We start from the raw sequence: 144179 nt of genomic DNA, 5'->3' as shown, positions 1-144179 counted from the left end.
ATGACATAATATTTAGGAAAGTTTTATATGGTAGAGATCTTTGAAGAATTGAAGTTGCCCATGAAAAATATAGTCATAAGTGAAAGAGTTCAAATCTATAGACAGAGTGTTGAGATGATCCAGATTTTACTCTCCAAACATTTTTGTTTTAAAAAGCAAATTATTTGAAGTCTTGAACTTTGAGCTGGTTTCAGTCTTCAAAATAGCTGGTTTTCTTGCCTCTCATCCCACTCTTAACTCCCTTAATTCCATCAACTGGCTGCCCAGTGGGTTTTGAGGGGCAGAAAATTTATGCAGCCTTCAACAGATATTTTTGAATTTCAAATAATGATATCATCCAACATGCAGCAGGCTGAAGTGAATCTTGTAACTTTGCTACAATACACTATGTTATACTGTGGATTTATTTTGAAAATATTCTTATACCCAAGTTATTTCTACAAAGAGACAATGATCTTTTTATGTCTAACAATTAATTGAAATTGATATTGAAAGCAGGTTATGCTTTAGGTATGATCTAACATGGCCAAATGATCAAAAACACACACAACAAAGTTTCTAGTTTATTGCCTGAAAAAAAAGAAGCTCATTGCATTAAATGCCATCTAACATTTGTTGTGTATTCTGCAATCAGGCACATTATTTGCATCCTACTGTCAAAAACCTAAATTAAGTTATGGTTTTGCTGCAAAACCTTCTAGAGCAAAAAGATAGAAACAGATCAAGTAGTGTCTAGACTTATGAGTTTCAGCATTTGTACAAAAGGATTAAATCTTCTTCTAACATGTCAGGTTTTAACATTTGCTACTGGGTTTTATATATTTCTAACCAATATCTCAACAGGATTTAAGTTTTGGATATATATTCAGAAAATGCTATTTACTGGATTATTGTACAAACAACAGATAAAATCTGACAGAAAGTTGGCAAATTATCTAGTGCTTTCCCTTTTTTGGGAAAAGGAAATGATTTTAGTATCCAAATAAGCAACTTAGGAATTTCAGTTGGGGAAAAAAATCCATTCCAACATTAGGTAACTTTGACAAATACTGAATTTAATTAGGTAACAGCAAAAATTAAAACAGTAATAAATTCATCTTCAGAATGAGAAAGAACATCTCTAACTTAAGTTGTCATGATTGACAGATGGATCTCAACATTTTGGAATAACTCACATAATCATGTTCTCCCTTTTACCTGACAGTGAGCTATTACCATTATGTGGTAGGTTTGTGTGAAGCTTCAGTTCAGAGATCTGATTCAATAGAACCCTTAAATCAAATTCATTTATTGACTCAAATAGTTGACTTAAATAGGAGGCCTCTGAACTTATTACATTATTTGAAAGTCTTGCAAAAAAAGCCTTTTTTTTTCTGAAGAGATCTGGAAAATTGAGTCAACTCAATTTCCCAGTTAAATTGAACCATGAAATTAGTTCAGATTGATGACTTGAACTGATTCAATTATTCAGACTAAATCTTAGCCAATAGAGGACAAGGAGATATAAAAGGTTTATGAATATAACATACCATTACTGGGTTATCTCAGACATAATGCTGGTTTATTTGTTTTATTTTGACATAACTATGGTTGTTATATTCATAACCCTTTTGTATTTCCTTTATTTAATATACCATTACTGGGTTATCTCAGACATAATGCTGGTTTATTTGTTTTATTTTGACATAACTATGGTTATTAAATTAAAACTGTTACATCCCAAAACAAAAATCAGTAACTGTTAAATCCAGTGTCCTTCCTTGCTTGTCATAATGATATCATCCAACATGCAGCAGACTGAGCTTCAGTTTTTATTATCCTGCTTCTAGTTCAAAGAACTAGAACAATTAAATGTCCCTTTCCCACTTTTAGTGGGAAGAATTTGAGGACTCTGCCTCTTTTAATCCACTGATGCTCTTTCCCAGTGAATTTATTCAGCCAACGAATCTCCTTTCCACCTGCCTTACAACAAATTGGCCTACTAAGTATGATCTCTTTCTCACTCCCCACCCCCACTTTCTCATCCTTTATATTTCCTTCTATATGAAGGCTGCACAGCCTGTTTGGGCTGAGGGCCACACCAGCTGTAAATTGGTGGGTTAAGCACTGCACTTCGATAAGCAAGCAAGACAAGAACAAATAATTTGGTATGCCAGGCTATAGCAGGAAGCAGGACTGGAACCACTTAGGTAACCTCACAAGAAAATTCAAGAACTGAGATTGAGTAGTATTTATTGAAGAAAGTAAGAAGCCATTCCCAAAAGAGTTTCAGCAAATTCTGTGACTTGGGAAATATATATAGTCAGAATTATTATCATCTTGTTTTTCATTGACCATGTGAGAGATAGTTCTATCCCTCACATATTTGTCAGTAATTGTATTAACTGAATTTAAATTAAATTAATTTACATTAAATTAATATCATTAATATCTATGTGTGTGTGTGCCTTCAAGACAATCTTGACTGCTAGCGACTGCATGGACTTGTTTTCTTGGCAATATTTTCAGAAGTGTCTTCTTCCCAGGGCTGAGAGAGAAAGACTGGCTTCGTGCCTAAGGCAGAACTAGAATTCACTGTCTCATGGTTTCTAGCCCAGAGCCTTTAATCACAGTACCAACTTGGTTCTCAATACAATTAATTAACAATAGTTAACTATGATTCTCTCCATATTTTATAATTTCTTCCTTTTGTTACATTAAAATTTACAATTTGGAATAGCTCTGGAAGTCTCATCCACCTTTTTAGGATCTGCAGTCTGTACGTCTCTCTGTTGCCTGATGTTTAAAATTGGAAATGCCAGGAGTGAGTCTAAGATCTGCTGCGTGCAAAACATCTGGGTTACTGCTGATTTACCATGTTCCTAAAATGAAGCCAGTGGTTTATGAGAGTGTAAAGCCAGCTGTTCTGCTAGTATAAGTACTTCATTATTTGTGTATCTGTAGCATTTATACTGATGGTAGTATGTGTACAATAGTAATTAAACAGTGAGATCACTGTCAAAAGCTTTCAGTAATAAAGGAAAGGAAAAAAGAGAAAAGGAAAAGGATACTGAATATCATTTTACTGTAGTATGATTCTTATATGACCAAGCAAAAGAAGATTTTTGACCTTTACAGAATGGCTTGGACTGGTCTTTTTAACTTCATGCTTCAGTAAAGGAGCTGAGGGAGTAATAATTAAGCAATCAGCTATTCGCATAACAAGCTAGCTTCCCATTGACAGACTCCGTGCCCATGTGATAAAGTAACCTTGTCTCTGATGTCTTGATCTGAGATATCTATTTCACACATGTCCAATTTATATATGAGAATGCTGGCGGTTTGTTCATTTTATATATTGCTGCATTGCTTTATTCCTAAGGAATAGAGCTGTTCATTGCAGTTTTTCTAAGTGTTAATAGCTCTGCTTCCAAGGTGCTCAGAATCTAATGTGGTTACGCTGTAGTACATTCCCCACAAATGGAAAACTAGCGTATCGAGAGAAAGAGGAGTCTAGGCCATGCGTGGGTTTGATATGGAGGGGAAATATTCAGATGTACAGATGACTCAATTTCATTGCTATGTTATACTTTGCTATTTCAATCCTTATTGTTCCAGAGTAAGTGGATACTGAAATAAGAACTATTGTTCTTATTTCTGTGTTTTCTTGAGTGATGCCTTACAGCCTGAACAAGACTCGGTCCCGGTCTCTTTGGGATGCAGTTCAAGTCAAGCTAGAAAGCCTTTTATGGGATGGCCATTAGAGAAGGAGAAATGTTGGAAGGAAAATATTTAATACTGCCAAAGCCCACTATAAGAGAGTCCTCAGTGGTAGGTAGTAGTTTACCAGATATTCTGCTTTCCAGTACTAGAAAAAAGGGCATGCATAGGTGGGTTGCCCCATTTCAAACCTCATTCATTTTACTGACATACTGAAGACCTGTTTGCAGTAGAGTGCCAGGCCGGGCATAATTATTTCCCTCTCACTGTACTCCATGGGAGGGAGGAAAGCTGGTTTTCTCCATTTCTCAGAGTGAGATGCTATGAGCAGGTGGTCTGCCTCTATTTCCTTTTTTTTTTTTAACGAAAAATATAAAAACTGTGGGAATAAGACACCATAAAAATATTAGTAGCACCATTATAAAATTAGACATGGAAACAAAATATGACAACAATTGAAAAATGATTTAACGGGCCCAAGGTCACCTCCTTATTTCAGTTTAGGAGTGAGCTGAAACCTCATTCTTCACTCAGGCTTTTTAGAGATTTTCATGCTGTTCTTTTAATGATTTTTAAATGTCTGTGTTTAATTTGTATGTGTGGTAAATTGCTAGAACCATCTGAGAGTGGCATATACATCTGTAAATAAAACTAATAAACACAACGGTAATGTGCAGAAGTCAGTTGGAATCAACCTTCCCTTCCCCGCCATACCTTGTACAACCATCTAAAGATGTGAGAGAAACTGGTGCCCGCTCTTCCTCTCTAGAAACTTATAGAGTGTTTAGCATCACCCAGCTTCCTTGAGGTGATATAAAGCCTGCTCTCATTACTATTATATAAGCACATCAGTGAAGGGATGATTCTAGAAAACAGTATAAATCACTAATGAAGAAACGACCTTGGTTAGCAAGGAGATTCACAGCCTTGGAATCACCACAAGGAAGGCAGTTCTTCCATGCCAGATGAACTGATTGCATTTGTGGATTAGTGAGAGACTATGATCTCTCAGGTTGCTGTTACCCCCATGGGTTCCCATGGAAGATTTCCTTGGTAAGCCTCTTACCACGAAACAGAACTATCCTAAAAAGCTCAAAATAAAAAAGATATTATACAGACTCAAAACTCAAATTATTTGGTTATAGTAAAAACCTATATATATCTATATATCTATATATCTATATATCTATATATCTATATATCTATATATCTATATATCTATATATCTATATATCTAGATATCTATATATCTATTCAGAAGTAACCCCAATGGAGTTCAATAACTTTTAGAGCTGAAGGAAGGGAAAGCTCTTAATGTGTTTGTGTGATTATGATTTTCAACTGTCTCTGATTTCAGAAATGGGAATGCACTGGAGGTACAGGAGATCTGGCTAAATCCTGGAGTCTCAGGTGGAATGGGATAATTGAGAAAGCCATTCATTTCATTGGGTTGGGCAGGCTGATTGGAACTTCCTCTGTTCCAGTTGTGGGCCTCCACATAGTTCTTAATTTATTTAACCAGAGCTCCAGGTCTCTGTCAAGGGCAATGATGAGATGGACAATATTATTTGTGTAAAATGACATGATACAAAGAACAGGAATGGGGACTGATCACATTCAGTGTCTCTTGAATTACAGTGATCTTGGTGGTCAAGCGACCATTGGTTGACTAATTCAGTGTCTTGGAAGGAGAGTGAAGAGATTACTATTTGCTCCTCACTGTGATTCTGTCTCACTGTATTCAAATCTTTTATTCTGAGCATTCGTGACAGATATATTTTCTGAAAAAGATGGATGACATAATTGCTTATAGTTTTGCCCCCACCCAGACTCTGCTCCGGTGCCTTCAGAAAGAGCAACAGCATTTCTTAAGAGCACTCTTCCCATTCCACAGAACCTCTATTTCAGTATATCAATCTGAAATTTGTGATATTTGTACCCCGTTATAGGGACTATTCTTGTTGCAAATTATATCACACTCTGTTTCAAAATAACAAAATTATTACTTTAAAAGAAAAATCAGATTATAAAACAGCAGAGCTCAAAAGACCCTGGATTGATTTCTAAGAAATTTGGCATATTTTATACCCATAAAGCTCGAGAATGCATACCATTTTGATCCCTTTCTGATATATAAACTAAAAAGTTCCTGCCACTCATATTTTCTCTGATGCTAAGCAAAAGGCTAAATGGAGCTCACTTTCTCCAAATCTTACTCTGACTCTTACTGAGTCTGAGAGCACTTTCCCTGGAGTGACCGAGATCTGATTGTGTTGTTTCTGGCATTCTGTATTAAGCCCCTGGTCTCTACAAGTGTTTAGAAATAATGTGTAGCTTCTTTGCACAGTTGCCAAATGATTTGTGCTCCTCCCACAAGCAGCTTTTTCATCTTAAACTAAGCAGATAATTGCTTGTCAAAGTGATTGATGTGCTGTAGAGCTGTCATTTCCAGGAATCTCTCTCCCTCAACCCCCCCCCCACCCCCCATACAGGACTTTTCTTCTGCTGCTTCTTAAAGAGCTGTAAAAAATTCTCTGTTTAAAAGTAGTAATTATTTAATGAATAGCCTTCCACATTTCCTTGTCAGTCCTTTGCTGTTAACAATCAGATGGTTTTGTCTCACTGAGTAGCAACCAAAAATATTAAAATAATAATAAAAAGAATGATCTTTACTCTGGTAGATACTACACAATGCATCTTGTGGAATTCTTTATCTGAATAACAAGGAGAAGAGAAGGAAACAATTAAAAATGCCAGCAGCCTTTTTGGCCCAACAGAAAAAAGAAATGAGTGGATTTTCAACTATTTTATGTTCAGTACGATTTCTGCACATTGCATTGGGATTTCTATTCTTTTACAAACATGCTTTATTTTATAATATATTGTTCCCAACCATCAAGAAGAGAATATTTTATAACTTGTGTTTCTGTATGGGTGTGTGTGGCTCTGTGTGTGTGTGTGTGTGTGTAGGTGAAGAAGGGGAAGAGAAATCCTTGCTTATTTTATCTTCTGCAAATATTACCCTTCCCATGCATGTCTGTAAACTTCTGTTGAGCTTTCAGAATTGAGGTCAGGGTTTTTACAAGCTTGAGTTTGTATCATGAACCAGAGCCTAGAGTTAATTGTACACAAAGAGACATTGTTGTTTCCATTAGAGGTTACAACACAATTGCATTTTAATTGTTTGGTAACATTTTGCTCATTATGTTGTCCATTCTTTTTCTCCCTTCCTCACTGAGCAAGAAAATGTCAAATGTCTCTCCCTCTCTCAGCTCTGAACAAGTATGAAATCTAACCCTAATCAGTATTTATTTATAGTGGAGAGACACCAACCAGAAAGTTACAAACATTTTATGAATGAATGTATAGCCCTATTTAGAGTCTGGGTCACACTTGGAAGACTGAAGCTTTGAAGGCCAGACCTCATGCAAAATGGCTGGCAAATTTTGTCTATAGTATTGCTTCAGGGGCAACACAACGATACATTTTTGTTAATGGAGGCGCATTACAGCTGATTCTTTGGGTCTCCAAGTCCAGTTTTACCATACAACAAAATGACACATCAATGTTCGTAGGGGGCAAATGATAAAACTGTGCATCACAATGCAAACCTTGTGACTTATGTACTTGTGTCTGATGTTGGGAAGCAAATAAAAAAAAAGTTGGGGTTTGCTTTGCAACTTCACCGTAAGCACATCATTTTCATCATTGTTCTTAGCTGCTGCTGCCTCTGCATCAGAGACATCATTATGCTTCCTACAGTCTTACTCTATTTTAAAAATATTGTCCTACCACTTTTTCAGCTCTAACAGTTATGCTTACAATACATTTATTAAAGAGGATTCATGACATGATCACTAGTAATAAGCCCAACCTTTGTAATATCAATCAGATGATGTCAACCACTAGAGGATGTCTGCACAAGTGTAATACAAGAGATTTTTGAGGGAAAAGTTTAGGATTCTCACCAATGCAGGTATTGTTGCATGTATGAAGGGCTCCCCCTCCAAACATCTACACACGTGCATGGCCATCCTGTAGAGACTAAAGTCATTTGAACATATTAGTGGAGGGGAGGAACTTTATGGGGAATGTTTGTATGGGGACTACAAACTTTTTATTACTGAATGTCATTGAATGTTGGAATGTTAAGGAATGAACAAAGTAGATTTCAGAAGTTCTGAAAGCCCAACATTCTGGGCTCTGGGACCTCATTAGCCTTCATAGATCTGAGTCTTGGCAGTGCCTAAAGGCACTATAACTTAGTAAAAGGATATTAAAGCAGCACAAACTGAAGAGCCAGTTTGGTGCAGTGATTAAGGCACCAGACTAGAAAACCAGGAGACTGTGAGTTCTAGTCTCACCTTAGGCACAAAGCCATCTGGGTGACCTTGGGCCAGTCACTGTCTTTCAGCCCTAAGAAGCAGACAATGGTAAACCACTTCTGAAATCTTGTCAAGAAAACTGCAGGGACTTGTCCAGGCAGTTGCCAGGAGTCAACAGTGACTCAAAGGTACCAAAAAAAAAAAAAAAGCACTCAGTCCCAGAAAGTGCAGGTGAGTGAAAGTCGAGGCCAAGTAGAAAAGCACTAGAGAAGTACTTGCTTGATAAACAGGTCTTGTCATAAGTTATTTTGGAGCAGAGTGGTACTTGCATAAAGTATTTTGTCTCAGCTGCTCAGGTTTCCTTGCATTTGGGTTCTAGGTATGGTCCTGGAACCTCTGTTTCAGTAAGGCATACTTCTAGCAAAACCAACTTGCCTGCACGCTGTCCTTTAAAGATGCTGAGAGTGCCTTAAACCCATGGCTATTGCACTTTGCTCTGTCCTGGCCTTTGGGAAAGTAGATGGAAGGCGGCTCTCAGTCAAAGGTGGTGATTTGGGGGCATTCCAAGTACCCTAAAGCTATGGTTCCAAAATCATTGCTGCACTCTCATTTTTCCTATAGGGAAAAAATCAGGGCCAAAGTCAGGAGTTTGAACTTAGTGGATCCTATTTCATCCAGCTATGGGGGCTCAGTAATGTTTGGATACAAGATGGAATGATACCAGGGAGGGCCATTACATGGAATGAAAATGGCTAGAAATCTTGAGTGGTGGAAAAAGAAGGCATTGCCTTGTGTTTTCAGGTAAACCAAGGACACTGAAAAACACATGAATAATTTTAGTCCACCTCCAGGTTTTGAAATCTTTTTTCCTTGGTATTAATTCCTCAGTGCTTTGGAGTTCTGAATCATGAGGAAGTAAATGTCAGACTTCCCTTTTGTGGTAACTATTTTGCATCTGTGTGCTTAAACTCCACCCAAGCTGTTGTTTCTTTGCTTCTTTTCTTTTTTGAATGGCCACCCCAGGACCAGAGAATACATTTCTGTCAAAATACATTTCTGTACATGGTTACTTACTTGCCAAATAAATAATTCTGGAAACCATTGCTTTCCAGTCAAATGCTTTCCAGATGCATTTTACTCCATTACAGGCAGTCCTCGCTTAGTGACCACAACTGGGACTGGCAACTCTATCACTAAGCACTGCGATCACTAAGTGAAAAATCTTGTGATCACAATGGGCTTATGATATCACTTCCCATTCGGTCATTAAGCATATCACCACTGTTGTTAAGCGAAACATCACATGACCATGACTTGCAATGTTATTTCTGCATTCTCCATTAACTCTGCTTGTCAGAAGCCAGTTATGAAGCAAACAAATGGTGATCATGTGACTGCGGGATGCTGTGACGGTTGTAATATGTGCAGATGGCACCACTTAGGGAAGGCAGCTTTAAATTATTTTAACTGGATCCAGATCAGGGATCTGTGGGGGATGGGGTTGTGTGTCAAAAACATCAAGATGGCAACTGTGATTGTGTGATTGAAGCTGCCATCTTGACTTTTTGACACCCCCCCCCATTTTGGGGCTGCCAGTGCTCTTATCCTGTTGTAACTAGTCACAACTTTTGCTCCACTTTAAATGCTTGATGATCACAGCTTCTGAGACTTTCTTGAAACAATATATAATACAGCACTTTTCACAGAAGTATAATTCTGTTACAAATGAACTGAAGCTGCTGTTAAGGCTATGCAAAAGTTTGGTTTGATTAAGTAACCCTTCAGAAGCAACTTTATGAAGCTTAGTGGCATTCTGCTTCACCCAGTAAGAGTGGCTTATGTGCATACAGAGACATGTACAGGGACCACTTCTTTCCATCTGAAGCAGCTAATTGAGTCAGGTCAGCCATATCTCAAAACCTTTTGGGGGTGGAAGCAACCTTTCTCTGCAAGGGATCATATGTCTGCAAGGCAGACCAGATGCAAGCACAGAACATTAGTAGCTACAAGCTTGGATATTTTACATACTGCATTTACCTAAAAGGAAGACTAGTTTTCTTTTCAAATCATTTATTTCAAGATAGAGTCATCTTTGTTTCATTGGGATGACTTTTTAAAAATTGAATTGTTCTTTGGTGGGGGAAATGCCATGAATTCAGGATCATGTTCCTCTCCATCTTCTCCTGCCCTTGCCTATTCTGTCCCTCCCCCCCAATATCTATAAAGCATCACTTCTCCAGGTGATGGAGGACCATTCACAGGACAATCTGTGCAGACCAACTGTTTGCTCAGTTCCAGACTCCTCATCAGTCAAAACTATTTTCCCCATTGTTTCCCCACCTTGATTAGAATTGTTTTAACAGCAGTGGCTTACACTGACTTGCAACATTATGTTAAAGCAGTGTTTCCAACCTCGGCAACTTTAAGAATTCTGGGAGTTGAAGTCCACATATCTTAAAGTTGCCGAGGTTGGGAAACACTGCGTTAGAGAAAGAAACTGCTAAAGTTTTGTATATTCCATGTCAAGCCTCTAGGCGGCTTCTGAGGCCTCTCTATAGACTGCAGCTGAACAGAGCAAGCCAGCCAGCAAATGGGCAACTAATTACCGGGATGCACAAACATAATATACTGGACTAATGAGGTTACAAGCTTTCTGATAAAGCTGCAAACTTAAAAAGATTTGAACCTAAGTCTGCAATCTTAGGTAGGTTTATTTTGGAGTATGCCCTATGAAAATCTTCTGCTCCCTTCTCCTCCTCTTTCCTCCTCTTTCTCCAATAGTTAAGTGTCATCTTAAAAGTCATGGTCGTTTTGGCTCCACTTAAGTCATTTTTGTAGTTCTAGATAAAAACTGGGTGTGTGTGCGTGTGGAGGGAAAATAAAACTGTAACAAATTCATAGGAAGTTATCTATGGCCAGCATAGGGTTTTTGGCTCCTCTAAATAAACCCAGCAATTCAGCAAGAGATTCTGTATGGAAAACGCACAAGCCTAATTTGAATCCAAGCAGTTATTGCAGATTCTAGCATTTTCAGCACTAAATGGATAAAACAAAATTCTAATATTTTCAGTTACCATTAAGAAAATAGCCTTGGTTTGCTCTGGTACTTATATTAAATTAAAACATGTGCTACAGTGAAATTTCCCTGTATGTCAAAGGACCTAATATTTGACAGCTAATTATTAGATTTGGAGCTCAGTGGGCATTAGTAGAGTCTCCCACATCACCATCTGGTGCCATTCAGATGTGTTCCTCATCCCCAGCCAGCAAGGCCATTAGCTGGGGACAGGTGGATATTGTAGTCCAAGACACCAATGATGATTGTTAGTTTGGGAAAGGCTGCATTACAGCCTGCCTTAATTTTTTTGATCCTCTGAACAGAGCACAGGAATCCATGGGAAGAAGAAAAATCTTGTTGACCCTCACAAATAGAAAAATAATTCTACAATGTTTGTACTAAAGGTTGAATGATAGCCAAACAGAAAAGACAGTGCTGAGCCTGACACAGCATGTCTTAATGCCTTCTTGTTAATAACTCTTGTTTCATGGTTCTCAGTCCTGAAATTGTGAGCCTTGTCATGGGATATTCAGAGATCTCCCTATAGCAGTGTTGTCCAAACTTGGCCACTTTAAGATGAGTGGACTTCAACTCTCAGAATTCCCCAGCCTGGCTGGGGACAACACTGCCCTACAGCATCTTGCATTTGGACTCTCTTCCCTTTTCCTTAGGCTGTTAGCTTGTCCTCTAGTTCTTGCCTCCTTACTTTCTTAGGACCTTGTCTCTTGTCCCAGCATTTATTCCGAGATACCACTATTTCTTTCTTTGTTCAATAGCTGGTTGCTCAATATGTTGTACCACTCCTGCTAATCAACATCTAAGTTCCTCTATAGAATACACAGTAAACAGGGCAACCTAGAGCCTCATTGATTGTAGCCCTGCAATTCTCAACTGTCCTGTTAGAGCATGCATGGGAAGCCTACATTGGATATGTGTAACACAGTGAGGAGTGTACAAGTAGGGCTAGTGGAGGGTTTTGGCACATTTCTCGGCTTAACTATCTGCTCCAGGCCACTGCTTCTCTGATGATTTTAATAGTGGAAAAGCAGCTATTTCACTTATTAACATAAATATACAAGAGAAATCGTACTTGATCAGACCAAATAATCCATCAAGTCCACATTCTACACCTATAATGGTCAATTTCATGCTGATGGTAAATCCTGAAGGAGGACTGCAAGCAGCAGCACTGTTCCATTTGTAGTTCCCAGCAACTGATACTTCCTGATGCCTTATATTTGCCAATCAAGTTGATGAGAAGTATTTGTGGCACTGACCATTGGGGATGCTTAAATTCAGGGTGAAAGAACTTTGCAGTGAAACTACCCTAAACCAAAGCTTTTGGCAATCTGAAGACCAGAAAGAGCTGAATGATGCAATGTATCTTCCAGTTTTCCTTTGTATATTTTATCAAGTGTACAGAACTGACTCCGTTGGAAAGCTTGGTGCCCCTAATTAGTGTAATAATAAAACAAAGAATAAATCAGCATGTCCGGCAAAATCCCCGGAGTCCTCCAGGCCTATGTACAATATAGATGTAAGACAAGGGGAAGGAAAGCAGGGAAGTCCTACAGATTAATCAGATAATAAAGGAAATTCCTTAGTTCTTAAGACTGCCTGCCCTCTCTCTCCCCTCTCCCCCAGTTTCCCTCTTCAGAATCCACAGAAGCTAAGGAGAGCCCCAGACTCAAGGTGAAGATAATACTGAAGCTTCACCATGGCAAGACAGACAACAAACACAACTTTATCTCTGATCACCACATGTATTCCAAGACTTGAAAAGCACTCGTCACCCCAACATTTTGCAGGAAAGATTGTAAATGGCTCTTCTCCTTCCCCTTTTGTATAAGTTCATGTAAACATGGCCTAGGCTGAAGCAGGAAATATATGAATATTTGTAGAAGTGTGGATTTTGGCAGTTGTAGTGTCATAAATGGCAGAAAGAAAATACTGCTTCATAGGGCGTTTGTTTTTTCTTATTTGGTGTTAGTGGCTCTCTGTGAACATACAACTCTGAGAACTATTTTGTTGTATACATATCTATCGAAGGGGAGGGATGGGTGTTTTCCTGTAGGCCTGGCAGGAAAAAGCAAGACGAAAGAAAAGAAAAGAAATCCTGGTACTGGAAACATCTGGATTTTTGAAAATATGTGCTTATATCCCTAGAGAGCTGGCTTTGTCATTCTTGCCAACCAATTCAGTTCTCATCAAATTATGTGAGAGTGAGAAAATTGTGTGTATGTGCGTGTTTATACGCACGTGGTTAAATATTTTTATTCAGCTTAGTCTTACTTATGGACAACCTAGCTGAGAAGAAGAAGCATTCTAAGTATTCTTATGAGCAAATAGTACGCTAACTTTGAGTCATAGCCAAATGATTCATAGCTACAGTATATACCCAGAATTATTAACTAATACTAATACTATCAGAGTGTATGATCAAATAAACAGAATCACTGGTGATTGCAGCCTTTCTTCTTCTGCTGTTATTTTACATATGGGTGTGTGCCCCAATAGATCACCCAGAAATACAGTCATAAGCCAACACATCCTCTTATCTTCAAAAGTATTGACAAACTCTCTGCCTATATTGTGCAAAACTCTGATGCTGTGAAAAATATGCATTGTTCAGTTTGTGGCCACATATATCATGTGTCTTTCTAAGTAGTTCAAGATTGTGAAGCAAAGTTTAAAGGGGCATCTACAGGCACAACTGCATGATTTAAAAATACTTTTGGAATGCATTATTTTATACAAACGTGAAGGATTTGCTAACATTTATGTGACATTGGTTTTGTGAGCTATACAAAAAGTACAAAAATCTACCTGTCTTTAACCACTTTTATTCAGTCAGCCATCAGAAATTAAGTTTAGTACTTGAGACTTCAGGCCATACATAGGTCTCACAAAAAATCAGCCTTTCTGTCTTCCAAAAATTTCAATCCAATTTAAAGTGTTTCTGAGATTAATGTGAGCTGTTTTAACCATGTTCAGGTTTATTTGGCCATTAAGACAATATGGCAATAATTGGATCTTTATGTTTGCAAATCTAGAGCTTATAGAGAACTACCAGCCAATTGCTGTTGTATTAACTGGCCAAGGGCTGAGCATAGTAAACTTTCAGTTAATTAGTGCTTGCTTTCTATCATTTCAGGTTGACCAATAACTGAGAGTCTCATCCTGCTCCTTTAGGTTTCAACAGATTTGTGCCTAAAGAAACACCCCTTTACTCTTTACAAAAAGAAAAGAAATTGCTAATGTTTCCCATCTCCTAGATGTCATATATTTTTGTATTTGTGAACAAATGCCCACTCTTTCACAAAACAAAAACCAAAAAACCAGAGGTAGCATGAGAGGAAACTACATTTAAAGAACACAAAGAAATGATTGCAAGATCTCAAAAGCTTCCCAAACAGCGTGGCAGCATTCCATGGCTTATCAAATCTCTGGGACTTGGAATGGTGGTGAGCCAACCATTGTGCATTCAGGTACTTTTTCTAGCCATACCAGCGTGTTAGTATAACAGGGCCCTAGAAGCTGAGAGGAAGACTGAGACCTTAAAGCACAAGGAAATGATTTATTAATGTTTCTAAAGCAGCCAAATGCTTAAATGGCATTTCCTTGTCCAAGGATAAAACTGCACTGGTACAAGGATAGATTGCTATTGCAACTCCCCAATGAAATCATGTGACTGATGGGGAATTGGTTGCTTCAGTGCAGCAGCAGCTGGAAAATTCCATAAGCCTTAGACCTTGAAGGGAGTATTGTACCTGATGCTTAGGTGAGCACCGATTGGAACCTCTGATAAATCTGATGCAGCAATGGAATTGAAGGGATGCAATTTCCTCTGGGGTAGGGATTTTTTTTTTTTAAATATCTTATATGTTGCTTAAAAATTGATCTACTCATTGGTATAGATCAGTAGCTAGCCTGGACAGTATAACTAGACCAAAAGGCTATACGGTAAGTTTATAATATTTTCATCATGATGGCCTGAGTCAATACATGATGAGAGTGACATCGAAGTCAATATACAGTCAGTTCTGGATATAGCCAGCATGTCCACAACAAACTAGAAACTGTTGATTGTAATTAGTTGATTGTAATAATGTGTGCTACTTTCTTGAGATTCTAATGCATGTTATGCTTTTTAAATTCTACCATGGATAAATATTTTTCATTGACTCAGTCTATAGTAAAATTCCCAGTTCTAAATCCAGTCGGACAAGATTATAGGTTTTCATGCTGTAATGATTTTGAGTTATCCAAAGAGGAAGTTACAAAAGATCTCTTTGATTACTCTAATAGGTCAATTATATATCTTTGGCTCAACACAACCAATTAATATTCAGTAGGGATATACATTATGCTGGAGATTTGGAGGGACAAAAAGACCCTGACAAATTTCAAGTGTGGCTGCCAAATTTCTATTTCTCCCCAAACACTCTAGCTAAGAAAAAGACCAAAACAGGAGAAGATGGGGAGATGATTGCTTGGACAATACTGGGTGTTCAAATTCTTTCTGCTTCTGCAGATATATATTCTGTATTCATAATTCTTCCATTCTAGGGCTCTTTTTTCAGTCATCATAACTAGTGCACTTTTCAGATAACCCTTTTAAATTGTACAAGTGTTCAGAGATTTCTCTATGATTCCCTTATCATACAAACTGTCCTCCAAAAGCACTAAACAGAGGGGAAGAAATTATTTTCCTCGCACTCAGTCAAACATTCTCTTCTATAAAAGCCACTGAGCCTAAACTTCTGGAACACTATCTATCTATCTATCTATCTATCTATCTATCTATCTATCTATCTATCTATCTATCTATCTATCTATCTATCTGGTCACTTATGTACTTCACTTGTACTGCCAAGATGTACATATAGTTTCTGACTATTAAATCTTGATTGACAAATTATTATTATTATTATGGTTGGTCACACCATCAGCCAGATGTTTAGAATGGATTTGGCATTTTTATCCACCTATTGAGTCCTACCCAAGGCCCTGGGACAGGCAGATGTTGTTGTTTGATGTTCTTAAAAGTATCGTCCCAGGATATAAGCTGTTCCAAGTAAAGCTGCCTTTTGCAATTGACTGATGGTGATTTTGTCAATGCTGATGGTGTTCAAGTGGTGCTCCAGAGGTTTTGGAATTGCACCTGAGGTGCCTATAACTATTGGTACTATCTTTGCTTTCTTTTGTCATAGTCATTCTACTTCTATTTGCAGGTCTTTATATTTTGTGATTTTCTCCAGTTCTTTCTCTTCTATTCTGTTATCTCCAGGTATTGCAATGTCCACCATCCAGATTTTTTTGTCGTTCTTATAACAGTTGTTAAGTCTGGGAATGTTATGTAGCAGGTGCTTGTCTGCTTGAATTCTAAAGTCCCAGAGCACTTTAGTTTCTTCATTTTCTATTACTTTGTCTGTTTTGTGGTCCCACCAATTCTTGCTTGCAGGCAAATGGTATTTCTTGCAGATATTCCAATGCACCATGTTGCTATTTTTGTCATGCCATTGTTTGTAGTCAGTCTGTGTGATGTTCTTGCAGCAGCTAACTAGGTGATCCACTGTTTTTCAGCTTCTTTGCAGAGGCGGCATTTACTGTCTGTTGCTGTCTTGTGCAGCCAGAATTAGCCCCTCTGTCTCTTTCTTCAACTTTCCTGCTCTTAGCCATTGCTAGGTCTTGTTATCTCCTTTGTCTGCTAGTTTGTTTGTGTGTGTGTGTGTGTGTGTGTGTACTGGCCATGTAATACTTTGCCTTGTCATGTCTCTTCCTATTCATTTGGTCTTTCTTATAGGCCAGTTTGGTTTCTTTGGTATTCACTAAGTCTTCATGGTGTACTGGCTTCAGTGCATCTTCATCACTGTCCTTCAGATATTCTTCCAATGCCCTTTTTTCTTCTTCAACTGTCTGGTGTACTTGCAACATTCCATGCCCACCTATGCTTCCTGGTAAGTAGAGTCTGTCAACATCACTGCGTGAATGAAGGGCATGATTCATTGTCATTATTTTTATGGTCTTTCTATCCAGGGCTTTTAGTTGAACTTGAGTCCAGTCCACTATTCCAGCTGTACATCTAATGACTGGAATTGCCTAGGTGTTAATTGCCTTGATGCTATTTTCACCACTGAGTTTGGACTTTAAGATCTTTTTCACTCTTCTGATGTATTCACTAGTAACTGTCTTCTTGATTTTTTGACTTCAGTGTGCTTGATGTTGTCAGCCTGAAGGATGCCTAGGTATTTGTAGTGATCTTCTTCATCCACTCTTGATTTCCGTTGGGCATCTTGATTCCTTCAGTTTTCATTATTTTTCCTCTCTTGATGGTAAGGGTGGCACATTTGTCCAGTCCAAACTCCATTGCAATATCTTGGCTGTATATTTGAACAGTGTTGAGCAGCGATTCCATTTCAGATGGTGTTTTTCCATACAAAATAATAATTTTTCCATAAGAAATAATAATTTCAGATGGTATTTCCCCCCCCCCCCCAGTGGACTCAGTGGAATCATTTATACAAGCACATCTGCACAAAACAAACATCTCAAAGTAAAATGAAAAATTAAATTGTAAAAATCATATTCCGTGCAGTAATGTCAAAAAGTTCAAAGGGTGTAGACATAGCTTGACTGAACATGTAGTTTCTAGAAGTTCTGAACTTTATCCAGACCATATATCTTGTCTACCTTAGTCACTAGTGTTTTAAACTGATTCATGGACAATTAAAATCTAGGGGAACTACTGCTGGTTTTGAGATAATCTTCAACACATATATTCACACAACTCTGAAGTTTTGACAGGCAAGATTTGTAAGACAAGTATTGAGTTTGTTTAAAATATTAGTAAGTTTATAAAATTTACACTTACTGGCAACATAGTCATTTCCTCTATTTCCAGTCTTCAGACATGTCACTGCTTAGATGGAAAATAGCCACACCCATGGCCAAGAGGTAGGTATCATCAAAATGAGGGAAACCCTGAAGTTTATCAAAATAGACAACATTTTGCAGAAAAGGAAACAAACTTGTAAGGAGAAAACCGCACAAAATTACTCTGTTAAATTCTGATACATTTCTGAAACAACAGAAAATGGGTTAGGAAGGAGAAACAGGATGAAGTGATACAGAGAAAGAATGGAATAATGAACTGGACTATGCCATATCACAAAATTTTGTTGTAGAATCTATTTCTGTTGTTCATGCATTTATATGCTACTATAGCTCCATGACATATTGCTGCTGCACACCATTCTGGAAGATGCTAGAAGAAAGAAGAACAGGAATCATTATTAATGAACAAGCAAGACTACCAAATACTTGGCTTGTGAAATGCTTGGCATATTCCCTCACTTACCATCCCAAAGAACTTTGTGAGTCACTTTGTGTGAGATAGGCAGCTATATAAATTTGATGAATGAATGAATGAATGAATGAATGAATGAATGAATGAATAAATAAATAAATAAATAAATACATGCTTGTGTTATCTTAGACAACAAAACAAAGAATTTATCATACCCCTTTTGATAGTCCAAAACACATAGCTGGTGGGCCACTTTTAGCTTAACTGGCCACACATTATTCACCCCCAGTTCTCCCTTCTTTTTCCTTTCTCTCTCATGTCCTCCCTTCCTTCCTTAAGAGATCATGGAATCAAGACATCCATAGACTAAGTCTACTCACAGAGGTGTTCTTTTTCCTTCCAAATTCTGTCCTTTGCTGTCCTGAGAGCCAAAGAAAAGCCCTATCTACTTAGAAAAGTGTAAGCTGCAGTTCAAGGGATTTTGTCTGGTTACAGAATTATGATGACAGAATTATGGAATTTTATGAGACATATTTTATAAATATTTGACTCAGATTGCATTGATGAAGGTGCAGCTGCCTTCTAAGTCCTGGGAGTCACCTACTACTATATCTTCCTAGACTCATGTCTCACTCTTCCTCCAGTAACTTTTCTTTTGACTGCTCAGCAGGATTTCTTTATGATAATGTATCAGGAGACATCTAGGCCTCTTCTTTGAGCACATCAACATAAACATCATCTTTGCAAAGGAGTTATACCTTCTTACTAGCTCACCACTGTTAGGGGTCCAGGACAAGGGCACTAGTTTCTTCTTTTTGGTTCCATTTCCTACTGTTGTGGGCTCATGCATTGTGGAATTTCTAGGCAGTATACCACACAAATAAAATGGAGACGAGGGCCTAATGCCATTCCAAGCTATTCATAAGAAAAAGTGGATTAAGCATTCTCATGCTTTTGAAGATTCATCTTTCTATTGGAGTCCTTCTCCTTGAGCTGTTGGCTGTGATTACAGTTTTTCAAGGACCTGAACCTAATAAGACATGGTAACATCTGATACTTTAATAGGCAAGGAGAAAGAGAATAATCAAGGGCACTGAAGTCAGCTATATTTGAAACCTTTTAGACATGGTGGGAAGAAGGCAACTGGAAATCTTGATCTTATGCCATTGCTGAAAGCAAGATTGGAGAGGTGAATCAAATATAAATCATTCATGAGTTAATTTAGAAGGAGACTGCTCCTTTGACCTTTCATGTATCACTTGGGATTGGCTGGGTGACTCTTCTGCTGTAGAGCTGTTTAGGTGGCTTCAGATAGGTATTCTATGAGGCAATGGATCTTTATCAAGTGAAATGACTGGCAATTGTACAAATTCTCTATCAAAGACACCCATTACCCTGTTAATATAATGCATGTTCTATTGTCTTGATATTATAAACCTACAATAAATTAATAATATACAAAAACTATTAGGCTTATACTTTTAATGATGACATGGGATGAGGAAGTTGGAGGAAAAATGGACATCATTTCAGTGAGCTTCGCTGTTTTAGTTACATTTTTCATGAATTTCCATCTTGAGATTCCATGTTTATGCTTGTAGGATAAATAATATGGATCTAAAACACCACTGGAGATAAAAGCAAGAAGAGGCAGAGTTTTGATGGAAAAGCAGCTAAAAGAAGAAAGTTGCACATTAGGATTATGCGAGTCTTCAAATAAGTTCTTCACTTTGACTGATTTTGAGCAAAGCAAAGAACCCATTCAAAGAGTCTTCACAATGGGAAAGGGTACTTCACTTCTAATCAATAGGGTGGCTTGACTATATCATTTCACTTGGTAACAATGGCTTCTGCACAGAGGCCGATGTTCATGAGATGGAATAGCCAACCAAGATATATCTGTCTTACTTCAACCATTTACTGATGCCTTTAAGGCACTTTACCATGTCAGGGAGGTGGGAGGTACCTCCATGATTCAAATTACCTTATCAAAGTCCATGATCTTCAAAAAATTATTAAATCATTCCAAGTTGATTGAATGCCTAAATATTTAGCATAATTTTTAAAATGGCATTTTAAAAAGTTTCCAAATAAGAACAGGGGAAAAGTCATACTGAAACAGCATTCTTTTTCCAAAGTAGTTGATAGCTAATCAGCTTTCTGGTTATGTGTGTAGGAAGCCTCATGAGCAAAATATGAGGACATCATAGTGCTTTCTGTTCCTGCTCCTGGCTGTCATGCATATCTTTCATTGATGTTTCTTCTGACACTGGAGACAATAAATTGGCCATCACGCTAGACTTATCCTCTATTAATTTGTTTAACTTTTTAAGCTAATTTGATGCCCATCACAAATCTCATGATGAAGAATTCCACAGGGTAGGTTGAACTACTTGAAACACTGGAAAAGAATGGCAAAAGAAGGAAATATAATGTGGGCTTTTGGAAGGGGAATAGCTGGAGCCATCAATACAGCTCCGGAGCCTCAGCTGCCAAATGTAGGGTTTGGGGAGGCTCAAAGAAATCCTCCCACTTATGAACAAACTGAGAACATTTGAACAAAAGGTGAATTGATTTATGCAAACATGTTCTACTTTTTCTCCCAATCACCGGATCTTTGAACTGGCTATACTACAAACTGTAAAGAAGAGACTTTAAAATTAACAGGAAGCAGTATGTGTTTAGTGGTGTTTTCAGCAGCACCCAGATGACTGCCAACTACCTCTCACTCATGCTGTTGAAACTTGCCCTGTGGACTTGCCTGGACTACTGCCTTTCTTGGCCAGCCTTCTCTTTTATTATTTGTTTAAAAACCAAGCAGTGTCTCCATTCTACATCTTTGTATGAATTTCCAGTAAAGATGAGGAAAGAAGGGCTTAACAGTTGAAACTCATTTGACTCATTCACTATTAGATGAAAGTGTTGCCCAGCTAAGGTTTTCAGAGCCCAGAAATACCACTGTCTTGGACCGTCTTAAAAAGAAAGTTTTGTTGAAAATGTGATTGGTATTCCTGCTCCTGCTCCTGCTCCTGCTCCTGCTCCTGCTCCTGCTCCTGCTCCTGCTCCTGCTCCTGCTCCTGCTCCTGCTCCTGCTTCTTGGAAAAGGTTTTGTTTTTTGTTTGTTTTTAATGGAGAAGAAAATGTATAGGAAATCCTCATGGATGAATAAAATGTTCTGGCACTTTCCTTTAAAGATGGACAAGGAGTGGGTCAGAATGTCCTATCTTTCATTGCAGAGTCACCTCTCTAGTAATGTGCAGCCTCCTTGGCTTCCCTGATTTCATTTAAATCCCAAAAAGAAACATCATGAGGAATGCTCCTATGCAGCTTTTTCATGTCAAGAAATTTGGGCAAACTAGGGGTGATGAAGAGTAGTACAATTGCAGCAGTCTTTACCACTTCACAACAGTGACATGAGCTCCAAAACCCCACCAATGAAATTCAAGTAAATACAAAAAGACCCTGAGAAAGAGGAGGAAAAGAGCATAACTTTGGAAATTCACAGGTATTTATTAGAACCACATAGGAGGCTTTTTTTTTCTTATCCTTTGTTCTTTTCTCTTACTGTTCTGGCTTTTTATACTATAATGTGCCCAAAGTCATTGGGAGTCAGACGTATAACTGTGTGAATGAATGAATGAATGAATGAATGAATGAATGAATGAATGAATGAATGAATGTCATAAAAATTGATGTGCTGCCTGGTTTTCCAAATTTTAGACAGCCTACTTAGATAAAATGATAAAACCACAACAACCATATATTACAAATAGAAAAAGAAACAATAAAAAACATGTTCAGCATGTTGTTATTCACCTGGCATTTTACATGCTGAGTATATTTCCAGTAATATCCGTACAACCACCAGTCATGCTATTGATAAAGAAGGCTGTTTTCTATGAAAGTTCATCCCACTAAAATAAAGCCAAGCCTGATAGGTGCAAGGAACCACAATGCTTTCCCCCCCATTGCTGCTGCTAAGGGTAATAGTATTTTGACTTTTGTAAACAACATTGTCTTTTTTGTAATGTGCATTAAATAGGCCACTAGGTTAAAAAGAAAGTCAAGTTTTTATAACGTTACCAAACACCTGGAGGAGACTGGACCTTCCAAATGTATTAGGAGATCTTGCAGGATAGCTAATAGAGCATCCTGCTTCGTATTTACCAGGGAGTAAGTCTCATTGTGATCCATGGTGCGTACTTCTGAATGAACTTATTGTTGAAAATGTGGATCTGGTGCACTGCCTTTTCAGCACCTCCTGACCACAAGAGACAGTAAGGGGTAAAGAGTGTGACAAATTTACTCAGTATTCCCTTTGTCTATTACTTTACTTGCTCTTTGTCTCTTAATCTGAGGTCATTTCCTTCTGCTTTTCTTCCCAAGCACATGCAGACAGAACACATGGTTTTGGACTCTTCTTCAGACAGAACGTAGCCAACTAGGTGCTGGCTTTGCCTATCCTTAGAATGCATTTTCTGTAAATAAGTCTCCTTTCTGTTATAGATATAAAACCTGATTCACTAATCATTGCTCAGATGGGACTTCTCCTCTCAGGAATGCTCTCTCTTGCCCACAGAATGCTTCATCCTTCCAGATTTATTTAGAATTGCATGGCAAATAATATAGGGTTGCATGAACCATTTAGAGAGCCATTCTCCATGTCACCTGTAGTAGCAACTGTAATGAACCTGTGAGCAGATTCATACTTTCTGCTTGGCCCACTGCCACTGCTTCCACCACTCACACTGAAATGGATGACGTTACCCTCCTCCCAGTCCACTGAGGATGCAATCCCACCTGTGTTTTTCAGCTTCAGTTCAAAACTGCCATTCTCTGACCTGAGCTGTCTAAACCCGTCAGAGCAGCGGTTCATTCCATTCTAATAGCAGCCCAAACTCCAGTTGGCTGCAATGCCTGGCATGCCCTCTCCTCTCCAGTGTCTGTCACTACCCTAAGCAGCTGTTTCACCCTTTAAATAATCTTGAGGTTGATCCAGAGATGTCTGCTAAGTCAATGACATATCCTCAACCATATATTCTCATGCTCCATTCAACTCTTACATCTCCCAGTGGGCACCCTTTTGATTTCTGTCCAGGCTGGGTAAAGCATGGTCTTCTTGCTTTCACAGCCCCAGCCCACAGTACTACAGCTTCCCCTTCCCTTATTTTTAAAATCATATTTAAATTGCAACATAAGGATACTGCCAGTTTGTTTCTATGCAGCTGAACTCTCAGTTCTTGCTACAAATTTGCCATAGACCTACAGAGGAACGAGGACTGAGAACAACCCATTTCCTATTGCATTCATTACTGTAACATTGGAGCTATGATAGTACTGCATGGGTAAAAAGAGAATGTGAATGTCCAGGAAGAGAATGTGAGAAAGAGGGTGAAAGCATCTATGGGTGCAAACATTTGGAGAAGCAAAGCAGAGGCACAGAGACTAATGAGGAGGGAACAACCCCAAAAGGAAAAGACAGGCACTGGTAGGCCAATCCATACAGGAGCCAGTCAGTGAAGCTTGCCTTCCTCACAAGGATGGAGCATAGGCTGCAGTGTGGAACTGTCTATTGAAAGAACTCAGGTCATCAGCGTTTTGGGCTAAAGGTTTGGAGAGGTGTTGCAGTTGTTTTCCAGTGTGTTCCTCTGAATAGTTTGCATAACCCTAGAAGATGAATCATCTCTCAATGTGTGCCTTATTGCATGTACACACACACACACACACACACACTTTGTTTAGTTTGTCAAATAACAGTTAATGGATCAATTTTATATATTCATCAGTGATTAAGTTATAAAAAATTCCAAGGCTTACCTGGAGCATTACTCTACATTATCAATTGGGTTTATTTTTTTCCATCTTATTATAGGTTTATAAAATACAAAAAATAGTGTTTGAGGCTTTCACTGTTTATTGATGTTGTCCTATTAAACCACCCACCTGTGGGTAGACACACAGATGCATATGGATGTACAATCACACAGACACACACACACATACATGTCTTCAGGATAAAGCTGTTATCAGCATGCAAAGAACTTGCTTGTCTGTTGAAGATTATCTGCATCTTTTCAATCACTTCCTTCCATTGATCTTCTTATGCCTCTCTTTTAACCTGTGCTGTTGCTGATATCCAGTGACAGGAAGAACCTGGCTGCACATTAATCCCTTGATGGCTATGTGAGACCAGTCCCAAGAGCATTAATAGCAGCTATCTAGTGGAAGGGGAACTTGTTATGGCACCATTGAAGAATACACCCCTAATTGGAGCTAATCATGTGTGCGAGTTAGTTTTGAAATGAAAGTATTGATTTGTTTTAATCTTCACAATGGTGTTTTAACACTAACATTTACACATTTTTATCCAGATCTCATGCACATTCTCCCTCTGAGATTCGTTTTAGAGAAGCAGCATTCCATTAGTGTAAGCTGAATGAAGGGTGACTTTTCTGTACGTTACCCCAGGCGGTACAGTTTCAGCACTTAGCAGTTTTTCAGCTGTGCTTCCTGAAGTAATGTGGCTGTTGTACATGCATGCACATCTGAGTATGTGTAGGGAAGTCTAGCTCAGTCAAGATTTTCTGGCACACACAGATATTTCAAGTATATGTGTAAGAAATGTTTTTGGAGGATTGCTCTCAGACAGTACAGGTAAAATGGATCTAATGACCTGATGCAGTATAAAGCAGTTTCCTATGTTCTTAGTAGAAGTGGCATGAAGAGAAGAGTGGGATTTAGACAGGCAAGTGCTGACTTTAATTCTTTCACTTGGGTCTTTGAGCAATTGACTGATTGATAATGTGCCATCAAGTTGTTTTCGACTTCTTGAGACCACATAGATTTTCTCCATGATGATCTATCCCTAACCTGGTCTTTCAGGCATTCCAATGGTGCACTTATTGCTACTGTAACTGAGTCTATCCATCTTGGTGCTGGTCATCCTCTTCTCATTCCTTCCACCTTTCAAAGCATTAGAGTCTTCTCCAGAGAGCTAAATCTTTGCATAATGTTTCTGAAGTAGGATCATTTGAGCCTGGTCATTTGTGTCTTGAGTGACCAGGCTTAAATGATCCTACTGCAGAAACATTATGCAAAGATTTAGCTCTCTGGAGAAGGCTCACTGGGTTGATTTGTTTGATGATCCATTTGTTTTCTTGGCTGTCCATGGAATTCTCAAGAGTCTTCTTCATACCAAAGATTGAAAGTATCAACATTCTTCCTATCCTGCTTCATCAAAGTCCAACTTTCATTTTCAAAGAATACCATGGCTTGCACGATTCTGATCTTTGTAGGTATAGAGACATCATGGTATTTGAATATCTTTCCCAAGGCCTTCATGGCTGGTCTACCAAGTACTAGTCTCTGGCATATTTCTTGACTGCTTGTTCCTTTACTTTTGATGGTTGACTCAAAATGATAGAAGCTATCCACTGCTTCAATATCTTCATTGTCAATTCTAAGGCTGGTTGTTTTACCTGTTGTTATTAGTTTGGTGTTATTTATATTTAATTTTAGTCCCATTTTTTTCACTTTGCTCCTTAACTTTTATTACTAGAGATTGCAGATCCTTTGCATTTTTTGTTATCAGGGTAGTGTCATCAGCATAATGCAAATTATTGATGTTTCTTTCTCCAATTTTAAAACTATGCTCGTCTTCCAATTCAATTCAGCATACAGGTTGAATGAATAAGGAGAGAGCATATAGCCTTGTCACACTCCTTTGCCAACCTGGAAGGCTTTCCTGGTTTTTCATGTCTGTTTCCATCTTTGATGTCATTACAGATATTGTTGTAATATTGCTTCTTGTCTCTTCTAACAACTATCTGAAATTCTTTGTTAAGTTCTTTTCTGAGATTTTTGTCTTTCTTGGTTTTGGTTTCTTTTCTGTTCTTGGCAATTTGCATGGTTTCTTCTGACATCCAGTTTACTTTCTTCTGTTTCTTGATCTTTGGCAGTCTCTTTTCACATTCGTCCTTAACAGCTTCTTTGGAACCATTCTATAATTCCTCTGGTTCTCCATTACTATGGTTCAGGACTTCAAATTGATTCCTGATATTCTCCTTGAAAATGGTGGGTTCAGATCATGTCATGGAAACTGACTGGCTTTCTTCTTCTTTAGCTTAATTTGGAACTTGCACATGAGCAATTCGTGATCTGTTCCGCAGTCAGCACCTGGCGATATCTTTGATGCTATAATTTTGCTCCTCTACTTCCTTTTAACAATAATATGATCAATTTGATTTCTATATAGCCCATCTGGTGATGTCCATGCGTAGAGGCATTGTACTGATTGTTTGAAGATAGTATTAGTTATGAAGAATTCATTGGAGTGGCAGAAATTGATAAGTCAGCCTTCTGCTTCATTTTGGTTTCCTAAGCCATACAGTCCAACTACATTTTCCTCTTTCAAGTCTCCAACTTTGGCATTCCAGTCTCCAATCCCAAAGAACAAATCTTTCGTACATGTTCTGTCAATTTCAAATCAAACTTGATCAAAAAACTCATCAACCTCCTCTTCTGCTTTGGTGGTTGAAGTATAAACTTGAATGATCATCATATTAAAGGGTTGTCTACAAAATGTAATTGATATTATTTGGTCATTGATTGCATTCTAGTCAAGTACTGTTCTTGCTATACTCTTCCTAACTATAAAAGCAATGCCATTTCTTCTTTGTTTTTCATATCCATAATAATATACAGTGCAATCTTCTGTCTGATAGTGTTTGATTCCACTCCATCTCAATCCGCTGATGCTTACGATGTCAATTTGTAGTCATTTCATTTAATCTTTCACTGTGTTGAGTTTTCCCATGTTCATGCTTCTTATGTTCCATGTTACTACCGTAATTCATCAGATTTTCTTTTCCTGTATAGCAGCATCAACAACCAGACATACCAAAGGCTTTAATCTAGCTACATCATAAACACCATTTGTACTCCAAAAGATCCTCAGCTCTTCCGCAGTAGCATGTTGAGTGCCATCCAGCCCGAGAGGCCCATCATCTGGCACTATATCATCAATCATATTTTCTATCCATGTGGCTTTCTTGGTAAAAATACAGGAGTAGTTTACCATTGCCTTCTTCTGTGCAGTATGAATTGATGCCTTTGCCATTGTCACTAAAGTGATCATCTGCCTCAATAACTGATTGAGCAAGAAGGCAAGTTGTGTGGGTTAGCACTCATCGCAGCTGCCACAACATAGCAAGATTCTGTAGAAGAACACGCCCTAAGCGATGGCTAGACATTTGGCTAGACAGGAACACAATGGTGTCAAGGAGGATATGGAAAGTGCTAAAGTTAAAGTGGAAGCATCTTTTATTAACAAAGGAGAAAGTGACTTTTTGTTTTTATAAGACATCCAGACTAAGTAGTCCTGTATTTCATTAGGCATTAATGTGAAGAGATTTCAATGATATGATATTAATGTTTCCTAACAGTTGAATAGTGGAACCAGTTTTCCAAAAATGTGGTAGGCTTCTCTTCATTGGATGCTTTCAAACAGAGGCTAGACAACCCTCTGTCTAGATGTTTTAGTATGTATTCCTCCAAAGAGCAGGGGGTTAAATGGCCCCTTCCAATTATATGATAAAAACTAGGGTGCTTCTTCTGCATACATATTGGATAATGGCTCAGGCAGGAGCCCTTAGGGAATTGGCCTTGCTCAAGGCAGGTGCTGCAAAGATGAAATCCTGAAAACACACAATGGACAGATACTTGGGCACCCCCAATGCTCTAAAGTTGTTTTCCACAGTTATTTCTGCATGCAGATCTTACAGTGTTTGCTCTTACAATAAACTCCCATCGAACACACATAACACCACCAAACAGGAGCCCAACCCAGAGAGGATGTCACATCTTTCTCAGCTACTCCCATTTAGCTGCACTCTAAAATGGTAAGACTAGGCATGCGTTAGTGTGGAATTAGTTTGAAACTTAAGATTTAGAATGTATACTAAATCTTGGTATGGGGTATCAAAGCTCACTAATTGCTATATTGTGCATTTCCTTATTTTACTTTCTTGGAGTATATATGATTCTTTTTGTTAAGTTCTCACTAAAAAAGAAATGAAATTCTTTTTATTCTCTAATAACTTTGTCTCATGACTTTTTATTTGTATGGGCATTAACTATCCCATACATTGAAGCAAGTAGAAACAAAAGCCCATCGTGTTTCACAGTAAACTTATTGGTTGCTGTGTGACTTATCCATGGAATATCCTGATCCTCAGTAATTACCAAGTGGGGACTGAGAAGAAGTATATTCTCAGTCCCCAGCTCGACACATCAAGATTTCAAAGAATTCAAGTTAAACATGCTAGCATTAATGTGGAAATTCATTCCTTGTATCTATCTGTGTGTATGAAAGCTTAATACATGGATCTCTTCACAGATAGCCTGTCATGCTTCACCACTATATTTCCATCACTACCGACAACATAATGGCGCCCCACCATTCATGTTCCAATGAACACCTCAAGTCAGGCAGACACATAACAGATTAATTAGGGGGCTTGGTAAATTGAATCCATGGACTGTAATTACCAACACTCAAGACCTGCAATTTCTGTTTTAATTAAAATAAACAGTGTGAAGAAGCTGACATCACAGCAGAGTAACCAGCATAGAAGTCACCATTAATTATGTTGAACTGTGCCCTCCATTGTTAGGAAGGAGGTACTAGTGGGGGCTTGATTGAATATATATGCACTGGACCTGATTCATAGGGTATAATTAATGTATGTAAACCGCAAATCTCCATTTGGAAATGGAGAACATAGTTTGCTACAGTTATTGCTTAAATGAAATACATTGGAGTTTTTTTGGCTTCTCTTTTAAATTAAAATAGTAAAGTTCAAACTCCACTATTTTGGATTTCTTCTAATAATCCCCCCCCCCCCAATCATTGGGGGCAGTTGGCTCCACCTACTGATAAAGATTCAACACTTGCCACTCATTCCAGTGAAACTAAATCACTGGATTAAACTGTATTACTTTGGTACAACTGGTTTGAAAATCAAGCATGTTTGTCTGTCCCCCATCTATCTATCTATCTATCTATCTATCTATCTATCTATCTATCTATCTGTCTGTCTGTCTGTCTGTCTGTCTGTCTGTCTGTCTGTCTGTCTGTCTGTCTGTCTGTCCTGTCTGTCTGTCTGTCTGTCTGTCTGTCTGTCTGTCTATCTATCTATCTATCTATCTATCTATCTATCTATCTATCTATCTATCTATCTATCTATCAGAGCATTAGCAAACTTGGAGACTGAAAATATGTATGATCAGTAAGAACCTACACTCAGGCTTCAGAGTGAATGCTGTTTATATGGGAGAGAGTAGCATGAAGAGAAAATGGCAAACATCATTGTCACTGGCTGACAGATTGAGAAGATACCTCTAATACATGCTGGTCACAAGATTCTCAGCTATGTTCACTGCTATGGATAGATAAGAGATATTGCCATAGAATTTGGAGATAGGCAAAACATTCTATGCACAGAACAGATGTTCTCAGATGGTCTGTGTCTGGATCAGAGATGTTGTGGGGTGGGGAAGGGTAAGAAAAATCAAGGACATTGGTGGCAGTGTGCAGCATTGATGGCTAAGAGGAGATAGGGAAAGTAAAGTGCTGGGAAGATCAGGCAGAGGGTGTTGGATTTGTTTTCCTTAAAGCCAAGTACAGTATGTTGATAGTAGAGCTGGTGGTGGCCAAGGTGAAGTAGAGAAAGGAAAGTGATGGAAATATTGGAGGCTGAGCCAGTGCACAGTCCATATGGAGGAAGAAGGGAGAGGCAGGCAAGGTGTACCAGCCTTGCCCTTGTTGCCTGATAAGACCCTTCCAGATTTTGTTTTGGCTGAAATCCAGTACAAACAAGATCGTCTGGTGCTCAGTTTTGCAGTTTCAGGAGAACCTCAAAAACACAGTATGTTTGATTCAGCAGTGAAACAAAATACATATGTCATTTTGTGCACACCTTTAACAAAATAAAAAAGAAATATTTAGGGAACCAAGTCCAACTCTCTGTTCTCCAAGGAATCCCAATTAAAACATCTTAGACAGATGGCTGCCTAGCAACTGTTCAAACACACCCAAAGAACAGGTGCCCACCATCTCTCTGGGTGATGGTTCCTCTGCTGAATGTTATTTTTTTTCCCTAACATGCAGTCGGAATTTGTAATTTGACAAAACAGGGAACAGGTTTTGACCTTCTTCTGGGTGACATACTTTCTGGTAATTGAAAAGTATTATATCTCCCATGTTCATTCTTCTCTAATCAAAGTTAACCATATTCAGCTCACCCTTCAATCTTTTATCATAGTAGGTTGTTTCTTGTCCCATGATCATACTTATTGCTCTTCTCTGAACCTGTTCCAATTTCTCTGAATCACCACTCAGGATTCTCAGTGGTGTTAGACCAAAGCAAAATAAACTGGAACTATGACTTCCTGGGATTTGGATATGCTCTGTTGACATAACCTGAAATGGCATTTGCCACTTTTGTAGCCGCATCACACTTCTTGCTTCTATTTATTTTGCATTCAGCTTTTTTTCACACAAGTAGTATTGCCAAGCCAGTCCTATCCTATCTCTGTGTATTTGGTTTTTATTCCCTAAGGGAAGAACTTTGCATTTATATCTGTTACATTCAGCCCATTTCTCTAATTTATCAAGATCATTTTGAATTTCGCCTTGCAGGATATTAGCTAACCTACCTAATTTTTGATCTGATTTGCATTTACTCTATCTTTTCATACAAGCTATTAATAAAAAATACTGAAAAATAGAGGAGCTTGAACTGAATCTTAAGGTACCCTGCTTAATACCTGTTTTCAGTTTGAGGAACCACTGATAAGCAGTCTTTAGGTACAATTTCTGAACCAGCTATGCTTTGACTCACACATACAAGGAGAATGATATGGGAATGAATTCCTTCTATTTTATTATAAACCTTTTTGCTATTCATAGCATCCTTTGCTAACATCAGCTCAACTTTCCCTGCACCATCACTACAATATTGGGTTACCTGTATGTAATCTGCTCTTCAGTGATGTGGCTCTTCTATGTATTTTTCTTTGCTTTCATAGCTTCTCTAAACTTATGGGTAGCAACACTGGATTCTTTTGCTGACCCTTATTGTTTTTCCTCATTGGAACTGTTTGCAATTTGTGCTTCCAGTGAGCAGAATCTGCTGCAAATCATCCTGATCCCCATTACATCAACCTGTCCCACCTGGTCAGGCAGAAGGCATGTTGCGGACCCCGTCAGACAGAGAAGGCCGGCTGGCGGGGCCCAGGAGGGGAGCCTTCTCTGCCATTGCCCCCACCCTTTGGAATGTTCTCCCCCAGAGGTGCGGTGGGCCCCTACCCTCCAGGCTTTCCAAAAAGGTTTAAAGACCTGGCTCTGCCTGTGTATGGGGTGATATGGGCTCTAACTGTCCTTGGGGGTGGTTAGCGCCCTGACAACACTCCCTTGAATTATTTGCCAACTTTCCATTTGGCTTGGAAGCTATTTATTATTAGGTCTGTTTTATATTGTATTTTAATGAATCTTATCTTTGCTGTAAACTACCCAGAGTCATTTCAACGAGATGTGCAGTGACAAATCTGACAAACAAATAAACAAATAAATAAATAAATAAATAAATAAATAGTTTAAAAATGATACCAAAATGATGTTTGTAGCAGCAGCAGCAGCAGCAGCCCAATGCAACCATGACATATTTGTGTTTTGACTTCTGATGAAATTATGTAAGTCATGACATTTGCATGATGATCCTGTCATACCTATTTCATCATTCCCACCCACTGCCCCACCCTGCAGACACTCAAGCTTTTGGTATCTCCTTTTTGGAGAACTCCCACTTAGTCTGAGCTGATTCTCCTTTCCTGCAATGAGATCCTATTACTGGGCTGAGTGTATTAAAATCCACATTTTTTATGCAGTCCAAAATGCATTTGACTATACTCTACTGGAATTTCCCTTAAAATCAGAAACTCCAGCATTATACAGTCACTTTCCCCCAATGGGCTACTTCCATTTCCTCAAGTAAGTCTTCGCTGTTGGCTAGTATCAAATAAAGGATAGCTAATTGTCTTGTGCCTTCCTTCTGCCTCTGAAGTCCTCCATCACAATTATTACTTGCTCTTGCAAAAGATCAACTTGTCTATTAATTGCCACATATGGGAAATATTCAACTTTTGAGGGAGAAGGTTAGTAGGTCATGCTATTGCAAGTTCCATGCTTGTGTGGAGAAGACAGTTGAAGATCATTTATGAATTTATGGTTTATATATTTTAACCTGTTTTATATATATTATATTATATTATATTATATTATATTATATTATATTATATTATATTATATTATATTATATTATATAATATATATATATATATATATATATTGTCTACTAGGCATTTTTATACCCCTCGAGATGGAAAGGCAGGATAAATAATAATAATAACAACAACAACAACAACTTATGTCCTGCAACAATGCCTTTAACACCATCAAACGACATCTGCCTATCGTGAGTCCTTGGAAAGGACTCGATAGGTGGATAAAAATGCCAAATCCAGTCTAAAGATCTGTCTGACTGTGTGACAAATAACAACAAGAACAGACTGACTACAAACAATGGCATGACAAAGTAGCCACAATGGTGCATTGGAATATCTGCAAGAAATACCATTTGCCTGCAAGCAAGAACTGGTGGGACCACAAAACAGACCAAGTCATAGAAAATGAAGGAGCTAAAGTGCTCTGGAACTTTAGAATTCAAACAGACAAGCACCTGCCACACAACACCCCAGACTTAACAATTGTTGATAAGAAAGACAAAAATGTCTGGATAGTGGACATTGCAATATCTGGAGACAGAATAGAAGAGAAAGAACTGGATAAAATCACAAAATACAAAGATCTGCAAATAAAAGTAGAATGATTGTGGCAAAAGAAAACAAAGATAATACCAATAGTAATAGGTGCCTTAGGTGCAACCCCAAAACATCTGGAGTACCACTTGAAGACCATTGGCATGGACAAAATCACCATCAGTCAATTGCAAAAGGCAGCTTTACTTGGAACAGCTGACATCTTGTGATGATACCTTTAATACCATTAAACATCTGCCTATCCCAGGTCCTTGGGAAGGACTTCATAGGTGGATAAAAATGCCAAATCCAGTCTAAACATCTGGCTGACTGTGTGACCAACAATAATATAGTTATATTTCCATATGACTAGGTGCATTTCTCTCAATTCTTCCTTAAACCCATATATCAAAAATGTTTCCAGCCAAGATGGCCTGTCTCCCTGCCTCTGCCTGGCATTGGCTGGCCAAATTCCCAGCCAGGTGTCCTTGGGAACATAAATCAGAATCTGCTGGTCATAAGTTTTGGCCAACTGATATTGGAAGGAGGGGAAGGGAGTGATGCTGACCAGGAACTTGCTGTCCCAGTGTTGGCTTGTCTACTCACTCCCCCTCCCCAAGATAAAACTGCATTTTCCCCAGTGAAGTAAAATGCATATGCAATAGGCACAGCCAGGAGCAATTTATAAAGCAACCATGCAACCTTGGAAAAAGATTCTGCTGCTTTAATGATATGAACAAAGGTACTTTGTACAGACTCCTCCGTCTTGCAAAACACCTCTTTCAAAGATTTGCATAGTTGTAGTATTATAGCAAACTTTTCATAGACCTCACTGGGCTAGAAGAAACCACTGAGCATTTTTCTGCCAGACTGATATTTGAAGGTGGAACAAGAATGTTTGGTGGCAATCATCAATCACTTTTCACCTGCTTTACTTTATATCCACATTCATCACAATGGCCATTGAAACATTACTAGGGTGTGGTAGCATGAAGAATGAATCACATGGGGACTCCCACATACCACTTTCTTGTAATAATTAAGAGAAAATTAGGAGTTGTTCTTCCTCTGAACTAAGGACAAGCATAACAATTACCTTAAGAGTCAGAAAGCCTTTTGTGTCATCCCCAGGCAGTCCTTTACAGTATTGCTAGAGGACTATCCTGCAGTGGAGAAAACATGCAGGACATTGTCCCATTATTTTTTTGTTCCATAAATTCATTGAGGATATGCCTTAACACCCACTAATAATGAAGGATATATGCAGAGTCCAAATCCAGATTTTGTTTTGACTTTCCCCATTTATTCAGAATGAAAAGCCAGAATGAGAGATTGTTCCTACCTTCCCAGAGCACCTGATCTGTCATTGTGGGAAAAAGGATGCTGGATTGCTAGTTGCTCCAGCTGAGCTCCTCTTTGATCTTAAATCACAGAACTAGATCTAGATCTATGTGACTTTCCATTGCAATGCAGCCATCCAATTAGAGATATGTGAATCAGCATAAATCCAACCTGTTCTCTTGTCCATGTTAATACAACACTACTTCACATGGGTTTTTTTTAATGCATTAAAAATGGCATCTGTTCTTGATCACAATTTTTCCTAGAACAGCAATTTTTTTGTAAATAATTCCCCTAACATAACTAATCACTTTGCAAGAAAATGTCTGAAGTAATAATTTTCCTGAAGTGATGTAATTAAATAACTGGCGTAGACTCAAGAAAAGCCTACAAGCTTCAGTCTACTAGTCCCCAGTCCTGCTCTTTTAGGGAGCTGATTGCCCCATCCTCTCTGACAACACTTCCTTATTTTTTAACCAGAGAACAGGAGGTGAGCCTTTGACTACACCTGTTACTTACCCATAGTGGCACCTCTTGATGTACTGACTGAGGTCTATTTGTATATGTGTGTGCTTCTGATTGTAGAAAAACAGACCAACCAGACTCTGTACAGTATTTCCCTTCTTGCCAGAGGAGACCCTATTCTGACAAATCGTGGAAAACCAAGCTGATTTCTTTTACCACTGTGCCCCAATTATTGGAAGCCCATATTAAATCTCTTACATCTTCTGTTTTCTGATATTGGAAAACCCAAAGGATTATCAAGCACATATAATCCCATACTAGATGGCTGGTGGACATAATGTGCTGTTTAATGGGTCATATTTCTGTCTCATCAGAGTTTTTTATGCAATCCTAACATACACATCAACATAGGCTTAAAGCATTGTTACTTCCAACTTTGCCAATATTAGTGGCCTCACCTGATCCTGTATCTCTCCTGTACTTTGCACTCCACCCAGGCTTCTCTTCCACTATTCACTTCATCCACTTCCAAATGTGTGTATCTTTTGATGTAATCGGTGATACTAGAAACATCCTCCCAGAGAATTCATGCCAGAAATCCTTCTTTATAAATTCTCAGTAATTCATTATGATACACTCTGAAAATGTAATGCATCATAAACATTGGAGACTTGATTCAGATATGAAGTAATTGGGCAACGAAAGAATATCCAAGCATCATTCTCCCTCACTTAGGAAGAAGAAACAGTCACCATTTCTGCTGGAGCAGCTTCCAAGTTCAAAAAAATTGAAACAGCTGGGCAACAGCTGCAGTAATTTCAGAGACTGACGTGTTCAGATTTGATGCAGTGACTTCACACTTGCAAAGGGGTCATAGGAACAAGTCACTGTAAAAAATCACAAATGGGGAGTGTTGTGTAGATCTGGAATTATGAGAGAGGTAGCAGATGCTCTGTCAATAATGGCTGAGATAGAGAGACTTGTGTATTCTCAACATGGCTGTCATGATGGATGCCAGTCATAAAACCACATTTACCAGAAGGCAAACTGGTGAGCTTGCTCCCAGCTACCCCCTTTAGCTATCCAGGATGCTCTCTGTTATCTCAGCTTACTGTTTTCTCTTTTTTTTCTGGGTTAAATAGGCATGCTTTCAAAGAAAGTCTGAGATCCACCCACCCATCATTTTTTATTTTGTAAATCAAGATGGTTAGCTTCCCCCAATAATATATTTTTGAATAAAAGGAGTCTTAAAAATATAAATGTCAGAAAGGGAAGATAACTTGGTTGAGCCAACAGATATGCCCATGGATACAGTGGTGCCTGCCCACAAAAACTGTATTTCTTGCTAACCTCTGCTTTGCCCTTCTAGGACAAACTATCCATGGGAAATTTCTTGCTAAGCAAGCACCTAAGTGTACTAGCTTTATGTATTGTAAACCACCCCACTTAAATCACTTTAACTGGCATGCAAATGTATATAACTTAATTAAAAGTTTTAAATAACAAATTAAAACCAGATTATTTATCTATTTATTATTTATTAATCAAATTTAGATAGCCGCCCATCTCACAAGAAGTAACTCTGGGTGCTATACAATAATCAAGTAAAAAACAATACATATATAAAACAGGCATTAAAAATATAGAAAGACAACATTAAAATTATTAAAATTATGATTATGAGACTATGGAGGCTACAGAATGATTTTTGCAACCTGTCTTCAACTGCACATAGGGTAGGTCTGATCCTAATGCCTCCTTAGATCAACCAATAGTGGCAGAACATCCACAATATGATCTCAAAATTCCAAATGTGCTCACCAACCCAAAAGCATGAACTATAGTATAGGCAAGTTGTATGTACAGACTGAAACATTTTTAGTCTATTAGAATTAAAATACCAGAAGAAGAAAGAGGAGGAGGAAAAGGAAAACAAAACAAAATTATAGGTTTCTAACTCTCCCCCCCCAATACATCTGCTAATTTACAATATTTGTAGGCATTCAGGCCTCCTTTAGAAGCCAGACTGTAAGTGATTATATTTGCTATACTATGTGATGTATGTATGGGAACCTTTCTTGCTTATATCTGGTTAAACTTTTACTGTGTATATATTCCATTAGTTTTGTCATTGCTGCATATTCTCCAAGTTTAAGTTCCCAGTCAGATTTTGTCAGGATTGTATCTTTCTTCCAATGTTGGATAAAATTTTATCTTCACTGCTCTAAGCATATATCTCATTAAATTATGATGTTTCTTGTTGATTTTTTGTGAGATTATTCCTAGTTAGAAGAGTTGTGGTCTCATTTCAAATTTAAATTCCAAAATTGTCTTCATTGCACTATGCATATCTTTCCAGTACTTTGGTTTTGTTTTTTTCACATGTCCACCACATGTGATGAAATGTTCCTTCTTTTTCATGGTATTTTCAACATTTATTACTGTATGATTTGGGGAGTCCTTGGTGTTCTCTGAGCTTGGTTGTTTGCTAGCAGACATTTCATTACCTGACCAGATAAGACCATCAGTGCAAGTGAGTGTGGGGTTTGCTCACTGTTTATACACAGTAGCTTGCCCTTCCAGTGTTGGTGGGGATGTGGTTTTCTCTGCTCCTTGATTAGGGTATTATTTTCTGCTTGATTGTTTGTCTGGTGTTAATCCCTGCTTATCTAGGTGTTGGTTGTTGGAGAGGATGCTCTGATCTTTTTATCTCATTCTTAGCAAAACCCAACACCCTAATCAAGGAGCTACTAAGGAGGAAACCACACATTCCAAAACTCCACAGTTCAACCCTGAGCTACATATATTCTCTTCTATTGGGACTGTATGATTTGTCTGTTTTTATTATTGATGAAGTTGTATGCCATCTGTAGAGCATTTTGTGCCAATTTTCCTTTAAGTTATAACTTGGTGTAAATTTTATAGATTCAGTCCCTAATTCTTCCCACTGTTGTGTTGTAACTCTTTTTTTTTTTTTAAATTGCATTCATTTTATCATACAGTTTTTTGTTTGTTCTGTCTCTGTATCTTATTTAAGTAAATGTTTTTATATGTGCCAAACTTTGTTTTTGAGTGGCATGCCAGGAGCTGTATTCAGTGAGTTGGAGGGAATTGAATAGGAAAGTGGTAAACCATTGGGTGATGATGATGATGATAACAATGATGATGATGATGATGATGATGATGATGATGAAAAAAGCTGAAAAAAAGAAGCTGAAATTAAAGAACTTGTGATAACAGCAGAAATAGTGGAGAAAAGGGCAAGGAAGATCAAGAATTGATCAGCTCCAGGTGAACAGCATAGCTTTTGGTTGAAACTTCTAACTGGTCTGCACCCACTCACTGCCAAGCAGTTTAACAACATACTTCAAGGAGTGAAATTGAGAATTGTTTAACATCTGGCAAAACCTACCTGATGATGAAAGATCCAACAAAAGTGGCAGCAAGAGGCAACCACAGGCCAATTACATCCTTACCAACAACTTTCAAATTGTTAACTGGTATGGTAGTTGATGCAGTCCAATAGCATCTAGTTGAAAACAAGCCCTTTCCATCTGAGCAGAAAGGAAACCACCCAAACAGCAGAGGAACAAAAGATTAGCTCCTAACTGACAAGATGATTTTGGAAAAACGCAAGAGAAGGAAGACCAACTTGAATGTAGCTTGGATTGATTACAAGAAGGCATTTGACTCCCTGCCACATGATTGGATAATCAAGTGCCTAGAAATAACAGGAGTCAGTAGAAACATCAGAAGTTTTCTGCAAAGATCAATGGCACAATGGAAGACACAGTTGCTGGTCAATGGTGATAGACTGGGAGAGGTTAACATCAAGAGAGGAATCTTTCAAGGGCACTCACTATCACCACTACTGTTTGTAATTGCATTGATTCCTTTGTCAACAATATCAAATAAGTCAGGCCATGGCTATCAAATATCAAAAACATCTGCCAGGCTATCCCACCTCCTTTACATGGACGATCTGAAGCTGTATGGAAATACACCATCTAAAACAGAATCGTTGCTCAACACTGTCTGAATATACAGCCAAGATATTGCAATGGAGTTTGGAATGGACAAATCTGCCACTCTTACTATCAACAGGAGAAAAATAGTGAAAACTGAAGGAATCAAGATACCCTGTGGAAATCATCAAGAGTCTGGATGAAAAAGATCACTAGAAATACCTGGGCATTCTTCAAGCTGACAACATCAAGCACATTGAAGTCAAGAAGAAGGTTAGTAGTGAATACATCATGACAGTGAAGAAGTTCTTAAAGTCCACACTTAATGGTAGAAATACCATCAAGCCAATTAACACCTGGGCAATTCAAGTAATTAGATACACAGCTGGAACAGTGGCCTGGACTCAAGCAGACCTAGAAGCCCTGGATAGGAAGACCAGAAAAATAATGACAATGAGTCATGCCCTTCATCCACGCAGTGATGTTGACAGACTCTACTTACCAGGAAGCATAGGTGGGTGTGGAATGTTGCAAATATACCAGACAGTTGAAGAAGAAAAAAGGGCATTGGAAGAATATCTGAAGGAGAGTAAAGAAGATGCACTGAAGCTAGTACACCATGAAGGCTTAGTGAATACCAAAGAAACCAAACTGGCCTATAAGAAAGACCAAAAGAAGAAGAAGACCAATAGGAAAGAAACATGGCAAGGCAAGGTATAACATGGCCAGTACACACACAAACACACACACACACACAACCTAGCAGGGAAAGCAGGTAACAATGAGGTCTGGCAATGGCTAAGGAAAGTTGAAGAAAGAGACAGAGGGACTAATTCTGGCTGCACAAGACCAAGTCTTAAGAACAAATGCATACAAAGCCAGAATGGAGAAGACAGCAACAGACAGCAATTGCTGCCCCTGCCAAGAAGCTGAGGAAACAGTGGACCACCTAGTAGCAACAATGGTGCATTGGAATATTTGCAAGAAATACCATTTGCCTGCAAGCAAGAACTGGTGGGACCACAAAATAGTAATAGAAAATGAAGAAGCTAATGTGCTCTAGGACTTCAGAATTCCAACAGACAAGCACCTGCCACACAACACCCCAGACTTAACGATTGTTGATAAGAAAGACAAAAAAGTCTGGATAGTGGACATTGCAATACCTGGAGATAACAGAATAGAAGAGAAAGAACTGGAGAAAATTGCAAAATACAAAGACCTGCAAATAGAAATAGAATGACTGTGGCAAAAGAAAACAAAGATAGTACCAATAGTTATAGGTGCAATCCCAAAACATTTGGAGCACCACTTGAAGACCATCGGCATTGACAAAATCACCATGGGTCAATTGCAAAAGGCAGCTTTACTTGGAACAGCCTATATCCTGTGACGATACTTTTAAGAACATCGAACAACAACATCTGCCTATCCCAGGCCCTTGGGAAGGACTTCATAGGTGGATAAAAATGTCAAATCCAGTCTAAACATCTGGCTGACTGTGCAACCAACAATACTGATGATAATAAGTAACTCAGCCATCCTAAAAAAGAAAAAGAAAAGAAAATATACATAGAGATATGCAAACTTGGATGGGGTGCTTATCTTTGACAATGCTTCAGTCAAACTACTCTGTTGAAGCTGTTTACTTGAAGTAATATGGCATCTGCTTCTAGAGGTTAAAGCTTAGTTTTGCATCACTCCAATAGCCTTCCCCAGCACCTCTGTGAGCCAGGAGAGTTTCTGCATGTGTGCTGAGTGTACACAGAAATATTTTTCAGTACATTCATTCACCTCCTAGAAGTGGCAACAGATATGCAGAAGTATTTCCAAGCTAATGGAAGTGCTGGAGTAAAACTCAGACTGACATAGAATGCCTCACTGAAGTGAATGCAAGTGCCTTGCCTTCTATGTTAAGATAAATTTTTGACCAAATTTTAGCAGAAAATTAAAAAAGATAGCTCTGAGGGCCATAGAAAAGCATTTTCTAAGTATAGAAAAGGCTCACAGATTACTCAGTTCTCTTATATCTAACAAACTGGTTTCCCAGGGCTTCTTGATGTTACTTCACTATGTGACCTATAACAAATGGAGAGACACTAAGGAACACGGAAGGGCTGATAAATAATAGGTAGCAGTTAGAAAGGAGAGCATGTATAAAAAAGGAGAGCATGTATGAACAAAGGAGGAAGAATGTCATCAGCATTAGACTTTTCCACAGTACATGTTGCAGTCCACCTCCACACTTATCTGATAATCTATTTGATGTCTCAGAAATTGCATCTATTACGAGAGAAAAAATTATTAGGATAATATCCACTCATCCCAAATGGCATTCTTTTTCTAATTTATCAGCATGACATTGGGTTCTGACCCTACACTGAGAGATGACTCATAATTATTTGACCAATATTGTATCAATTTCATTAGGAATGCTTTCCAAATCAGCCTCATCCAAATTCATCACTGATTTTGTGGTTTCAAAGCTTGGTGAGGCAGATTCTAGTTGACTGATTTCAGAATTGCTCCATTTAAGACAGAACGAGTAAGTTTATTTTTAAAAATTGCTTGTTTCAGTCTCTTAATCCATTTGCCAAATGATGCAATAATATATTTTTATTAATATACATTTTGCCATTTTAAACTAAATTTTATGCATAGCATGTCCTGCTTTTATTTATTTATTTATTTATTTATTTATTTATTTATTTATTTAATCAAATTTTTATAGCCACCCATTGCACAAGTGACTCTGGGTGGTGTACAACATATCTAAAAACAGGTAGTTAATAAATACTAAACAATGAATATTATAATAATTATTAACAACATTAAAAAACTGTAAAAAAAACTTTAAAAAGAAGGAATATTAGGTGAAGAGATATTAATAATAATTTAGCTACCTTAATAGTTCACCAGTCCCCTGAGGTCCCCAGGCCTGATGGCACAACCAGGTTTTGAGGGACCTTCGGAAAGTCAAAAGTGATGAAGCCAGCTTTACTTTGGGGGAAGGATACTCCATAGAGAGGGCACCACAGTAGAGAGGGCCCACCAAAAGTGGCCCTAGCCAACAGGAACCGTAACATGCCTTCTCTGCTGAATCTGGTGGGATGGGCAGATGTAACTGGGGAGAGACAGTCCCTCAGATAACCTGGTTCCATGCCATGTAGGGGTTTAATGGCCAAAACCAGCACATTGAATTGGACCCAGCTACAAACTGGTAACCAATGCAGCACATGGAGCAGAGGTGTAATGTGTGTTCTACTAGGAACACACATAACTGCCCATGCTGCTGCATTTTGCACCACTTGACACTTCTGGATACTCTTCAAGGGCAGCCCCATGTAGAGTGTATTACAGTAGTCCAACCAGGAAGTGACTAGGACATGAGTGAGGAGAGCCCCTCCATTTAGGAATGGGTGCAACTGGCGCACAATACAAAGTTGTGCAGAGGCCCTCCTAGCCACAACTGCCACTTGGTCTTTGAGTCTAGGAGATTGCATACAGGGCCTGTGTGGGGCAGTGCAACCCCATCCAGCACCAAAGATGGCATAGTCCTAGAACTGGCATGCTCCAAAACCCAGAGCCACTCAGTCTTGCCAGGGTTCAGTCGAGGCCTGTTGTTCCCCTTCCAAACCCTCACAGCCTCCAGACACTGGGATAAGAAATCCACAGCATCACTTAATTTGCTGGGGCAAACATATATAATTGGGTATCATCAGCATACTGATGATACCTCACTCCATGGGGATGGATGAGCTCACCCAGTGCATCATGTAGATGTTGAATGGGAGTGTAGAGAACACTGACCCCCATAGCACCCCGCACAGTAGGGGCTGAGCGGGATCCTTCCCCTCTGATCACCACTGACTGTGACCCTGGAGAAAGGAGGTGAATCAGCACAATGTCATGCCGTGTACCCCCAATCCTCTGAGCGGATCCAGAAGGATACCATGGTTGATGGTATCAAAAACCGCCAAGAGGTCAAGTAGGGCAAGGATGGATGCACAACCATTATCCCACCTATGCCAGAGATCATCCAAAAGCGTGACCAATGCTGTTTCCATCTCATACCCTGGTCTGAGTCCTGACCGAAAAGGATCCAGACAATACGCTTCATCCAAGGTCCTCTGAAGCTGCTGCACAACCACCTCCTCAATCACCTTTTCCAAAAAGGGGAGGTTAGATACTGAATGAAAATTGTCCAATATAGTGGGGTCCAATGATGGCTGCTTGAGGGGGGGTGAACCAAGGCCTCCTTAAGAGGCAAAGGAACAACCCCCTCACTCAAAGACTTCACCACCACTAGAACCCACTTGCACAACACCTCCTGGAATGCTTTAACAAGCCAGGAAGGGCATGGGTGTAAAGAGCAGGTGGTTGAGCTCACAGTTCTGAGGACCCTGTCCACTTTATCAGGTCCAACAGGTTCAAACCATTCCCAGATAACCAGGAAAGACTCCATCCCAGGCATCTCCTCTGGACCTGCTGCAAGGCCAGCTTCCAACTGTAAGCGAATTTGAGCAAATTTTTCTGACAGATGCTGAATAAATTCTTCCACACATCCCTACAGGGGGTTCTCCAAGATCCCTCTACCCAAGAGGGCATGTGTCACCCAAAAGAGGGCCACAGGATGACTATCTGCAGACACAATAGGGGGCAGAGAAGTACTGGCTCTTTGCTGCCCTTACTGCCACAAGGTAAGCCTTAATAGTGGCTCTAACCCATGACTGGTCAAGTTAATCCCCTGTAGAATGCCAGCAAATGTCTTTTCTCTCATTTCATCTTCCTCAGTTCCTCCATGAACCCATCCATGGAGTGACAGGATCCACGAGAGAGGAGAGGTCACATAGGCACAATCTGATCTAAGGCCTCAGCCACCCTCTTATTCCATCATAAGTGGGATCCTGTCCTCACAGTCATATCTATCTTTAGCCACATCTACTATGGTGAAAAAAATAGCGGAGAAGATAGGTAAGTAAATACTCATATGAGGCCTAAACACTGGGAAGAGAAATATGACTCTCTTTTAAACTGGGGTTGCACATCATAATTTATCTTGGATGGAAAAGGTCTCTCTATGCAGAGGTACAAGGAAGCAAAGAAACAGCTCTGTTGGTAATGGCAAACTCACTTTCTCAAAGAGTGACACAGGGAAATGGATGGAGGACTGAGCCTCCTATTCTAGTATGTCTTAATCCTTTACTCTGGTCTTATTTTCATCTTGCTCTGACTAGATATATCTACAAGCTGCTTCACAAAGAATGCCAGTTGTGCCTTCTCTTTTCAGTTAACTATTACAGTACCCCAAACCGTACAATGATTTGGTTGCAGAATGCTCCCAGCACCATTGTATTTTGATATTAAAAAATTTATATTTCTGTTTTGAATTAACTGAAGCAGAACCAACCAGATTGGTGGTATAGAACCAACCAATAAAGATAATTAGAATCAAATTTCCAGGAGTGAAAACTGGGACACATTAGTTTGTTTAAATTTATGTATTTATTAATTTAATCCATAACTCAGTTTCTCAGGAGTCTTGAGAAAAATTGAAGAAGAAGAAGAAATCAAAGAAAAAGTTGGAAGGGCTTTTCTGTAATGAAGCAGCTTTCAGTGATTTCAAACATTTCCTGTTTCATATTGTGCTCTTATGTTTCGTTCAACATTTCTTTCAAGGAAAAGCAAGTTGATGGATGACTAACAAGCAAGAGATATCTCCATCAATCAGTAAGAAAATGGAGAATACAGTAGATATCTTCCATCCCCACTTTCCATTCTATCAGAAAGTACCCCACATTTAATGAAAGACAGAAAATCATATACTGTCAAGACAACCTGATTACCTGATAACATTTCTATGACTACAGCTTCCTGCACAATCAATGTCCTCTCTGCCTTAAATACCAAGTTAGGGCTACTATATCTGGTCTGTAAACATCTGGATAACAAAATACTCAGGTGGTCATCAGGAATTTTACAGACCAGATATGATCACCATACTCAAGAACATGCACAGAAATTGGTTCCCATGCTGTGGCTTCTGCTGCTGGTTGGCCAGAATAGGCTCCTGGAAACTGAGACATTCTCCTGGTTTGGGTGGATCTGCTTGGTGCCTGGGACACCTCCCCAATTCCAGGATTGTCCTGACAAAACTGGGACATTTCGTCAACTTACATTTGTTTCATCTACTCAACCCTTGTGCATCATAGGGTTTTATCTGCATTACAGAGTCTACAACATACTAGACTCCACTTTATTCAAATCCATATTCAGTCTATCTAGTTTTGATGGGTCATTTATCATACTTGCAAATCATCTTTACCCATTATCCTGCACTTTAAGAACTGCAACAGAGAACTGCAGGAGGGAGGAGGCTGTCACAAAAGTTTTCCACTACCACAGATGTTTAGGAAAGCTCTAAAGATAGACTTTGGGAATAAGATGGAAGAAAACTGGTGTAGTAAGCCTTTAACAGGTTTTACAAACCAATAAAGTATTTCCCCTCAAAACACAAAACAAAAACAAAGGGAAGAAATGGGCTAAATTTCTACCCTCCCCTTCCATTGCACTACTCTACCTCCTTCAGGCCTCAACAGTTGCAGATTATATTTCTACCTCTTCTTTTACCTCTACCTCTACCTCTATCATTCCTTGTTGCAAAAGTTCACCCACCTTGGATTACAAGAAAATAGTGATTTGCTTTAGTGAGGGTTTAGACAGTCTTAAAGCTATTTTATTGGGCTCAGTTAGCCCATGCTGACAATGTCATAAACAAGTTTAGTCCTCTTATTCTCATGGAAAACTTCTAACATCAAACATATTCATCACAAGGAAAAGACATGTTTTGGCTGACTTTGTCAGCATTGCTGACATAGACTAGGACTTGGAAAACACACCTTTTACTTTTAAATGATAGTGTCTGTAAATGTGGGTGTATTGTCTGAATAAATGGATGGACCTGAAGAGACACTGCATTTAGTAGTTCATTCCCAGTCTGCTAATCCCTTTCATTGTAGCAGAGAGAAACTGGTGACTTGCATTTTTTAATTTTTGGAATGGGCATGTTGCATTGCTGCCTCTCTGTACCTTGGCACCTGTACCAAGTTAAAAAGAAAGGTAGTATGAAATGGCAAGGTGGTGGTGGAAGGCACCTACGTCCTTCCCCAGGAAAGTGGTCTTTCTTGCCACAAAATGGAAAAAGCATGGCATTTGGAAACATGCTTCCAACCCAACTTATTTCATGCACACAGCTTCCAAAAAACAATTAAATACCTTTTGAAAACAAGGTCAATTTCGGCAACATAAGATTATCTTCTTTCAGTTCCTACATTGATTGTACTCTTAAATTGTTTTTGATACATTTTCTTGTTTATAGCTATCTCTTTTTTTTAATCACTGAGATTCTTATTGATGGGGTCCATTATTCAACACTTTGAAGACAAGTGTTTTAAATTATGCAATCTTGCAGCTCTTTAACATGCCATGTTTTTGTTTTAACCCAGAAATATTTCTGTGGAAGAGAACAACCACCAAAAGCACTTGTACAAGCTCCCGATCTTACCACTTGTGTACTGTAGTTTCGTTTCTGCTGGGTGGAGCTTGAGTGGATGAAGAAAGGGGAGGGTTAAAAGACTGATCAGGAGGAAAATGGAAACTTGTGCTCAGGCCAGCATCATGCCTTTTTTGTTTTCTCCCGACATTTCTTTGTGCAGCAAGGAAACAAGCAGGTAAAACAGTGACTGTGCATGCAGTCATAGTAGCAAAGATGTTCCTTTGATCATGGAAGGGGCAGAGTAGAGGGGAGATAGTGGCAATGTGGAATAGTGTCTGGTTATCTAGTGGGAGAAAGGAATCTCAGAAGCCAAAACATGAGTTTCCAACCTTCATACAAGTCTCATGATATTGTGGGAGCTCAAGCAATGTCAATAGCAAGTGGATGAAAGTCCTGTGTAAAGAAGAGGACTCAGTCTGGACCATGTAGGGGTCAATGCAGTTTGCTTAGTTCTCAACCCAGTATGGATGCCAAGAGATGGAATGATATCCACTTTTTCTTAGCATGCTGCTTCTTTTTCCCATATCTTCCTTTCAATGCATTGGCTTGGGCAAAAGCTTTTTGATGTGAAAGCAGAATATAAACGGAACCTAAAAGACTCCCAGAACCCAGAAAAAGCCTGTCAGCCTTGACAAAATCCCTAGTAAGGTTTTGGAATAACTGCTCAGAACCTGAGAGCATATTTAAACCCAACCATTTAATTTATTACTAAAAGTGTGCAAAGCTTTTAGTCTCATATGCTGAAGAGTCTGGTGGAGGATAAAGCTATAACCTTTGAAAGGAAGATGTTAAAATCACATAGGAATTAGCAATCTCTCATCAGTTTTGGAGAAGAGCTTTCACCTTTCATAACAACTGCTCTAACTACTGTTGAAGAACTATTTTTTTAAATGATGTGATATTTCTGCATAGAACAGAATAAGACCACTTGTAGTGAGCTAATGGAGTGGAATCCTAAGAGAACTCTTCTCCAACCTGGTGCCCTCTAGATGAGTAGGCGTGTCAGGTCCCATAATTCCCCAATCAACATAGAGATTCTGAGAGATACAATGAAACACATATAGAGGGGATTAGGTTGAAGAAAGCTTCTTTAACTTAACTTGAACAGAAGAGTTCATGTGCATGTTTATAACCACAACATTTATTTTTATAACTTTTGTTTTCCTTCTTCCGTTTCCTCAACCTGAAAGTCATTTCAGGCTTAGTGTTTGCACAACATCTGGCAGTTTATAGGAACTGGATGGCTACAGTCTCAGTTGCCTCCAGAATTCCTATAAATATTCTCAGAAAGTAATACTGTATGATGAGTTTGGTGTTTTCCTTCCTAGGCCCCAAAATGAAGCCCCACGTTGTGCTGGAGTTTTGTTTTAGTTAAAGAAAAGGAATGAGACAGCAATTAAACTTACGGGTGGTTGGAGGAATGGCTCTGTGCCTAAGTAACCTTTTAGCAATGTCAGTGGCAGAATCTGATTGACATTAGTGGGTGCTGAACTGAGCCTGCAAGAGAAGTATGCATTAGACTGGAAATACCTAGACTTCCTGGAACCAAAAGTTTGTTTCTTGACAAGGTGACTGAGCTCCTAATTCCACTATGGCAGATAAATTGATTTCTCTGAATTCAGTGTTGTGCACAAGTGCTTTGGTACTATCTCAAATTCCTATTTTCTTCTCAAACAGGATTATTCACATGAAACAAAATTATCTTTCTTTTCTTTGTTTTTTCATCAACAGCATTATTATTTAATTAGTTTTATTCATTTCCTTTCCAGAAGATCATTAAATTATCTGTAAAGTAGCCATGTCATGTGTTTATATACAAATATAAATGTATTATATTTGTATCTTCTTCTTCCTCCACAGGGTACCCTAAGGAGAACTACCCTGTTTTATCCTTATGAAGACAATATCCCTTCCAGTGTGTACAGGGGTGCACATTATGTTTTGGTCATCAGCTCAAATACGTAGAGACCCATATGTGGTGAACGTATATGATCCTTTCCCCTTTTTTTTTTTTTTTTTTGCATATTCATCTGAATGTCAGTGAACTGGATTATACTATGGTGTTAAAAAGTAAAAACAATTGGATGGAACTTGGTAGCTAATTTTCCTTTTAAAATCCAATATTCTATATATCCTATCAAAGCTGGACCAACCCTATCTATCTATCTATCTATCTATCTATCTATCTATCTATCTATCTCTGTCATCTATCATCATTCATCTCTGCCTTTCAAAGGTGCTTTTCAGTTTGTTGGATATATGAGTAAAACATTCCTTCAAAGCTATGCCACCAAGTGGTGTCCCACTTCTGCCCTGTGAAGTAGAGTGGGTACTTTGTTTCATTTGGTAATAGAAGTTTCTGTGCATCTGCAGAAGCTGGTTTTAGGCACTGGAAAAGATGGTTGAGGTAGATAGGGCATGCCTTCATTAGAGTAACATATGTTACTCTACAACTGTTGAAGTCCGACCAGTGTTTTGATGCAATAAAGCAGAGCAGTGCATAACTGACATCTAAGGACAAACTCCTTAGGAGTGATGGTCACTGCTGTTCTCAAGGAAACCTGTCTTCTCAGTTCAAGTTAGAGGCATGCCTGATGTGTGTGGATGGAAAGCTTGAAGCCAGTTTTGAGAAACTCAGCACTTGGACTATGGTCCATTCCTTATGCACTTGTGGAACTATTTGCCTTGGACTCTACCCTGGATCCTTGGACTGACTCAGTTTGTACATAGACTGCATCTAAACTCTGCCGAACCTTCTGGTTTCATGTTGCTTGTTTGGGAGAAGATTTATCTTATCAAACTACATCTGTCTCAACTCTGCTGAACTCAGTAACCAATACAGGACATGTAAATGGCTTCAGTTTGCTTTTCTTACGCTATTGGGAGTTAGACATCCTGCTGATATATTGGAAACCACTATATTGGTTTTCTTTGCTTTATGAAATCTATATTAACTAAATAATAAATGTCAGTTGCCTCCTCCTACTCTTGAGATGAGAGAGAGCAGAAGGAGGGGTGATAATAAACGCACAGGAGAAAGTTTGCTTAAGAATCATGCTGCCTTTGAGTCTACATCAAAGCAAGCAGTTGAAATGTACTTCAGTGAGAGTTATACCAGGAGCTGTTCTTTTGTTTTAACAGAATTGTGCTCAACTAATTGAGAAAAGAAAAGTATAAGTACAATACTTTGTATATCAGGACCGTGTGATGTCATCATACCATGTAGCTTTGGGTGTGTCTTGCTGCTCTGCATCAAAATGGAAGGGACGATTTTTACCCAGTCATTTACAGAAACAGCCAGTCTACAGAAAGCTCCATTTTTGCTAACCTATAGACATATTACATCATGTAATATTCCAGATAGACTGCCACTTATACCATGCCCATCACTTTGTTTTACATGATAACATTACGGGAGAGTGCAGATGGAGCTATAGATACAGAGCCTTACCTCATGACAATTTTATGACACCTTTGCAACTGGACATACCTCTGTCCTTTGCAACCTGTCAGCTGCAACTTAGTGAGGTTATATTCCAAGCAATAAAAAAAAAAAACTCTGACTCTTGTCAGTGTAAAAGCAGGCTTTTAAAAACATCAGCCTTCAGTGCCAGATACATCATGAATTTCTCAGCTATGCCCAATCCATAGACCAGAAAAGGAGCAGCTACAAAGAGTTTCCTTCTTCCTTCTTCCTTTCTTCCTTCCTTCCTTCCTGACAAGAAAAAGAAAAAGAAAAACCACTTGGCTTCAACAGTCCATTATCTGGAGACTGTGGCAGAAAGGAGTGCCATGCCCCTGTCTTTGAGCTCTCATTCATCATTCCTACATGGGGACATTTCATGTACTTCAAGCCCAACAGCCCTGAAGGACTTAAATCCATAGAACTGAATTGGGAAACTTTCCCCCTTATTTCACAGTACGCTGAAGTTTGTGAGGAGGGGCAGTAAATTGAGCAATTGACAAGCTGTCTCTGGCTGAGAGTACTCCCTGCAAGGTCTCTGTATGGATGCTATCATGTGAAATGCACCTGCAGTCTGGAAGTATTGAGATCAAAGGGAGGGATGGTAAATAAATGGAGTTTATATTTTAAATGGATTTGCCAAGTAGGATGGGTGGGGGAATGGCATAACCCACTAATAGCTTAATGAAGCCTGGGCTAAATAAATTCCTAGTAATCCTTTTAAGCTGCTTCTTCCATTTATTTTTCCTATTGCCCTGCAGTGTGGCAACTGGATGTTTAATTGGAATCTACGGTTCAGGGATGTTTGCAGGCTATAGACAAAAAAGTCAGTACGTGCTGTCAAAGTTCTGCCTGTTTTTATGTGCATTGCATATTGTTAGGTACACACATAATTACAGATACTCATTTTTAAAAGTTTAATTTATGATATATTGTTTTTTATATTCTTTTTATTTTAAAGTACCACTGGATGTCTAATGGTCTCTCAGCCCAAATACTATGAAGCAGATGGTCTTTCTCTATCAGCTCTGCCAAAGTCAGAAAGAACCTCAGTTAATTCTTGCAGTTGTATTGCTCATGATGCTTTGAAAGAACCTACGTCAAGGGTAGTAAAAATATATGACTCTGTATGTTCATTTTTAGAAGATCATAACAAGCTACACGGTGTCTCTGTTTAATTATTCTCAACTGGCTGAATAGCTAACACCATATTAGAAGATTTGTTTTAGGTGCTCCACAGAGCATGTGGATAACTTATGGCATTTGCTATCACAAGTCTTGGTGACAGCTGCTACAGAAGAAGGTGGCATTAAGACAGAATGAGACAAATTCACACAGAACTCAGCTACCAGAGGCCTGTTACTAATCATGATGTTAAATGCCAGCTCTAGTAGCAGAGGCTGCATGGTTCTAGATAGCAGTTGTTGTGTATGTGAGCTCTGGTTGTGTTGTAGGCATTCCAGAAGCATCTGCTTGACCATCAGGTGAAATGGAAACTGCATTAGATGGAAATTTGGTTTGATCTAGTAGGGCTTTTCTTCTGTTTGCATGGTTTGAATTAAGTTGTTGGCATGGGTCAAATTTTATTAGGTATATTCAAATATTTGTTTCCCAATTCTTTCCACTGCAAAATTGAGTGTAGCTATAATATAAAACCAATAGTTTATTTTAAAAAAGGTGTCATGTAAACCAAACAGTCACTGAGGCAAAATATTTTCTTCCCATTTTGTTACTTCATTGACAAGAGGCATATCTGGAAGTCATTGTTTTTTAATGATGATTTCTGGGGCAGGTAGACACATAATTTGGGATAAGGGCTTTCTTCTGAAAGAACATTATCAACATGTCATCCTGAGGAGGGCTTCTATTGTAAAGCAGGTAGCTACAGTGAAAGGTTCACTAGAATAATAGTTTGGGGAATCTTTTACCCCTTTGAGACCTTTTCTTGAAATTTGGGGGTAGCTGTTCTCTTCATGGAAGCTACAGCTTAGCTTTCCAAAGCCACATAAAACAAGTATCGCTTTAAAAACTGAGCAGCCACCTAAAAGACAATAGGGAGGTAGAAAGATAAATATACCAGAGACAGGAATACGGAAATACTGGCAGCCCTGCTAAAAAGTCTATTCCGCCCCACCCTTGACTGAATGGTAGGTTTATATGAGAGGTGAAGCCAGATGCCATCCATTCTTCAGAAGGAAGGAAGTGACTTTTTCAGCTTTCCACATGAGTTTTAAAAAGGTGCCATTACTTTGAGTCACATTAACTTCAGTGAGTGGGTTTCTTAGAGTACTGTCCTCCTTTTTTCAGGTTTGTGCAGAAGCCTTAAAAAAAATGGGGAAGTTTTAATGAACAGCAGAGAGTTGCTATGCTCATACGAGGTCTGGAGAACATCTTTCTACTTATTTTTAATGTGGTGGCTGGGGTCCCGTATCATTTGTGGTACAGCATATGAAGAAGACCCACTAATAGACCTATTTTTAAAGAAGGGTGTTGCTAAACAGAGATCAACAGAAGGATGACAAATAGGGTAGAAAGCCAGGGTTCAACGGTCAAAATAGTCTCTTATTTTTGAGTCTTCCTTAAGACCATGCCAGGAGTATCTGGTTGACATTAAAGCATTTTTTTAAAAAATAAATGGTCAAATGCAGCAAACACATTCCTCTACTGAACACCAACTGAGAGAATGGGGCACATAGTCCTTACTTGTACTTGCTGCTGACCCACAGTGAGCAACACACATAAATGGCCCTTCTAAGGGCTGCTGCCCTTATTACCAAAACATGGCCACTCGCTGCTCACAATGGGTTGCTCTTTCCATCTTCTTCCATGAATGAAGCACGAATTCAAGAGCTGTGTTGTGGATTTTATTAAACATTTTATTAAACATGAATTTTATTAAACATGCTAATTCTGTGAGAAAATAAATGTATTTTGTGGATCTCTTTTTGACTTTTTCTCTCTTTTCTCATTAGGGTAAATTACTACAAATACAATCTTAATTTCACAGTAACTTCACATATACAAACATTAACATGGTCTGAATGAACAATATACTCTTAGAACATTTGTACAACTTTGAAAACTCTGGGTAGGACTCCCATCAGTGTAGAATAGCCTTTGCCTATGGTGATTTACAGTACCTGAGTAGAACCACCTTGACCCAGAAGATATGGATTCTTCTTACAACAAAGGTCAACAGATGTCTTCACCTCTCTAGTATCAGCTGAATTCAGGATATTTAATGAAGCATAGAGACTCAACATTAATTATATTTCAACTAGACTGAAGTCATAGATTCACAGAGTTTGCAGGGACCATGTTGGCCATTGAATCCAATCCTGTGCTCAGTGCAGGAAACCAGATTAAAGTATCCTCGACAGATGGTTTTACTACCTCTGCTCTAGTGCTACCTCCCTTGTTCCATTGTCAAATGTTAGCATTTTTTTTTTCTTAGCATTAAACCAGAATCTGCCTTCCTGTAATTTTTGTCCTGCATTCTTGGATAATAAAGAAACATTTTCTATGTGATACCTCTTCAAGCTGTTGAATAATGCTATCTTATTTATTTATGTAGATTTTAAAAATGCCTGATTCTAAGTGATTCTGGGTGCCATACATAATAAAATCAGAACAATAAAAAAGAAAGAAATGATATGCATCCAGAAAAACTATGTAAACTGAACCAAAACATGCCAAACAAAATCTTATCACCCATCACCTTGTCTCCAGGCCTGGGCAAATAGCCAAGTGTTCAGTGTCTTGGAACATCATCAGGGTTGGAGTTGTATGGATCTTGGGGGAATACTATTCCAGACAGCAGGCACCCTATTATCTTTTCTTAAGGATAAACTTCTCCAGTTACTCAGTATCTCCTCTTAAGACCCAATTACTATTCTTCTGCTCAGTCCTGTCTCCTTTTTTGAACTATTCCAATTTTTTCACTGTTTCTTTTTTTTAAAAAGAACTTTATTAAATTTCAGTAAAGAGTAAAATGTAGAAAAATCAAGAAAAAAAAAGAAAATAGCAAAAGAAAGAAAATACAGAAGAGAAAAAGTAACTTCTGACTTTCTTTGGTACAGGTATAGATGTAAAATACATTCACCTCTTACTCTAATATTTAAAAAAGCTATGAAATCTATATCAGCAAAAAATATAAAAAAGATTAATACAAAGTATTTCTATAGTTATAGAATAAATCAGTCATCCAACCTCAAAATCAGAATTTCATTTTTTTGAGCCTCAAGTAAAAAGTTCAAGAGTGGTTTCCAAATAGAAACAAAGCCAGACAATTTTTTATTATTTATTTATTTATTTATTTATTTTACTGTTTCTTAAAGCATGGTGCCCAGAACTGGTCACAATATTCAAGGAGGGGCCAACCAATGCATAATATGGAAGTTCTATCACTTTCCATGATTTGAAAACTCTACAGGAGCATTTATGGAGCACTTGTCAGCAACTCCTTATAACAGTGGTGTCTTTTCATATGATCATGCAGTTGCCTTCTCCAGAGCTTTCCTGTATGTAATACACTAGTACTAAAGTACACATATTTGCTTTGCTCATTTGAAACCTTGAGCTCCAATAGTCCCAACAAAGTAGTTATATCAAACAACTGCAAAGTTATGATATTTTTTTCCTTATTTTCAGCTTCAGTGATTATCAGTTGAATTAAGGGTGAAATTTGTTGTCCAGTGCAAACATTCTGTTCTCTTTAGCTTCTTACTGATGTGTTTGGATTATCTGGTTTTTGAAAGTCTGTTTCCTGAACTTTTTTGTTTCTCACCTGGAGCAGAAGAGTGAAAGGAAACAGAGAAAGGAAGTCACGATCAGAAGTCTGCCTTTTTTGGATGTTCACCCTCTTTCTTTTTTTCTTCATCACTTGGTTTGCAGAAATCTCTCAGGTTTCCTGAATAGCTGTTAATCACAATATTTGTTTTTTGAGAGGCACACTCTAGGTGGCATCTGGAAGGTCATGATACTGAACATTTCGCCCAATCTAGTGTATTTTAAAGGTAGAAAATTGGGGGTGTTAATTATTTGGGACTGAATTTTAAAAAATTGAATTTTACAGCTGGGTTACAATCTACTCTTGTTGACATTGTGTCTCATTCATGACATAAAATTAACACTCCTCCCATTGTTCTAAATCACTCTATTCTTTCCTTCCAACTTTTACTCCAACATAAATATTAGGAAATTCCACTTTATTAGGAAATGACTTGAATGACTTCGTTAATTAAATCCCATCCCAATAACAGTATTATTATGCAGAGAAGTGGTGGGCTTTCTTTCATTGGATGTGTCCAGACATCTCATAGCCATCAAACAGGGGCTAGATAGATTTCAGTACTGGGAAGGGGGTTGGACTCAAAGGCCTCCGGTTAGGCTCTGTGCTGAAATAGAATTAGTGGCAAGCCCCTATGTTCTATAATATGTCCTAAACTAATTTGGTGTACTAGAGAGAGATATGTGGTCTGCTAAGTTTTGTTATACCCACTGATTAATGGACAGGGAGAAGGACTCATAACTTCAGTGATACTAAGATTTTATTTAAGATAAGATTGTTGGAAGTTTCATGTGGAATAAACTCAACTCAACCAAACCAAGTTACCATGGTACTTTTAGGGACATTTGCAATCAACTTTAAATCCATCTTTGTCCAAATACATCCCATATCACCTTCTCTTTACAGCATCTCCTCTAAGTTTATGTAATCTCTTCAAACAAGAATTAACGCTCTGATCCTCTGAGTCCTTGCCATAAGAGAAACTTGTAGCATCAAGCTCTGCACTGTTTTATTTTTGACAGCTATTAATCTTGTTGACACATTGTGGCTGACACAAGACATGAGAGCATTTTATTCATTGGCTGGTGAGAAAGTTCTGCCTTTGTATGTGAGAATATGCACGCACACCTCTTAACTGTTTAGCCTGGGCTCAGAATTCATCTCCTCATTAACTGGATATAATTACACCTGACAAATGTTCTGAACGCACCAAAGCATGAAAGTAAAAGACAGAAGGATTAAATTGATACAAGTCTGTCACCCTGGCAAATATAGCTTCAGAAAGCTTAAGAAGGAGCAGGATGAATAATTGTTTAAGGATCATTGGTATGATTACAGGGTGTGATCTCAGGCACTGCACCTGAAGAGCCAGATAATTATGGAAATGACAAAAGAAAATCAATTGGAGTGCTGAGATATGGGCAAATTTCTGTATTGAGGCAGAGTCCTGAAATGCTGGAATGCTAATCTCACAGTGCCTAAAATGCAAAGCCATTTTACTTTATTTTAAAGGATGGCATTTTCGATGCTTAAGAGCACACAGTAAAACAATTTTTTTTGAAAAAAGAAAACCATTGGTTTGTTAATTTACTTATGTTTTCTAAAAATGTAACAGAATCAATTCCATACAATACAGTTGGTGAAAAATTCAGTGGCATTGCTGTGTGGATGTGAAATGTGTATTGATAACAATGAAAAATGTTACAGACAAGTGAGCTACCTTTCCAATGTAGGTACACCTAACCCCACTGAAAAAAATGGACTTAAGCACTCTGATTGTGGCTGCTGATGACAATATTAGCATGATCTTGTATTGCTTGACAGAAGGAACCACAGCAGAGAGAAAAAGAGAGGGACAAGCATGAAGCATGGGAGCATCAGAATACTGTGGTTAGGAGACTGGTAAGTGTTAACGTTAATCAGCAAATTGTGGTGCTTTATTAAAGAAGTGGGGATTATCAGCACATTCCAGTATTGAAGATCCAGTGGTAAATGTCAGTATTCAGATGGGCTTTTGAATCATAATATTTGTCATTACATGTGTTCTTTGCAGTTCCTTTAAAATACATAGGTTTTTGCAAAAGTTGCTCCTGCCATATGGGTTCCTCTTTGGACTGCTGTTTTCCCACAGCAGTTAGCCTTCAAAAGAAGTGGCTTGTTTCAGACATAAAATACCATGTAGAGAAGTGATTAAATCTAGGATTTAAATCTGTGGAGAGAAGGGTCAACTCACTCCATATGTAGCAATTTTCTCCTTACCCCTGCGCCAGAAGTACATTTAGAAACATATTTCAAATAGGTTTCCTTCATGTCTACCTGCAGCAATTTTGGAGTGGTGGTGGAGGTCTAAAATGAGTTTCTGTTGCAATCAGAACGAGGAAAAGAAAACTCCCACTGGTGTTCCCATTTCCTTCAAACTTAACTGTACACCATATGCATGAAAATTTTCATGTGCATGGGTGTGCAGTATGTTAGAATGAGCCTGGGTTATGTGTGTGCTATGTGTGGAAATGAGTGTGTGTGAAGGAGAGAGGTGGGGAGTGTGTGGGAAGTAAGACATGCTTTTTGATCTAAAATGTGAAGAATCAGGGGAGCCCACCTTATATTTAGAGTGCAGAATTAGATGCTTACCTTCATGAAAACTGGGTGATTATTTAAGGCTACACCTTCAGTATTCCTCCCTCTGCATCATTTAGCAGAACTAACTACTGTATATCCACCTATTCTATACTTCTCTAGCCCAGTGATATTGTCAAGGACACACAAAAAGTTCAATTTTAGGAAAGTATAAGGTGGATAGGTTGGACTGGACATGCAGAATTGGAATCTTTGCTGTTTAACTTGACCATGAAGGCAAAGCTTTGACGTAAAAACAGGAAACTGAAGTTAACTCTCATCACTCCACCAAACACAGTTATTGCCATTATTTTGATCATCAAAGCTATTTTGAAGATTCATTCAGCAGAACCACATGGCAACACCCATTTTCTGCCCATTCAGTTTTCTTCTGTCAATTCAGCAAATGCCGAGTCTTTGGGGCTGTGTTTAGTTTGCACAAAGGAAGTCAAACTGCTGATGCTTGGACTTTTTGTGAAAAAGGGGAACCTTTCCTTGCAAGTTTTGCTCCCCATATTATTTTTAGCCAGTTTCCAGAACCACTGGTATTCCATTCTATGGATGTGTTTGGGGTACATTAATTCCAACAGACATAAGATGGTACTGCCAGGACAAAACCTATCCTATAATTCACTCTTCCCCCCCCACGTTTTTTTCCAACATGAAAGAAACACATTAGTTTGTTGGTTTTGTCTCATTTGTTTATTTTGTCTCATTTATTTTAAAATTTCTGTTAGTGGAGGAGTTTTGAGCTTACATTAGCATTGTGGGGTGGCTAGGGAGGTTTTCTTTTAAAACCCTAATATTGCATGAAAAAGCTGCATGAAATTAGTCAAAAACACTGTGCAGCACTTTCTAAGGTTTGGATAAAAGCATGGAAAGCTTAGATGGGGGAAGACATAACACAGACACCTTGATTTCATCTCATAACTAAGGAAAACTCATAACTAAGGGGGGGAAAAGGCCCTTGCAGGGATGCACAATGGATGAGGTGAAATTTGTTTAGTTTGCATTTTAATTTTTCAGCTTCAGATTAATACACAGACTGAAGCCATTAAGGCTATCTGATCAGAATTGCACTTGCATGCCTAATTTCGTCATAAAACAAGCTACTTTACTTGGTGAATAATGTTGGACTGAAATTTGCCTCACATTTGCTAAACTGGTGTCCATTCTGTTGTCTACCTTATACTCAGGGCACCTGAGAATTTCATATATATATGAGCGGCTGGATAGCATAGTGGTTAGAACACCGCCTTTGATGCAGGAGATCGGGGTTCAAATCCTGGCTGGTACCTACCTTACCAGTAGGGGTCCTTGGGCAAAGACCCCCTAACACTTCACCTGCCTTCCTCAAAAATATGAGAGTGACATGAACTAAGAGAGTCATGCCGGCTCGGACGTCACCCGGATTAACAAGGTCCACGTCAGATGTTGGGGAACCAGGACAATCTGATGTTAAGTGGGCTACTGGAACAAACCATACATGGACGAGACAAGAGAACTTGGAATTGATGGAATGCTAATAAGGCAACTCAGAGAGAAGTCAGTCAGCTGGTGGAACTACAGAAGAGTGCGGAGATTAAGGATAAGACTCGGCTACTGAAAAAATACATGGGCCTGACTCCATCTGAAGCCCTAGAGACTGCTAAACAAAGGCTCACAGCACTGGCTACCAGGCTAAGGAGATACACTAGAGAAGCAGAGGCCAAGAAGATAAATGCCCTGTTCTCCAAAGAACCATCCAAAGTGTACTCCCAACTGCAGTGCAACCACAGAGTAACAGTTGACCCACCAGCAGCAGAAACTGAACAGTACTGGAAGAACATATGGGAGAAAGAGAAGACGCATAACACCAGTGCAAAGTGGCTGCAGGACCTGAAACCAGACTACAGCAATCTCCCAGAACAGGAACCAGTCACCATCACAGTAGCAGACATCCCACAGCGGGTCAAGAACATGAAAAGCTGGACAGCACCTGGCCTGGACATGATCCACACCTACTGGCTAAAGAAACTAACAGCAGTGCATGAACGCCTAGCAGCATAGATGAACCAACTGCTAGCAGCAGGCTCCTACCCGGACTGGCTAACACAAGGAAGGACAGTGCTGATCATGAAAGACCCTCACAAAGGAACAGCACCATCCAACTACCGGCCAATAACCTGCCTCCCCAAAACATGGAAAGTTCTATCAGGCATCATAGCTGCCAAGCTACAAGACCATATGGGCCAGTACATGAGCACAGCTCAGAAGGGCATTAGGAACAACACCAGAGGCTCAAAACACCAGTTACTCATAGATAGGGCAGTCACCCGAGACTCAAGGTCTAGACAGACCAATCTGAGCACAGCCTGGATTGACTACAGGAAAGCCTATGACTCAATGCTGCACGCATGGATCTGTGAATGCCTGGCACTATACAAAGTCAACAGGACACTAAGGACCTTCCTCAAGAACTCAATGGGACTGTGGAAGACAACACTGGAAGTGAACTCAAGACAGCTCGCACAAGTGGCCATTAAGTGCAGCATATACTAAGGTGATACACTGTCCCCACTGCTGTTCTGCATGGGCTTAAACCCCCTCAGCCAGATAATCACAAGGTCTGGATATGGGTACAAGTTCAAGAGTGGAATCACCATCAGCCACCTCCTCTACATGGATGACATCAAGCTGTATGCTAAGAGTGAACAAGACATCGACTCACTGATCCACCTGACACGGATCTACAGCAAGGACATTGGGATGTCATTCGGACTGGAGAAGTGTGGCAGGATGATAGTAAAGAGAGGGAAAGTAGTTAAAGCCAATGGAGTGGAACTACCAGTGGGCCACATAGCAGACATAGAGACCAGCTATAAATACTTTGGTGTCCCATAGTCACACGGGAACCATGAGGAGAAGGCAAGGAAGACAGCAACATCCAAGTACCACCAAAGGATAAGACAGGTCCTGAAGAGCCAGCTCAGTTGGAAGAACAAGATCCATGCCATCAACATGTATGCCCTGCCAGTCATCAGATACCCTGCCGGTATAGTGAGCTGGCCAAAGGAAGGCATGGAGGCTGCCGATGTGAAGACCCGGAAGCTCCTCACAATGTACGGAAGTTTCCACCCCAAGTCCAACACCCAGAGATTGTACACCAGCCACAAAGAGGGCAGGCGGGGTCTGATGAGTGTCAAAGCCACTGTCCTGGATGAAACCCGGAGCATCCAGGAGTACATCAGTAAGATGGCACCCAAAGATGAGCTGCTGAGAGAATGCCTCAGGCAGCAGCAGACAAGGCAGGAGGTTCAAGCAGAGGAAGTGCCATGGTAAGACAAACCCCTGCATGGGATGTACCATCGACAGATAGCTGAGGTGGCTGACATTGGGAAATCCTATCAGTGGCTGGAAAGGGTCGGACTAAAAGACAGCACTGAGGCACTGATCATAGCAGCACAAGAACAGGCACTAAGCACCAGATCCATAGAAGCAGGGGTCTACCACACTAGACAGGACCCAAGGTGCAGATTGTGCAAAGAGGCCTCAGAGACAGTCCAACACGTAGTGGCAGGGTGTAAGATGCAGGCAGGAACAGCATACACTGAACGGCACAACCAAGTAGCTGGCACTGTGTACAGGAACATCTGCACAGCATATGAGCTAGACCCCCCAGGTTCAGATGGGAGATTCCACAGAAGGTCGTGGAGAATAACAGGGCTAAGATCCTGTGGGACTTCCAGATCCAGACAGACAGGCAGGTACTGGCCAGTCAACCAGACATCGTGGTAGTAGACAAAGACCTAGCAGTGCCAAGTGACAGCAACATCAAGAAGAAGGAGCATGAGAAGCTGGAGAAGTACCAGGGCCTGAAGGAGGAACTAGAGAGGATGTGGAAAGTAAAGGCCAAAGTGGTCCCAGTGGTGGTAGGAGCACTCGGGGCCATGACTCCTAAGCTGGGAGAGTGGCTCCAACAGATCCCAGGAACAACATCAGAGCTCTCTTTCCAGAAGAGTGCAGTGCTAGGAACAGCTAAGATACTGCGCAGAACCCTCAAACTCCCAGGCCTCTGGTAGAAGACCCAAGATTGAGGAAGACACGTACCACCCATAGGGGTGAGAGGGGATTTTTTTTTGTGTGTGTGTGTTTTTTGAGCTGGTGGCAGAGAAAGCTCCTGCTCCTGCTTCTGTTTACTGTGACCCATTTTTCCATCACTCTGAAGCCTTCTTGGCAGCTCGTATTTCCCAACCTGGGGAGATATTTCCTTCTCAGTTCCTTCCTTACTATTGAATCACAGTGTGGTAAGCCAGGGAGAGTGCAGGTATATGAGGGAGGACTGAACAATGAAAGACAGGACACTCACACACATACATATATATATATATACACAGCTTGCCTTCTTGTAAGTGCAAGATGGTTACATTTCAATAACATGAATTTCACTGTAATTCTCTTCTTGTTTGAAGCAATGTTAAACAGCAAAGGGTAGAGTGAACATGAAAGCATTGGAGGAAGAGGGCAAAACCCATGAGAAAAGAGCTTTTGCTGGATCCAACAGTGAATAGCTAGCTCCATCTAAGGAATGGTCAGAATGACAAGCACTTGTCATTCAAAAGTGACAAAAAGTGCAAAAGTGAAACCACAAGTATAAAACACAATGATCTTTCAGCTTTAGTTTCACATTTATACGCTGAGAATAAGTAATACACTGTTCACAGTTTGACTTTCCTTGGAATAAAAAAAAAATGCTTTGAGCAAACAGACTTGGGCATTAAAACTCCTACATTTTATACAGGTTGCTCGAGTAAGGTGATGACATGGCTGCTTTTCAGAATAGTTCCCTATTTTTTGTCTCTCCCAAGGCAATTTGCACTTGTGCAAATCCTGTGAGTTCAAATCCCTTAAAGGGTTGAACATAGAACATCTAGTATGGAGGATACCTACATCTGAAGAGTCCCAATAAGAACAAAATCATCCGTGTACTACTTCCTACTGGTCAGTTGTTAATATAACATATAAAATCATTTTAACTCCAATTCCCAAATGCTCTTGACACATCAGAACACTTTAAAGTTTTTTCATTTTTTTTTTCAGTGCCAGATCAATGAGTTGTGAGTTTGGGGCATAAAAAAGAATTGATTTTGAATTTTCAGAAGTTACTGCCAGAGGACTCTGAACCATTTAAAATCATTATCATGATAAAGTTTTGCTGTCTATTTACACTGAAGCCATGGCCGCTGAAGTTGATGAGACAATGTTAGATTCCAAGAGTAATAGTGAATTATTCCTACTGATATGTGGAGATTTCATTACTCAGTGTAAGAAAACATAGAAGGTCTTATATCACGTCATCATCAATTGTCTTCTAAAATGCCATGATTTGGCTTGAGAAAATTAGATATTTTGTTTCTTTTTACTATTCTTCCACTGCCAGGAAAACTACAGAATTTTCATGCCATTTATTCCAGCATTAAAAATGAGTGCTTATATGAGTAGAAAAGAACAGTGTGATCTTGGTCACACACGTAATTTTATTCATATTTAATTACTTTCAACTTGCTTTGAAATTACTGCAGACATTGCTTCTAAGCATAAGCTTCCAAATTTTGAATTTTATACTAGTTGCTGGAGATTTTTAATATTTGTCTTATTATATGGGTAATAATAAATGTACTGCTATGGACATTAAAACTTTTGTCCTAAACTCTATTTAGGCTAGTGACTGTTAAAATATCATATGGCAATTATTCCATTGCACAAAATATATTGCTTATCTTGTAACTATTGTCAGTGACTTAGATTTGGACTTAATCAAGTTTAGATGAGACCTATTACAATTTAAGTTAACAATTACTAAATGGTTTCATTGAGTAGAGTGACCACGTTGGATTTATATAATGTATATATGTACTATATAAATGTTAAGAGTTTGCTTCTGATTATTGGTTAATTTTATTATGACAGTGTTGTCTTAAAGTAAGGCTTGATTAGAGTCTGAATTTTGACAAATGACTCTTGATGTTCCTTTAATGGTAGTGAATAATGTCCTAATTGGGCAATTCATTCTTTGAGGCAGAATTTGAGAAACGTATATGGAATATTTTACAGAAAAAGGACGAGAATAGAATCTTAGAGTTGGAAAAGACTATTGAGTCCAACACCCTTCTAATTAGAATTTAGAGGTTTTGAATTTGGACACACATTCACATTCACAAACACAAAGAGAATGCTTGAGTGTGCGCTGTCTAAGGGCTACTAGATATGGGTTGCAAAATCCTGATGAAACTAAATGATAGCAAAAAGATAACAGAAAGTTCAAATTCCTGGCAACTAGTGGTCTTCTGTATCATTATAGCATGGGTCTAGTCAGCCAAGATTGCCTTGTTCTGGGTGTCCTTTTGTAAATAAACAATTACTGCAGTGTTTATCATGACCATCCAGCACTCTCTTACCCTGAAAAACCAAAATGCAGCAGCAACATCCCTTTGCTGCCAGGGTGTAGTCATTTTGCCTTTATTGCTTCTTTATTCCTGGGTCAGATCCTGCATAGAACGAAGAGGTGAAATCAGACTTTTATGGTCTGTGCAGAACAATGGACTGCTAAGTATGTGAGGCAATGTGTGGGCTTTTTACAAGGTAGACAACCTGTGACCCCTGGATCATACACTATGTGCTGAACTTGGCTGCCAAATTCAGTGAAATGGCTGCTGAAAATTGATGGCTTGGTTTTCTACCATTGTGAGGCAGGAAACACACAGGAATCAAGGTTAAGACACACTTAAGGCATTATGGTTAAGATGCACTTGTTATGGCTAAAAATGCAAACTACCCTGGGGGGTGGGGGCGGGGATATCTTAATACAGTATGTGTCACATACATGACTCAGCTTCACATTCTTTTCTCATTGTTCAGCTGACTGTTGTCCCATCCCCCAAATCCCTGAGATTATTAATAAATAGGGGGGCACTGATAAATCATTATCAATCCTAGTCAGTAAGCATTCCCTAGTTGTTTTAATGGCACCATCTTGTAGAAATCTGCATCATACTGAAGATATACAATATGTACAGTATACACACATAGATACATACACAGCCACACACACATCTCAGCAATTGGAAATACACAATTTTTTTTCTTTGTGGAGTGCTCCTCTGGAAAAATTTCAATGGTAACTCTTTTTGAAGGAATCCAACTGTTCGTACTTATGCCAGAAGTAAGCAATTCCCTATTCTAAACTCTGACAATCTTTAAATCTGTGACGGAGGTGTAAGAAAGAGGCATAAGTTTACATCATTTTAGATGATTCATTTAGCTTTGCTTCTGAATGTGCCCCCTAATTGTATTTATATAATAGACATCATCTAAATCATCTAAATTGGCATCTGCCAATCATGGTGATGATTAATCATTTTCATTTTTAGGACTTTCCCTTACTTAGGGAATGCCCTTGCAATTGTAATCCATTTACTGTAGAGCACCTCATGTTTTGCTGCTTGTTACAGATATAATCTTGCTTTGCTTATTTGATTTGGGAAGCATCCACAGGATCTGCTTTCATGCAAAGACACCATCCATGCTGAGTATGTAACTGGCACCCAGCAAGTCTGGTCACATCTTATTCCTTTAATGAAAGAGACACCAGAGACTGTTCCACAGCAGAAACCACACCAAATTGCTTCACTTGGTCTGGATGCAGAGAACCTACAAACTAAACAGAGCAGTGTCAGCTCTTTCAAAGTGCAACAAAACTAAACTTACCATGGAAGGGGGGAAAAAGGGGGAGGGGGTGTTAAGCAAAATATGGGCTTCTCAGGGAATTCCTGGCAAATGTGCAATAGGTCCTCTAGAACCACAATTAAAGCAAAGCCGAAAATACACTTTTTGCCAGTTCTCACTTGCTAAATGTGCTCCTAGCTAATGTTTTTCACTGATTTACAGAACTCCTGCAGCCCTGTTGTTGTTGTTGTAGCTGCTGCAAGAATATATAAACCTTGGAAGAGAAACTCTCAGCTTTGCCAAGTATTGAACGGAGTTCATGAGCCTACAGTTGTAGCCAGTGATGCTGAGTGTCTATTTAACTTTCATTTTGACTTTTTATTCATTATTTCTTTCTGATTTGCTTTCGCATCCACAAGTTATCTCTTCACAAGTATTGATGAAAATAATTTCTCTCCTCCCTCCCAACCTTGCTGCTGATACCATCTGGAACTGCTGTTCTATATTTATCCAGTGTCAATTATTCTGATTAAAAATCTCAAAAAAACAGAATTTCTTTAACAAGCGTTTAAATCACAAGAACAAATTTTCTGCCCACGTGGCTCCCTTCTCCATTAACTGTGCCCACTGTCTCCTCTTTAAATCTTTTCCTCAGGATCACTCTCTCAAAACTTTTCCTAAACTATTGTACGCTCTTGAGTCTCTCCTCCCCTGCCAGCACTAAATGCAACTCAGTGTGCAAGTTGTCGCTGCATCTTCCCACATAACTGATTTCATCTTCCCTTGTAGGTGTCTTATACTCTGATTCACATATACACACACTTCACTTGGTTTCTCTTGATTGTCCCAAAGCCATTAAAACATGCACACAAACACACATTGTAAAAGGAAGGGACTCAGCCAGACATCAACAATTAGTCCTGCCATCCTGGCCTCGACAACTACCAGAGGCTGCCAGTTGATCCCATGGGATCTGAATTGGGAGGTTGGACTTAATCTTTCTATGTATTTCACAATGTAAAGATCATATTTGGATTTACAGGTGGTAAATGCAGGTGAGGCAAAGAAGTAAGAACAGTCTGTGTGTTATGCATGTAGTGCAGCCTAGGTTATGAGTTTTGCAAGGAAGACCATTTGATGGCCTTTTGCTGGCTGGTGAGAATTTTCTTGTTTAGCAAGACTTGTGGTCTGATTTACTGATAAGAAAGAAACAAGAGACTTGCTAGATCAGATTATAGACCTAAGTTTAACTAACATGCTGGTTCCCATGTGGGTTACTAGACATCTGTGCCATACATAAAAGAAATATCTCCTTTTGTATTCCTTGAGTAACATATCATTCTGCTTTTCTCGAAGATTCTTGTCTTGTAAGAATTTTTTGCTCTCTCTTTCATGTTCTGTATAGCATGCAGAATGTTTAAACCTCTCTCTTACTTTCCAAATGAAAAAGGCCAAAGAGGTAGGCAATGTAGTGTCCACAAGCTCCAATATTTTCACAAACACTTTCCTTGGTGTTTGCCAACCTCTATGCTTCAAATTAATTTTTAAATATGACTTTAATTAAAATATGCCAATGATTTCTGTGTTTATTAACACTTTCCTGCAGCAGGCAGAGTTCTCACCAAAAGGAGGTGATGGTGAGATACTTGCTTAAGAAGCCATCTTTGGAGCCAACCTTAAAAAACTCCAGTTCAATGTCCAACATTTCATATTTTATACATTATCAGAGAAGACAACACTGCTACATTTTGTTATGTTCCCATCTGGGTTCTGATTGGATTTGGCATGGAGATGTACTTGGTCATTATGATATTTGATCTGTTCTGGGAGACAGCTGGGGTTGAGTATGAATGCACTGATAGTCCTGGAGAGATATTGATTGATTGATTGACTGACTGACTGACATTTATATAGCTGCCCATCTCACACAAAGGAACTCTGGGCGGCATACAATAATTAAAATAAAATAACAAGTGAATAAAAACAGGCATTATAAAAAGCTAAAAAGTTATTATTAAAATAAAAACATTATCACGCTTTTTTTTTAAAAAAAAATAGATTTTAAAATATACAAACCCCATGGCGAGAGCAGAATATCAATTACAGTGGAGCCATCTAAGAATGTCTCCAGTTCCCAAAGACCTCCAGGCCTGATGATACAACCACGTCTTGAGGAACTTCCTAAACAACAGCAGGGAAGGGCAAGCCTAACTTCAGGAGGGAGAATGTTCCACAAGGAGGAGCCATGGCAGGGAAGGCCCGCCTCCTGGGACCCACCAAATGCAAGTCCCTGGCTGATGGAATGCGTAACATACCTTCCCTGCCAGATCTAATGGGATGGGCTGATGTAATCTGGGAGAGGTCGTCCCTCAGATAACCCGGCCCCATGCCGTGAAGGGCTTTAAAGGTCAAAACCAGCACCTTGAATTGGATCTGGAAGCAAACCTGCAGCCAATGGAACTTGTGAGGCAGAGGTGTAACATGCGCTGTTCTAGGAGCATACATAACTGCCCGTGCCACCACATTCTGCACCAGTTAAAGCTTCCAGATACTCTTCAAGGACATGGCCATGTAGAGTGCATTACGGTTGTCCAACCTGGAGGGCATGAGTGACTGTGAGCAGAGCCTCCTGATCCAGGAAGGGGTGCAGTTGGTGCAATCATCATAATTAGAGAGAGATTGAAAGCCACTGAAAGCCATTCATGAGATGTGATGGAAGAGGAGGGTAATGTGAGAGATCAAGGCTATCAGGAAGGAGGGGGTGCATTCCAGAAGGGGAGAGGAGGCAAAACACAACACAGTCCACAGGGGGAGTATGGGAAGCAAAAGGGGTTCAGGATAGCCACTCCCTAGAATCTCCCAGGTATATCCACTAATTGCAGTAGCATAGATTTAGTCTGGCAAGATTCTGTCTATATGGTATAAGCAAATAAAGGAACTTTACTCAACTGGACTGTTTCACCATTGTTCTTGGGCTGAGCCTGACATGAGTGGGCATCATGTAAATTTGTACTGAATATAATCTTTGTTTATAAGAATGTCTCTGGCCCTCACATGGGCTCCATAGGTGTTTTCTGTTTTGTGTGAGCATTTTGTGACTGGTTTCACAGATCATCCAGAAGAAGGCAATGGAATACCACTTCCATATTATTTCCAAGAAAATGACATGGATATATTCATGAAATCACCAGAAATTAAGTTCAATGCGAGGTAGACTATATCCTTTTAGCCTTCTGGAAGGCATTGGGCTAGGATGGGGGTTGAGTCAGATGGCTAATAGTCTGGTTGATTTCGCCCCAGGTGGAAAGGGTTGTTCTGCTTTTGTTCTTATTTTTATTGGCTGCATGAGCCACCTAGGATCACTGTGAGATAGGTGGTCATATAAGTTCTTTAAATAAATAAATAAATAAATACATACATACATACATACATACATACATACATACATACATACATTTTATTACACACTGCTCAGGGCAGCTGTTTTGTGACTGGACTATTTCCCCATGACAATTATTTTATGATAGCACCTTCAACATATCTTCAAAATTCCAATATGCGAATACCCCAAGAGGATTTCCCTACTTTTTCTCTGGACAATAAAATTTTCCTTCCATAAAGAGTGCCCAAGGTCAAAAGTTTTGGCTATATCTTTTTCACATGTGGCAACCCAGTTATATATAGTTTTGTATATGTGATTTCCTCCTAGATTTGAGTTTATTTGTCTGCTCTTGTTTTTAATTGGTTGATAGTTTCATTGTATTGTTATATTAAATTATATCTAAATGTATTTTAATTATATTATACATTTGTCTGAGGAGATAAAATAAAGCAGTATAGACAAATAAATCCAAAGTAATACAGTGTGGAATAATATACTGTATACTGTATATATTTTCTTCCCAGTGTTTTCTTATAGGTGCAGGGTCTCCTTTTTCAGATCAATCAAATTTTGATCCATTGGTTGCAACAGGAATTGACTGACCAGCTTGTTGCCTGAGCCTGACATTGTGGGCTGAGCGAGAGTGACTGGCCCAAAGTCACCCAGCTGGCTTTCATGCCTAAGGCAGGACTAGAACTCCCAGTCTCCTGGTTTCTAGCTTGGTGCCTTAACCACTAGACCAAACTGGCTCTCCTGGTGTGGAATAATATGAATGCATTGTTTTCCATATTGTTGTGGGTGAAGAAGGTAATAAATATAGAAGTCATATCATCTGACTATAAAGACAGGAGCCCAATCAGTCCCTCCTCAGTTGCCTGTGGTCTGCATAGCAGACTACCTTGCCTCTGAAGATGTCTGCCACAATTGTCTGTGAAATGTCAGGAAATCTGCAGTCACTAAACCCAGAAGCTCAACACTGCCCAGCAGATACTGGCCATGAAAGCCTACGCCAGTATAAGGTAATAAATATATTTTAACCAGACGTAAGATACTAGCTAACTTCTACAGACAGCTTTATTATAGCTCATATCTTTACAGATAGAAAACACATCAGATTATATATATCCATTAGTTACATTAGCTAACCACAGTCAGTCATGGTGGGTGCTGTAACAGTGCTATAGCATTCTATCATTTCCTTTATAACTTAGGTTAAATAGGCCTATTTGAAAAGAGCATAGCAGCATTGCTCTTAGAAGACTATGTCAAATTGAACTATCTCCTAAAATTTCTGTATATTCCTAATAGCTTTATTTGTAAGAAGAATACTTTGGGATTTGAATTTACCTGTCTAATCACACACAGAGAGAACATCTACAACCTCAAATGGAAAGTAAACCCGTAATACTGGTGATAGCTCATGGTTCACTTGAGGGTTAAAACACTGAAACATTTCATCAGAAGATGAAGTCAGATCTTTAAAAACTTCAGAACACCTTCTGTTCTGTGATAAAAGTGCAAATATATGAAAATGTAAACACAAATTGGAAGAAACACTTGTGAGACATTATTGGAACTCATAATAATCTGGTAAATTTGTACCATCTGGGGCGGAAGCCACTACAGTAAAGATGGCTAATGTGGGCCTGATGGCTAATCAATCTTGTATGTCTACTAGTGCTAGACAGATATATTCTCCTGGTTTTTTTTTTTTTCTTTTTCTCATTTGATTTAGTGAAAAAGTATTTGCTTCACAAATCCTTTCAAAACAAGAGCTTTTTGAAGAAATGGTAATGGATGATGTATGGGTTGGTTGAACTTCTGTAAATGGCCAATGAGTGGATGCCTTGTCTTTCATGCCCAATTATCTTTCCAATCATTTGCAGTCTCTCTGGTTTCCCATGTTTCAGTAAACTCCTCCAAATTCATCCTATCCATAGTTTTTTGAATAATGATGCTACTGCCACCACTAAGGGGACTTTCTGCCCTTGATAAGTTATTAGAGAATTGCTCATTCCCCTGAAGAAATTTGGAAAAATCATCCATGAAATTTCTCTCTGTTTGGTGAAGAATTCAGAATGGACATTTGTGCCATGCTCTACTACCACTGTTGGTAAATCACTTTCATATTATTGCCAAGGAAACTACTTGGATGAAGTCACAGGGATCAAGCATGATTCAAAGGAGGCTTTACCTTTAACTTCTACCAACATACCTGTGTCATAAGTCAACCAACCCAACATCCCAACACACACACTTCATCTAACTCATCCAACATACAGGCCACAGCTCTCTAATGCTAAGACTTTGTAGAGATTCAAAAATCCTTGGCATCAAGTTAGGTCATTTTGCAAAGTGTAGAATGACAATTGTGCTGCAAAACTGTGGCCATTGCAGTGTCTTCAGTGAGGAAAGAAATGAAATCCCAAAGAGCAGGATCTGAGTCAGTAGCCAGGTAGCACTGAGGCATTGGGTAACATGAAGAAATAGAAGGCTAGCATCAGTTCAAGGACTGTCTCTACTGATCAAAAGATACAATTGTAACCAGAGACTCCCTTGTCAGATTACAGGATGCAATTGCCATGACCCTGCTTGGTTCTCATGCTAATTCAAGGATATGCCTCTGAAAAAGCCACAGAGGTCACAGTCTCAGATACATTTAAGCCACCACTGACTCTCAGAAAGATGAGGTGAAGTGTACAAGGTACATAAGAATGAAATAAAAGGTTGGAGCACACTGAGGAAAGAGCATCATCTCTGAACTGAAACATCTCTGCAAATGACAAGTGCATGCCAAGGATCAGAGATTTGCAGATACCAAACTGGAGTATAAATTAAACACAGTTTAAAAGAATAGTTAGTTCATCATGGTGCAGAATGTCTATAGAAGCAGAAATGAGAGGTGTATTGGACAACATGTAGTGTGTTCTCTCTCTGTGTGTGTGCGTGTGTGTGTGTGTGTGAGAGAGAATATTCAAATGAATGCACAAAAGAACAATTTCAACATTTATCCTTAGCCATACAATGTAATCAAAAGACAAAGCAATTCCCTATTTGCCTGCTATTTTAACTGCTTTTAATTATCCAGTGCTGCTTTTTCCCTTTATTGAAATATCAGTGCAGAACTATGTTATTCAATATACCCTAATGCTCTTTACAATCATTAACATATCTTGAAATGGATGGTAGACACCTACTATACAGTTAAAAATACAGAAGAGGAGAAAGCCCTTTATTAATGGGGAAAAAAAACTCCAATCATATCAAAACTGAATTATTTTTAACAGCTCTGTTCCTATCATAGGAACTCATTTAAAGTGGACTTTGACAGCAAAAAATGTAATGAGAGACGACTCTAATAGGAAGGATGTTACTACAGCATTTAGTAGAAATGTAAGCTGATTCCATTATCTCTGCAGAGCAAAACCTCTGACATTTTCAGCTGCCAGTGGACTATTCCTAGTTTTTCGTATGACGTACGAAGAGGAAGATCAGAAGAGACTGACTTCTCTGATCCATAACCCAAATGCCAAATGAGGTTACCTAGAGACATCATAATGAATGATGCAGTATGGTGAACATGGCAGTCTTAAGGCCAAAAGAAATGAGGACTCCCTTGTGATAAGAGGCTGAACCTTTCAGAAAATGAAATATGTGTGCTGGGGAAATCCTTGTGTTAGACCAATGGCCTCATTCAATATAAACAGCCCCTTTTATTTCTTCCTAAACATGTCCCAAAGAAATTCTTCCTAGAATTCCTAAATATCTAAAATTACATAGTTGTTCTTCCATGACTGCTACCAGGTCTTTAATTTCTGCTGTTTCTACTGTAGCTGCCAATTCTATTATTAATCTTCTGTGTGTGTGTGTGCATGTGTTCCATAATTATATACCTTCAATTGTGCTATTAATCATATTCATGGACATATCACTCTCTGGTTGCCTTTCAGCTTACTGGTGTCACCCGTCCCTGCAACTGATGGACCCAACAGGGTTCCAGAGAGAGCTTGGGGATTTCCCTGAGCATTTGGTAGGCGAGTTGGCCAAGGCCTTAGTTGCTGCATGGAATGAGTGAGTGGATGGCTGGGGCCTTGGACTGTATAGCCCCTAAGTGGCCCTCCCTGTGCACTGATCCCAGGGTTCCCCTTGGTTTAGTAAAGTGCTCTGTGAGATGAAGTGGCAGAAGAGATGCTGGAACACCATTGGAGGGAGACTTGAAGTGAGTCTGACCAGACATGGGTGAGAGCCCACTTTATGGACTACCCTGTGGCAATAAGGGTATGAAATGGCAACAGTTCTCTGCCGTTAGTCTATCTGCTGGCAGCAGTTCAACAGCCCTGTTTAGGGTGACCTGGATCCAGCCCCTCCTGGGTCATAAAGGCAGCCAAGGAGGTGACCTGTGGTTGGGTTCATGCTGTGGTGTCAGCCTCTCTGGTGATGCACCCCTACCTCAAGAAGCTGTCTTTAGACCCAACAAAGACTGTCTAGTCTCCAACCTTTCCTTTCTGGGGAAGCTTGTTGAGAAAGTGGTCAGCTTGCTGTTTATAAAAACCCTGGAGGAAGTGGATTATCTAGATCCATTTCGGTCAGGTTTCAGGCTGTGATTTAATATGGAAACAACCTTGGTTATGCTTGTTGATGACCTGTGGCAGACCCAGGGTGGAGATGGGGCATCAGTCCTTGTGCTATTTGATCTCTCAGAAGTTTTCTATACCATCAACCACAGTATCTTTCTGAGATGGCTTTGAGGACTGGGAATAGGAGGCACCAGTTTACAATGTTTGTCTTCCTTTCTCTGGGGCCAGATTCATTTGGTGTTGATTGGGGGGGGGGGGGAGAAATCGTGCCCTAGGTCTATCCTCTGTGGGGTTCCACTAGGTTCTCCCATCTTATTCAAAATCTACTTGGTTTTATGTAGCTTGGGGTTTGGTATCATCAGTAGGCTGATGACACCTGATTATATCTTCAGACTCTGGGCCAAGGTTCTGTCCCAGTTCCTGAAGGCTGTGCAGTTTTGAGGAGGAACCATCTCTGACTCAATCCTACCAAGTGCAACTGGATGTGGATGTTTAGGCTGCACAGGCCTGGGGATGCTCCATCTTTAATCTTGGATGGGGTAGCACTTGCCTATGCAAGAGTGGTGCATGGTCTGGGGGTCTTCCTGGACTTACAGCTCCTGCTGAAAGAGCAGGTGGCAGCTGTAGCCAGGAAAGGCTTTTCACAGCTTTATCTGATAAGCCAGTTGCACCCTTTCCTAGATTGGGCAGCCCCTCAGATTCACACCTTTGAGGCTTGACTATTGCAATGTGCTCTATATGAGGCTGCCCTTGAAGATGACCCATAAGCTTCAACTGGTCCAGAATGTGGTGGCATGGGCAGTGATGGGCATACCTCAGTACACCCATGCAACAGCTCTGCTCTGCAAGCTGTACTGGTTGTCAGTTTGCTACTGGGTGCAATTCAAGGTGCTTGTTACTTATAAAGCCCTACATGGCATAGGGCCTGGTTATGTCTGGGACAGCCTATCTCCCATAATATCTGTGTGGCTGATTTGATGTGGCAGGGTTTGTGCGCTCCATGTTACTTTGATTAAACAGTGCCACCTATCAGGACCCTGGAAGCACACCTTCTCAGCACAGCACCTGCCCTCTGGAATGAGGTTTCCCGTGAGATTTGGGCGGCTCCCATCCTACTGGCATTTTGGAGGGCTGTGGAGACCTGGCTCTTCACCTAGGCCTTTGGCTAGGATGGGTGAAGCCTCTTTTGAGGAATGGGTATGTGTTTGTTGCTGTCCAGTTTTGCCATCCTTGCTTTTTCTTTTATTGCTATATTATTTTTATTGTTTTATAGTTTTATGTTTTCTTATGACCCACCCAGAATCATTGAGTCAGGTAGTGTAGAAATGGAAGAAGGAAGGAAGGAAGGAAGGAAGGAAGGAAGGAAGGAAGGAAGGAAGGAAGGAAGGAAGGAAGGAAGGAAGGAAGGAAGGAAGGAAGATTCATTGCCCAGTGTACCGCAGGTGAGTCTTCATTGTATGCATCTGTTTTGGGTATTGAGTTTGAAGAGCACAGCCCTGTTGAAAAACATTTAAGCAGAATGTTTAAGCAGGTCACTTACTGGCAAATATCCATAAGCTTCTTTATGTTGAAAGGGGATTCCTTAAAGATTCCTTGAAATCTTTAAACTGTATTTAAAGATTGTAGAAATAAATTGCTTGGAGATTTGCCTGGGGTATCCCTTTGAATCAGAAGGGCATTCCTTGATGTGACAAATGACCAAACGCTGCATGCTCTTAGGGAAGTGTATGGTGCATTCATAACACATGAATGAGACATGATTGCAAGCAACCTATGGCTTCTTTGTATTTGCTGCAGTGACTTGGTAAAATAGTTGAAATAAAGTTGGGATTGAAGTCTTCCCAAATGCCTCTAGGTTCCCTCTTTTTAATGGGGAGCAGAAACAAACATATTGTCACAGAACACAGATCACAATGACATCTTTATTTAAAGGTTGACGGAACATATTTTTAATGAAACGGTAAAAGAGTGGCAGAAAATGTATGGCAGTTTGGGGGAGAAACTAAAATGGAACCTTGAAAGTGGGAATGAAGTTTTGCCAGTGTGATTTTCTGTTCATTGCATGAGCAAAACTCTTAAGTTGAGTTGCAGAGTTGGTGCACAGAAGAGCATTGTAGTACAAAATGGTGCAGGCTCAGGGTAAGCAAGAGTAAGTGGTAATTTCCTGTTGGCTGTTACACCTTTTTTGGTAGATATGGAAATGGAAAGTGAACCTGAGAGATAGAGACTCACCAAAAGAGAAGAGATTAAATTAGTGGGTTAACTATTTAGAGATTAATTTTAGTTTGTGTTTTACACCCAGCAACCATTTTTGTGTGTAAAATGTGAAACTTTGGGGAGAAGATAATTTCATGCAATGCACTATACAAAGATGAATGTGAGAAGTAATTAATAAAAAAGCCAATTTAAATAGTTCTTGGAGGTAACTCTGCAATATTATGCATTATGTGATAGCATAGAAATTGAAATCACTATAATTCATATGATCTATAGTATATTTAAAGGAAAGCTATTCACTAGCTGAGATGTATGGCCAACACATTATCCTCAAAATTCCCCTGTCTTTATTTAAGTTGTAGGCTTCAGTGACATACTGTGATTTATTTTAATGAAATGCAGTGCCTCACTTTGCATTTTGTGATTTCAAGACTCCTATAAGCTTATGTAAATTCCAGCTGCTAGGCCACAAGATAAAATCATGGCTCTTACTTACTTTCTTTATGTCACATAAATGTGAAAAATTGAAGAGTTGCTCCAGGCCAATGTGTTACATTTTACACTGTGGTGATCTCCGAAAGCTGCCTTTTCAGCTTGAATCAGGGCTAATGTTTTAAACAGCAGAAGAGAAGAAGAAGAAGAAGAAGAAGAAGAAGAAGAAGAAGAAGAAGAAGAAGAAGAAGAAGAAGAAGAAGAAGGAGGAGGAGGAGGAGGAGGAGGAGGAGGAGGAGGAGGAGGAGGAGGAGGAGGAGGAGGAGGAGGAGGAGGAGGAGGCAACAGAAAATGTTGCTGAATGTTTAGAGTTGGGACATCATGAAGCCTTTCTTTCCATCCTGGAATTCATTCCTTGTTTGAGATGTTATTGGTATTAGAAGTTCTATCATGCCAATACCACATAGACTACAGACAGGAAATATACTTCTAATGAAAAGTCAGGGTTAATCCACATGGCCTTTTTTTCTGACAAGGTAAAATCATAAATCAAAATTTTCCATGATGTTGATATATGAAATCAGTCATACACACATTCCAACATAAATAGAAATTATGACTCACCATGTCCTAGTTTAACTTGTCAGTGATTTCTCACGTTTTGTAGTAAGTCATGATTTGAACATCTGTAACATTCACAAGACTTTGATTGTTTAGCATATCATATCGACAAAAGTTTCAGTCCAAAGTATCTGTAAATAATAATAATAATAATAATAATAATTTGAGTTGACCTTCCATTTGCATAGCTGAAAAATTCTACAAGAATGAAAGTTATCAACAGCAAACTACATACCTCTACATTCTGGAAGAAAACAAAACATAAATAGGGTCAATTGATCTATAATGAGAAGATACACAATGAAAAGTGTGCAGTTTTAAACGATAGTGTGACCTCTAATTGGATTCTCAGAGATTGGAAAAAACATTCTGTGAACACTTTTGTTCAAGCACAGAATCACACATTGGAGTTGAGTTTTTTCTCACCCAATGATCTAAAATGAAAGTGGAGAGGTGCACCTCATCATCCTCCCTTCTCTTCCATGGTCAGAAGGATGAGGTCCATATAGATCCTAGGAACCTGCTTACTCCTTCCAACAAATCTAATAAAGGGAAAGAGACCAGGATATTGTGCTGTCATCAGGGAGTTGTTACCAGATGTTCACCAGGGCAGCCAATTATTCTCTCTGCCCTGCAACAATTTGTATGTTATGTCTAAATTAAGGTGGAATACTAATGAATTATACAACATAGTATAATATATTAATATAACAAATATAGTGTAATAAAAGTAAGCAGTCCAGTCTGGGGAACTGGGAGGAGGAGAGGTGAAGCATTGAACACTTGTGACACTAAACAAACTCTATTCAGCCTGCAATGAACTTAACTGTCTAATCCTAAACTGCCCTAATAAACAAACAAACAAACAAACAAATACTGGGGTGGTGGGACCTCATAAGGTGAACAAATTCCCCAATTTTCTGGCCAAAGTTTTCAGTTTATGACAGTTTGGAGCTATATCACAACCACAGTTGTAGCCAAAAGCTGGGAATGGTCCTATGCATTTCTATGCAAATACTGGCAAGAAAGACACTTTATGCAGGGAAAAAAAAAATTGGCAGTGTTTATCTTACAGATGGCTGAGGAATTTGACCTTTGTGAATTCTAGTATGTAGAACTTCAGTTACTGGATAGATTAGTGTTGTCAAGTTTGCTTAAAATATAAATGGACTGGCTTAATGTATGAATCCAAATCCTTCCCTTCCCTTCCCTTCCCTTCCCTTCCCTTCCCTTCCCTTCCCTTCCCTTCCCTTCCCTTCCCTTCCCTTCCCTTCCCTTCCCTTCCCTTCCCTTCCCTTCCCTTCCTCTTTTTCTTCTCTCTCTCCCTCCTTCTCTTTCTCCCTTTACTGGTCAACAATGGAGAGCCCATAGTACCAGCTTACAAAGGGATTCAGTGGCATGGGGAGGAATAAAAAAAAATTATGATGGTTTGACTGCACAATCAAAGGCCCAACCCTTTTTACATGCATTACATCTTTACTTCTTTTACCTCCTTTGTGGACACCCTGAGAGGGATCTATTTTTAATGAAAGCTTCACGCAAAGAGAATCAATGTCCAATCCTAGAAAAAGTGGAAAAGAAATAATGCCTCTTTTAGTGTAAAGTATGAATCATTGTCTTTCTTTTATTCATTGTTCCTCTGCTTGGGAACTTCAGTATGTAAGAATATTTTAATAAGTTTCATTTTGGGTATCCACTCAAACAGGTTTCACTTCAGGTTTATAACATCAGCCACAGCACTTACTGGACAGCATGAAGTTTCACATAATTTTCACAGCAAAACCTTATGCAATGTCTGAGTTCAACTTGGTTTGATGCAATGGTAAGGACAAAAGATATGCCTTGAAGGATGTTCATTCAATTTTATGAATGCCATTTAATCTCCGTAACTATGCTAGGTACTTTTCCCCTTAAATTATATTCATACATTATGTAAACAAGTGAAGAAAGACAAGTGCAATTAATTTCAGCTTTTACAGGGAATTGTTGCAGAGATTTCTGAACAGTGGGAGAAAGCTTTCATCTTGCCTGTGCACCTATCTAACATAGCCTCTTTTCATGTTCTTCTCTTTCTGTTTATGCAATAGCTTAAGTGGGTCAAGGGGTGAGTTAATGTGAACACCTTAATCTAGTCAACTAACCTTGAAAACTAAATGAATGGGGGTTACTTTCAGCCAAAAATAGCTCCAGGGCTGTTTGTGTCCTCCTCTATCAACTGTGCCATTTGAATAGGAAAGAGAGCATTACCAGAGGGAGTTAATAGTTCATTCCTGATTCTGAGAGGAAAACAGGATACTAGAATGGACCTTGTCCATGGGGTTTCCTTGGCAAGGATACTGAAGTGGGTTGCCATTGGACCATAAAGAAGGCTGAGTGCTGAAGAATTGATGCCTTTGAACTGTGGTGCTGGAGAAGACTCTTAAGAGTCCCCTGGACTGCTAGGAGGTCAAACCAGTCAATCTTAAAGGAAATCAACCCTGACTGCTCATTGGAAGGATTGATAATGAAGCTCAAGCTCAGATACTTTGGTCACCTAATGCGAAGAGAGGACTCTTTGGAAAATACCCTGATGCTGGGAAAGATTGAAGGCAAAAGGAAAAGGGGATGGCAGAGGATGAGATGGTTAGATAGCATCACTGAAGCAATGAGCATGAAACTGAGCAAACTCAGGGAGGCAGTGAAGGACAGGAAGGCATGGCACGATATGGTTCATGGGGTTACGAAGAGTCAGACACAACTTAACGACTGAACAAAGAATGGGCCTATGAAAACAGGGCTTTTCTAGCAATCTACCTCTCTTATCTTTTTATTTTTCATCTCCATCCAAGGGTCCAATGGGGGTGAAAAGGGGTATAAGTCCTAAAGGCTGTCATCTCTATCTGCTACAACATTGACCTTGATTGTGCAATGGTGGATTTTTTATTTTTTTAATTTTTTTTAGAGGAAGAAGATAAATGAAAAAGGCAGGATATGACAGCATCTGATCCTCCATTGTGGGTCTGGGAGGACGTAGAAAATCACCACTCCGTCCTTGGGTCTTTAACAATTCAGCATTACCAACAAATGGGGGACAGTGAGTCAGCTATGCACGGAATGGCTGACTCAGTCAGTCATGCCATGGAGACATGGCCATGGTATGGAATGTGGGCTTGTCTTTGGCTAACAGAACTGAAGGAGAAAATATCAAGTAGGACTGGGGAATCTGGGCATTTGGCCAAGATGGCCAAAGACCTGGGAGATCTCAGCATGAACTGGCAGGCCATGGATTTCCTGATTTCATTTAACTTTCTCTCTATACCATTTTTCATGGCTGAAAGCAGCAGAATCTATCAGGAGATGGGGCAAAAAAAGTAAAGAGTGCACCACTCCCTTTTATCTGTGTTTCATGCATAGCAGATTTTTTTTTTATTTTTTAAAAAGGTAGAGCTTCAGTTGTGTTTTCGCAACCACCATTTTGACTTTTTTGACTCCTTTACAGATGCTCCTGCCTGCAAGTGAGAAATAACATGTATTGTGCCTATTTCTCAGGGTTGAAGATGGACTTCAGTCAAGAAACCTTAAAGGGGAAATGACTTATAATATCTCTTCCAATTATGTTGTTGCCCTAAGCTAATTAACACCCCAATGCTTACTTTGACAAGCTTTAAAGGAAGACATCAAGAGATCCAGTAGTACTTCCTCTGGGTCATGCATAGCTAGAAAAGAGATTAGACCCATAATTGAAGTAATTGATCTGCTGAAAACTGATATGTAAAATAAGAAAGTTTGGGTGTCTTTGGGGCTGTTGCTTCTGTGCATCACACTTTGCAGGAGTTTTATGTAATCATATGTTGTAGCCATTGGCCAATTTCAGTGGGTATTCTGCATGTGTGAGAAATTGGCAAGAAGTATGTGCATATACTCATATGTGAGAGAGTTAAATGTGTTCACAAAGCACCAGACTAGATTTGATCATGCCAAATTCCTCTGGAGGGAAACAACAGAGAAAAATTACTGGCACACAGCTTTTTGAGTCAATAAATGAAATCTACCCACTTCAGCAGAGACACTGAGAAAATAACTTCTGATTTGTCTTTAATAGGTTGACACAGCTCTGTTAAAGCCATTGTGATGCAGTTGTAACTGGTTTTCCAAATGCGCAGACTTCAGGCCACATTCCCATTTAACAAGGATCAACTCTTTGTAAAAACTTCAGAACAGGGCTGATTTGGTCTTTTTGGCATTTCTCTGTTCTCCAGATTAATGAGCCTGATCTAACAGCATGCCTAGGGAGGTAGAAGAAATGGAATTCCACACCATTCTTCACAAAATTAATACAATTGGTTCTTCAATATTTTAATCCAGTTTGGTTCCCCAATATTTCATTCTTAGGTTAGTTGCTCTTTAGATATGCAGATAATTTTTCTGCACTGATTTCTTAGTTTCTGACTACATTTATTTTTAAATCAACACACACACACACAGACAAATTCTTAGGAGTCACCATGAAATTTCAAAGTGATGTACAGACCCTAATTGGAGTGAAGATTTTGGAGTGAAGATTTTTCAGGATTTAACTTATTCTCAGTTCCCAAACTAATCTAAGGAATGGATAATGTTAAAATAAAAGTGTCCTTACATATCTGCACAGTGCCTACCACCCAAGGAAAATTAGTTACCAGGAAAGTTAAGTTTTCTGGTTTGACTTGAAGATTTGAACACCCAGTTCATTTTAGAAAATATAATTCCTTTTATTTTATTTGATGTTTTATGTATGTAACATCTTTTTGCTAAAGTGTTCAAAACAGTTTTGCAAGTAAATAAATTTACCATCAGGCTTAAAGGGCATAATATAAATTAAGAAGCAAACATGCAAGTTGTATTTTGAATAAACTTGGTACTCTTAAAAATGGCAAGAACTCCTCACATCCAGAATCTCCAAAAACCTTTGAGGTGGGGGGAGTAAACAAACAAACAAACAAACAAAAGTCTCTACCCACTTGAGTGATGTCATCATAGTACTACACCCAAACTCTCAGTTTATGAAAATAATTCTCTCTCTCTCTCTTTCTTTCTCTCTCTCTCTCTCTCTGTGTGTCCATGGCTGCAAAATGTTTGCCCAGCCCTGGCCTAAACACACCACAGCTTCCACGTATCTAGATTAGTAATTAGTTACTTGAAGGACTGCCTCTCCCTGGTTACATCTACCTGATCCATGAGGTCCAGCAGAAGAGGCATGCTCCTGGTCCCATCTACTAAGGAGTGTTATCTGATGGGGCCCAGGAAGACAGCCTTTTCTGCTGTGGTGTCCACCCTTTGGAATATCATCCCATGGGACATTAGACTGGCCCCAACACTACTGGCCTTTCGTAAGGCTTTGAAGATGTGGCTTTGCCACCAGGCTTGGGGATCTGGGTATAAACCAGAACCTGTTCAGTGTCTGCATTGAATATTGTGGATTGTTTCTATAACTCGGCTGCTGATTATATGTAATGGTTTTAATATGGTTTTTATACGCTTTTATATGCTTTTAATGTGTTTTTATGTAGTATTTTGTTTATTGTTTTTTAAAGTATTTTAACTGCTGTAAGCCACCTAGGGTCATATATTTGAGATGACTGTGTATAAAAATCAAATAAAATCAATCAAAAATGGGACACCAGTCACACAGACAAAAAGTGCATTAACAATATGTTAATACTGATGTATTTATGTGTGTGCACTTATGTTGGTTTGTGAAATTAAAATTTCACATGATCAGTGGTAGCTCTGTAACTTTCAGTATGACTTTTGAAAATGAATTAAGCAATTTATAGAAACTAAATTGACCCATTGCAATTTGCAGTTGCATAAACTTCTTGGTTCCTTAAGAAGCTAAGTAACTTCACTTTCTGTTCTTAAAAACCAGATGATACTATAGTGAACTTATCAAAAACATTACTATTTGAAAAATGTTGGGAAAGAAACAGAGTCACCCTCAGGAGTATCACATTTCTGCAACTGGCCTAAGGAGTGTACTGAAACACATTAATAAGTTAATACTTTAATATATTTATTAAATTTAAATTAATTTATATTAATTAATAACATATTCAGCACAAGTAATTTATGTGGCAAAGGGGAGGAGAGGATTACTAGAGCAACCTGCAGACAGAGGAATTACACCAGATATACTTCAGAAAAAGTTTGAGGAATTGGGCAACAAGTTAGCTGAATCACTTGATACTAAATTGACAGCTTCTGATGAAACACTTGTAAAGATGAAAGAGGAGATGAAAGAAGAAGTCAAGAAGATGGAAAAGTCTATAAAAGAAGTGTCGAGATGTAAAACAAATTAATGACAAAGTAGATATTCTGGAGAGCAAGATAGAAGGCATGGTCAGAGAGCTGGAAAGAGTACTAGATAACTTGGCACTACTGGAACAGAGAGAGAAGAAAAATTGTTTGAGATTTAGAGCAATTCCTGAGGATTCTGGTAAAGATATTAGAGGAAAGGTTATTAAAGTTTTAGCAAATTTTTAGGATTGGGATGAGGATACAGAGGCAGACATTGATAAGTTTACAAATGCTTAAATTGAGAAGCATTTGCTTTAAATAAATGGAGCAAATGCTACTCAAAAGAGAAAAAAAATCATTATTTGAAAACATTAAAACAAGGTATAATTTGCTTACAAGAGAGACATTAGGAAAAAGGACATAAAATATTTGATTTTTAAAAAATTGAGTGAAGAATTTATTTCAGCAGGAACAAGAAAAGAAAAAAGAAAAGAAAAGAAAAGAGTTGTTTTGTATATAAATCCCCAACTAAAACCAGAATTTTTATTGACTGATGACCATGGTAGATTTGTTGAGGTGGAAGTTAATTTGCACAGGACTAAGACTCTGATATTGGGAATTTATGCCCCAAATAAGGATAAAATACTGTTCTATAAAGGATTTATGGAGAGACTAATGGGTTTCTCTTGTGAAAATTGGTGTTTGATGGTGGATTGGAATGGAGTGATCTCCCTACAACTGGATAGAGCTTTTGAGAAAAATACTAAAATCACTCAAGGCAAATTCAGGCTGGTGGACATATAGAGACAGAAAAATGGCAGTTCAGGAGACTATGCCTACTTTTATGAAAGACATAGTTCCTTTTCAAGAATAGATATGATATGGATTTCAAAGAATTTGGCTGCCACGTTTTCTATAGTAGACATATTACCAAAGACTTTTTCAGATCATAATCCTCTGAGTTTGGTTTAGAAAAGGAAATCCAGCTCTTTTAGATGGAGACTAAATGAAATGTTGTTACAGAAAGAAGCAATAGTGGAGGATTGTAAAAATAATTTTTTTAAAAAAAATTGAAAATAATTTAAACAAAGGTATTGATTTAAGAATGGTTTGGGATGCAAGCAAAGCTTTCATGAGAGGTTATTTCATACAACATAATAATAGACACAAAAAGAAGATACAAGAGAAAACACAAGCTATTTTTTATCTTCTTTCTGTGTAAGTGTGGTTCTTTTTTATAACTTTTAATTATGTATTTATGGTTTTAATTTGATGTAAACCACCCAGAGTCCTCTATCGTGGGGAGATGGCCGGGGACAAGTCTACTAAATAAATAAAATAAATAAGTTTTAAATGAGATAAAGAGAAAAGAAGAATTAAAGAAATTCCCAGAGAAGGTAAGTATTTCTCAACACATTAAGCTTTTACAACAATGCTTATCTATGTTAACAGTAAGAGAAATGGAAAAAAAATGAACTATATAAACCAAAAAAAACTTTGAGTTTGCCATGACTGCCATTTTGCCTCCTTTGACATCCCTCTGCAGGTGCTGCTGGTTCTATTATTTTGTTTGAATGTATTACATATAAACTCTCTCTCTCTCTGTATTACACACACACACACACACACACAATAATATGTGTGGTATATATATATATATATATATATATACACATACACATACACATACACATACACATACACCAACGAATTAAAATGAAGAGAAGGGCATGTGATGGAATACGGTCATTAGGACAATGGCAAGTTAAAGTAGGGATGAGCTACCTCATCCTTTAACTGAAGATTATTATGAGTCAAAGATTTTCTGCCTTGAAACTGTTCATTTAGAGACTCCTTTTTTCTGGCTAGCTCCCACTTTGCAGAGACAGGCCAGGGAACAGATAATGTGTTACAGTGAACCACAAACAGGCCAATACAAAGGCCATTGCATACCTCTATAATTGGTCCTGCACAGTTAAGTAGTTGTCTGGGAGGTTTGTGTCATGTCTCTGCAAAGGCTGAAACCATCCAGAGCTGACATTTAGCAAAAGACGTCTCCATTAACTCAGAGCAGCAAGATCTACTGTTCTCTTTAATTCAGACTTCTTCATACGCTAAACTGGACATTTACTGGAAAGCTTTGCAATAAGGCTAGCAGGTTACTAAGTGCAGAGACGTCAAGGAGGGAGAGATGCTTGAGAAGGAGCACAAGCAGACTCAGGAAGCTTTACTTTTATGTAATGAGGAAAAGTGCCTGTATGGGGTGGGGTGGGTGGGGTGACCATTCTCATCACAGTGAATATGTAACTTCTTCCCCATTTCAATCCTAAATTTGACAAATGTCCTTTAGCCCAGCTTTTGGCAATATTCCAGGCATTGAAATTTCAGGTTATATGCACTGTGTGGTATAACACACACACACACACTTCTTTTCCTTGAGTTGCTCATGATAATCAGCAAAAATTTATTCAGTTAGAACAGTTTATTCATCCAGTTAGTTACTTTTATTAGAGCTGGATTAGTATTCGAGTCTGCAGGATCCGCAAAGCTCTGTTTCAATCTTCAGAGTACTTTTGTGGAAAAAGGCCCAGACCGTGAATACTGGTTCCACTCCCAGCATCAAGGCATAGATTGTTACCCTTACAGCTCCCTTTACATATGAGTGAGACTCCTTTCAGATTAAATGCCTGAACAACATTTTCTGTTTTCATTAGATGTAAACAAGATGGAGCATGATTCAAAAGGTACCAATTTAAGCCCTATGCAAGACTCTTGGTGAAGATCTTCGTACATTTGTAACAAAGCTATAAAAAGTGACTTCTAATTGATTGATTGATTGATTGATTGATTGTGTACCATCAAGTCATCTTCGACTCCCAGCAATCAGGTATAAGTAGATAGACTTCTAATTACATTTACATAAATAGGACTACAACTGGAAATCCTGTTAAAGCAGAATTCGGAACTCTGGTGCTGGTTTGGAGTCCAGAGCTGAGTAAAAACTTACAGTACTTCCACACAAAAATCCATTCTGGTTTATTCTTTCTAGCAGTATGATTTAAGCTTTTGCTATGATTATTAGCAATCTGGAGTTAGAAATCAAACTATACCTTCTGACCATTTCTATCTATAGGCTTTGGAGGACATCCACTCTGGCTATTAAAGTGTTCTGAAATATGCCAAAAATGTATGCAACTATGTGGTGGTTGAGTGGCTAGTGATCCCTTGTCTAGGTATGGACATAATCTAGGTAGGATGTGGCAAAATGCATATAGCACATTTAATATGCAGCACTGACCTACTGTTACTTCAAGATTTTATTCGGTTTTATATAGTTTGTAAACCTCTATTTTCTTTTTCTATTTTTTTCTGCATTTCTGCTTAATGGTATTTTCAAATATTTACTAAAATAAGTAAATAAAAAATAAACAAGATGTGATCACCAGGTATCAGCTGGTGTTAGAGAAACTGGAAGTCAGCTCTTTCTATTTTACCATTCATTACTGTACACCTGTGTGTGTGTGTGTGCCTTCGAGTCAGCATTAATTCCAGGCAACTGCCTGAACTAGTCCCTACAGTTTTCTTGACAACATTTTGGAAGTGGTTTGCCATTGCCTACTTCCTAGGGCTGAGAGAGTGACTGGCCCAAGGTCCTCTAGCTGGATTTGTGGCAAAGGCTGGACTAGAACTCACTGTCTCCCAGTTAAGACACCTTAACCACTACACCACACTGGCTGTCTTACCCTACACCTACAATTTTATTATTTATTATTTTTCTCAGCAACTAGGTTCTGTTTTTCTTCTGTACATCAGTGTACTACTCTTTGGCTTGTCCCTGCTAGAAAACAATAAATAATATTTTAGACTGTAAGAAAACACTGGGAAAAAAAATAAAGTTAACACAGCTCTCATATATATCCTTTCATTTAACTATTTGCCATCATTTATTTTATGAACGTATTTATAATTTTCTATCCCAACCATAAAAATAAGTTAACAACCTGAAAAGAACTTTGAATGGTCTCCAAAACATGGGGCAACCATATCAAACAGAGGGGTATGAAAATACCAGTTTAACCAAAAAGAAATCTGAGTGAGCGGTTTGAAGTGTAGTGGAGAATTTCCCTCCGCATCCTGTTCAGTAACAATGCTGTAACAGCAGTAACAACTTCCAGTATTCTAGGATTTATTCTAGTAGATTATTGTAAGAGGTAAAAGCCAAAGGTAGTTCTGGAGAGAAAAGAAAGTTGTGGCCAAATCAAATGATCTCTCATTATAAAAAATTCGGTGATGAGCTGCTGATGAACCATAATACTACCCCATTTCATAACATTCATCTGCTCATAATTCTTAGTAAAACTCTGTACATTACAAAACTGTCAAATTGACATCAGGATGGGTCACTCTGAAAGTCCAAAGCCAACTGCATTACAGTTAATCACATAAATATTCTAAAAGAAAGTTGGAGGAGGTACTGGTATTTTAATTCACTTTCTATAGTGAAGACAACATTATTATCTGTTTCCATTATTTTTTTGTTTTCCAGGGTCCTTAACCAATGAGAATCTACCGCAGATATTGAAGTCTGTGTGCCAAGTAGACATTTCCATTCCATCATATGAGAGAGCTAGACAAACCGTAGACCTTTGAGGGTGGAGCTAAAGCAGAAGTCCTTAATTTGGAGGTGGGTGGGGACTGCACACATCTGGAAATTTGAAAATATGGGCACTCTCAGAAAACGTTTTCTTGGGAGTGTGGGTAATCACAAAGCACTAGGTAATAGCCATCAGCTGTTTTATATTCCAAAACCGCCTCGAGGCATTCTTATAGGTTATACTTAAGGTTTATGCTTGCTCTTGTAGCATTTTTAATTACCATATTTAAAAAAAAATTAAAAAGGTAAGGGAGGAAGCTAAAGTAGAGAGGAATCAAAGTATCAGCAGGAACACTGCTATTCCCAGTATTGCACTGGGGACTGAGGGACGAAGTCTCTGTTCCCCAGCCAAGCCATATTGGGAGGGGCTTGTAATTAAACACCTTCTTGTGTTTAATAAATGCATGTGCTTCAGAAAGGCCTGATCTTTTATCACAAATCTGGATCCAATGAAATGAGTGCTATATATTCTATCAAGTCCTGGTGTGTATAGATGGGTGTGCATGTTTACTGATGTGCAGAAGGGCATGTATATTTCAGCAAAACAGCATACAAAGAGAATGTTGAGCTAATCATATGATTCAATTTCATCTGTTTTTGGTGCATGGGGAGGTCTGCATTTTTTCCCCATCTTGAGAAATTCTTCTAGGCAACCCAGAATTCATGAGTAATACAATGCTGGGCAACACAAACAAATAGCAGGGAGGAAATCCAGATAATTTGAATAACTACAATTGCACAATGCAGGACACGGACTTTCACATTATATAGAAATGTTCCACTGACTGGATATCTAAGAATATCTCTTAAATGGGGGAAGGGGGAGGAGAAACAGATGTTTCTTAGTGAGGAAGTTTTGCCATTTTCTTTTTCCCCCCAATCAGGACTCACTCCTTTATTTCAGTGTTGAGGCTATGAGTTTCTTTACTTATATACCCAGAAGGACATCACCCATTCCCAAGAATAGGATGGAAGCTTGAAACACTCCAAAGGGCAAACATTTAGGGGAACCTCCTAAAGGTGAAACAACAAATATAGCCAGGTGAACAAGAAAGTTCCTTAGAATACTGCTGAGTTTTTAAAAGGTCTTTCATATTAACACTAGTCATTATATTATTTATCATCTAATCTTGGTTATAGTTGGTCAGTACAATTATCTTGCATTGAGGGTTTATTATTTAGTATCTGCACATCAAACTGGTTCTCAAGCAGAACTCAGTACAGAACACTGAATAAATCCACAAGGGTTATTTTCCGCCAGTAAGAGCAATAGCTGTTATTATTGCTACTACAGTGAATTTTGGGTTCTAAAATAAATGATATATATGTCTTTTTCCTTCCAGCTACTGGACATTAGAGTCACTGAGAGCATTATATTTCTCCTCGGGTGCATCAAGTTAGTGATTAGCTGTTGAATCTCTCTTTGAATATGCATGACATCAAAACCATATAATACATGTCTAAACATTTCTTCTCAATTAATTTTCCATTTATATCCTCTTGAAGCTGCCTCACTCTGTTTGCATTCTGAATTAATATTTGCAAGATAAATGAAATGATCTTGGTCATCAAGGAAGGATGATGAAGAAGAGCTGAGGGTGGGGGAAGAAGGAAGAGAGAACAGCAAAGCACAGATACAACTGGCTTTTATTCTACAACTATTCCCCTGAAATTGATGCAACCCTCTTTGAACAGTTGGTCAGGCACTTTTTAAAGAAAACTGAATTTCCTAAATCACCATAAAATAGTCACATTTAACTCTATTACTTTGTCTTATTAATAGTTCCCTGACAATTTGCTTTTATATATGGTAAAATGAGACTCGTTTCCTATCATCTTTATAGCTCAGTGGTTTGTGATGGGGGATGATTTTAATTCCGCAGTCTTATCATCCAAAGAGATTAACCATTATACCTAAACCAGGATGTATAGCCAAGGACCACACTTAGCCTTTAATAGCAGAAACTAATGGGTAGGGTGAGGAGGAGAAGCTAAATTGATGTGATATCACTTACATTTAACTTTAAGGAAAATTAAATACAGTCAATCTTACTGTTCCTTCATCATGTTCTTAACATTTCTCCCTTATGGTGCAATAATAACTTTTGGAAGTCTTTGAGGAATTGCACATCACCTTGAGACATCAGGTTATGAACTTCTGCTCTAGATATTTCTGAATCTCAAAACAAATACTGTGAATATATCAGGTCCCAATTTGTAGCCTTGCTGGACCTCTCTGCCATTGCCCCTAATGATGCCTTTTAGCCCCTCTTTCATTTCTCCTCTCAGGATCTGGACTTGACAAGGAAGCAAAGGCAGACAGCTGGAAGTTGCAACTGCAAATTATTGAACTAACAAATGGTTTGAAAAATTTTGTGACTTATCAAGTTTGTAACATGTTAAAAGAATATCTCATTCCTTATAAAAAGATGGCACATAACTTATAATATTAAAAAAAAAATCTTAAACCTTACCACATTGTTTGTTAGATTTATTTTCCACCCCTTTCTTCTAGAAGGTCATGTTGATGTATATAGCACTCACTTTCTTCAATTTCTCTTCACAGCAACATGCCTGTGAGGAAGGTTGGGCTGAAAGTCACCTAGACAGCTTACATCACTTAACCATTGCAGCATGTTGGCTTTCTCCCATTAAAACATTAACAAAAAATGTATTACAGATACATTTAATTCTAGTACAAATTTTAAAAGAGATATTCACTATTAAACTGGAACAAAGAGGACTTGAAGCCAAAGACTGCCATGTAGAATATTACTAGTCAGAATTCAAGCCAGGAAGTCATATCATTTTCCACAATCTCATCTCATCTCACCTTACCTCAACTCACCTCACCTCACCTCACCTCATCTCATCCATCTTCTAGTTTACCCTTCAACAATTAGCTATCTTCCATGGCAATTCATATTCTACTTTAACTGTAGTATTCTTGAGCTTTTAGGGGCTTTTTTTTCTTTTCTGAATTTTTTTTTTTTTTTGTATATCTCCAGGCACAGAGAATAATTATATCAGAAGTTTAATCTAACTTGCATCTACAATTTTGGGGTGGGGAAACAGAATGTTCTATTGAACGACAATATGCAAAAGCCTTGGTGATGGATTGTAACAAGTACAAGGATTGTGATAAATTGTGACTGAAAACAGAATTTCTAAAGTGAACTGATTAGGATCCAAATAATTATTTCAGATGTCCAGGCATTTGTAAATGGTTGTATGGGATGACACCACATTGAATTTTGATTTTAATTAAGCTTGTTATGCAGTAAGATTAGATTTTCTTTTTCACTCTTTTAATTTTTTTTCATAAGAAGGAAAAAGAAAAAAAAGACAATTTTATATTATCTATGGCATTTAAAAAATAGTAATGAATAACTGATAGTTTGGGAGGTAGTGATTTTGGGCCAGTCACTCCCTCTCAGCCCATGTCAGGCTCATGTGACAAGCTGGTCAGTCAATTCCTGTTGCAACCAATGGATCAACATTTGGTTGATCTGGGGTGGGGGGGAAAGGGCGGGGGGAATCCTGCACCTGTGGGAAAAACACTAGGATGAAAAAAAAAAGTTTGGGAGGTATGATTTATTTGTTTTATGAATCAGAGAAAAGCCAATAATTCAAGAGAGATTAAGGTTGCATGGCTCTTGGCATTACATGTGGAGATTAATGTCTTATCTTATGAAGCACTGCCATTAACTGCTCTGTGCTGTGATCATTTAATGTTAACAATAGGAAAAAAATGGACTTTGAGCCTTCTAAAATGTTCTCAGTTCCCATTTTGCTTGACCACAATAACTTGAGTCAGCATACCAAGAATGCCTTTTGGAATCAGGGGTGTTAGGAGATACTTTTCAAGAAGAAAAGAAAAATAGGTCTCTTCCTTGTACCTCTTGGTATTTTGTGTCTTTCATTGTGGCTATTCATATTTTCTAATAAATTAAAAGCCCTGGATGGTCTAGGTCACAGAATGAGAACCTGTCTCCTTCCAGGTATTGTTGGACTATAGTTCTCTGCACTATAGGCTACTGGTCACTGCAATCAAGCAATCTTAGAGGTTAGTTGGCTAGTTCAGTTGACCCTTTTTGCTGTTCCCACAACAGGCTAATCCCCCTCTTGATCTCTGCATTAATCAAACAAGTGCAAGGTCAATTCATGCCAGAATCTGCAAAACTCTGATTCCTCAAACATCTTTAAAAGCTGATCTATATGACAAAATCCACCAGCTATCATCTGCTGCAGCTCCTAACATCCCTTGATATTGGGGTGGTTGAGGCTACTGGAAACTATAGTTCACTAAGATTTGGAGAACTAAGCATTTCCTAAGACTGTTGTAGCATTCAGCTCATCTCTATAACCATTGGAAGAGTTTCTAAGTTTTTGTCTCCAGGATTTAGGAACTCATTCACTGAAGCAAAGATCTTTGGTAGTACTGGAGATGCATAGCTGGGCCAGGAGCATTGTTTGGACCCAGAAAATCTGTTAGTATATCTTTGTGAAAAACTCTATAAAGAATTTGTATAGCTGATCTCCCCTCCTAGTGGTTTCCTTTCTTTCTGAGACCCATTTGCCAGTCCTTATTGTGGAAAGCAATGACTGTACTTTCAAACAAACTCCATGAAAGAAATCCTACTTTTTGTTCTCAGATGGAGATCAAAGAAGAAGGCAAACTTAATTCTCTTTTTAAAAACTCTATATTAAGCTAGGTGATAGACTTGTTAGATCAAATGCTCACAGTCCTTTCTTGAGAAGGCTGCTTAATGCTGCTAAGAATATTAATATGTTATGGAAAATGCAAACTGTAAGTTATACAGTGGAATGAATCTCATATTTGGCTCCTTAATATCTTACTAAGTGTGCAATTGCTTTCAAGGGTACAAAGTTTAAGCTGCTTGTATAGACTGTGTCTGCTCAAGAATTGTTGCAAAAATAACAGCTGACTTGCCGCAGCTGACCAATGTCACATTTCCTGGATTGTCTCCTTTTCCATCAGCAATATGCAATGGTTGAGTATGATTTACTGTGCTAGATTGCAAACATATGAGTAACAGATGCAACTATACAGCATTTAACTACCTTTGAAGCTTGCTACCAAATTAGAAATTGATCTTGTCCCCCCAAAATTTAAATATCAGTCATAGGGATATAGCAGGGCACTATAGGACATCCAAAAGTTTCATCACAGCACACCGCTTCTCCAATATGCCAGTTAGAATTCGACAAAAAATATGAACAACAAATCACACTTCCTCAGTCTGGTAGTTTTTTGTCCCAAGCAACCAAAGATGTAAACCTTTTTCAGTATCAGTTTCCAAAACCACCACAGAGACCACTCTAAACATTTTCTTCCTTTGTGTGATGAAATATTCATATTTTTTTCTTCTATCCTTCCAGTCCAGGGATTTTCAAATTGTACATTTCTAACAATGAGGCACATGGGTGCTTTTAGATTATTAGGCAGAGCTTTTTTTAGAGGGAAGGCAAATGCTCCAGCCTGACACTTACAGGGGACTCATCCAAAAGTACCATATAGAAGAGACAGTTTGATTACTCTCCTTTTCAAGTGTACAAAGCTACTATTGTACACTTCATATGCAGATCCATTTTAAGTTTATGATTTCCAGCCTTGACCTGTAACATCTTTCCTACACCACTATAGTGCACTAAAAGTGAAGGTATGGAAGGCATACTCATACCTTCAGTCCCATAAATACAGGAGATCCCAGGTTTCCCTTTTTCCTTGTCCCACAACTCATGGGGCTCCATAGTGAAGGATGGCATGGAAGCAGAGGGAAGGGAATGAAGGAGGAAAGGAGGAGCCACCACTGTTGCTGCTGCAGCTGCTGCTTCACCATCTCTTCTTCTATAGTTACTTTTGAGTCAATTGTCATGTCAGAAGCAGCAGTTCTGCTTCTGCTACCACAGTTGCCTCCCCTTCTCTCCCTCCTCTCTTCAGCTGAATCTCTTGGAAGTGGGTTGAGGGGCTGCAGTATGTGGTAGAAGTGGACCCCTTAGTGACCCTGGTGACTTCCCCAGCACTTGCTGCTGGCATTCTCTTCCTCTTCTCACTTTCTTCTTCCTTCCTGCTTTTTTTTTCCCAATAATTTTGCTAAGATTTTTGGAAAGAAACAATAAAAGATAAGAAAAAGAAAAAAGAAAAAAGAAAAAAGAAAAAAGAAAGAAGAAAGAAGAAAGAATACAACTCCCCCCGCCTTTAAGAAAGTGGCTTCCCATCCTCATCATGACAAGTATAAACAATTTCCTAATTTCTTCACCCCTCTTAATTAACAAATATAAAACTCTTCATCCCATAACCCATCTCTTAGTAATAAATCAAATAAGTAACATCTTCTCCATATCCAGTTGTTAGCAAAAAGTCCAAACAAAGCTCTAAAATATTAAATTAATTAACAAATATAAAACTCAACTTTCCACATCTCAACTCTTGGCTGCAAGCAAAACCCATTTAAAAGGCATAAAAAGGCCCCAACATCCTAGTATAAATAAACCAAACCTAAAGTTTAACATAACAAAAAGAGACCATTTCTCCTTTAAAAAAACAACAACAACCCAACTTCAATACACAACCCATTCCAAATGCCAACCATTCCAGAGATAAATACCCCAAATAACAGCATATTCCATTCAACTAAACATTCCATATCTCAACTCTAAACCATTCACAGATATAATCTCAGCATCCTAATACTCAAAAAAGACTAAAATTTAACCTAACAAAAAGAGCTAGTTTCTCCTTAAAAAAAAAACCCACACAATTAGATGTTAAGCATTTAGATCCTAAACAATTGCTATAAAGTAAAAAAATTAAACACCAAATAAGCAAATTCAGTATATACAGTACCACATTTTTCCAGTCAAAATATCAGTAAATCCAAAAAGAACCATCTAGAAGAACAACACCCCATTTTATCCCTGGTCAAATAAGCCAACATACTCCTTTTTTAAAAAAATAAAAGATATGGAATAATCTTTCTCTGCAATCCATTCCAGTGGTTGTTGATCCTTATTACAAATTTCTTCCATACTTTAAGCCTTTTATTTTGTAAACCCAACAAAAAAGAATTATTCCCATTCTGGGGATTGTCTTTTTTATTTCCTTCTTAATTTTTTAAACATCATAAAGTTTTCCTGTTTGGATCTGATGGCACATTCATATCCAAAGTTTCATTCATATTGTTTTCAAGTGGAATTTGTTGTATATCTTGCTCTATAACTTCTTTCCTGCTTCTGAAGGAATTGGGGGGGGGGGGGGATTTTCAGGCAGCTAAGGGGGATAGTCTCTGAGGTGAGGTAATCTTTGAATTTTATGGTTGAACACAATAGGGGAAGAGGTGAAGGGACACCTTTACCGAGCTCCAAGAATGCTGTTGCAGCAGAAATGAGGATGAAGCAGCTGTATGATATTTCTCCTGCCTTTCTCCCCTCACCATTAATTGTTGCAGTCAAAGGGTGGTGTGTGTGTGTGTGTGTGTCTGCTCAGCTTCTGAACTCTCTCAGCAATTTTCCCTAAATTACTACCAAGGTAGGGGGAGAACTGTCCCTCTTACTGATTGCTACTTGGAGAACAAGGTGAAAATGTACCATGGTGGCATTAATGTTCAGGTTTCCATAACTACACCTAGATAAGGCTGTGTGTGAGTAAAGGAATTCAGTAGAAGTTTGTCATCTGAGGCAGGGTGGCATACATGCAATCATGTCTATATTTGTCCTAAGCATTTGGCCAACTGAGCACCTTTAAAACACATTTAATGTTCATAAATGGTGCAGTGCTCTAAAAAATTTTTCTACGTGCATTATAATTTAAACAATCCAGGGTAAGGTCATGGAAGTACATTGGCTAAAACCCACAATTCTGCTTCAGAAGTAGGAGGAGATTCTAGGGAAATATGATTCCAATTACTGAGAAGGAGAAGATGACAAATATGAGATTAAACAATCACGGTCTAAATTAACTCAGCCTAAAGTCCTTCTTTGTCAAAGTTTTGCTTTCAACTTTACAGTCATTTACTTCAAATACATTTTTAGCTCCTCAAGGTGCAGATAACTCATTTCTAGATAACAAGTTAATGACAAATGGTAAGTTAGGATTTGCAGCTAGAAATCAGTAGACTTCAGTAACAACACAAATAGTGATGATGATGTTGATAAATACCAAGAATGCAAAAACTGATTCCCCACCTTGTTCTAATTTAGCCATGCACATTTCATAATTCACTTTCTTTTATTCAAGTTGATTAAAACCCCAAATTACTAATACAACTTCCTCACAGAAGTACACCCAACATTTTACTCCAAGCTTCTCTTGATCAGTGTCTTTATTTGTACAGGGTTAAGCCAAGCAGCAAATACATCAGGAGTGTCTATATTTTTATTATTCTAAATATATGAAATCATTGTTGTTTAACTAAAAGTATCAAGCCATTTTCTAAAGGACAAACAGAATCTTGGCTATAGAGAAGAAAGGGAGCTTTAAGGTAGCTATTTCTTGAAGCCAACTTTATAGGCAAGCAAGCTAAAGATAGCATGGATAATTTTAGTAGTGTCATCTAAGATGGTCTAGAACTTCATCTGTCCTGTGATACTTTTTTTTTTTTTTTAATCTTTCATTTAAGCAATGACATTGGCCAGGAGAAACCATAAAATGTTATCTCCTTCCTCTTTTTTGCTTGGGAGGCAATTCCAATGTCAACAATGTCAAAGTCCAGTTGTAACTGCTATTATTAATGTATACAACTCCATCATATCCTTTTTAGAAACAGTCTCTTCCTTCAATGGATGTTTGCCCCCTAATAATTTGTTTTTGCTTCTGTACACATGAAACACAGCATGCGTTCTCATCAAATAAACAAAATGTTCTTTATTTGCAAAGATAAATGTAGAGCAGGCTCTGAAGTATGCTTGATTTTTGTTATCATCATCATCATCATTCCTGTTATTACTTTTCTTATAATGATCAAAACCATTGAACCACGTGAAAAATAAAGCTAACGTGTATTTGTGCCCAAAAGGTAGAAATTTATTTTGGCCCATGGAATAAAGTAAGAAAGAGACATATGTTGGAAACTGGTAATAAGTATCCTTATTTTGGGGCGGGGGGGAGGAAGGGAGGGGAATGGAAAAGCTCTGCAAATGTTATTTCAGTTCTCTGACCTGCTTTATGAACATATGAAACTACCTATCTCAGATTCTTTCAGGCCTTGTTTCATTAACTGATGGCAGTTATCTATTTTGGATGCCTTCCCTAGCCCAGGTGCTCAATGCTCTGTTCGTTAGTGATGACAACAGCTTTGACCATATACACATGGAGTATTTTCTCTCTCACTGAGCTCTGACCCTCTTGTGGAATGGAATAATTATCATACTAAGAATGGTAACTATTGCTGCAAATATACTGTATATTCATAGAGCCCTTTTTTTTCCTAGGTATTCAAAGTACTTATTCATTATATCAGAACTGACTGAGGCAACGTAAGCAGTATTGTTACTCCCAGTTGCAGATTGATGACTGAGAAATTTTGAGAAATCTAAGTAAGAACTGAGTGTGCTCATGGCTGAGCTGATACTTAAGCCAAGAAAATATGCTTCAGAATACTTGCTCTTATAGTGTCCAGCATGTATCATGAAAGAGTCCTGCTGAATTCAATGGGCCTTACTCCAAGGTAAATGTGAAGAGAGCTATAGTTTTAGCCATTAAACTACTTAATTTCTTTGTCTTTTACTTAACTTTATGACTTCTTTTCTTAAAGGGTTGTTATCATAAAAAATGTACTAGAAATTGAGAAGGATCAGAATTTTATAATAATGCCACCCATTCAGGTGAAAATAAATTTTGTTATTGCTGGAAGATCATGGAAGCACAAAACTACAAACACAAATAACTGAAGAATCACTGATAAATGTATGTCTAGCATTAACAATTCCCAGTAAAGAAAAGTAAAGAAATTGACAACTTATTCTGCAATTTTTTTTTCATCTCCTTACCTTGCTGAAGAATGAGACTTCAAAATAATGGGAAGAATGCAAAACTACCAGGAAAAAAGAGTATTAAAATGTGTGAAGGTATATGAAGATGATGGTGGAGGGATTTCTGTTAATTACTACAGTAATTTCACAGGGATCACTCAATATGTGGATGTCACCACCATTTAAGTAAGTGATGCAAAATGTACTAATTTTGACAACAGTTGTAGATGCACACAGATGAAACTGTACCTTTCCTTTAACATCAGTATAATGTTTGTATAGAGAAAGTACAGTTTCCAAGAAAGACAAGAAATGAATATTATTAATAATTATTGCATAAACCCTTCCCATCATCTTTCAACAATCTCCCACTCCACCTTCTTTTCTGCATTTATTTTTTGATCCCCAAATAATTAAAAAAGACAATATCCATGCCTTTAGATTTATCTCATATTCTTAGATAAGTATTGCCTGGAATCAAAATATTTCATCTGATCTGGAAACTTGGCACAGTTGGCTTCTTGGTATATATGGTACTAGTGGTGAGAGGTGAATCAGTCATTGAATATTATCAGTGTGTGTACATTGTGGAACTCTTAGCAAGAAAATAGTCTAATTACAACTGTTGGTAATATTACTAAAGAAACAAATTCTTCAAAAAAAAAAAAAAATGCAATCCAGTGAAGTGAGTCAGCAGAAATCCCAAATGGAGTCATCCCCAAAGCCTGCCTTGCAAGGAAAATGTTAAGAATCAATAAATGAAACCAGACAACAAATAATTGCTATGAGGGCCTTATAAACAACAAAGAAGTGTCAGAAACGTCATTTAAATTGTTTTGTTTTGTATTAATTTCAGAGTGTGCATACATTATGATCTGGGGCTAAGAAAATAAATTTAATTTGACTGTCAACAACTTCTTATCAAAACTTTTCTTCATATCGTAAAAGGCAGGATAAAATAAGCATCTGTTCAGAAAATGGACACATTACATGAAGACCCACCTCTCTAGAGAAGGTTCTAATGCTGGGAAAAGTGGAAGGAAAGAGAAAAGAGGACCACCAGCAGCAAAGTGGATAGATTCAGTTACAGTTGTGATGAGTGCACCATTGGGAGACTTGAAAGAACAGGCTAGGGAAAGATCATCATGGAGAAAATCTATCTATGTGGTTGCTAGGAGTCAAAAACGACTTGATGGCACATAATCAATCAATCAGAAAATGGGAGGAAGTGTGTATAGAAGGAGCCTCAGATGTAGCACATTTGACTTCCTTTCATTGGCTATCTGGCATTGTCAGAAAATGTGGACAGTGTGATGGTAATACTCTTACCTTCCTACTGATTTAGCTTTGCAATACTGCCAAACAGCTAAATCTGACTGGCTGCAAAACTACACATTGTTCATCACTGCTCAATATGTGCATGTCACATATGTTTGCATGTCGTTAGTTGCCTAGAGTCACTATGATGAGATGGAAGGCCATACTAATTGAATAAATAAAGATAAATAAAAAATCATCATTATCTTGGCTGGAAATTTCCTAAAAAGGATACCATTAAAAAAAAAAAGTTTCTAAAGCTACCGTTTTGAGGAATAAATATCAACATGAAAATGGTTATCAATCGAAGGAGAGTTCATGAAACTGTTTCTTCCTCCCAAATTTATATTCCTATGTACTATACAGATTTTCAGTGACAGTTATATTGACAGCTTCTTAGTCAAAGGCATGCTGATGGCCATTCAACCAATACTTGTGATGAATATCTTGGGACTGATTTAGCAAATGCAAATAGAAAAGTACACTGTTCTACACAGAAAATTCTCCTTCTCGATTTTTATAACTCCTTTTAGTTTTCATAACTGTGTCTTAGTATTTCAGTTGGGCCCTAAACAGGAATACCTGTATAATCCTGTTTAGTTTTGAGCTTTCCATATGTCAGCAGGCAGCAAAGTTGTTTCTCCTGCATCAGGAGTTCAGTAGTTCTGAAGAAACGGAGAAGGAAGCAGGATTCCTATCCTCAACTAAACACAGCATGGAATCAGTTCCAGCAGGATGAAGAAGAGTCTTACTTTGTTATCTCTAACTACTGCAAACTCAGGATTAGTCAGAAAAGGATGTAAAGTATTTGAGGACTACATCTATAATACTGTGTGTGAAGTGACAGCATCTCCTTGCCCCAGAGCATCTGCAGACAGGCAATATCATAGGCCAGTGTTGTCCAAACTTGGCCACTTTAAGATGAGTGGACTTCAACTCCCAGAATTCCCCAGCCAGCCATGCTGGCTGGGGAATTCTGGGAGTTGAAGTCCACTCATCTTAAAGTGGCCAAGTTTGGACAACACTGTCATAGGCAAGTTACATGAAATTCCCCTGACTGAGCTCCAGATCTCCCCTTCCTAGGCAGAAGAGACAGACCTCCTTGCAGTAATGGGCATCTTTGGCAGGGAAAGAGTGGGATTAGCCAGGGAAAAGAGGACAGATTGACAATGGACAATGAGCTCTTCAATTTTTTGAAGCACAAACATTTTTCTTGTATAGGAAAACTAATTAGTCTAGTTTCTAATGGAACTACTTGCTTCTGAATATACTGTGCACCACATTTAGAAATGATAGTGCCCTTCCTGCTACAAAGGAAGCACTTGAGGGAAGTTCTGTGGCAGAAGAGCCATGCACACCCTTGCACTCCATCTCTGGTGTTTGGAGCACCAGTTATGGAAACCAAGCATACTTCTTCCTTACAGGGCATTGGTGGGGGAGCACTGGGACCCCAAAGAGGGCAAACGATGTCCCAGCTCTCAAATGGGTGGTGGTGCCCTCCCCCCACTAAGTTTACCTCAGGAAATAGAGCAGGTGTGGAGACTCAGAACTTGTTAAATTAGCTTTTTTGTACATATTGTGTGGGGACTGGCTCATGTTGGTCATTATTCCCAGAAAAGGCATAGCTTTGCCATCCTACCAAGGTTAGGGATGAGAAAATATTCTCAGGAAGGGCCAAGCTTGCCAGTCCTCCTGACATCCCAGAAAACCAAGGAGCCAGAGGCAGCAGAACACAAATTTGTGGCAACTCAGAAAAGCACATGGAAAGCATATTCTTGAAAACAATTTTTGAAGGTTTGGATGTTTAAGTTATAATAGAACACTGTATTGGTTCAGCCAACTTCTCTATAGACTCTTTATTAGCTTCAGGATTGATTTGAATAAATAATCTGGTATTGTCCTTTCTCAGCCCTGCCATGCTTGTCTGCCAAAAAATGTACCAGCATCAAATAGTTTGCATTTAGCTTATTATAGCCTATGGGATTTTCAAAATGATTCTTGAAGCATCACAAATCAAATCAAATTATCCCCAAATCACACATGTAAATCGAATACTGCATCTTCAAACCTTGAACCTCCCGTTTGAATTGAACCAGAGCGAATCTGTGCAGTTCCTAATTATCAGTCACCAGTCATATCCTGTAGATATGGAAGTGACTATCAACTCACATAAAAACAGTGTCTCTTTGCTTGAATGTTGGTGTTTGACTCTCTACTGACTGAGAAGTAACTGGTTCCTTCATTGTGGTTGTTCCAGAAACACATGAAATTTAGTGTCCCAACCATTTTAGGAATTAACCTTAAAGCTATTGAAAAATCTTCTGTTGCTAGGTTTATTATGATTTTATCTTCTTTATTGACATTATTACTGATTTTGTATATTTGTTTTTATATTAGTCTGTTTCATTTATGAATTTTTAACAGGTTTCTATATTACCCAGGGAAATGTGCTTGCTGATTTTTTTTTTTTTTTTAATGTTACTATGCAGCATTTCTTATATGGTGTATCCTGAAATGGTGTGGGAGACTTTTAACCATCATCCTTCCCATTTACATTGCATGCAAATGCATTTTGGGCATTTCAGGATGAATGCAACAAATATCTGTTTGTTATTGATGTCTGATTGTGTGCCACATCAGCTGAAGCTATGAAATCTAGGGCATTGCACACAAATTTATTTGGTTTTCGAGTTATTTGAAACTTTTTATTTATTTTTACTTTTATGTAATAACCTCATCTCTGCTAGCAGCTGATGAGGAATGCCTTTCAGCCATAGCCCAGGATAATTTTGATGCAAAAGACCTGTAATTTTTCTCCTTATTTTCATATCCGAGAACTGTGATTGAGAGTATAATCATAGTAGAGCACATGCAAATTATAGGCCTGATTTCCATGCTTTAGATCTTTTTGCAGCCACTCTGCGTTGGCTGAAGCCACAATGATGTAAAGTGGGAATCACCATTAGCTCATTGGGTTTGTGGTGCAACAATATCTACTTTTCTTGCTCAATATTAGGGCGTTCTCTCTACTTTTTGTCACGAGAGGAGAAAGGAAGATGAAATTAAAAAAAAAAAAAAAGGATGAGTTTGAGATGACCAGTTCACTTAAAAACATCTTCAAAAAGATGCTGCCTTTCAAAGAATGTAGAAATGAATAGCCTTATTCCTTTATCTTCACTTCAATTAAACTATCCTTTAATGTGTATTCCTTTATAGATGTAACAAAAGAGGATGGCTCCTTGGGGCTACATGAAATCCACTGAGAGAGTTTTGTGGAGGATGATGACACTGTAAGGGGCAGAAGGAATAACCTTTAGGAACAGAAAGAAGTCCATTATCAAGACAATGTTCAGATAAGAGAAATCTAAGTCTGGGCCAGAACTGTAACCCGAGTAAGCCTCTCAGACAAGACATTCCATTGTTCTCATGAAGATGAAGGGAGGGAGAGTGGAAATGCATTCAGTCTTGCAAGATTCTGTTACTATAACTTTATAATAAAAGTAGCATTGGCCTACATGATTTTTGTTTCCAAGTCTGGTCTACCTTGAAGGGCTGACAGACTATTTCCACAAAGAAGAAGAGGAGGTTAACCAAAAATAAATAAATCATTTTCCATGAAATGTATGCATGTGGATTGGTATTTATAAAGGAAAATTTATAATTACTATAATGTATTATTATTTTTTTATTATTACAGGTACTTTTATGACACTTCAATCAAATAAGTCTAAATTTAAATAAGTGGCTTTCCACATTTCAATTAAATCCCAAGGGAAGGTGTCATTATGTTCTTTTCAGACTGGGAAGTATGCTCTAACCCTAACCCTAGCCTGGAAATAAGCTCTCTAAGGATGGTTTTACCTCCCCCACCCAATCAAAAAAATTAGGCTTTTGTTTTTCTGCAACTAGATAGATTGATTCAAATCCCCCCAGCCCCATGTGCTTAACATATACAATATTTACAACAGCAGTTGCATCATGGAATTTCAGTAAATATGACAGATATTCTTAACATTAGTCCTGGGTATCTTCTTTTAAAGGAATGTTTTTTTGAAGAAAATATGACATTGTTTTATTTTTTTATGGAAACTATGCCATGGCTGTACTTGTTTATTTTTCTTTCCAAACCAAAATTCATACTTCCTGCACCAGCTATGGCATCCATGCAGGAAGTTATTCAGATGAACCTATAACAATTCAAGCTATAGGAACAACACAAACTGAACATAGATAAATGGTGTGTCTGGTGGTGGTGGGGCTTCAGAACAAATAATTTCAGAAAACGTCAGAAAACACAGCTAGCAAAAGAATAGACTACAGAGTAAGAGTGGAAGGAAATAACTCTACTCATTAGACAGATGTACAAGGCAGTGGTTTTTGTTTGTAGATGATGTTAAGGTTTGTCCCAATTGTTATCACAGATGTCTATACACCCATCCCCCCCCCGCCCCAAATAGGAGATCTGCTTAGTCTTTAAATTGGCATATACACAAAGACTGGTGTTCACAGTCCTGCTCTTTATGTTATTTTATCCTGTTGAAACTACTCCTCTTACACTTCACATTTTGCATCACAGACTAAGAACATCTGACTGATGATGAGAACTTTCCTTAAAGCAAATCAGATGGTTCAATGCACTACTATTAAGTACAGTGACTGGCATCAGCTATTTTGATTTAATTTTAGGCATTTTCCTATGACTATTTTTGTGTGTGTGTTTGTGTGTCTTCAAGTCAGCTTTTCTCTTCTCTTCTCTTCTCTTCTCTTCTCTTCTCTTCTCTTCTCTTCTCTTCTCTTATCTTCTCTTCTCTTCTCTTCTCTTCTCTTCTCTTCTCTTCTCTTCTCTTCTCTTCTCTTCTCTTCTCTCTCCTGGCAACTGCCTGGACTAGTCCTGGCAATTTTCTTGGCAAGATTTTTCAGAAGTGCTTTGCTGAGAAAGAGTGACTGACCCAAGGTCACCCAGCTGGCTTTGTGCCTAGGGCAGAACTAGAACTCACAGTCTCCCGGTTTCTAGCCTGAGGCCTTAACCACTACACCAAACTGGCTCTCATATGGCTACCATATCTGGGCTGAAAATACAGATGACCAATAGATGGCAGTAAACTCTCTTTTCCACTGCCTAGTGGTCATATAGATTTTGCATCTCAGATATGATAACCTTACATTTCCCTATCTCGCTTTGCTAGCAGCTGAACCTGGTATCTTCTGGGCAACAGATGACCAATAGCAGCACATAAGGGTGACAGTGGCCAGGGCAATAAGATGAAATAGGTGGGGTAGGAATGTTGGCTTTTTTGAGGTTGGTTAGGGGGAAGGTTTATTTGATTTGGTTTGTCTGTCTTTTTTTTAAGTTAAAAAAGAATGTTACAATTACTAAAGAGCTTGCACAAGAGTCTAAGGTTGCTCATTCCTAAGTGACAAGAAACAAACATGCTTTTAAAAAAAACTGTAAATACTCCACCCATGTTGCTGAGGTAAGTCACTAGATCAGTGTTTCTCAATCTTGACAACTTTAAGATGGGTGGACTTCAACTCCCAGAATTGCCCAGCCAGCCATGCTGACTGGGGAATTCTGGAGTTGAAGTCCATCCATCTTAAAGTTGTCAAGATTGAGAATCCCTGCACTAGATGAATAAGTTGCTAAGCCTTCTAGTGTTCTAAACATCAGTATAACTATTCTATGCCTTTAGATGGCAATCCACCAAAAAGAAAAAGGGGGGAAATAACATGCATATTTGCCTATACAGCTTTTATAACAAAACTTAGAAACGTTTAATAGAATTTAAATGGAAAGGCAATACATCTTAGCATAGTAGAGAGGATGCTAACAATGTGACTTGCCTTCCTGCTGCTTGGTTAGTTCAGATGCTATCCATTTTTCAGCAGCTTAAAATCCTTTGCTCTTCTTCCTTCTTGTTCTTTGATACCAGACTTGGACTTAACAACTCTTTAAAGAAATGGTCATCCTCTGTAAAATAAGGTACATAGTCATTCCCTTCCATCTGTTGGAATCTTAGACTAATTCTACAACAAGGGAAAGGAATAATTTGAACTGCAGCATTAACTTTAGACATGGTATTAAAATCTTACAGTGCGTTTTAAAATGGGATCATATCATTGCCTTTAATAGGAAACATACGTAGTGAGTGCCAATGGACTTGTAGCCAAACTATGGCCAAAAGGGAGGAGTTATTAGCCAAGTATCATAGAACTGAAAGGACTCATTCTAGCCACTGAGTTCAGCTGAGTTCTCAGTGCAGGAATCCACACTAAAACATCTATGACAGATGGCTGCCCAGACTCTGTTTGAACACATCCAGTGAAGAAGAACTCATTGCCTTCTTTTGTAATCTCAGAGAATCATCAGGGTTTACAGCAGTACGAAATATATCAAAAGCTTAAAATCTAAGGTGAAAAAAAAATCCAGTGAACTATAAACATGTTTAATCATAGCATGTTGAATGACACCATTGGGAGGTGGTGGGACAAAAAGCTGTGTAGGTTTATGAAATAGACGACCCTGAAGGAAGACATAGTTGACTAGTTGCAACATGGCTGTTTGGAAGATACACCTGCTAGGAAGTAGGGAAGATATGTTGCATCATTTTCATGCAAATCCCAGTTCTTATACTCTTAGCAGATACACAAATATTTATAAAGCAAAATAGGCTAGCAGTGAAAGAAACTAGAGAGGACATATGTGAAGGACAAAAAAAGAATAACAGAAACAAACAAACGAACATGAAAACACTTGTGAAGCCAAACCAGCAGGGGTAACCTGTATGGGTGGCAGGTGAAAGGATAGACAGTGAAAAAAGATGGCCTAAAATGGATCACTGCCAAACAGAAAGCAATTAAACTTGTGAAGTTTACCTGCTAATTTCTCTATCTATGTAGCCACTGCAGAACCATCATCTGAATCACTGTTTGTTGGTGTGTTCCTATCAACTTTCAAATGGACTGACACAGGTTCAGTTAAAATGACTGAAGATGTGACAATCACCTACTTTTCTTTTTCCCCTATGGTATGTAGAAATATGGTCTAGAGAAAAGAGGAAGCAAGAGGGAATGGGTGGGGATAAAGACAAGTGGCAGTGACTAATAAAAGTATTAACTAGTGTAATATGATGTTCCACTTTAAGGAAGCCAAAAAATAATTGTACATCTACCAAATCATCTTCTTAGAATGGAAGGGTTTACCGTAGAAAGTCTTGATGAAAGGAGAATAATAATAATGAAAAAACACACACACACACACAGAAGATCTACAATTCCTTTTCCTGTATGGTTTGGTTTACATTAGTTTGTATAGGAATGAGAGCTGCATCAGCTTTTTGGCTTTTGCTAATTACCTCTGATGCCTATGAACCAGTCATTTGTATGTGTATCCATCTTGGCATGAAAGAAAGCTTCACAACTTATATTTTTTAAGATTTCAAAAGGGAAGTTGTTTAAGGGAGAAAAAGATGCCGACCTCACAAGTTTTCTTTATAGGGAGAACTTAAGAAAAAAGAGGAAAATGGGTGAAGTGTTTTGTTCCTTTACAGGAAATCTCTTTGCTCTGCATGTAACTAGAACAACCTTTTAAAAACCTTCTACCAGAACATGAGATGAACATAAGAACATAAAGGCAAACCCTGTTACAGAGTATCAAAGTAAGACTGATAACTTTTTTGATCCTGATCAATAGTTATTTTGGCAGTCTGATCTGCAAAGAGTACCTGGTAAACATTTTCACAAACTGGAAACAAGTATTAACATCTGCTAGTTTCTGCTGGTCAAAGGGCTGTTGAAGGCTACCTGTGCTATTTTAGGGGTTGATGATCCTCCTGAGTTCCAAATGTATTTTCCCCTATATATTATAATTCTCAAAAAATACAAATGGAGCATACTACAGAAACTGCTAGTGGCAGTACTGTAGTTGTATTTTATTATGCCACCAGTGTGATTTGCTCTTAATCTTTTTTTCAATAGTCCTGGCTACCAGTTCAGTAACTTATAATCATTTTTCTTAATTCTGGTAAATTGAAAGCAGATGCTTTACACATTCTACACTTGCTTAAGGCACTGTATCCTTACTAGGGTTTTCAGAACTATAGCTCTTGTATAAAAGCAAAATTGCTTGGCCATTATGAGACCAGATTTTAATTACAATTTGGTTTTAAAACATTAAAAAAAAAACTTATTTCAGCATTATATTTAGCATATGGTTAATCCTGTTTTAACTTCTGCAGAAGAATCAATTTATTATTAAACCTGATTAGGAAATTGAAGCAGTTCCAATTGCTATACTTATTGTGGCGTAGAAGTTTCTTTCCTTCTTTTTGGGATAGGGTCATGGAGATTTTAGGTCTAGCTTCAGAGGTATTCATGGGGTATGGTCAATAAAGTCAAGAAAGCAACCATGACAAATATAAAAAACAGGCGGAGTTTCGATTGCACCACTGTGGCCACCACCTTTTGAGCATGACCTGTGGACATTCCTTTCTAGGTTCTTCAAAATATTCAGTTGTTTTAAATCAACTGAGTTTGTGGGCTGTTAAGACTCTCGTTGTAGGCTTGTTCACATTGTTATATGTACTGAACTAGTGATAATTGGTAGTACATGCTACAGTACTTATCTGGGCTACAAAAATCTGGATGATCCATAAAAAGCTTGAGGTTTCCGTATCACTAAGCTGCCAGCTATGGCGTCTGTATTTTTGCAACCCTGGGCTGGCTAGTTTCAAAGGAGTGATTCAATTTGATGAATCGCCAATCCAATCATGCCACTGAAATACATTCTTGAATCAAAGATCAGCTCTGGAACAACTAATTGAATCAGGTAGTATTGGAAAGTTTCATACCCTTTCAAAGCACATGGCAGATATGATAGTTTTCCTGCTATTTCTGGTATTATTACAGATAGCATACAATATTGCCACTTTTGAAGAAAGCTAAAGTGGGGAGATAGGTTGAGTGATATGATGGACTCTCTGATTCTGATAGAAAGAGTCGGCCAATACATTTTATCTTCTCATTAAACTCTCTGCCTATCAGAGCTGTTTTGGGTTGGCAAAGTTTAACATTGCTTTGGACTTTGTTTCTCAGTTCTCAAATTCTTTAAAGGATCAGCCACAAGTCTTAATTTTGTTCTCTCTTGTGCAAATATAATGTTACACATCTGTGCTGATCCTGCCCACACAGATGGGAGTTCAACTTAGCCTTCTGAATATAGACTGAAACTGACCAGTCCAGGATGTGCTGTAGAGTTAAAGTTTATTTTTAAATTCCGCATGACTAGGGCAAGTTTAAATCTCCACGGGGAGTGAATGAATGACAAGCTAACACTTAATAACATTGGCATAAATATTTACCTTTAAGAAGTAAAAATTCTGACAAGTCTACAAATGCTACTTGTTCTGCATCAGCCTGTTTCTCTGTGACCTGCCACCTCCATGATACTGAATCTCATTGTGCCAGCCTGTTTCCACAGCCACTCTGAGAGTGTTATCAGCAAGCCACAACCCTTACAAAACCAGTCCTGCAAGGGTGCTTTCCCAGGAGAGGCCAAGCTTGCCAAACAGCTATGTTAACCCTACTGGTACCTGACAATGGCTAGTGATCAGAGACAGGAAAGCAATATAATAAGGGCAAGTCCGTGACCATACTTCAGTGTCACACCAAGCTTAGCACCCCAGAAAAATCAGGTGAGAAAATAAGGCATTGTTTTAAAATAGACTTGAAATTTTGATAGAAGCCACTATCAGGACAATCTGAAGGCTGTGTGACTGTCCTTCCCTCATCTCTACATGAGAAGCAGAATAAGGGGTTATTTCAATAATGTATTGTGGTGAAACCTTGAACATACTCTGTTGAAACTTGGCAAGCTTATATTCTAAAGGGTCTACTATCTCTCCCCCCACCCCCAAAAAGCAGTGGCTGGTGTTTTGCAGCTTCTTTATGAAAGTCCATGAAAAACTCTTGCTAAAATCAAATCATTTGCCTTTAGTTTTTGAATTACAAATTTGAGTTTCATTATATCCAGTCTGAGGCTCCAGTCTGAACTGAACCAGTGCTGATTCACAAGGTCTATTGAGCACATGCCAGACAAGCTAGAAGATCAAGTCGAAAGGTTACTCACACAATTCCAAAAACAGCATACTCGTATTAGCTTGTCCTTTGGATCTAACTCACTCTTGGGGTCTTTGGTGGTGATAAATGACTGCCTGAAATCTGTTTCATCATCAAGCCACCTATATACAGTATGTGCTACTGAATTCAAGCACTCCACAACCATGTGAATTAAGTCATGAAGCGTGTTTATCCTTTGTGGACCCGATCTCCGTCACAAATCCACTACCACAGATGAATGAGCTTGCCTTGCAAGGATATGTTGTGAGAAAGCAACACGGAAGAAGCACTTATTTTGTTTAAATTATCCACGCACAGTTGACTGAGTGGACACATTTTTCTTTCTTTCTTTCTTTCTTTCTTTCTCTTCCCCCTTCCTTCCTCTTCCCCCAGTATAACAGGTCATTCAGGAGTTACATGATTCATTCTGTATGGTCACTGCAATTCTTTACCTCTCCTAAGTAATATCCTCTTTTTCCATCTTGAGCTGACATGTGAACAAGCCACAACAGGATGGTGCCGTACACTTGCTCAAGTTTATTATTTTTATCCAGTACTGAATAGCCTCACTTCCCTCTTCTCGACCCAATGATGGTTCTTCTAAAGACTTTTGTTGCATCAGAATTCTTGCACAATTTATCTACCCTCTAAACTGATGAGATATTTTAGGAACAGACAACATCTTCATAGGTTTGTAGCTTTAGCCACATTATAGTCAACCCGATAATAATTTACAGGAAATTAAGGTAGCAGAATATATCTGGAGAATTTCTAGGAGGGAGGGAAATTCCCATTCTATCTGGGTGAGAAAAAGGCACGAATCATCCCAAAACAAACGTTACTACAGCTTTTGCATGTGACCCCCTGCAGCAAGGGACTAAGCACCAAACAACAGGTCCTATGTGTAATACAGGCCCGAGTCACTGCTCCTTGAAAACAGCTAACTGTGTGGCTGAATGTTTTGCAATATATATATGGATATATGCAAAGGATGGAGAACCTGTGGCCTTCCAGATGTTGTTGAACTACAGCCCCTAGTAGCCCAAGTCAGCATTGCTGATACTGAAGAATGCTGGAAATTCTAGTTCAGGAATATCCAGAAGGCTATATGTTTCCCTTCCCCTAGTGTAGGGATGAGAGTGAGAGAAAAACATAAAGGCAAATGCATCATACTCACTAATATCAACAATAGCAACAACAGCAGAGGCTGTTGAAAAAAAAACACAAGTCTTTTACAGTATTTTAAACTTCAACGTACGTGGGAGAACCTTCAAATACAGTTGAAAGAGTAGACTAGGAAGAATTATTTATATCAGGGACAGGCAACTGATGGTCTCTAGAAATTGTTGAATTCTCATTCTCATCAACCTTTACAATGTGTCTTAGAGGAGCTGGATATTTATATATTGTATTTATTTAAGATATTTATAGCTTGCTCACTATCCAGAAGGCCTTAGCCTTCTCATCCAAAGGGCTATATATTATTGAGCCATGGCTTTTTTTCTTCTTTTAATCATTAAAAAAGCCTTAACTTGGCCAGAAAGTGAATGTGATATTTAGAGTATGTTCAATTTGATATTTCTAATGTCTTTGTTCCAAAGCTATTCTAGTTATTACGTTTCTGCTACCTGGATTCAGTCAGCATTATATTCTCTTCCTGTGCCCATTCTTAGTATTTCCATTCTTGTTTACAAATATCTGTATCTGCCTAGTTTGCTTTCTAGTGTGTTCACATTATATCAAGCAGAAGTTCATTTTAGCCTGTTCTTGCACTTGTATGCAATTTTTAAACTCCACACAAACATTCATGTACATTACCATTTGTACTTCTCAAAAAAATGCATTTGAAAACTTGTACATATAAAACATGCATCTAGGCTTCACAAACATATGGATTTTTATATATATTGCTTATATTCCTGTAGGCACATGAGTTGGAAATTAGCTCAGTTCATATTAAATTGTCAATCACATTGATTATTCCCTTTTCTATTTCTATCTCAATCCTAATGTTCATTATGGGATACTATCTTTTACAGTTAGTCCTACACCCCCCCCCCTCCTCCTCTGGTTTCCATCCCACTTTCTGCCAAGAGTTCAAGGTGGTACACTGTACACTTTCTCCTTCACTTTTTAGGTTGGCCTGAAAGAGTGGCCCAGAGTCAACCAATAAGCCTCCTTGGTGAAGGCTATACTTGAACCTGGGTTTCCCTGTCCTTAGTCATCATTTTAACCACTAAATTATACTAGCCCTCAGCTTGTTAACTTCTGTCCATTGCAGTGTCTGCAATACAGACAAGGGAATGTTAGTATTGAACTTTTACAGATAACATTTAATAAATTTCATTTCTTTAAGTGGCAACATTGTTACTGCTATGTTACTTGAATATGGCACACATTTGCTTAGAAAATACTTTACACAGGGTGGGATCTGGAAGGAAGTATAACCATTTCTGCCCTGGGAGTATGACAGGCATCATACCAGAGCAGCAGTAATTAGTATTGCAGGGATCTTAGTATCTACGTCTGTGCTCCAGAGGTTTCCTTCTTTCACAATGTGTGAAGGAAGGAAGTAAGGAAGTAATTTATGAATTAATTCTGAGTAACATAAAGATATGGTTAAAGATTGGGAAATGAAAGAAGTGATTCAGAAGTGGCACTATTTCGTATATTTGCAAAAGAACCTATATACTAAAACTTTCATATCTGTAACCTTCAACTGGGGTACATCATAGGGCAACAATTTTTGAACCAAGGTATATTACCCAAGATGGGTTATTAATGGGCTAACTTACAGAATGCATCCAAAATCAAGGACCCATTACTCCTCTGGGACTGAAATTTGGGAAATTTGTGGCTGCTTCAGCACTGCTATGCTGCTGCGTTGCCATGGTCAGCCCAGGTCATGTGATCATCATCGGCATATCCTCGACCTCTTTCCCACCTCCCTCTGTCCTCTGTGCCCAACTGGCTGGTGACAAGGCCCGATGGGTGATTGATGATTGGCTGCTTTGGAAATGAGGCAGAAATCTGAAATCTCTTAATGGCTGTGGGTGTTGAGGGAAGGATGAGCGAGTGACTTGGATGCCTGCTGGTGAAGTAGAGCTGGCTGGGGGTTGCCGCTGGTTGATGGGTGAGCCCTTTTCCTTCCTCAAGGGAGGGGGCTCTTGGGAACATGCCGGAATGGGGAGCAGGGGTGCAGTTTTCTTCATGGTCCATGGCTCCCTTTGTTCCACCTCCCCTTAGCAAAGTGGCAGGCAGTTCTGCTGGTCAGCTGAGGAGGAGGAGGAGGAGGAGGAGGCTTCACTGGGGCTCTCCTGAGAGTCATGGGGGAGGGTGTCAAATGACGCAAGCCTATATTATATGTGGAAATGAAGGGAGCGAGGGAGGGAGGAAGGAATCCCAGAACTCTTTCCTGCCTCTCCCTGGTCCCCGTGCCCAATCGGCTGGTGTCAAGATCCAACGGGCAAGTGGCAATTGGCTGCTTTGGAACCAAGGCCGAAATCAGAAATCTCTTAATGACTGTGGGCATTGAGGGAAGGTTGAGGGAGCAACTTGGATGCCTGCTGGCAAAGTAGGGCTGGCTCAGGGACGCCAATGGTCAATGGGTGAGCCCTCTTCTTCCCTTGAGGGAGGGGGCCTTGGGGACAAGCAGGAATGGGGGTGCAGTTTTCCTCATGGTCCACAGCTCCCTATGTTCCACTTCCCAGCAAAGTGGCAGGCAGTTCTGCAGGTCAGTTGAGGAGGAAGAGGAGGCTTCATGGGGGCTCTCCTGAGGGTCATAAGGGGAGGGCAAATGGCGCAAGCCTATATTATATCAAGGAAGGAAGGAAGGAAGGAAGGAAGGAAGGAAGGAAGGAAGGAAGGAAGGAAGGAAGGAAGGAAGGAAGGAAGGAAGGAAGATTTCTGATGCTCCCTGCCAGCTTCCCACAAACAAAATCAATGGGAAAGTCAGCAGCAAGTCGCAAGTCACTCATACTCCCACTGCTTTTTTGCCCTTGGTCATTCTGTTTCTCTGTTTAGGTAGAGAAATATCTCTGAAATAATGACCCAATGGATCATGGGTTGTCTACTAGAATAGATAAAATGCTCACTGGCCTTGGAATTTGTTGAAGGATTGTATGAAGCAATGCCTGTTATATCAATGAATGAATGAAAACAGAGGCCAAAATGGAAAAATGTACTGATATACAATTTAATGAGATTTCATCTAAAATAGAAAATATGTATTAGAGAAATTGGATTAAGCAAATGGAGGTCTTTTCATGTCACCAAATATTTCTTTTTGCATTTTTTCCCTCCTAGAATTCTATCCTGCTTTTCATGAAGGAGTTCAAGGTGGCCCACATAATTTTTGCTCCTCCAATTTTGTCATTGCAACTTTCCTGTGGGGTAAGTTTGGTTGAGGGACAGTGGGTCCACACATTTAATCAGCCAGTAGTTGCATTCACACAATCTGTTAAACATGGTTAGTTTTAACCGTGACAAGTTTTTTGCGGCTTAGCATGTGATCTCATCTCATGTCATAATTTTATGCCTTGTTGTGTTGTGCTGTGCCAGAAAATGTGTTTATTCAATATGAAGTTAAGCATATTATGTGAATCCAGCCTTTCAAAATGGCTGAATATAATAATGAAATAAAAATGAACTTTGGTCTCCCTGGTTGCGGTCAAGCCCCATAACTGCTACATCACACTAGCTCTCTTTCACACGTATAAATATAAAACATTTCTCTCATTTAAAAAAAAAAAAAAACTTTGCAAAAACCTGTTCATAAGCTAATGATGCATCTATGTTTTTCTAACATTTTCAATAGGCCTTTGAGCCTGAAATGTTGATTCATTGGGTACCTACTCTTTTTATAGCTATAGTTACTCAAAATGTTTATTGTTGCTCCATTAATTTGTAGTTTAGATTTCATTCCTCTCAAAATGAAATAATTTGAGAAAGTGCATAGGAATATTTTAAATAAATGCATTCATTATTTACATGGCACAATACTGTAAGATGCTAAACAGCTAATGTATGATTAACTCTTTCTATTATTTGGTCCTAGGTCTATGACAAGATAGTTTTGAGGCTTTTAAATTGTTGTCTATAATAATTGACTGCCTGATATGTGGCCTCAAGATGATAAATGGGGCTTATTCCCAATAATTGTTATAACATTACAGTTTAAAGTTATGGAACCAAACTGACAGTTAAATTCATCTGGAGTCAATGGATCCCAGAGAAAGCACCAGAATTTAAATTAGTAACAAAACCACAGAATTCTCTTTCTGAGGAAATTCACTCAAATCTTTATTGGCATTTAGGTGGCACAGATGTATTTTTCCAGACATTGCTTTAGACTCTCTTGAATTCAAAGAAAAACTTCACAGTTCTTCTGGTTTCCTATCTGTGGTTTAACAAATATATATGCTTCCATTTGTTTTGCTTCTGATGAAATAGCTTACTATTCTATTAACTTATTTACTAGAGATTTTTGTTAAAACTGGGGGATTATAATAAAATGAATAATGATAATAAATGTAAAAATAGTATTCTATATTAGTGTAATTTTTCAATTGTATTAACATTAAGGTTCTGCTAAAACTGGAGATACTTCTTGTCCAACCATTCACCCTTCTAGATATGTGCCTCCCCATTTTTATTCACCTTGGTTTCTTCCTTCCCTCCCATGGAGAGCGAGGCTGTGCAAAGACTATCCCACAATGACACTGTCTAATAGCTAAATCTGATTGGAATTGTAGTATTGTGATGTCACCACATTTGGAATGTGCTTCCTCATTGTTTAGAATTATGCTGGAATGAACCCCTAGTCAACCTAAGTGAAAAACACTGAAGGCAAAGTCATAGGAGGCATCAAACAGTGAATGAATAGATGAAATATAGGTGTATCAGATCTTTTGTTGGAGCCTCATAAAAACTTCACTTTTCTCTTCCAATATATTTGCCCCAGAGAATTTGATTCAACTCCAGTTACAACTCACTGAAGCGGTGCTGAAAAAGTGGTTCCTCAATTAAAGGATGCTTTGAATAAAATGGAACTCATCCTGGTAAGGACAAACCCTGCTTCCTTCTAACACTATCAGGAACTCACAATGAATTCATGGAGAAGATATTAAAATGAACAGCTGTGACAATCTCAGATGTGCATGGCTTTTTATAGCCGTATGCTGAAGTTAAGAGACCCTCCTAATCAACATCCAAATTTGTTGGAAATAGTGTTTTTTTTTTCCTTTCTGTGAAAATAAGCTTGAACACTGAACGTTTTAAAAAATGATTATTGCTTTGCCTCACTTGATATCTTTGGTGGAGACAGTTTCAGTTCCTCTTCATTCTACTGTTCATCAAAGCTGCAATACGCAAGTTTGCGGGGTGGGAGACATGCAAAAGACTAAATAACTGTCTCTAAGTAAATAAAATAACTGTAATAAAAAGTTAATTCTAGTCTATTGTTAGTTTCCATTATAAAATTGCCATGGGACTGAAGGAACTAGAGTGGCACTTAATTTTAATAGTTCCATCATTGTAGACTGGCTGGGTATTAATTGTGTTAATGGTGATCATGTTGAATTCATTTGGTATTTATTGAATGGCCACCTGTGCACCCATATGTTTTACATCATTATTTAGTAGTAGTTAATGAACCCTTTAGGAGTTAGCAGACGGGGAGGGGGAACGTGCTGGCATTTCTTCTCCTTCAGAGAAAAGGCTGTTGGTAAGTCTTACAATATGATGTTGTTCTTTCCTTCCCCAAAATATTTCCTTTCCTTGCCAATATAGACAAACTATAAGCAATCTCACTCTGGCATAAAAAGAGGCATAGCTTTTTTCATCACTCCTAACATCAAGGATACTAAATCAACCTCATCCCACCTCTGTTCTGAGCTTTCTAATTGTAGGAAATTGTTTTGCGTGGTGAATGTTTAACATGTAATTGCAGGAGGGCAATGCTATATAATAAAGTCTGGGCAGGCTTTACAGCAGCAATAAAAAGAGATGTGGAAGCTATAGGAAGAAAAAGGGAAACTCATGATTGCTTTTTTCCCCTTTCTCCCTCCCTGCTGTCCTCTCATTCTCTATGATCACTAAGTGATTGCTTTGGTCCATGCGGTGGGTTTTGATTTTGCAATACCGGAAACCAGCGACGGGGAGGGCAGTGCAGAGAGTCACGTGCAGAGATTCAGTTTTGACTGTCAGCAAAAAGAAGGAGGAACAGGATAACAGGGTGTGGATGTGGCCACAGTGACCTCCTGGTATTGTGCACGTATTACTAAGATTGTTGTGTACATTGGTTTTCTTTAAGAATTATGCATTGAGTGTGGATAAGATGCTTTTGCAAATACACATGCAGACATGCATAAAACCTGAATCTTTTGAAAAAGCCATGAAGCTAAGGTTATATTATGTGTAACTGTGAAATAGATGCAATTTTTGTGGAGGAAAGTCCAAACACAAGAGAAAGCTGTTTTGCTGTATGTGTACACCTTGGGAATCTGCTACTAAACATGGCTGCTTGCCTACCATGTACAGCATAAAAGAGCCGTCTTTTTCCAGTTTGATTCTGCAAAGGATTTTCCTTTATTTGCACCTGACTCCCTCTTGCAACTCTTTTGTATTTGAATAGTACGCCTTTTATCTTCATAAAATTCAGTACATTAAGCAAGATGGGTGTATGCGTCCTCTGTGTTTCATTGAAAATCAGTCATAGTAATCCTTTGTATGGGAGGCCCTTTAAGGGTCCTTTCATGCAGAATGATTTTTTACAAAGAAGTTGTGTCCATACAGAACGACAGAGGTTAAATGTACAAATTCCTACTTTGGACTATCTCAACATGGTATCCTCCAGATATATTTTGACTGCAATCCCGTTACTTTTTGGATTCTTTGGAATACATGAAGAGGGTTACAAAAAGAGCTGACTGTGTCTATGGAAAATAGATTTTAGTACAGAAAAGATGTCCCCCACCTACTTTGAAGACAGACACCAATTTTTTTTTCATTGTACCAGTGCAATGCAGTGATGGCAGGGGTGTCCATATTGGGGGTGGAAAAACACAGTGAAAATGTTGGCTGTGTAACTGAAGCTCCTCTCCTTTTTTACATGCATCAAACACAATGCATACTGTATTAAAAGAGATGGGACTTTAACTGCAGTTGTTGTCTTGACTCTTTTGATCCCTCTGGTTGTTGAGCTTAGAAAACAATGTTTGGCTCAAAACTTCACTCAGCTGTAGAACTGGAGATAAAACTGGATAATTCTTGGATTTTGTTTTCAAATTGTGGAATTATCTATTATGACTGCTTAGTTCTTTGGCCCATATCATAAATTAAAACTTGAAATTATGATAGAACTTGGAGAGCCTACTAGATGAAACAGTTAACTCAGTAGATGCTTACTTAAAAGAAAACCCTATTGAACTCTGTAGAACATACTTCTGAATAGGCATTTCAAGTTTAAACTATAGATCTAGTTCTTTTTAACATGACATCTTGAGACTGGGAACAAGGCAAACTTTACTTTTTGGTTTGAAGAGGGCATACACACAAGGTTCATGATCACTGCTATTAAAAAAAAATACTCCATGCTTATTTTCATATTACTGCACCTGCTTCCTCTGTCTTATATTTCCTTTTTCAAAAAAGTTAAATAACTAATATATTGGACAAATCCACACTTTTTGCTTCACCTATTGCCAATATGGGCCACTCACCACTTGAGTGCAGAAATGGATGATGTGGTGGTCCTCCCAATCACAACCCATTACAAATGCACCCTGTGCCTGTTTTTCCCAGTTTTGATTCAAAACTGCTGTTTTCCAGCCTGAGCCATCTGAAGACTTTCCAACTGGATGGTCTCCAACTGCTTCATTCTCTTTTAGTGGCAACCCCAATGCTGATTGGCTGCAGTGCCTAGAATCTTCCTCCCACTGCCCTGCTGTGTTTTCCCAACCCCTCTAGATGCTCATGGCTCTATTTAGCCCTCACATCTCAGTGGGCAATCCTTTTGGTTGTGTGACATACGTTCCTCTTGCTTCTGCACAGTACTGCAAAGTTTAACTTTCCTTCCTTTAAAAAAAAAAAAATCTTCATGTTGGAAAATAAGAACATTGCTACTTTGGTTCTGTGGAGCTGAACTCTCAGTTCTTCCTTGCCACAAAGTTTCCAGGGAGCTACAAAAGAACTACAAATAAAAGCGCAGCTGATTCCCTATTGCTTTCATATTGGAAAATTGGAAACAATTATATCAGTAGAGGGGGGGAAATGGAGAGGGTCTGTATTAGTGTCAAAGGAGATAATGTGGGAAGGCAGATAAAGCCATCCATATGTGCAAACATCTGGGAAAGCAAGGAAAGGCACAGGGACTAATGAGGAGGGAACAATCCCTCAAACAACCAGGAGCAACATGGGAGTCAAGCAGCTTAATCTGTAGGACAGAATTGCCTTTGGTCGAAGTTATGTGTAAAGATAATCTAACATAGATTATATAAAGCCTGAAACAAGTTTTGTTTTGTTTTGTTTCAACATGAGTAAAGCTGCTGGAGAGTTGGTTCAGTCCCATCTGTAATAGCCCTTTTAAAAAATACATGGCAGAATTCCTAAAGACAGACAAGTTTTTTTAAAAAATCTACATTAACATACAAGTCAATAATACACACAGTTTTGTTTGTTTGTTTTTAATTCATGGACTGCTGCTAATTAGCTGAAGGCCAACAAGTTGAAATCCCCAAATGGTTATATAACAAATAATAAATAAATTAAAGACAATGGGGGCAGGGCAATGTCTGCTCTTGTCTGGCCCACCCAGGTGTAACTGAGTGTAAAAGGCCATAAAATGAGTGGCTTGGCAGTGGCTGGCACTTCAGACCTAGTTTGATGCCGATTAGAGGACTCCCACTGTTCTTGGAAATTACTGGATTTCTTTTTATCTTTTTTTAAAATGTAAATGGAGTTACAGCAGCTGATTGAAATACTGAAATCAAGGTAAACAAGGGAAAGAACTAGAATGGAAGAATTTTGTTTTGCAGAAATAAGTTATTAGATACCACATGTACAACTTTTATATTGTTTTCATAGTCCAATTAGTAGAAAAGTGTCTGGACTGCTGGGTGAAGCTGGGTGCTGTTTCTAAGCTGAGATCTGACATTTTATTTCAGCAAAGATCCTCTACAGATGTTGCAGGAATCCTTTTGGCCTAGCTTTCTACTGTCACTCTGAGAGACATATGATCTACTGAAGTCATTTCTTGTTGTTTTCTTGAAAAAAAGGAAAAGTAAAGAAGTAAGGAGGTTCAGAAATCAAAGTGAAAATCACCCTTGTTCAAACAACAGAGCAGAGAAGAAAGAAAAACTATGAAATAGCTGCAAGCCAAACTACAACTTACATTCCAGAAGTAGTTAGTAATTAGGCCTCCCTTCCTTCTCCCCTCAGAATAATTGGACAGTCCAATTTGTTCTGGGACATATGCCACACACAAGGAGATGAGGTTTAATATTTCCCACCTAACATGAATTTACCATTAATTTCAAGCCCACACAAAGTCTTCATTGCTGCCATGTGCAGGAAGAGAGTATGTGCATAGTAACTAATAAATGTGTAGCTGAAGAAGAAATATTAAATCTCAACTGGAAGAATCCCAGCAGGATCTAGCCAGCCTTCCAACTCTTAAAAGAAGAAAGTAAACATGGAATGGAAGTATAGTTGACTTCCATGTTAGACCAAAATACATAGATGGGGTAGTAAATCTACTAACGTTTTTATCTGCTAGAACTTTTCTATCAGGCAGAAGAACAAACCTGTTGGGCTGTGTTTGGAATAATCTACCAAAATGCAGGTTCTGGAGACCTCATGAGCTGAGGCCTAATGCATTTGATTTAGATGACACGAACCAGTAAAGGATACTTATATGAAGTACAAGATATGAACTTCATATCTTGAAGTTCTAAGCACCCATCTCCATAAATATAAGAACTAAATAGACACACTTCATAGATAACAGAAGAATAGTATATGACAATGTATGATCAAAGCACTTCAGATTAGCCTATAAATTTTCCCCCCCTTTTTGTCACAGATTCTTGAAGCCAGAAATGGGTATGGAATTGGAAAAGATCAGAAGGAAATGCAGCTGCCACTTTTGAGGAATCTTCTTTCTCATACATCTAGCTTTATAGTAATCACTATGTTCCGCCCTTTCCTGTTCATGGCTACTACTTATAAAAAGGAAAACTCTTGATATTGCCCCATGTTTTTTCCTAGGGATAAAGGAGAAATTTGTTTGGCTTGCATTTCCATACATACCTACTGATTTTGTACTTCTCAACTGATATGCATACCAGAACAAAATTATCCCTTGGGTTTTCATACTTTTCTGAAATTTGCAGTGTAGTGCTCTGACCAAAATATACAGACAAAATGAATACAATTTAAGAGGAAAACATCCAAAATTACCTATACTAAGAAATATAAAAATAAAAAAAATAGTATACTAGGAAAAATGCAACTGGGGAAAAATGCTTGGAAAACTGTGGATATTTTAGGCAACAGTATTATAGATTCTGGGACAGTGTCCCAGTGGGTCATAGGATTAGGTTGGATTAAGAGAGAACTCTAATCTTTGGGGAGGAAAACTGGCATCAGATTTCCCCTTCTGTCTCCTAAAAAGTCTTCAAGGTTTTTTTTTTTTCTCCCGACATTAAACCCAAACATTGAAATAGCTGAAGAATGTGGGGGTGAGAATAAGCAGACATGAGCCTGGGGTATCAATTGTCCAGCTGACCCAAATCAAATTCTTCCCATTACAGACAATGGAGGGGATTTTATTTTTAAATGGCATTTTGGGCAGACATTTTATGGGCAAATTGGCAAACTGATGAAACAGGATGGACTGAACCTGTACTTCAACAATGCATCTCTTGTAGAAAGCAACAGTAATGGATGTCAACATTCCTGAGTAAAAGCCACACAGGACAGGGCAAAAAAGACAACACATTTCCACATGCTTCTTATGTAGCTAATTCCTCATAGCTAAAAGTTAAATATCTGATCCTGATGAATGTTTTGCAGAAACCATGTCCCCTGAGTTCATGATCTGAGTTGTCTGAAAAGTGGAAAACTTTATCCAAATTCAGGTATTCTGAAAACTGAACATCAGAACTAAATGCCACAGCTTGTCTCCTTTCCTGCCACCCTTCTGTTTCTTTTCTTTATGCACACATCATCTGCAGTAAATGGAAAATCTTGTGAACAAGGTCATTTCCAAGTTACATGATTCACCCAGAGGGGACATGGCTGTTTTGTTTCTTCTAAGTAATGCCCTCAGTTTCCTTATAAGGAGTCATGTGAAGCAGAAACCACAGCAGACAGGAATATTTGCAAAGCTGGAAAGTGTGCAGGGAAAAGACTTTTCATCAAAAAGTATCTTTTTTTGTCACTTTCTTGGGATACTGTCAAGACCAGTAGAAGCTTTCAGACAATCCAAAGAACATCCCTATACCTGACACATCAAATCTTCAAGGCCAAATTACTTCAGCTGCATTTTTAGAAGAGGCATGAGATACTGCAAGGAGAGCCATCTCATAACTTAATTAATTCTTGCAGGAAAATAGTATTTTTTTGTGGAAAAAATGAGGTTGGTTTCTCTCCCCTGAGCTGCCCCCTCCCCATCCCACTTACCTTCTTTGAAACTGTACTCTTAATTTCTTTTCCATGCTGTATAAACTGAGTTGAAGTTATCCCTGCCTAATCTACACAATGTACAGTGCAGGATCAGCTTTACTTACAAAACTATGTAGCAGGCTTCCTTGAGTGAGATCTAGATAACTTTGAAGAAAAGGTACCAGCCTTTTCACCGGATGGTTCTAGTGTCTTCCTGCACTCTATATAAGGGAAAAACAAAACAAAACAAAAACAGACTGACTGAATGGGTCGAAATTCATGGGACTCGAGGCCACACATATATCCATACTGATACACACAAAGAGGAATACCAATAGAAGAGGAATACATATGTCTGTGTATGTGTGTAAGTATAGTCTGTTCTTATTTATTTTGAAAGATGAAATCAAATCTTGAGAATTATCATATTAAAGTCTCTTCTGATTATTTTCTCAGAAAACCTAAATAAGTGTATTGTTTGACTTGATGATAGGATTCAGCCAAATTCTATACTATAAAATTCTCAGAAATGGAAAAATGTAAGTCCCACCTGAATTCATAATTGGACAACCTTTCCAAATTGGGTGGCCATACAGCATGCAGATGAATTGCACGCTCATAGATGTGTGCATGCTGATGTGCATACAAACTTCTCCATCTCAGTATTCAGTGACTGTGAGTTTCAATTTCTTGCCTATGCAATCTGTAAGCACTCTAGTGCTGTTTAATGGAGAAGACAATGTACTGTACCATATTTCCATTTAAACTGAACTCCTCACGGTTCAGCAAATAGTCATGAGAACTTGTACAAGGGAAATTTGTACAAGGGAAGAAAGCATACCTCTTTTTGTGGACACTTTTAAGTACAAGAATCAACTATTCTGGGGCTGCAAACTCTTCACAAATTGAGCACCCCTTTAATAGAGCCTAGAATTATTTTACTCAAGAAGCAAAATCTAATCCAGTCTCACCTGTTTCAGAACCTTCCAAATGTGTTAGTAGGAATTGGGGAACTATAGACTATCATATGCAACCAAAAGACAGATCCTTATTCCAGTGATGGTTGGGGTGGGTGGGAAATTAGCTGAGGGCTATGAATGAAAACCAGACAGAAAACAGCTTTTTAAGAATACAGCTGGAAAATGTCAAATTTTGTGTGCTGCAGATCCGCTGCAAGACACTGTTGTAACAGATGTCTTTGATGACACACAACACCATATTGTTGTCATAAGGTTTACACACTTCAGTTGACACCTGTGTGTCATGCCCTACAGATGCTGCACTGTGCACTAGATTGAGCTTTGAACAATACAGCTGTTTCAATACAAGGACATTTTCCACTTAACAAACCATAAGAATATAAGCTCCAAATCCTACGGCTAGACTGTGGGAAGCAAGATACTTGTTTCTTTGGGATATCTTTGCTCTTCCCAGTAGTTTTAACTACATGTTCTAGATGGTTTTCATCTGGTCTGCTGCACACAGGAAGGCAGTTCTGATTGATATCATATGTGACAACTAAATCCTTTCACTTGTTCTTTTGACTTATTCTTTTATTTCATTTACCCTTGCACTACCTGTTCCAGTATTCTTATCTGGAATTAGTGAGATGAAAGTGGAGAGAAGGATTATCTCTGTTTGACATTATTCTTTTTTCTTTTTTTTAATACATTGTGTGACTACGGTATTTCTCATGGCAGAGTTAACAATCCCAGATGGAAGCACCAGACTGAGAGAGGGGGGATTCAAGAATAATTGGGATGAATCATATGACTGTTGGTATGACTCTAACATGGAACATCCATGTCTTGTTGATAACTTGTGCATTACATCCAAATAAAATGTTCAGACTTAATGAGCTACTGTCTGATGCAATTTCAAACAGTTCATTATATCCAGAAAGAGAGAGAAAATTATTATAATCTAATTAATTAGAAGGCTATCTAGTAAGAAGATATCTGAGGGAAACTTTCAAGCTATATTCTGGGACAATCTGAGGTGTCTTTGGAAACATCAACATGAAATGCAGAAAAACACACAAACTGATCTATATAGCCACTGAAAACTCTTAGCAGAATAATAAGACCTAATATATCAAGCCAGTCTTCAGCACAAATGGTCTATTTGGCAATATACAGTTTGTTTATTCATTAGCTTGCTATTCTTCACTTTATGAACTATAATGGCAAAGCTTACTTTCAGATGAGATGAAGCAGCCATCTCATGTGATAGAACCTGATTGTAAAAGGAGAACCCAGTTTGAATGTTACTTAAAATTAGTGTATTTTGACTGCCTGTGATGGGCACAGGTACTCGGTGAATAATTTGGTTGGCTTGAGTACTGTCCAGCTTGTTTTAGGAAAGGAAATATCATTTGTTGTTCTGCCTCAGGCAGCTAAGCATGTTTCAGAAACCCCATGGAAATGGTTCTTTAGTGAAGACAGTCTGAAAATCACCACAAAGGTAGAAAGTTTGAAACCCACTGCATTATATCAGTAGGGAGGAAAGATAATTCATTTAGTGAAAGGACTTTGTCACCAGTTATTTTTACTGGTGGTCCTATTTTATTCTCCACCCATGGATGCTTTATCACGTGTAAATTATTTGTCACACCGTTATAGTTCTAACCAGAACCTTAACTTTCTAATGATGTATCTTTTATGGGTTTCTCTTTTAAAGAAATACTATAATTACATGTCAAGGGTCCCTGTAAATTTTATCAGGCTGTAAAATATCATACTTTAATTATTTGGCAGGGTAAAAAAATTAGAAATGCTGTCTCTGCAAGAATAGGCAATCAATATTTCAAAGAGCATAAGGGCTTTGGTAGACTTGTTGGTGTCTTCCTATCACAGAAGGTTTTTCAGACTTGTTCTCTCTATTCAATAGCTTGGGGATCAGTTAGTTAAAAAAAAGTATTTGATTAATTTGAAGAAATTGCTTACTGTAGGATTTAGCAAAGGGAGCATTTACTAAAAGAGGGACATTGTTGAGGTATATCCATACTCACATGTACAAAATACTTAACTGGAATAGAAGGCCTAGGCATTTCAGAGAAGAATTGAACATGAGAGGCTGTCACGCTAGTTTTATTGGATGCTTCTGCTGGAAACATTTATTGTAAATTTACCATCTGTTAATTAAAGTGGAATTTATTGATTTTGATTTGGACACGCACATTCCTTTGAAAGTATTCTCCTTAATTTTAAATGAATTGTGTGCTGAAGAAAACAGACCATTAATGAAATACATAAGACAGGACAGGCATCTGGGCCATTGTGGAGAAATATTATGACGCATAAACATTATCCATGCTTGTATCAATACAATTTTTCACTGCTGGAACAAGTAAATGGACCTCCAGATATGGGGATTGAATGACCTCAGTATACCAAAGTAGACAAGCAGATTCAATGTCAGAACGTGACAAGCTGGTCTATTTGCTTCAGTCAAACTTTTCTCCTCAGCCTTGTCAGAGCTGTTGCTTAAATGTTTCCCACACCAGCCACAACCCCACCCCCCACATACAGACACCTGTAACACTATTTCCATGTAACAGCGTTGCTACCAGATCTGGGCTGTAACAATCTGGACCACAAGTAGACAGCAACAAAGTGGAACCGAAAACTACAATTGTTGCCACTTGAGAGTTATCTAAATATTTGTGGGCCAGACCTGGGTAGCCTTTATCTTTGGGAAGGACACCGTTAGCACTAATGTTGTCTGTACTGACAGCAAAGAGAGGCTCTAGTACTACAGACTGGACTCTGTAAAGCTCTATGTTGTTACTGATTTGACACTAGTTTTTAAAGCTTTCAGCAAATGAGTTACCTTATTAAACTAAATAAATCAAAGTTACTATGCAATGAAACAGGGTCTTACATGAAGAAATTTAAATGCATATAACAACCAAACAATTGGAATGATGGTTTTTGAAAATTTCATGTGTATTGTCTCCACCCTGTCATTACAGTGCAGTTCTTTGGTAGCAGGGACAAATACCAATTGGCCTTCAACTAAGAGAGATGAGGGAAATATAAGGCACACTGGTAGATCTCTGGTCATATCTGCAGCAAAGGCTACCTACTGAAGATCAAAGTACTGGCTATGACTCATGATATTTTTTAATCCATTGCCATTGGTATTCCATCTGTGATACTTCACCATCATCCTATATTTTGTTGTCCTGCACTTCTATTTGCACAATCCTACATGTTGGGAATAATAGAAACAAAGTCTTCTGGGGCACATTAGCAGCAATGCCAGAGGGCAGGCAGTGGTTGGAAACTAAACAGGCAACTGAGCCCTAGGGATATCAATATTGCTGTAGGCAAGTTGAGAGTGACAATTCAATGCTGAAAATAGTAGAGAAAACATGCTTTATCTCATATAAAGCCTGCTGGGTGGGAATGGAGTATTTTGTTCCTCAAAATACTTCTTCAGATAAAATCTTATTGTCTCTAATAAAAAGATTTATTTTAGAACAAGGTGAATATGGAGAAGAAACAAGATAGTTTCATATAAATATAACTAATCTTTGGATAATTTGGTGGGCATGCATCTTTTTCTACTACCTCTCTTTTTTTCTCTCTGTATTTGTTTGACCAGCCTTCATGCTGATTAGGGGTTAATTTATTCTAAAAAGTAATATTTTATTTAAATGGAAAAAGTTGCTTGGATCTCCTCTGTGTTTGACCTCTGATACCAGCAATCATGGTATCCTTCTGGACCTGGCTTAGGGGGTTGGTTCTCCTCCTTCCTCCAGAGCTAACTCCAGACAGTGTGCGGGGGGGGGGTAAGATTTAGTCTTTAATTTCCCCCCCCACACACACACACTTTGTGGAATTCTTCAGGTCTCTTCTGTTTAACATCTACATAAAACCACTGGGTGAGGTCATCTCCTAGCACAGGGTCAAGTATCATTAGTATGATGAAGATACTTAGTTATACATTCCATCGTGTTTTAGTTTTCACTTGAAAAACTGACTGACCCTAAGCTTATAAATCCAGTTGTAGACATGTTCCCTTCTGAGTATGCACTCAAGTTCCTCTCGCTTGGTTGGATCAGCAGCTCACAAGTGGCTGTGGCTGGGTGTCTTGAAGGAGCTAAATTGTTACATAACTCTGATAAAGGGATTTTTTAATTATTATTATTAAGGGAAAACATTCCCACAGCACTCAGTGGGACTCCTTCCCTTAATTTCTCTAGGTACCAATTAAAGAAATAGTTTAGAATCTTTAGTGAGTAACAAGCACATGAAGTTCCAAGCATTACTAAGCTTTACTGGCATGAAATGTTCACCCACACTTTCACTCTTGCTCTAATTCTTCCCATCCACTCACCTGACTCTTGCAACCAGAGTGGGCCAAGCTCTCTATGGGCACAGAGGGGCTCTGCTGGGATCTTTTGCTTCATATATTTTTTGCCTAGTTGCTGGGCTAAATTGCCTTGTGCAACACTAATTTATAAGTTGCTGTTTCAGAGTTTAGTTTTCCAGCCACTCTTCCGGAGTCTGTTTCCTGCCCCCCACCCTTCTTTTGGTATGGCAGATATCTGATAAGTTGTGGATGCGCCTTTCTCACTTTCAGATAATGGCATCTTGGTTTTTTTTTTCCCCCTGATATTGAAGGTGGCTCTAACTCTTATGCAGAAAGTAAAAATCCTTATTTTTATCATAAAACCTGGATGATTATGTGTTGCCATCAAGTTCTTTCTAAGTGTCTGGAGGCTGTGGTGGCCTGGGGAAGAACAGGCTTAGACTCAACTCTAGCAAGATCAGGTGACTGTACGTTCTCGGGCTTCCCAAAACTGATGACCTTCCATCATAGTTCTGGATGGGGTAGCATTCCCCCAGACAGAACTGGTACACAGTTTAAGGGTTCTCTTAGCTAGAAATGTAGGGAGCAGTAATAGCAAGGAGGGCTTTTGTACAAATCCACCTTGTGGGCCATTTGCAGCCATTCCTGGATCAGGAGGCCCTGTTTATAATTACTCATACCTTGGTCACTTCCTATTTGGATTATTGCAATATGCTGTACAAGGAGACTGCAACTGGTCTGCAATGCAGTGATCTAGGTAGGTATGAGTGCACTTTGGTAGGCCTCTGTAACACCTGTATTTCACAAGTTGCACTGGCTTCTGGTAGGCTTCCAAAATGCACCAAAGGTGCTGGTTATCACCTTAAAGCTATTCATGGCACAGGGCCAGCTTATTTGCAGGGAACACCTGTCTCCTTTTGTCAGAATCCTCGCAACTTATTTATTTCAGCCCATTCTCAAGGTCTGACAGGATAGGCATGCCCCTCTGTTAAACAGTGTCATAAGATGAGACTCAGGAGATGTGCCTTCTCTGTCATGGCACCTTTGCTGTGGAACAGCATACCTTCCCCCAAGATCTAATTGGCCCCAACTCTGTCAGCCTTTTGTCATGTGTTGAGGATCTGGTTCTTCTTAGGTTAGGGTATTATGTGTGCCCATCTTTATGGAGTGCTTAGGCAAATGTATGAGTGGCTTAGGACATGATGTATTTTTATGTTTGTTTGTTATTCTGTTTGTCGTTTTAATTTGATGTTAGCCACCCAGAGTCACATCTGCAAATTGTGTGGCCAGATAAATTGAATCTATAAATGAGAGAGAATGAGAGAGAGAGAGAGAGAGAGAGAGAGAGAGAGAGAGAGGGAATGCACACATGCCTAGGAGATCATGGCTGGTGGATATAAATGTAAAGCTGTTATTCTCAGTTCAGAGCAAGTACTTGAAGATGTTTATGTTTTGTCTATTTCAGTTTTATTTGCTGAAAATGGGCCATAAAAATGAATAAACACATGTTCCCAAAGTATTTTTATCCAATTTTTATATATGCTACTTACACAACACGAGTTTGGTATGATGGACAGAAGAAATCTGGGGAAACACTTATTATATCCCAATTCAATGATGAAGAAAGTATGTCTCTTGACCATAGAAAACCTCATTTATCTCCCAAAGTGTTGGGAGGATAAAATGGAAAATGAAACAATTTTTCCAAGTTCCAAAGAATGTAAAAGTAATAAATAATCTTACTGGAATTCATTTAAAATATCTCAACATTTATGCAGAATCTTAGAAATGGACCTTAGTTTCATATGCATGAAGAAAATTCCAATTTTAATCTTTAATCTTTAGCTTTTCAGAAAAAGATCTGCTTTAGGATCAAAATATACAATAGTGGGCTGGGACAGGGTTTCTGGTATGGCATCTCCCTTTGTTCTTGTGCTTTAGGAGAAATTCAGTGCAAACATCACCTGAGACACATTACTAATTCCTCCCCCCCCCCTTTTTTTTTGTTCTTTCTAGCCCCAAGGAATGTTGAAAAGAAGTTGTGTAAAGGGATCAGGCCTCTGTCTCTCTGTCTCTGTCTCCATCAGCAGGATACCTCTCCAAAAACTGAACAATATGGGACCAAATTTGGTGTGGTGGCAGAAGCTGGCACAGAAGCTGGACTTAGAAAACGGAGCATATCTGGCCTGGGGGAGACAAAAAGAAAAAGGAAAAGGAAAAAGAAATCCATAAAATTTTCCCCAGTGCATTCCTCTGGAAGAAGTAGTTGGGTGGTCATTCACAATGTTGCTGAATGTTCCATTCTAAGCCCCTCCTTCTTCCTGATCATGTGACTCAGAGCCCAGCATACATAGAGTACCCTGTGCTTCCTGGTGCACACATAGACACAAAACCAAGGAAACATTATACAAGGAAAGAGCAGAAACACACCCACATAGATAATAAATGGACGCATATCCTGATTCGTCCCAGGGGAGAAAATAAACACACATGGACACCCCACCAGGCAACATGAAAAAAATGAACACCTCCTGGTGGTAAGAAATTGGAAAGAATTCTACAAATGATACTCTGCATGCTACTGTGGTTTCAGAATCCAAATGTTTTTCCTGAAAAGAACTCTTCAAGTTTACTTCAGATTTTATTTTCAGTAAAATCACTTGGCAGTTTGTTGGCCATTATCAATTAGTGCATTGCCTTCAGCATCTGCTTCTCTAGATATTTAAAAATGTTTATATGAGATTTCCCTCTTTCTCATTCAGATTTTAGTTCAACTGTTTCATCCTCATCCACAGCCACGGGGATGACTAAGTGTACTGTTTTTCTTCCTTGCCGTTTCCTCTTGCTTTTTCCTTGCCCTTCCTTCCAACCTCTTCTGTTTTCTCCTGCACTGTTACAATTAGGTTCTAACCATATGAGTGCAATTACTCTGATTACATTTATTAACAGCTACTAGTTATGACACTGCTAAAGAAGCCTCTTAGTGCCAGTAATCAAGAAACCACAATGGAGAAGTGTTCATGTCTTGCTTGTGGGTTTCTGAGGGGCATGCGATTAATTACCAGTAAAAAAAAGATACCAAGTTAAATTAACTTTTAATCTGATCCAGCAATATTCCTCTTATTTTCTTCTTGGGTTTTTAGTTGTATATTAGTATGGAGACTTCCAATTAAATTGTGATTTTCCACTATGAATACATATGACAGTTCACTTATACAGGAGGGACCTAATTGCTATTTTTTTATGGAAGGTTTTTTCCCCCCTCCAAAATTAAGGATTTGTCTAGTGGAGTTTACACCACCTTTGCATTTCTTTTTCTTTTTTTCATTTTTGGTTGGGTTTTTATCCTACCCTTCCTCCAAAGTGGAAGGGGATTTCCCTTCATTTTATCTCCATAACAGCAACCCTGTGAGGTAGGTTGGCCTGAAAGAGAGTGCCTGACCCAGAGTTTCTATAGCTAAGGATGGACCTCAACCTGCCTCTCCCACTCCAAGTCCAACCCTTTAATCACCTATATTTCCAATAATTTGTTATTAAAACTCAAAATTTATCATCCAATAAAACAGTTCATAATTCAGGAATGCCTGACAAACTTACGATTATTTCAACTAATATTCCTGTTAAGTTGATTACATGAATTCCTTTTTCTGAACGTTGTTGTGCCTCATCAGACCGCCCCCCGCCCCAACTTGTGCTTTCAACTTTGTGTATGGTCAGATGTTGATTGCTATAAAGAAAACATAAGCTTGGAACTCATCAGGGAAGAATGTATTATGCCATCTTACATCAAGACATGTGCGGTGAAAGAACGCCTATTACACATGCCATGTTCTGCATGACATACTACAGTGACACTGAGGTGGTAAACATAAAGATAATTCAAAAACATATATGTAACGTAGATCTGATTTTATAAGACTAGATACATAAATCAGAAAATTATGAGGTGCCAATCTATACATCACTAGTCACAAGAGGAAGACGAAATTTGCACTTCAGCACAGGAAGAAAGAATTTGAAATCAGAGACATGTGTTACTTCCAGCTGTATTAACAGAATGATATATGGTCATCTTTAAGAATTCTTTCTGCTTCATGTTAGTTTCTGTAACTTTCAGCTTAGCTGCCTTGGAGATTGAGACCTTCTGCTTCCTATTTCTGTAGCCATGAAATAGCATTTATTTTTGCTAAATTCTAAGTCACCCTGTAAAAAAGTTTATTGACAGATCTCCACGGAAGCAGACACCCTGAGGCAAATGCAATACTTTGGAATTAGTGCAAATGGTTAGTCTGCTAATCAAATATGGACTTGAGGTACTGTTTCTTTAATGTTATAGTTTAGTCAGTTTTAACTTCATGGTGGTTGATGCACACTGCAGCCATTTATGGAATCAAAATCATGGGCTATCAAGGGGAGAAAAAACCTAAAATGAAAAGGGAGCCAGGATATCATTTGTGTATTCCCCAGGTAATGTATGCCTTCCTAATAACCTTTGAACTTTATTGATGGTTTTATAATGGACATCTAAGGCTATAGGATCAAACAGAATATGTAAGTGTTACTGCTTTCAACCATTCCAAGTTGGTCCGACCTTTTAAGTTAAAAAGCTTGAGAGAGAGAGAGAAGTTTTGTTTATTTTCCATTTTGCCTAATAGCATGGTGAACAATAAAAAGATGAGCCAAGATCATGGCTTCCATATGTCTTAGAATACATATAGCTGAGAGCTGTGTCTCAAAGCCTATAGTTAACTATATTATTAACTTGTTAGGGAAGAAAGAAATACATTGGAATTAACAAGAGAAACTATAGATTATTTACCTCACCACCATATGGCATATAGTCTCATGTGTGGCTATTGACAGATTTGAATCTATCTCAGATGGCAGAGATTTGAAATACTTCAATAGAGCTCACTCTTCTTATATTTCAGAGAAAGGGGATTAAATCACATATATTGGCATCTTTTAGGAGGCAGCAATTTGATCCAAAAATCCCTGATTATCTTGCTTTTGGTTATTGGCATGGTCATTCCATTCTCTATTTACTGTAAGATTTGTGACCTGGATGGACCTGGAGGGACTGCAGTGACCTGAGACTGTAATATGGAGTTGCTTTTGATGACAAAGGGGTCATCCTGCTCTTCCCAAAGAATGTAGTTCTTTCTGCTTCTGTATTGATCCTGTTCAATCCCAATTCAACTCTTTCAGAATGCTCATTCTGATATACACTGTAACACATGCGCACACACACACACACACACACACACACACAATTATTATTATTGTTATGTTTGGTTGCACAGTCAGCCAGATGTTTAGTCTGGATTTGGCATTTTTATCCACCTATTGAGTACTTCCCAAGGACCTGGGATAGGCAGATGTTGTTGTTAGATGGTGTTAAACTTATCATCGCAGGATATACGCTGTTCCAAGTAAAGCTGCCTTTTGCAATTGACTGATGGTGTTCTTGTCAATGCCAATAATTTTCAAGTGGTCCTCTAGATGTTTTGGGATTGAACCTAAGGACCTATTACTATTGGTACTATCTTTGCTTTCTATTGTCACAGTTGTTCTACTTCTATTTGCAGTTCTTTATATTTTGTGATTTTCTCCAGTTCTTTTTCTTCTATTCTGCTGTCTCCAGGTATTGTAATGTCCACTATCCAGACTTTTTTGTCTTTCTTATCAACAATTGTTAAGTCTGGGGTGTTGTGTGGCAGGTGCTTGTCTGTTTGAATTCTAAAGTCCCAGAGCACTTGTTGTTGTTGTTGTTATTGTTATATTATTTTAATCCTGATATAAAATTCCCCTCTCACCCCTATGGGTGGTACGTGTCTTCCTCAATCTCGGGTCCTCTACCAGAGGCCTGGGAGTTTGAGGGTTCTGCGCAGTATCTTAGCTGTTCCTAGCACTGCTCTCTTCTGCACAGAGAGCTCTGATGTTGTTCCTGGGATCTGTTGGAGCCACTCTCCCAGCTTAGGAGTCATGGCCATGAGTGCTCTTACCACCACTGGGACCACTTTGGCCTTTACTTTCCACATCCTCTCTATTTCCTCCTTCAGGCCCTGGTATTTCTCCAACTTCTCATGCTCCTTCTTCCTGATGTTGCTGTCACTTGGCACTGCTATATCTATCACTACCGCTGTCTTCTGGTCTTTGTCTACTACCATGATGTCTGGTTGATTGGCCAGTACCTGCCTGTCCGTCTGGATCTGGAAGTCCCACAGGATCTTAGTCCTGTTATTCTCCACGACCTTCTGTGGAATCTCCCATCTGGATTTGGGGGGGTCTAGCTCATACGCTCTGCAGATGTTCCTGTACACAATGCCAGCTACCTGGTTGTGCCGTTCAGTGTATGCTGTTCCTGCCTGCATCTTACACCCTGCCACTATGTGTTGGACTGTCTCTGAGGCCTCTTTGCACAAACTGCACCTTGGGTCCTGTCTAGTGTGGTAGACCCCTGCTCCTATGGATCTGGTGCTTAGTGCCTGTTCTTGTGCTGCTATGATCAGTGCCTCAGTGCTGTCTTTTAGTCCGGCCCTTTCCAGCCACTGACAGGATTTCCCAATGTTAGTCACCTCAGCTATCTGTCGATGGTACATCCCATGCAGGGGTTTGTCTTGCCATGGCACTTCCTCTGCTTGAACCTCCTGCCTTGTCTGCTGCTGCCTGAGGCATTCTCTCAGCAGCTCATCTTTGGGTGCCATCTTACTGATGTACTCCTGGATGCTCCGCGTTTTGTCCAGGACAGTGGCTTTGACACTCATCAGACCCCGCCCGCCCTCTTTGCGGCTGGTGTACAGTCTCTGGCTGTTGGACTTGGGGTGGAAACCTCTGTACATTGTGAGGAGCTTCCGGGTCTTCACATCGGCAGCCTCCATGTCTTCCTTTGGCCAGATCACTATACCGGCAGGGTATCTGATGACTGGCAGGGCATACATGTTGATGGCGTTGTTCTTCCCATTGAGCTGGCTCTTCAGGACCTGTCTTATCCTTTGGTGGTACTTGGATGTTGCTGTCTTCCTTGCCTCCTCCTCATGGTTCCCGTGTGACTGTGGGACACCAAAGTATTTATAGCTGGTCTCTATGTCTGCTATGTGGCCCACTGGTAGTTCCACTCCATCGGTCTTAACTGCCTTCCCTCTCTTTACTATCATCCTGCCACACTTCTCCAGTCCGAATGACATCCCAATGTCCTTGCTGTAGATCCGTGTCAGGTGGATCAGTGAGTCGATGTCTTGTTCACTCTTAGCATACAGCTTGATGTCATCCATGTAGAGGAGGTGGCTGATGGTGATTCCACTCTTGAACTTGTACCCATATCCAGATCTTGTGATTATCTGACTGAGGGGGTTTAAGCCTATGCAGAACAGCAGTGGGGACAGTGCATCACCTTGGTATATGCCGCACTTGATGGCCACTTGTGCGAGCTGTCTTGAGTTCACTTCCAGTGTTGTCTTCCACAGTCCCATTGAGCTCTTGAGGAAGGTCCTTAGTGTCCTGTTGACTTTGTATAGTGCCAGGCATTCACAGATCCATGTGTGTGGCATTGAGTCATAGGCTTTCCTGTAGTCAATCCAGGCTGTGCTCAGATTGGTCTGCCTAGACCTTGAGTCTTGGGCGACTGCCCTATCTATGAGTAACTGGTGTTTTGAGCCTCTGGTGTTGTTCCCAATGCCCTTCTGAGCTGTGCTCATGTACTGGCCCATATGGTCTTGTAGCTTGGCAGCTATGATGCCTGATAGAACTTTCCATGTTTTGGGGAGGCAGGTTATTGGCCAGTAGTTGGATGGTGCTGTTCCTTTGTGAGGGTCTTTCATGATCAGCACTGTCCTTCCTTGTGTTAGCCAGTCCGGGTGGGAGCCTGCTGCTAGCAGTTGGTTCATCTGTGCTGCTAGGCATTCATGCACTGCTGTTAGTTTCTTTAGCCAGTAGGTGTGGATCATATCCGGACCAGGTGCTGTCCAGCTTTTCATGTACTTGACCCTCTGTTGGATGTCTGCTACTGTGATGGTGACTGGTTCTTGTTCTGGGAGATTGCTGTGATCTGCTTTCAGGTCCTGCAGCCACTTTGCACTGGTGTTATGTGTCTTCTCTTCCTCCCAAATGTTCTTCCAGTACTGTTCAATTTCCGCTGCTGGTGGCTCAGCTGTTACTGTGTGGTTGCACTGCAGTTGGGAGTACACCTTGGAAGGTTCTTTGGAGAAGAGGGCATTTATCTTCTTGGCCTCTGCTTCTCTAGTGTATCTTCTTAGCCTGCCAGCCAGTGCTGTGAGCCTTTGTTTAGCAGTCTCTAGGGCTTCAGATGGGGTCAGGCCCATATATTTTTTCAGTAGCCGAGTCTTATCCCTAATCTCCACACGCTTCTGTAGTTCCACCAGCTGACTGACTTCTCTCTGAGTTGCCTTGATCTTAGCCTCCAATCTCATTTTCCAGGGTGGGTATGTACTGCTGTTCTTCTTGATCGTGTAGCCAAGCGTTTCCAGGATTACAGCGGCTGTAGCATATACCAATTCATTGGTTTCAGTAAAGTAAAGGTGGAAGTAGGGATTGTCTGGAGGGCTCTGTTGGCATCTTCTAGCATACTATCTGATGGTACTTCTCCACTGAGCCTTGGTAATTGGACTCGAGGGTTGACTGTAGCTAGTTTACCCATGATCTTATGCCTCATATCAGCTGCTGTGCTCTGCAATGGAAGGGGTGGCAGTGACATTCCGCTTCAGGTGTTGGCTGCACATCTACTTGTTCTTCTAGGTCTGCTTGAGTCCGGGTTGTAATGTGGAGTTGGTCTATCTCAAGTTATGAGAGCAGCTTCCTCTTCACTATGTTGAAGCGCTGGGTAACTAGTTGTTTCTCAGTTAGTGTGGATGTAGGCCTTCTGTCAATCCATAGCTCCCTCATACGTTTCATATATCCCCTCTCATTAGGTCTGCTGTTGTATTAGCATTCCATCAATTCCAAGTTCTCTTGTCTCGTCCATGTATGGTTTGTTCCAGTAGCCCACTTAACATCAGATTGTCCTGGTTCCCCAACATCTGACACAGACCTTGTTAATCTGGGCGACGTCCGAGCCGGCATGACTCTCTTAGTTCATGTCACTTTCATATTTTGAGGTGGGCAGGTTAAGCGTTAGGGGGTCTTTGCCCAAGGATGCCTACTGGTAAGGTAGGTACCAGCCAGGATTTGAACCCCGGTCTCCTGCATCAAAGGCGGTGTTCTAACCGCTATGCTATCCAGCCAGAATATATATATATATATATATATATATATATATATATATTCATTCATTCATTCATTCATTCATTCATTCATTCATTCATTCATTCAATTCAAGGCAGCAACTGTACCTGATACAGATAGTTCTTGTTTAGTGATTGCCTCATTTAGCAACCATTCGCAGTTACAACAGTGATGAAAAAGTAACTTTGCAACCAATCCTCTCATTTATAACCTTCAGAGGTCTGTAAAACAACGAAAACTCAAGTAAGATCATAAGCACACGTGTGGTTTCACTTAACAACTGCTTCTCTTAATGACTGGGTTGCTGGTCTCAATTGTGGCCGCTAAATGAGGACTACTTGTATTATTGCTTCCTATTTTTCTCAAAACTATAACACGTTGGGGTGGGCTGAGAAAGCGTGACTGGCCCAAAATCACCCAACTGGCTTTCATGCCTGAGGGAGGCCTAGAACTCACAAACTCCTTGTTTTTAGGCCAGCACCTTAACCACTATAATATCAACTCTTGTTTGTGGAGGTGACACACAATTCATTGCTGGGTAACCTCACAAAGGTACACAAAGAGAAGAAAAAAACCCTCTGCAATTAAATGGATATCCTATTGATTAGAAGATCTATTGATTTACTTTGGTAGGCGCCCTGGTTCTGTACAGGATTACAGCCACAACCAGGTACTAAATCTGTGAGGTCTTTATTCAGTTTTTCCCAAGAATAGGTCCATATTATAATTTGGGAGGTATTTTTCCGAAGTATGTATTTTCATGACATTAGTGATGTGTGGATTCTCAGAAATAATTATTTTCCAGTTATTGGAAACATGGTTAAATGGACATGTCGATATTTTGCTTTTAACTCTTTTCTTCTTTATCATCATTTATGATTATCTGTGAGAAGTTGCCTTCTATATTAATTTCCTTTGTAATTTAGATTCTTCATGCTGTACAGTGTTGGATGTTCTCTATTCTGGGGAATTCCTGATGTTTTCAAAAATAGCTTCAATAATCAGATGAGTTCCAGTAGTACTGGTAGATGATTTACCATTTGCATTTTAGAAAATAGCTTGTTCTGCATTTCTGGTTGCAAGACTTGTATCAGCATGGCATAGTAGACATTTGAATACAAGTATTGGTGTTATACTCTACACTTCCTTGAACAGTATGAACCTCCAGAAACAGCAGTAGTTTTGGTCTGACTTCCTTTGGATGAGGGATCATGGTAGATGTATATTGTGCTTATTATATATAATTTATATATGTATATATAAGTAGGGGCCAACATGGTATGCACTCCAAACAGACAGCAGCTTGCTACCTCTTATGGATGAATGAGAAATTAAGTCTATCAGAATTTTTAGACCAATATAATAATTTTGGACCTACATGAAATTAAAAGGACTTGGAAGGCACGCATATATAGAGAATAGTATGATGTGGTTCACAGTAAAAAACAAAATCTTCAGAAATAGGGAATGGCATATACAATACCCACAGTGAAAGAAGATGTGCAGAAGATATTTTCCAGTAGAAGTATTGCATGCACAAATGTACATATTAGAAATATTTGTACTAAAGTTTTTAAAGAAACAGGGAGGAAAAGGTAATTGGTCTGATTAGAAATTCAGCAAACAGCATTGGTAGTAGATCTATCCCTTATAATACCTTCCTTTTGCTTTGCTGGTCAGTTTCATTTTATTACATCACACACTTTTATATTCTAAGCCTTCCAGAGATTATCTCTTTTTATTGTACAGTTGTGAGCTCCCATTTATCACTCATTCTGATCCTTTAACAAATAACATCACCTCCAAAGTATATCAGATTGATGCTAACCACTGATGGCATTACTCCCATAAACCATCATTGTATACAAAGTATTTGGATAGTCATATCTTGGTTCAGGTTGCATCAGGGGTCCTGTTTTGTACTGTAGACCCACAAAACTAGATCAAAACAGCCTGACTGAATTTAGGATTTGGCCAGAATATATCATAGAGAACTCTGCTAAACATGCCAGTCATCTGGCTAAGTTTATGCACTAACCATCTGTTGACTATTTGATTCTAGCCAAGTTAAATTGACAAAAGACTTGGGGAAAAATTCCAACAACAACATGGAAGTGCTGGAGTACTGCTAATTTCTACTTAGAGCTTTTATTTATTTATTTAACATATTTATATACCGCCTCAATCAAAAATGACTTTTGGCAGCTCACATAGAAAAATACAATATAAAACATATCTCTGTGTGTGTGCCTTCAAGTCAGTTTTTGACTCCTGGCAACTGCAGTCCCTGTAGTTTTCATGGCAAGATTTCAGAAGTGGTTTGCCACTGCCTACTTCCTAGGGCTGAGAGAGTGACTGGCCCAAGGTGACTCAGCTGGTTTTGTGCCCAAGACAGGATTACAGTTCATGGTCTCCCAGTTTCTAGCCTGCTGCTTAACCACTACAAAATCCCTATATAAAAATAAAAACCCAATGGTGCTATAAGAATAGAAAGAAAATAAAAATGGCAAGCACAACTCAAATCAGGGAAAGGTGGTCTGAAAAAGCTCAGTCTTTTGAAGCCTGCAGAAAACTAGCAAATGTAATGCAATGTGAGAATGACCTTGGAAGACGGGGGGAAGAGATGCTGCCTAGGGAATGATCACACAAAAGGGGGAGAAGCCTGCAACTGAGTAATGGGCAAAGAAAGAAACTTAGAAAGGAGCTGCACTAACTTTCAGGTGGCAAAAAGAAACAGCGGGAGATTTGTACTTCAGACTTGCAAGATTTTGTTAACGTAGCCTTACAGTAAAGTAGAATTAGATCATCTTGTCATGTTTCCTGTCTGCTCTACTTGGGAGGATGACAGCAACAAGGGAGCCAGCCTGATCTCCACAGGGAGGCTATTCTGCAACGTCGGCACTGCAATTGTGGGAAAGCAGTGCCTTCTTGTCTCGGCCCCCTGAACTTCCTGAAAATGTGGGAGTTAAAGCAGTTTTTCCCTGCTAGATCTAATAGGTCAGGCTGAAGTTGATTGGAGAAGACAGTCCTGAAGGTATCTGGGTAGCTAGCTATGAAGGGCTTTATAGGTTAAAACCAGCACCTTAAATTGGACCCATAAACCAACTGGCAACTGTTGAAGGGTCTGCAAAACTGGTGTTATGTGCTCCCAATGTCAGGAGCTCAAAAATATGTGGGACACTGCATTTTGAACTAACCAAAGTTTCCAAATATTCTTTAAGGGCAGTACCAAGTAGAATACATTACAATAGTCTAGAAGTTGGGGGGTTGATAAGGGCATGAGTTACTGTTGCAAAGTTCTCCTCCCCCAGGTAGGGCCACAAATGGTAGACCAACCAGAGTTGGGGTGTAAGCCCCTCTGGCCACAGCTTCTACCTGCTGTTCCAGCAGGAGCCATGAATTCAGAAGGTCCCCAAGTTGTGAATCTGTTCCCTAATGGATAGTGCATGCTTATCAAGAAGTAACTCTGGTGGCAAAAGAGGACCCTGATGTGTCAGCAGCAACACCAATGTACCAGGGTTCAACTTCACTTTGTTCCCTCCCATCCAGACCATGACAGCCTCCAGGCACTTGGAAACGTCAACAGCATCTCCTGCACAGCCCAGGGTGGTAACATACAACTGAGTATCCTCAGCATATCAATGATACCACACCCCAAACCATCAAATGATCCCCCCCCCCCAGTGGCTTTATATAGGTGTTAAAAAGCAGGAGACACAAGAACAATCCTTGCAGCACCCCACAAATGAGAGGCCACTGGGCTGACCTTTCTTCCACCATCTTCATTAAAGATGAGGCATATAAAGTATGTTCTGGCAACCAATAATACTAATTTTCCTGAACTGCTTATCTGCTGTGTATCACATCCCATGTGTGTTCTTTTTTCCTGTAATAAAGTTGTATTGCTTTGTTCTGCCTGAGGTTCTATAAAGGCTATTTTTAAAAGAACATTTTCCCCCATCTCCTCATTTTGGGTGACACTGATTTACTTAAGTCAAGTCTGCCAAGCTCTTAACTCACTGGATGTAATCTGCATATTCAGCCACTCTCCTTAGAGAAAGAAAACAAAAAGCTCCTGGTTTTCTCATCAAGGGTCAGTTCCTGGTTTTGGAGTAATTCCTTGACTCCCGAGGATTTACTTGGTCTCTACCAAGTACAGTTCCAAAAAAGATGATGGGAAAAGTCTGAGAATGGGAAACTAAATTTTACAACATAAGATTGCTGACAACATGAGATTGCTGACATACACAACAGAGAAAAGAGTTGTGTGCCTTGGTGTAAATCTTGAAACCAGTTTTAAAAGAGAAAGGTGATTGTCCTAGGCCCTAAGAAAGGCCTGTATTGTTTTTTTCCTCAGAACAAGGAAAGGCTGAAAATTACATTTGGAAAGTAGTCAAGCAATTGAGGGCCAGCAACAGCTGTGAGCCAAGATGCTCATATTTGCATGATGCTGCCAAACGTTTTGTAAAAATCACATCACATGATTAGGTGCATGGGTAGGGGGCAGATACAGGCACCTTGGGTGCAATGAACCATGAAGTCAAAAGCCAATTATATTTAGTAACCAGGAAGTTCATAAATTGTAAATGGATGGAATATCTTAATCCCCCAGGAAAGTCTTTCCATTCAGAAAAAAAGGTTAGCTGACAAGGTAAACATAAAGAGGAAATTTTGTGTGAAAAGAAAGTTTACAAAAAAAATCTTCAAAAAGAAAGAAGAAAATAAAAAGGTACTGATTAAAGTAAAATTGCGCGCGCGCACACACACACACACATTGGAGCAGAGTCCCAGATTTAAGCAGCACTTGGATCAACTGACTACGGGTGTTCTGAGTCTCTGGCCTTCAGCTGGCAAACAAGCAGACATTATACCATAAATGCTATTTCAGTAACCCTTTGAAAGCTTTGTCCAATGATATTTGATTCCCTTGGGATTCATTATACTCTCATTAGGCAGGATTATATCCTTTGGTTTAATGTCAACTGCCTTTCCCTATCATGTCCAGTGGTTTTGTTATAGGGACAAATATTCCACTAAGAACTGTGCTGAGGTCATCAAACTTAATTTTTTTTCCTCAGCCACCCTTGGCAAATGTCCCTGTTTCGATGAAGCATCTAGTTTTCTAAACCCTTCTTTGGAAACAAATGGAGAACAAATTCAGAGAAGCAGCACACCTTTGCACTGTTTGGAGTAATTGTTCCAACAGTGATCTCTCTTCAGAAGTTATAGAAGTCTCACTTCTCAAAAGTTAGAGTCAAATGTAAAACCATTCTCTATTATTCTTGTGATGCAAGAAAATGAAATGTTTTTTACAGTGGAAGATATTTCTAGATCTTAGTTTAAGTTTGTTTATTTACAGTTGAAGACCAATAATGATAAAACACACGCACACACATATATGTTTAGGACAAGCCTGAAAAAATTAGAAATATGAAGAGGGCATCAGATGGCTTCAACGAGCCATAGCTATTGATAAAATTTTGTAACCTTCTTAGAGGTATCTGAAAAGTGGTTGCAAAGAAAAATAATCACCTCATGGTCATAAAACAAACCAGGTTTTTTAACAATAGGTAGTATAAGGTCTGTTCTCCATTGTGTATAAAGTGGGCATTTTAGTAATATATGTGATACAGTCTCAGTCTGTATATCTGAGCGTATAGTATTTAAGTGCAATATTCATAAGGGAGGCCAGTATATCTGCTTGTTTTCACTCGAATGGATAATAGATCAATTCATGCCAGGGACAAAAATCTCCTGTGTGAAGCATATAAAATGTTTTAAAAATATATCTAGGGATAGTTCAAAAGGGAGCAGAGATGACACTATATCAAAAATAAGAATCACTAGCTATCACAATAGGTATGACTAATATATAGGGGGCAATTTATGTGAGACTGGAAGGGAATTTTCAGGTCCCTCCTCTACCCCTTACCTGTGTTGGAGCCAGCCCTTTCTAAGTCTGAAAAATTCTGACCTAAAAGAAGCATCAAAACAAGCATGGTGGGGATCTGCTGAGCAGGGGGTAGCTTTCCTCAAATTATATTTGGTGTGAAAGCTGGCTGACATTTTCCCCTTTGCTTACAGTGGGAGAGATATGTATTTTTCATTATTAAAACAAAATAGGAAAAGCATTCTCCTTCTTGCTTCTGATCTGTAGGGGCATCCAGTGTGCCAGAGAACCAGGACCCAGTTTATAGCTCCAGCTTTGGCAGGAGGCGAGGCCTAGCTGACCATGTCTGGACCCTCAAGCTAAGCTTGGCCCAATCTAGCAGGACTTTTCTTACATTCTCATGATCAAATTACAGAATTGCTCTGTCCATGTTGGATTGGCTTTTTGGAGATGCCAAAAATGTTAGGTCTTAACACCTAGAATTGGACTGATAATTAGTGATCATTGCACAGTCTACTGTTTTTGAATCTTTATGGGGTTTGTCAGAAGGTCCCTTCATTTGTCAAGGTCTATGAGAAGGACACTGAATGAATTTGGCCAGTTCCTGTCCATGAGTTTGCCTGTTAAGTTCAAGGAACATTTTGTTTTAAGTTCATTGTCTGGTTCTTTTGTATGAATTATCCCTATCCTGATTGATTGATTGATTGATTGATTGATTGATTGATTGAATATATACATACATACATACATACACATGTCAGCCAGTCAGTCACTGTTTGGACAGAAATGGGTTAAATGTAAAAAAAAAGTTCAGCACACAAACAAATAAGGACATTAACCAATCATAGTTTAGCACTTTATAGATCATCTGATTTTAACAGGAGTATTCACAACTGAAATCATACACACATTTACCATTAAGAATTACTTTACACAATATTAAATCAAGAAAGAAAGAAAGAAAATTTCCTTTACAATGACCCTTTGGGATCCTAATTGAGACAGCTTTGTAAATGTCAGCTACATTATAAATGAAATTCATGTGAAAATAACACATCTGAAGGAAGCAGGATTATTTCCCACATGGGAAAATTTTAAGTTTCTTTTAACCTTACAGTCATGTTATTTGAGAATCATGGTGGTTTTCAGCCACACTCCAGCATTTATTGTTAGTTGAAACTGCCAAAAAGCACTTTAAAGAAAATATAAAGCAATAAGAAACTAGGTAAATAAAAAAAAAAAAAAGACCTGGCCTTTTTTTTTTTTTTTTTACTTCTCTGTATGGTGAATATACATGAGTTTGTATGGGTATATGTATATGTGTGTGTGTGTGGGGAATGCATTGTTGATTATTATTCATTTACTAAACATGTCTGGTTTTAATTTGTGGAGATTTTCTAGTAGATAAAATGAACACATGTGTTAAACAGGCACCTCATAAATTCTGTGGTAAAAATGTCTCTTCCAATGAAGTTTGGCGTTGGAGCATTTGTTCTTGATTACATAATAATCACATTAATGATAACAAAATTATGAGGGAAAAAGGCATGCAACTTTTAAGAAATATAAATGAATTTTTCTAACAGAGTGATAGACATTTTTTTTCTTGTTTTATGTATGCAGCATGTTGCTTGATAATTGCCAGTTGAAAAAGTGGTATCAATGGATTTGGGAACTTGGTTTATGTGCAACTAAAGTTGGATTTTTATATTATTACTATTGTTGTGTGAAAGTATGGAGTATGTGCATTATTTAGAAATACAATGAACATGGTAGAGGACATAGCGGAGGGAAAGGGAAGTTGTCTCTGAGGCAGGGATCTCCAATGCTTAGATCCTGTGGGAACATTTGAACTCAGAGAATGTTGTGGGCTGGGAATGCTAAGATGTGGGTTGCTATAATTGAACTTTCTAAAAAGAAGACACTCTGAAGAAATATCCAGAATGATATCTGGCCTTTTCTTTCAATACTCAAGCTGGCTTTTATAGGAGTGATTCCTAATTTTATCACCATAACAATGTTATGAAGTAAATTGGGTTAAATTAAATTGGACCAATGACTGGCCCAAAGTCACTCAGTGATCTTCAGGTTCAAGCACTGGCATGAAACTAATTCTTTCTGGTCATAGTCCAACACTTTCATACATGCAAACACACATATTCCTAGATTCATATACATTTTTCAAACACAATCATGCACACACAAACACACAGACATTCCCCACTATGTACTTCCTGAACCCCGACTTCTTCATAGTTCCTGTCCTTTACTAACAGTAATAATAATAATAATAATAATAATAATAATAATAATAATAAAGTTTGGATTCTGAGCAGGGCT

Source organism: Python bivittatus, unplaced genomic scaffold (genome assembly GCF_059951505.1).
Source record: "Python bivittatus isolate LINGU-HERP-01145 unplaced genomic scaffold, Pbiv_v1 ctg000700_np1212, whole genome shotgun sequence".
NCBI lineage: Eukaryota > Metazoa > Chordata > Lepidosauria > Squamata > Pythonidae > Python > Python bivittatus.
Note: the sequence above shows the minus strand (reverse complement) of the source record.